General features: G+C 32.4%; 4 protein-coding genes, 1 long non-coding RNA gene and 2 other non-coding genes across 11 annotated transcripts; 3 read left to right on the top strand and 4 right to left on the bottom strand.

The window, feature by feature from the left end:
* Positions 1–24518: 24518 nt before the first annotated feature.
* On the top strand, positions 24519–29178 carry LOC131178683 (uncharacterized). Of its 4 annotated transcripts, XR_009147628.1 has the most exons (4): positions 24519–25104; positions 25849–25895; positions 26514–28647; positions 28752–29178. It is a non-coding gene; the product is annotated as an uncharacterized LOC131178683 (long non-coding RNA). The 4 variants fall into 4 exon arrangements; XR_009147626.1 differs by having other exon boundaries at positions 27662–29178; XR_009147625.1 differs by having other exon boundaries at positions 26514–29178.
* A 9922-nt stretch (positions 29179–39100) lies between these two features.
* LOC110666486 (SNF1-related protein kinase regulatory subunit beta-2-like) lies at positions 39101–47833 on the top strand. Its single transcript, XM_021826985.2, has 4 exons — positions 39101–39766; positions 40494–40672; positions 40837–40999; positions 47278–47833. Exons 1-4 carry the CDS (start codon positions 39506–39508, stop codon positions 47602–47604), a joined length of 930 nt encoding a protein of 309 aa, XP_021682677.2. The 5' UTR covers positions 39101–39505; the 3' UTR covers positions 47605–47833.
* Positions 47834–47914: 81 nt separating this feature from the next.
* On the bottom strand, positions 47915–56056 carry LOC110666485 (oligopeptide transporter 3). 2 transcript variants are annotated; one of them, XM_021826982.2, is made up of 6 exons: positions 55396–56049; positions 55017–55114; positions 49654–50223; positions 49220–49475; positions 48896–49078; positions 47915–48793 (listed from the first exon to the last, which is right to left on the bottom strand). In XM_021826982.2, exons 1-6 carry the CDS (start codon positions 55909–55911, stop codon positions 48176–48178), a joined length of 2241 nt encoding a protein of 746 aa, XP_021682674.1. In that variant the 5' UTR covers positions 55912–56049; the 3' UTR covers positions 47915–48175. The 2 variants fall into 2 exon arrangements, with proteins under 2 accessions (XP_021682674.1, XP_021682675.1); XM_021826983.2 differs by lacking the exon at positions 48896–49078 and having other exon boundaries at positions 55396–56056.
* Positions 56057–77759: 21703 nt separating this feature from the next.
* Positions 77760–77866, bottom strand: LOC131179033 (small nucleolar RNA R71). Its single transcript, XR_009148040.1, has one exon. It is a non-coding gene; the product is annotated as a small nucleolar RNA R71 (small nucleolar RNA).
* An 88-nt stretch (positions 77867–77954) lies between these two features.
* Positions 77955–83253, top strand: LOC131178397 (uncharacterized). Its single transcript, XM_058143356.1, has 3 exons — positions 77955–78259; positions 82236–82929; positions 83110–83253. Exons 1-3 carry the CDS (start codon positions 77955–77957, stop codon positions 83251–83253), a joined length of 1143 nt encoding a protein of 380 aa, XP_057999339.1.
* A 13957-nt stretch (positions 83254–97210) lies between these two features.
* On the bottom strand, positions 97211–117362 carry LOC131178682 (heavy metal-associated isoprenylated plant protein 7-like). Its single transcript, XM_058144046.1, has 5 exons — positions 117124–117362; positions 116867–117014; positions 116333–116544; positions 98277–98370; positions 97211–97723 (listed from the first exon to the last, which is right to left on the bottom strand). The coding sequence occupies exons 1-5, from the start codon at positions 117130–117132 to the stop codon at positions 97389–97391; spliced, it is 798 nt and encodes a 265-aa protein (XP_058000029.1). The 5' UTR covers positions 117133–117362; the 3' UTR covers positions 97211–97388.
* On the bottom strand, positions 106878–106984 carry LOC131179027 (small nucleolar RNA R71). The gene has a single exon (XR_009148034.1). It is a non-coding gene; the product is annotated as a small nucleolar RNA R71 (small nucleolar RNA).
* Positions 117363–144179: the final 26817 nt, after the last annotated feature.

Raw genomic sequence — 144179 nt, 5'->3', positions numbered from 1 at the left:
TGTTGAAAACTTATAGAATTGAGTAATATTCTTAAATAAAATATTCATGGGTGATTAGAAAATTACAATTCCTTTTGCGGTAGCTTTATAACTTTATTAAGGATCGTGGGGCAAAATTTTAGAATTTTTAGAGCTTGTTTGAGTAGATTTTTATAAAATATCAGTTATAGAGACTAAAACGTAATTTTTCAAGTTTATGACTATTATCTGATTTGGAGGGCCCAAGAGGGGCGATATAATGTTGATGAGATGTGATTGTGAAAATTAAGAATTTAGAAGTGTTATTTGAATCTTTTTGCAGGTTGAGTAGGTCCTAGGTATAGGGGAAACTCTACCGAATTTTCGGTATAAATTAGGATTACCTCTTTAAATTTACTTTTATTTGAATTGGCACTAATAAATTCACAATAAAATTACGTAGGTGATCAGAGTCAACCATCTTCCTTCACCTAACCTTTACCCTCGTCTCTGGTGTATTGTGAGTAAAATATTAATTTTAATTATAATTTCAATATTATTATATGTTCAAGCATGCCCATGCATCACTTATAAATATGTATCTATGTAGTTAAACACTAGGCATATTTTATAAGGCATTCTTAATTGATGAAGTGCTATGTTTGTTGTTTATGGTAATTTAGAGCAATATGCGTGCGTTGGCGTGCGTGTGGTGTGTGGTATTGGATATGGATAAGATGGGTAGACGCGGCTTGAGAGACACTCACTGGGACCCGGTCCTTTATGAATAAGTCGGGGTAGGCACGGCTTAAGAGACACTCGCTGGCCCCTGCATTTGGTTTATTAAGCGAAAGTCCGGCTTGAGAGACACTCACTGGCATATGTTTGATTAAAAGAGCTGTATAGGGGATCAACTCCCATATATGTATTTTTTGAACAGTATTGGATGTGTGAGTGCTCCAAATTACCTTTTTACTGTTATGATATGATTTGTATAAAATTTATGATGATGCTGCATTCCATTCCTTAGGATGCATTAACTTTAGATAACTATAGAAATTATGGTTAAAATTAGTATTTTACTCTCTGAGTCGAACGCTCACTCCTGTTCATCTATTTTTTCAGGCTACAGGAGAAGTTCTTTTGCAGAGCAACCTGCTTTCTTCCTTGCAGGTTTAACGTCGATTATTTAATTATTTTATTATTTTTCTAAATTTGAAATCTAGAACTCCGCATGTGTTAGTAGTAGTATAGACCTTGTTAGAAATCATATTAATTTAAATTATTGAGATTAATAAATGAAGATTTATATGGTATTTAAACAATTTGTAAGTGATGATATTAGGGTTGAGCGGGGCTTCCTTGACTTCAGTTTTTTATGGTTATTGGATTGGGGTGACTCGAATAAAAATATTTTATTTTATTTACATGTTGAACCTAAGTTTTTGGGTCTTGGTTATGGATTTGAGAACACCAAGGCTTACTACGGGCCTCGGGGGCTTTATGTTGCCCCAGGTCCTAGTGCCGGTCTGGCGCATAGGTTGGGTCATGAAAAAGTTAGTATCAGAGCTTAGGCTTTAGATTCATGGGAAATAATGTAATTGGGAGTGTAAAAAGGAGTCTTGTTAGGAGGTCATATGCAGGGTATAGGATTCTGTTTCTTCTTTTTCTATAATTCTTTGTTTCTAGATTCTGCGTTATATCTCGGGAAATATAAGAGTGCCTCAATTTGTGTCTTGATTTTTGTGGAGTACATAGAAATGTGAAATAGAGTTAGCAGACATGTTAAGGTCTGCCATGGAAATACGTTCTCCAAGAAACACTATATTTCTATCAGTATGGGTCCAAGTGTTGTGCCTATCTGGTGCTAGGCACGAGTACATAAAGGTGAGTTTGGATAGTATAATTGCACTAGATAAGGGTGAGGATACCACTGCTGGCAGTCGTTAGTGGATGACTCAGTTAGAGTAAGTTTATGATAATAGTAGCTTTAAGAAAGATAAGAGATTAGGAGACCTAGTCTGTCAAGACGTATCGTAGTAACTATACAATGTTCTCGATGTCTGCTCTGCAAGCTGCAGATTACAGTACCGACATGAGATTATTGTGTAGAGCTGCATGCATCCCCATGGTGCTTTATAATGAGGGTGTTTGTGGATGGTCTCTGTTTTGGTATAGTTATGCCAGAACAGAGTTCTATATCTGCAGAGAAGTTGGGAACTCCTGGTTAGGGGTCTAGAGTTAGAATATTAAAAGGTCACAGTTGGGTGATAACTAGAGTCAGTGACTTAGTTACCCTAGCATGAGCTAGAGTTACATTAAGAGTTGCCATCAGACTAGAGGTTGCGGATTAGTTGCAAAGTAAAGATGACATCTATAGAGTAAGACCATCTGATCTTTGGTATGGAATTTTGGATGGTTTTTTGCAGTGCGACAAACGTTTTGTTGAGAGCTTAGTGAGAATAGTATACCTAGTGTGTATCAGCAATGTGTAAAGTACAACCCTACTACCTAGAGAAGGTCGGAACTATGAATTGATGATTTACAGAGCTATTATATGATAAGAGAGTCATTAATTTGACATGGTTTGGCAAGGTGGTAAATGTAGTACCTTTGTTGCAGTAAGTTAGGGTATAGTCCTATCTTTTCAAAAGAGATAGAAGGTTATTACTAATAATGATTACTTATGGAATAGTGTCCCAAATGGGATTGTTGTGTGAGATAGAGAGTTGTTAGCTTAGGTGTTCTGGAGAGGGTATAAGTTCTATGCAGGAATCATAAGATGTAAGATCAAGATGTATGTAAGCCTTTAAATTGAATGACAGGTTTGGATACTTAGTATTTTAAGTTTCAGCTAATTAAATGGATATAAAAAAATTAGAGTTGCTATAGATCCCCTCCCTAAGGTAGTAGGGGGTAGTATGTAGTCCAAAAGGGTAAAAACAGAGATCACACAGTTATGACTGCTATTTTCTAAGTTCATCATTAGCTTCTTAATGCTTAAGACAAAAGTATACTCTAAATAAAGTAAAAGAAAAAGGACAAAGGTTAGCATCGATAATATATATATATATATATATATATATATATATATATATATATATATATATATATATATATATAGATGGAGTGCGATTCAAATGCAGTAGGAGAGATAGCCTGAATGCTAGTAGAAGTTTATCTAGGGTATATATGACGTGGTAAGGATAGTATAAAGGTATAAGTTTCTGACATGAAAATCAGGTTCGAAAAGAAAATAAAGCTAAAAATGAAAGAGTGAAAGTTGGATTTGGGTAAGATAAAAAAAGTTGGCTAAAGAATAAACTGGAAAAACAGATTAGGATAAGATTAGAGAGAATAGAGCCAAGATACTGAGGAGGTGAATGTGGCTCTAGGAAGGGTAAATGAGATAAATTAAAAAAAAAAAGAAAATTAATTTTTAAGGATAGAGAGCGTAGAAAAGGATGGCATTAGGAAGAACATTGTCAAGTTATGGAACCCAGAAGTACAGGACTTAGAGCAGGTCATAATTGATGTAGTGTTAGGAGCCTGAAACTAGAGCTTAGAGTTACTGGATCTGGATTAGACCTTATCTGTTTTCTACCCCCAAGGTAGGATAATGGGGCAATGACATAAGAACCCTTTTGGTTGTTGACAGTATAATGGAAATTAGTTGAGGTGTGTGACCAAAGTAGGTAGCAGCTGTTGAGCGTGCTGTGGTAACTTGAATTGTATTGTCAGATAAAGAAGCAAGATTAGTAGGAGTAAGCTGGATAAAAGTCAACATAAGGGATTTAAATATGCAAGATGAGGGATAATGTCACAGAGGCTTGATGTTAAAATTTAGAATGGTGAGACCTAGAGTCTAAAATTGGAGTTAGACAGATATTTATAGTGTGATCGATAAGATAATTATGTAAAAAAAAAGTAATAATAAATAAATGAATAAATAAATAATAGTATGATAATATGTAGCAGAATGCTAGTAAAGGTCAAAATAGGACAAGATAGGTATAGGTATAATTATAATATATTGAGAAGTACATGGACTAGAGGAGTGATTATTGGTAAGATTGGAGTAGATATGAAAGAATATGTGAGTGCTTTTATCTTCTAGAATATAACCAAGTATAAGGAGCATTAGACAAATAATTATAAGTATGGAAGATAAATGGAGAGTAGAAAAAGAAATAGTAAATTCTAAGATGATATATCAGGCAGGACAACAGTATAACAAATGGTATATACAACTGATATCCTGTAATAAAGCACAATAATTACAGAGAAATAATGAAACTAAAAAGGGAGACTAAGGGGTATGAGCTAAATCTTGTTTATCAAACAATGGTATACCATAAATGGTGGGAGAATATTTCTCTATTTTTTTCAAATTAGCTCGTGTTTCGATTCTAGGAGATTATGTTAAAAAGAGAGGTCATGTCAAAGTGGCCCAATTAATTGAAAATTTGATGGGCATTAGTACATATCTAATCTTTTGAGGCAAAAATGACAATAGTGGTGTACCTAATGTTAAGTATGAAAGAATGATTAAAGAGGTGACAGGAGTTAAATCGAGCTGGTTACCAGGGTTTACAACCCTTTTGAACTATAAGCTAGGAAGTGCTATTTGCTAATGAGTTATAGTGAGTGAAATTGTTGCTAATGGGAAAAGTTGAGGCTAAAGTTTGGAAAGCTATGAGCAGTATATGTGATTATATTAAGGAGAATGAACACGTGAAGTATCTTGTTCGGAATTAAGGCATGGCACATATTTCCCACAACCGTGTTAGTTCATATGGAACTTATAATTTCTGGGGCTCTTATCCATCCAGGATGAGCAATTTCCTACTAAGGCTGATAGGGAATGATAATGTTCTAATAGTTAAGTTGGAAAAGGGGATACAAAAAGAATTTTCTACAGTTAATTACAAGTGTTACATAATGTGAAGAATGTGCTGGTAGGAGTCAATCGTAAGGCTAGAATTCTCGAAGTAATGGAACTAGTAATCAAAATAAGACTAAGAAATAAAAAAAAAAAAAAAAGAAAGTTAAAGTTGATAATGGGATGGACATCCTTGAAGGAAAAGGTGTATGGGTGAGACAGGAATAAGATTAAGGAATAAGTACAGCAGGTTAAAAAGATATCAACAATAGCAAAAATAGGAAAAGGAAGTGGATAAGATCCAAAGGACAGGAAGAAAGCTCGGTAGAGCTAGTTATAATGATGAGGATAAGAAGGAATAGGTATGCTAGGAACACACGAAAGATGTTTGAAATAAGTTATTATGAGATGATAGATTAAAGGAGTAGTGGAGCCTTGATCTAAGTGCCAATGTGTCAAAAGTAGGCCACATACTAAGAAGCTTTAGCAAGAAGTCTAGATATTTCCATTCTAGAGAAGGAGTGGGAAATGATAACGTTGCATTAACTGGGTTGTCAGGGAATACAAATACATTTGTTCTATAAGAGAAGAGACCCAGTTCACTTTCCAATATTGATAAATGGTGTAGGGTATGCTTGACACTTGGATGGAGCTCTATATAATTAGTTACATAAGATGGACAGAAGTTGATCTGAGGACCTCAGTAATGACACAAAGTAAATTGGAAGCTTGTCGTATCATGAAGTTAAGGCGGTGCGAACGTTTTTAATATTGAAGGGATCTAGCTAAAGTTTCAAGGACCAACAAAATCAGTAATAATCTCGAGTAAGGCACGTGAAAAAGTAGTTATTTCAGATGGACACTTCATGAGACTTGGTAAAGCAGGCAGAGTCACATATTTGCCCCAGGAATTGGTAATAGAAAGGAACCAAAACTAATATTGCTACATACCATATCTGAGTGCAGTGGGAGTAATCGTGTGTACTAGAGATATCAGGAAAACATTAACGAGTACTCAAATATAATGGCTTAGTTTCAAATGGAGAAGTAATGCTCGCACTTGTACTAATAATCTTCTTTTATTTATTCCCAGTTTATTCAAAAATTCGAGGATGAATTTTTCTTAAGGGGAGAAGAATGTAACAACTCAAAAAAAAAAAAAAAGAAAACTTTTTCGTGTGGCAGTGGAACTAAATTCCAATGTCACAAAAGAAAAAAAAAATTTTCAAAACAAAAATCGGGAGGAGCCCCCCCCCCCCCACCCCCAATTTCTCTCTCTCCTCCTCTCCTCCCCTCTATTCTTCTTCTTTCCTTCTCCGGTGATCAGTTGGCGACCTCCCAAGTGGCTCCACACTCACCGGCGATGTCACTAATGGCGGCAGTAACCCAAAATCTGGCCAACAGTGGAGAGAGAGAGAGAGAGAGAGAGAGAGAGAGAAATGGGTCCCGACGTCCAATTGGTGTGATTCTAGCGGCTATGGACTCCTAAGAGAGAGCTTTTTTAAATGAGACCAGTCTTGCCTGATTCGGTGGTCATTTCCGACGCCGACGAGGAGAGAGAAAATCGACTTTTTTTTACTTTTCGATGAGATTTTTGATAATCCAACAGTTGGATTGACGATCCAAGACCACCTATGGACTCAGGAGGAGGAGAGGAATATTTTGGTATAGCCAATTCTAGCAAATGTTGCCGACGACCGGCGGTCGACCACCGTGCGCGATGGTTCCGACGGCGGCTCCGACGAGCTTTGGAGATGATTCAACTTTCAGAAGCTTTTTCATAAATTTTTAAAAGTTTTGAGACACAGATAAGCTTCAGGTAAGATTATTTTCATTATTTCTCAGTCTGTGGAGTACAAATGTAGTGTTTCTTAAATAGAAAAATTTTGAGAAAAATTATAAGAAAAATATATGATGAAAGTAAAATTATTTGGAGATATTCTATGGTGTTTGTTGAATTTTTGAGTGATTGTAGAATAGTTTTTTGAAAAATATAGATGGATTTTAGCTAAATTTTTAGCATATGGGCATATAAGATTATCTGGAATTATGATATTTAAATTTTATATGATTGGTTGAAGCTTGAGAATAGAGGTTTAAATATAAGAATATGTGTCACACCTTACCCCTCTGTAAGGTATAACATGATCCCGTAGAATACCTAATGAACTACCGAACTTCACCTACCGATAACTTATTAAGTACCCTACAAGGGATTTTAAAACAATTTTCTTATTTTTGATAAGTGGTGAGCATTTTCCAATAGGTATTTAAAACATATGATTAAAAGTAAATCAAATTAATATTTTTGGTTCATTTTGTTTTTACAAAAATTTTATAAAAATTTTGACAGAGTTTCCTCTGTATTTTGAGATACCAGTTCTTCAAATACCTGAAATAAAAGCACTTCCAATAATTTTCTAACCACTGCTTCAAATTCATACTCAATCTCAACCAATTTCTCAAATTCACAAGTTCAATAATTCTCAAAATACTGTCAATCAATATCATTCATATTTCCTTAGAAACAAAACAATTTAGATACATCATTACAAGAAATTTACATTAAGAAAATCCAAACTAAAATTTATTACAACTTTATACAAACTTTATACAAGCTGCTCAAGACCGATTTTACATGTCCATACAATTACGTGCAATACATACATCAAAATGAATATTTACAGTCAGGGTATAAATTATACCCGATAACTTCTAGCAGGTAGATCCCCTGTCCTCAGCAGCTCAATCTGCTGCTCCTCTAGTCTCTATAACTGCGACAGCATACAAAGCTATCGCTGAGTGGTGAACTCAGTGGTGTACAAACTAATAAAACCTAATACAATTTATGCTTGACAATTCATAACAAATAGAATTTTAAAATTTCTAAATTTTTCAAAATCCATGACCTTCAGAAATCAACATTTTCATTCATGCAAATTATTCATTTGAATAATATTTTGATCAAATAATAACTATTAATTTACATTTCTTTAAGATTCCAAAACAGTACAAAATCTTTTGAATCACTGACAAATTATTTATTTCAATCACAATTTATCAAATCATGCATAATTTAAAGGGCGTTGCCAATAATACACACAGTTGAACCCATGACCCAAAATTCGAATAGATGCCGTGTTGTACACCACGACATTTCACATACTCCCAATAACCGAGACTAAAAGGGAGAAACAAAGACTAGCTAGTATATATGAGTACTCATTCACATCATTCCCCAACTAGCAAGCCAGAGAGGAAGAAACTCGCCCCATCAAGTGGATGAGTTATCTCACTAGACAAGCTAATGAGAATTCACAACATATTTTGTCATGTCAACTGTGGTTTCAAATCATATTCAAAATAATTTCTATTTACAAAGTATTTACAAATCAACATATTTAATTATCATAAATTCATGTTCAAGGTTGGCAACACATCAAACTTAAAATTTACAATCCTCAAAACAATGCAATAAATCCTTAAATGCATAAGAAAATTTATATTCAAATTATACAATTTCATTCAATAAGTTAAAATTCTCAACACAACAAAATCATAAATCATACAATAAATTTATTTCAAATCAATTTGGAATTGAAAAGTAACAAAAGTGTTAGTTGTGCACAAACCTCAAACGAGTCGTCCCTTAGCCTCGACTCGGTTTCTCGGGTTCCTTCCCGATATTCTTTTCAACTGAAACACATAATTTTACAATGTTTTAGTACTAAAACTTAACACAAATCCCAAATAAATTTAGCTTCACATTTACCTAGCTCTAACGTGCTAAATTTGACGTTCTTAAATTTTGTGTTTCGGGTTACTATTCACTACACTATTCAAGTCAAATTGTTGACTTTTTAAGGCTTAATAGGTATGGGAACTCCAACTTCACCCACATACCACATTTTGGCCATTAAACTTGTTGGTTTTGGTCATTTTCTCAAAGCTTAAGTCATTTTTCCAAAATTGCCAATTTTTGGTTTTGGTGCTCCAAAGTTGCACTATTCCATTGGTTAATCTACTGTTGGAATTTGGCAAAACTTCCTTCATAGAAAATGTTCCTTATTATCTTAAGTGTATTCTCATTTTTGGATCACCCCAATTGGAGTTTTGTAGCTCAAGTTATAGCCAAAATAAGATTACTGTTTACGTGCACTGTTTATACTGAGATTTTGGTTCTGGCAGATTTTTGGTCCAACTTTGTTCAGTAATTTGATCAAGTTAAGTTCATAATTTGGTCTAACTTTCTTCATATGAAATGTTCTACTATGTCTTAGGTTTCCATCGATTCAAGAATCGCCTAAATCCGAGTTTCCTAAAGAGAGTTATAGCCCTTCAAACATTACTGCTCAAATGGAATTCTGCAGAATCGCAGGTACAGTAACTCAACTTTGTTCAATGATTTGAATGGGTTAATGACATAATTTGGGATGGTGTTATTCATGAAAGTTTTAGGTCTATATCTTATCTAATTGCTGGTAAAATTTCAGGTCAATTTGACCTGTCTAGCTCGAGTTATGACCAACTGTTCATTTGGTCAGTTTGGTGCAGTGGCAGCCTGCTCTCATTTCACTTTGGTCAATTGTTTCACTAAGTTTTGGTCAGTTTTTGGGCATGGTTCCTTAATGAAAATTGTGCCCTTTTATGTCTATTTTCATCCCCAATTGGTGTCATATCAATTGGATTTGTAAAATTTGAGTTTTGGTCCTTCAAAGTGGGTTTGGTCATGCCGCCAGCAGCATGACCATTTGACCTACGAATTTGGTTTTCAATCCAACAATTCCCACACATCTCTTTTGGTCATTATTGACCATTTTCCATCTCACAATAGACCAAAGTCATCATTTATGTATTTCTCCAAAATTTGGTTCACAAACCCTAGCCTCCAAACCCTAACTTACTAATTTTTTTGTATTTACTTGATTCCATGCCTTTAACCATAATCATTCAACTAACTAAAGTTTATATACCCCTTTCAAACCATTCAATTCATGCAAATCATCCTCATAACCAAGCTGGCCTAAAATCAGTTTAGTCCCTCTACATGAAAATTTTTCATGTTTTTATGCAATTAAAATCTTGTTTAATCACAATTTTATACTAAAAATTCAATTCAAATTCAAATTAAAAGAGGAAACTTACCTTAATTGAAGCTTTTTTTTTCAATCTTCCTCAAATCTTCAAATTCTTTTAATTTCTTGCTCCAAATCTTCTTCTTGAGGGTCAATTTAATGGTTTCTATAATTATTTTCAAGGATTAGGGGGTGAAATCTAAAGTTTAAGAAGCTTAAATCTAAGTTTTAATGGTGGAACAAAATAAGAAGAGAGGGAGAGGAGAGAGCTACGGGAAAGAGAGAAAAAAGAAGAAGAAGTAAAAAAATTGGCTTTTCAATTTTGTTTTTAGTCTTTAATTTGACTTAGTCAATTAGTTAATTAAATTAAAATTAATTATGAGGTCATAGTTACATCATCATGATGATGTCATCAACTTTTCAACTTTTTCATTTTCTCTTCTTTTTTTTTTTCTATTAGTTCTTTAATTTAATTTTCGATTCCGAAATTTTCTTTTCTCCGATTTTATTTGACAGTTAGGTCAGGAGTCAGCTCTCGGGGTCAATTGACCAAATTGCCCCTCGCCGATTCATCCGGTTTGCAAATAATTCCATATTTCTTCCAGCTCCCTGACCTAATTATTTGACTGGCTTAACAGTTCTTTTTCATGATTTTCTCTTTTCCACTGTGTTTATAAGGTCCTAAGGACCGCAGCGTCACTTTTTACGGTTCGAAATTTGAGTTTAAAATGACTTCGCAGTCGTTCCCGAGGAGGTCACCCATCGCTGTGACTCTCGGCTCGTTTAACTTCTTATGTTCTGTTTTTCTTATTTATACTTAACTAATTGAATATTACTAATTATTTGTGTTTATGGTTTCTCTAGTTGTCTTAAGTGTGGTCCTAATCTCCTTAATTGTCCGGACCGACTCCGGTCACCAAAACAGTGAAATATACTAGGCTATACAAATAGGGGTGTTACAATTCTCCCCTCCTTAAAATAATTTCGTCCTCGAAATTCTGTTCACTATCTGTCCTCAAATAGTCATACATATTGTTTTCTCGTGTTTTTCTCACATTTCTATGTAGCTTCATAATCAGAATAATGGTCTATAGCACTTTAACCAACACTATTTACTCATCAATTGCTTATGAGCTTCTGTCATACGTTAGATTCAATTTCATTTCAGTTTTAGAGGTATGCAAATCTGTGTGCTAGTGGATCCACTATTTCTAGGACTTCGTATGATCCTATGGGGGAGAACTTAGTTTTACTCTTTCCTTATCAAATCTCTTGATCATTTCATGCAACCTTTAGTTTAGTTTAGAATATTTTAGTCTTTTCTTGTTGTTGTTTTAATAATTATTTTCCTTTATAGTCTTTTTTTTTTCTTAAATGACCTTGTTGGTCGTATATGAACTGCTTATCTCTTTCTTGGCCATAGGTCCATAACCATTATCTTACCATCTCCATTTATGACCACGGCCTATGTGCCATTTTGCACTATCTTGTTTGCTTTTGTTTAACTTATTTCCTTCTTGATAAAATAGTTCGAGATATCATTACGCGTCTTAAGTAAGTTGTTTACCTTAGTGGCAATTCCTCATCTAGTGTTTTTCTCATTTCTTAATGTTCTATTTGTTTCCTTCTTTCATTCCACAACTTAACTTTAATTATTTTATTCCTCAATCTTATCTTCTTCCTTAACTTGGCTGTCGAGTCGTAATTTAGTACCTCTTATCGTCCCTAATAAATTCACTATACTTCAATATTACTTGATTTGGTCCTCTGACCATTCTAGTCAACACTTTAACTAATATTCATAATGTTTCTTTATTACATTCGCACTAATTATTCTAATTTTTACTTTCACAACTCTTTTATCCATCAATATTCTATAGCTTATTTTCTGCTGGTTTGTGATCATTATCCTTTTTTTTAACCATAAACAATTCTTTAATCTTAAGAAGGGAGTCTACCGGACTCTCCTGTTTCCCATGCTATTCAAAAGTTTCGCTTGAATTCTAATCTAATCCTTATGATCCGCACAATAAAATTGTGCTCTTCCTAAAGAATACCTGACCAACTAGTTCCTATCGAATTACTGTTATCAGTAGAATATCGTTTCTTAACTGTTTATAAGTTATAATTGTCATCCATAGCATCCTATCTCTTTTAAGGAAACAAAATTATATTGTGTCTTACCGTTACACAAATAGAATACTGTTCCTTACTAAACTTTAAGCAAAAGATCCATTGCAATACCAGAACAACTATAAATCCCATATCGGAGATTGGATGACTTAGCCCTATAGGTGTTATTTTTAAATTTTTACCATGCTAAAATCTCTAGTCCTATAACAATTCCTGATGTACTGTAATTCGTGCTAGGGTAACGGAGTCTTTAACTCTCACTACCTTACAACCATGATATTTTGATATTCTAATCATAGAGTTTTAAATCCCGAATTAGGATTTTCAAACTCAGTTCTAGTAATAAAACTCTATTCTGGTATATTTGTACCAGAGCGAAAATCATTTATAACTATTCTTATCCTTATGTACTATTGGGTAGTACGTAGCTCTACACAATAAATCTCAAGTCAATACTGTAATCTGCAGCTTACAGCACAAACATCAAGAATATTGCATAGTTACTACGATACATCCCAATAGATCAAACTTTCCTATGTTTTATTTCTTTCAAATCCACTAATATCTTAAACTTATTTTGATTATGGTACTTACTGACATCTATCAACAGTAATACCTTTACTTCCATCTAGGGCAGATATATTACTACAACTTATTTTTAGGTCCTCTTGCCTTACCTAATTAGGCTTACTAATTAACTTTATAATTTATCATAGTCTAGGAGATGTCTCTCACTAGAAACTTTTCCAAAATTAATTCCAATCATGCTTATTATCGCAATTCTTATCCTAAAAGACTAATTACTAACACATTAAAATTTATCTCTATGTAAGGGAATAGCAGTAGAACATATAATTTTGCATTAGCATATAAACAAGTAGAGCCGAAATCAAATAGTACATAATTATTCCTTTCACAAGTTAAGGACATACCGGCAACTACATCTGAAGTCTCTGCTTCTTCCCCTCGATGCACGGCGTTCCCTCTTTCTAGTGTATTCCTCTGCTCGGGTTGGTCCATTGTACAAGGATTACCCGAAGTGTTGTCTCTACTTCTGCCTCTGCCCCTACTGACTATTAATGAGCCTCTAAAATCAGAACCTTGGACTGATTCCTTTGTTATAGTATGTGGCATAACTCGACGTGCGCTAGTACAATCTCGGGCGAAATGTCCAATTCCACCACAATTGAAATAGGCTCCACTGACCCTATGGCATATACCTCCGTGTAATTTCCCACAAACGTCACAGAGACGGGTAGGGTAGGAACTTTTGGTTCTTTGACGAATGGTTCTTGATTGCTTTCGCCCTGAAGATCCACCTCTGTCATACTTAGGAGCTCGGGGTCCCTTAAAATCTTTTCTCTTTCCCAAATTACTACTCAAACTTTGACCGATGGGTTTCCCACTTTTCTCTTTTTCATACTGTTCTTGAGGGGGTTGGGTTCGTACTTGGGCACAGGTTGTGATTATCACCATTTCTTTGAAAGAACATGGCCATCTGCTGGGCCGTTTGAGCAGTAATTTGTATAGGAGGGATTGGTGCAGTTGGACCCCCAACGCTCTGTGAAACTGGGGCCTCTTTTTGTACGTTAGCTGTATCAGACTGCTCTACAATTTTATCCCTCTTGTCCATATCTATTCACAGGAATTTTTTTTTTTTCAATTTCCTGTACACCCAACACAAGGAGATTTCTCCCCGTTAGTTCATATTCATGATGTAATGCACGGTATGTAACAATTATGGATATTGAGCAGTTGTACATAACAAGGAAAGACACAAATTCACAATTTAAAACGTACTTCAAAAACTTGCTCTGATACCACTAAAACATGTCACACCTTACCCCTCTGTAAGGTACAACATGATCCCGTAGAATACCTAATGAACTACCGAACTTCACCTACCGATAACTCATTAAGTACCCTACAAGAGATTTTAAAACAATTTTCTTATTTTTGATAAGTGGTGAGCATTTTCCAATAGGTATTTAAAACATATGATTAAAAGTAAATCAAATTAATATTTTTGGTCCATTTTGTTTTTACGCAAATTTTATAAAAATTTTGACAGAGTTCCCTCTGTATTTTGAGAAACCAGTTCTTCAAATACCTGAAATAAAAGCACTTTCAATAATTTTCTAACCACTGCTTCAAATTCATACTCAATCTCAACCAATTTCTCAAATTCACAAGTTCAATAATTCTCAAAATACTGTCAATCAATATCATTCATATTTCCTTAGAAACAAAACAATTTAGATACATCATTACAAGAAATTTACATTAAGAAAATCCAAACTAAAATTTATTACAACTTTATACAAACTTTATACAAGCTGCTCAAGACCGATTTTACATGTCCATACAATTACGTGCAATACATACATCAAAATGAATATTTACAGTCAGGGTATAAATTATACCTGATAACTTCTAGCAGGTAGATCCCCTGTCCTCAGCAGCTCAATCTGCTGCTCCTCTAGTCTCTATAACTGCGACAGCATACAAAGCTATCGCAGAGTGGTGAACTCAGTGGTGCACAAACTAATAATTTAAAACTTAATACAATTTATGCTTGACAATTCATAACAAATAGAATTTTAAAATTTCTAAATTCTTCAAAATCCATGACCTTCAGAAATCAACATTTTCATTCATGCAAATTATTTATTTCAATCACAATTTATCAAATCATGCATAATTTAAAGGGCGTTGCCAACAATACACACAGTCGAACCCATGACCCAAAATTCGAATAGATGCCGTGTTGTACACTACGACATTTCACATACTCCCAATAACCGAGGCTAAAAGGGAGAAACAAAGACTAGCTAGTATATATAAGTACTCATTCACATCATTCCCCAACTGGCAAGCCAGAGAGGAAGAAACTCACCCCATCAAGTGGAAGAGTTATCTCACTAGACAAGCTAATGAGAATTCACAACATATTTTGTCATGTCAACTGTGGTTTCAAATCATATTCAAAACAATTTCTATTTACAAAGTATTTACAAATCAACATATTTAATTATCATAAATTCATGCTCAAGGTTGGCAACACATCAAACTTAAAATTTACAATCCTCAAAACAATGCAATAAATCCTTAAATGCATAAGAAAATTTATATTCAAATTATACAATTTCATTCAATAAGTTAAAATTCTCAACACAACAAAATCATAAATCATACAATAAATTTATTTCAAATCAATTTGGAATTGAAAAGTAACAAAAGTGTTAGTTGTGCACAAACCTCAAACGAGTCGTCCCTTAGCCTCGACTCGGTTCCTCTGGTTCCTTCCCGATATTCTTTTCAACTGAAACACACAATTTTACAATGTTTCAGTACTATAACTTAACACAAATCCCAAATAAATTTAGCTTCACATTTACCTAGCTCTAACGTGCTAAATTTGACGTTCTTGAAATTTTGTGTTTTGGGTTACTATTCACTACACTATTCAAGTCAAATTATTGACTTTTTAAGGCTTAATAGGTATGGGAACTCCAACTTCACCCACATACCACATTTTAGCCATTAAACTTGTTGGTTTTGGTCATTTTCTCAAAGCTTAAGTCATTTTGGCAAAATTGCCAATTTTCGATTTTGGTGCTCCGAAGTTGCACTGTTCCATTGGTCAATCTACTGTTGGAATTTGGCAAAACTTCCTTCATAGAAAATGTTCCTTATTATCTTAAGTGTATTCTCATTTTTGGATCACCCCAATTGGAGTTTTGTAGCTCAAGTTATAGCCAAAATAAGATTACTGTTCACGTGCACTGTTTATACTGAGATTTTGGTTCTGGCAGATTTTTGGTCCAATTTTGTTCAGTAATTTAATCAAGTTAAGTTTATAATTTGGTCTAACTTTCTTCATATGAAATTTTATACTATGTCTTAGGTTTCCATCGATTCAAGAATTGCCTAAATCCGAGTTTCCTAGAGAGAGTTATAGCCCTTCAAACATTACTGCTCAAATGGAATTCTGCAGAATTGCAGGTACAGTAACTCAACTTTGTTCAATGATTTGAATGGGTTAATGACATAATTTGGGATGGTGTTATTCATGAAAGTTTTAGGTCTATATCTTATCTAATTGCTGGTAAAATTTCAGGTCAACTTGACCTGTCTAGCTCGAGTTATGACCAAATGAACAGTTACTGTTCATTTGGTCAGTTTGGTGCAGCGGCAGCCTGCTCTCATTTCACTTTGGTCAATTGTTTCACTAAGTTTTGGTCAGTTTTTGGGCATGGTTCCTTAATGAAAATTGTGCCCTTTTATGTCTATTTTCATCCCCAATTGGTGTCATATCAATTGGATTTGTAAAATTTGAGTTTTGGTCCTTCAAAGTGGGTTTGGTCATGCTGCCAGCAACATGACCATTTGACCTACCAATTTGGTTTTCAATCCAACAATTCCCACACATCTCTTTTGGTCATTATTGACCATTTTCCATCTCACAATAGACCAAAGTCATTATTTATGCATTTCTCCAAAATTTGGTTCACAAACCCTAGCCTCCAAACCCTAACTTACTAATTTTTTTGCATTTACTTGATTCCATGCCTTTAACCATAATCATTCAACTAACTAAAGTTTATATACCCCTTTCAAACCATTCAATTCATGCAAATCATCCTCATAACCAAGCTGGCCTAAAATCAGTTTAGTCCCTCTACATGAAAATTTTTCATGTTTTTATGCAATTAAAATCTTGTTTAATCACAATTTTATACTAAAAATTCAATTCAAATTCAAATTAAAAGAGGAAACTTACCTTAATTGAAGCTTTTTTTTTCAATCTTCCTCAAATCTTCAAATTCTTTTAATTTCTTGCTCCAAATCTTCTTCTTGAGGGTCAATTTAATGGTTTCTATAATTATTTTCAAGGATTAGGGGGTGAAATCTAAAGTTTAAGTAGCTTAAATCTAAGTTTTAATGGTGGAACAAAATAAGAAGAGAGGGAGAGAAGATAGCTATGGGAAAGAGAGAAAAAAGAAGAAGAAGAAGTAAAAAAATTAGCTTTTCAATTTTGTTTTTAGTCTTTAATTTGACTTAGTCAATTAGTTAATTAAATTAAAATTAATTATGAGGTCATAGTTACATCATCATGATGATGTCATCAACTTTTCAACTTTTTCATTTTCTCTTCTTTTTTTTTTAATTTTTCTATTAGTTCTTTAATTTAATTCTCGATTCCGAAATTTTTTTTTCTCCGATTTTATTTGTGATTAGGTCGAGTCACTCGGGTCAATTGACCAAATTGCCCATCGCCAGTTCATCCGGTTTGCAAATAATTCCATATTTCTTCGGCTCACGACCTAATTATTTGGTAGCTTATGATTCTTTTTCATGCTTTTCTCTTTTCCACTGTGTTTATAAGGGTTCTAAGGACCGCAGCGTCACTTTTTAAGTTTCGAAATTTAAGTTTAAAACGACTTCGCAGTCGTTCCCGAGGAGGTCACCCATCGTTGTGACTCTCGGCTCATTTAACTTCTTATGCTCTGTTTTTCTTATTTATACTTAACTAATTGAATATTACTAATTATTTGTATTTATGGTTTCTCTAGTTGTCTTAAGTGTGGTCATAATCCCCTTAATTATCCAGACCGACTCCGGTCACCGGAACAGTGAAATATACTAGGCTATACAAATAGGGGTGTTACAATATGTTAGTTGTTGAAAACTTATGGAATTGAGTAATATTCTTAAATAAAATATTTATTGGTGATTAGTGTCACACCCTACTCCTCGTAAGATGTAACATGCTGCCGTAGTACACCTAATGAATTACCGTACTTCGCCTACCAGTAACCCATTTAATATACTACAAGGGACTTAAAACAATTTTCGTTCATTTTTAAATTAGTGGGTAAAAAAAATTTTTTTTTTTTCAGATATTAAAAACCTTTATTTAAAGTCCAAACATAAATCAAATTTTTAGATATTTAAAATCTCCGTAATTTTTACAAAAATTTCGGCAGAGTGCAGTCTTTATTTTAAGAAAACAGTTCTTCAAAACCTAAAAATAAAGACACTCCCAATATTTTTCTCAATCACAACTCCATTTTTCAATCTCATTTCACAAATCAACACAAGCAACTCAATATGCAGTTTAAATTAAATCAAACATTAAAATATCTTATTAAGATAATAAAATGAATATTTAAATTTATGGGAGTATTAAAAATTTAGTAGTGCAAAACTTTATAAATACATAAAATCTCAAGATAACCTTATAATAATTTGTATTTAATTACAATCCAAAAATATATTATAAAAGAGTTGGTACAACTGCTCAAAGGAAATTTCATACATATAATTACAGAATTACATCAAAATCTAAAGTACAAAGGTATGCCTATGATATACCATAATATAGTCTCACTATGTCTTTCAGAAATCTTGCTCAGCTACTTTATTATTCCTTTCACCTGCGACAGCATACAAAGCTATCGCTGAGTGGTGAACTCAGTGGTGCACAAACTAATAATTTAAAACTTAATACATGTTATGATTGACAATTCATAACAAATAAAAATTTAAAATTTGTAAATTCTTCAAAATTCATAACGTTCAGAAATCAATATTTCCATTCATGCAATTTATTCATTTGAATAACATTTTGATCAAATAGTAACTATTTATCTAAATTTCTTTTAAATCCCGAAACAATATGAAAATATTTTAAATCACTGACAAATTATTTATTTCAACCACAATTTATCAAACTATGCATAATTTAAAGGGCGTTGCTAACAATTCACACAGTTGAACCCATGACCCAAAATTCAAATAGATGCCATGTTGTACAACACGATATTTCACACTCTCCCAATAACCGAGGCTAAAAGGGAGGAACAAAGACTAGTTAGTATATATGAGTACTCATTCAAACTCTTCCCCAATTGGCAAGCCAGAGAGGAAGGAACTCACCCCATCTAGTGGAGGAGATATCTCACTAGATAAGCTAATGAGAATTCACAACATATTTTTTCATGTTAACTGTGGTTTCAAATTATATTCAAAACAATTTCTATTTACAAAGTGTTTACAAATCATTAACATATTTAATCATCATAAATTCATGCTCAAGGTTGGCAACACATCAAACTTAAAATTTACAATCCTCAAAACCATGCAATAAATCCTTAAATGCATAAGAAAATTTACATTTAATTTATAAAATTTTATTTAACAAATTAAAATCCTCAACACAATAAAATTATAAATCATAAAATAAACTTGTTCAAATCAATTTAGAAGTGAAAAGTAACAAAATAGTTAGTTGTAAACAAACCTTAAGCTAGTCGCCTCTTGGCCTTGTCTCGATTCCTCGGGTTCTTTTCCGGTGTTCTTTTCAACTGAAACACACAGTTTCACAGTGTTTCAGTATCATAACTTAGCATAAATCCAAAAATAAATTCAAATCTACTTATATCTAGCTTTAATATGCTAAACTTGACGTTCTTTAAAATTTGTGTTTTGGGGTTACTATTCATGATACTATTCAAGTCAATTTATTGACTTTCTAAGACTTAATAGGTATGGGAATTTCAAATTCACCCACATACCACATTTTGGTTACTAAATTTATTGGTTTTGGTTGTTTACTCAAAATCAAAGTCTTTTAGGCAAATTTGTAAATTTTCAGTTTTGGTGTCTTATGTTACACTGTTCCATTGGTCATTTTTCTGTTAGAATTTGGCAAAACTTTCTTCACAGAAAATGTTCCCTATTGTCTTAACTTTATTCTTCTTTTTGAATCACTCCATTTGGAGTTTTGTAGCTCAAGTTATAGCCATTTGAATCATGACTGCCGGATTGGACTTAACCCAAATTTCTGGGCATTAAACTGGTTCTGGCAGTTTTTTTTTGGGTGGCCAAATGACTTGGTTAAGGGCATAATTTGGGTTTGTGTTCCTCATAAAAGTTTTAGGTCTATATCTCAACTTTCCACTGGTAAAATTTCAGGTCATTTAGACCTGCCTAACCCAAGTTATGGCCAAATGAACAAACACTATTCATTTAGTCATTTTTGTACAGGTCAGATTGCCTAATTCCAGGTTTGGCCAATTTGTTCACTATGCTATGGTCACTTTCTGGGCATGATTCCGAAATGAACAATGTTCCATTTTGTGTCTATTTTCATTTCCAATTGGCCTCATAGCAATTGGACCTGTAAATTTTCAGTTTTGGTCCCTAAAATGGACCTTGGTTCTGCTGCCTATAGCATGACCCTAAGCAATCCGAAATTTGCATTTGGTTCCAACACTTCTAACATACTCCAATTGGTCACAAATGACCATTTCTCAGCTCAAACTAAGTCCAACACACCATTTAACACATCCTCACATTTTTGTCTTCCAAACCCAAGGTCCAAACCCTAATTCACCTATTTGTTGCATTTAACTAGTTAAACACATATACACATGCTTCTTTAACTCATTCAAACTTACCTATACTATTTATTCAATCAAATTCATATATTATCATCACAAACCCTAGCTGGCCAAATTTTCCTCTAGTCCTCCAACAATTATTTTCTTTTAATTTTAAGTTAAAATTTAAGTTACTTGAACCAAAAACATAGAAATTAAACTAAGAAATGGAAGTTTGCTCACTAACCTCAAACTTTGATTTTCAATCTTCAATTTTTCTCCTCTTTTCTTCTTTCTTTCTTGCTAAATCTCTTTTTCAAGTTGAACTAACAAATTTTTGAGGACTAGTTTGGGGTCAAATTAGGTTTTAGTGGTGGGAATCAAGCTTGGATTCAAGTTTCCATGGTTTTTCTTCAATGGTGATAAGTGAGAGAGGTGGGGCGGCAAAGAAGAAGATGAAGACTAAAATTAGTTTTTTTTCTTTTCTTTTTTTGGTATTTTTAAGTCTTTTAGTCTTAGTTGACTTGGTCAATATTTGTAGGAAAATTAAAAATGGATTTTGACATCATGATGATGTCATCCAATGAGGTAAGCATGATGTAAATAAACTTCTTCTTTTTTTTTTCTTTTGCATTTATTTTTCTTTAGTTCTTTAATTTAATTCTTGATCCTGAAATTTTTTTTTCTCTAATTTTATTTGACAGTTAGGTCAGGAGTCAGCTCTAGGGGTAGATTGACCAAATTGTCCCTCGCTGGTTCGATCCGGTTTGAAAATAATTCAATATTTCTTCCAGATCCCTTACCTAATTATTTGACTGGCTTAACAATTCTTTTTCGTGATTTTCTCTTTTCCACTGTGTTCGTAATAGTCCTAAGGACCACGGCGTCACATTTTACGGTTTGAAATTTGAGTTACGATTGACCTCATAGTCATTTCCCGAGAAGGTCACCCATTGCTGTGACTCTCGGCTCATTTAACCTTTTATGTTCTGTTTTTCTTATTTTTACTTTTCTATCTGGTAATCACTATTTATTTTCAATCAGAGCTTTTCTAGGTGTCTTAAACACAGTTCTAATCCTCTTAATTGTCCGGATCGATACCGGTCACCGGAACAGTAACATATACCAGGCTATGCAAATAGGGGTGTTACAATTAGAAAATTATAATTCCTTTTGCGATAGCTTTACAACTTTATTAAGGATCGTGGAGTAAAATTTTAGAATTTTTAGAGCTTGTTTGAGTGGATTTTTACAAAATATCAGTTATAGGGACTAAAATATAATTTTTTAAGTTTATGACTATTGTCTGATTTGGAGGGCCCAAGAGGGGCCATATAATATTAATGAGATATGATTGTGAAAATTGAGAATTTAAAAGTATTATTTGAATCTTTTTGCAGGTTGGGTGGATCCTAAGTATAGGAGAAATTCTGCCGAATTTTAGGCATAAATTAGGATTGTCTCTTTAAATTTATTTTTATTTGAATTGGCACTAATAAATTCATAATAAAATTACGTAGGTGATCAGGGTCAATCATCTTCCTTCACCCAACCTTTACCATCGTCTCTGGTGTATTGTGAGTAAAATATTAATTTTAATTATAATTTCAATATTATTATATGTTCAAGCATGCCTATGCATCACTTATAAATATATATCTATGTAGTTAAACACTAGGCACGTTTTATAAGACATTCTTAATTGATGAAGTGCCATGTTTGTTATTTATGGTAATTTAGAGCAGTGTGCATGCGTTGGCGTGCGTGTGGTGTGTGGTATTGAATATGGATAGGACGGGTAGACACGGCTTGAGAGACTCACTGGGACCCGGTCCTTTATGGATAAGTCGAGATAGGCACGGCTTGAGAGACACTCGTTGGCTCTTGCATTTGGTTTATTAAACGAAAGTCCGGCTTGAGAGACACTCGCTGGCAGAGGTTGGATTAAGATAGCTGTACAGGGGATCAGCTCCCATATATGTACTGTTTGAACAGTATTAGGTGTATGAGTGCTCCAAATTGCCTTTTTACTGTTATGATGTGATTTGTATGAAATTTATGATGATGTTGCATTACATTCCTTAGGATGCATTAGTTTTAGATAGCTATAGAAATTGTGATTAAAATTAATATTTTACTCTCTGAGTCTAACGCTCACTCCTATTCACCTATTTTTCCAGGCTACAGGAGGAGTTCTTTCATAGAGCAACCCACTTTCTTCCTTGCAGGTTTAACATCGGTTATTTAATTATTTTATTATTTTTCTAAATTTGAAATTTAGAACTCCGCATGTGTTAGTAGTAGTATGGACCTTGTTAGAAATTGTGTTAATTTAAAATCTTGAGATTAATAAATGAAGATTTGTATGTTATTTAAACAATTTATAAGTGATAGTATCGGGGTTGAGAGGGGTTCTCCTGATTTTCAGTTTTTTATGGTTATCGGATTTGGTTGACCCGAATAAAATTATTTAATTTTATTTTATTTAATTTTATTTACATGTTGAGCCTAAGTTTTTGGGCTTTGGTTATGGATTTGAGAACAGTAAGGCTTACTATAGGCTTCGGAGGCTTTATACCGGCCCATGTCCTAGTGCCGGTCCGGTCTATAGGTTGGGTCGTGACATTTGGTTTCAAAAGTTAAGGTAGTCTACTTATTGAATTTGAATGTCAAATTAGAAATCCATTCAGATTGGTTTCTAATTTTTTATATTTAGAAACTGATTGTTTTCTTTTTCAAAAGTTAAGGTATTCTACCTATTAAATTTAAAGGTCAATAGAAACCAATCATAATCGGTTTTTAATTCCTTATTAGAAACCGATTACTTTCAGTTTCAAAAGTTAAGGTATTCCACTTACTGTATTTAATGGCCAAATTAGAGACTAATTTTTATTTGTTTCTAATACCTTAATTTAGAAACAGATTTATATCAGTTTTAAAAATTAAAATATTTTACTTATTGAATTTAAAGGTCAAATTAGAAATCGAATTTGGTTAGTTTCTAATTCCTTACATTTAGCAACCGATTGCTTTTGATTTTAAAAGTTGAGGTATTTTACTTATTGAATTTCAAGGTCAAGAAATCGATTTCAGTCAATTTCTAATTCCTTATATTTAAAAACCGATTGATTTCGGTTTCAAAACTTAAGGTTTCTACTTATTGAATTTTAAGGTCAAATTAGAAATCGATTTCTCAGTTTGTAATTTCTATATATTTTAATAATATAAATTAATTAATAATAGAAAAATGACTATATATTTAATTTGAATATAGTTAATCAAAATAAAAGAAAAATTATAATTATAATTATTAATTGAATAAAATCTATATTATAACTACAAAATTACTTAGTTTCAATGAAAACTACATAGTTTTGAATTAGAAGAATAAAAAAAATCAAAATTTTCTTTTTTAAAAAAAAGAAAGCAGGTGAAATCTTAATTTTGGCACTCTAATTTTGCACCAAAATTTTCACAAAAATTAGTAGCTTGATTTTATACTATCCATGCCCATTCATTCTCACTCCACTTAGGTTATTCTCAATTTGCTCTCTCCTTAACACTCGGTTTTATAGTCATCACCTTCAAAGACTCATCTGCATATACCAACTTCCTCACTTTAACATCCCATGATCACTGACTACCACATAGCAATGCCACATAGCCACAGACTGACGCATACCCATTTCGCCAATTCTTCGACCTGGCAACTTCCTCGTATGCTTAAGTGACACTGGTTTTGCCTCCTCCCTTTGTGACGTGCCCAAGTCATACTAGTGTTAATTTCTCCCTCATTCAGTCAAGGCTCGGCTCACCTCGCCACAACTTACCAAGTTGCGTCCTTCCCATATTGCCATGTGTTAAAATATTATTAATGTTTTTTTATTACATTGTCATGTTTTAATTTATTAATTATTTATTTTTATATTTATAAATATTTTTAATTTAATAATTCTTTATATATCTAACTCAACATTTAATTTAAAATTTATTATATTTTATTATTAAAATTAATGAAAATAATTTTTCTAAAAAAATAATTTTTAATAAAATTAAATAAAATTCACAATTTTCTTTGCACCAATTTTTTTATGCAAAATTAAAACTCCCTGTCCATCTGCTCACAAGTTACCCATCGCAGCACTCTCACGCCCTCCGCTCTCAAAAATTCACTCCGGCCATTTCGTACATCTTCAATCAACCGGCAAGGAGCTTCATTTCCTACCCATCCATCCAAATCTCAGCTCTCATCTACACACCTACAAACCAGAACACACAGCTTCCCTATCATACTTATACATAGAGAAGCCCACAACCTACGCTCCAGACAGTCGCCAATCTATCTCTTCATCTTCACTTCATTTCCTAAACCCTTAAATCCATTCTCTAACCACTTACTCTCTGTAATCCACCGCTGTTCCAAACCTTCCCGTTTCCTTCCTATTTGCGTTTTCAAATCCCACTAAATAATCCATTTCCAGCAACGAAATGTCGCCTCTTTCCAAGGCAGAATTGGCTGGGACTTCAAATGAAAGTCTCGGTGAAGATGAATTGGAGAGGAATTTGGGTGTGTAAATTGGAAATCCCATTGTTCCCTCGTATATTCCGCCATCTACTAAGCTTAGTTTGAGTGACCAAGCTTTTTTTCTTGTTATTTGTCGCTTGCACGGTATAAGCTTTTTCTATGTTCTCTTTTGGTTTATGGGTCTAAATGGTGATGTGGGTATCATCTCCTGGAGGCTTTTTCTCCAATTAACGAAATTTCTGTGATCAAGCTTTTATTTATTTATTTTTTCATTCTTCCTGTGAGCAATGAATGCTATTGGTGTGGTTGTGACTAACAGCTGAGAATTTTTTATTTCTTTCTATTAGAGTATGATTTCTTGGAATTTTTTGTTTTGGGATTAGGATTTAGAACCTTAGTGGCTTTTGAATTTTATTTTATTTTATTTTTTTGTATCTTTTACTTAGTCGTGTCTTCATTAGAAATAAGCTGTTTCTTAGATTTGGTAATTTGGGTTACAAGTAAATTTGAAGTTAATGCTGGTGATATGGATTTTCAAGAACTAGCAATTGTATTAGAATATTAGGTTCTTGGCCATTCTGAGTAGCAGTTTCGCTTGGCATTCATCGATTTTATAGTATAATGTATGGGGTCTTAACTGTAACTTTAAGCCTAGACGCTGTGAATTACATCATGAGATTATGAAAGAACTTGAAAATTTTCCAATGAAAATCTACTCATATATCAGGCATTTTATATATTTTTCAATTGGACTAGTAAGAAACTTGGATCTCTTTAGAAGAAAAATCAATAACTCAGTCTTTACCATATGGATTGTGAATTGTTGACAGTGAGATTTATTAACTGGGCTCATTGCTGATAAACATTAGTAAATTTGACTACGTGCAGACTTCTATAGCTTTTACAAGCCTTGCCATGCCATCCCAACATTCTATGTGAGTTATATGAAATTACAAACTCTATTGAAAAATCTCGTATCTTTTAACATCGAGTTTAGCATTATTTTTCATATTCAAGTCCAATTTTCTTTTTAATTGCTTGCTTTATTATGGCTTGAGTGCAATATAATTTCTAATGGCAACATCAAGGCTCTATAAGAATTCTATAAAATCCATATATATATATATATATATATATATATATATATATATATATATTATGGCTGCCATCTCTTGGTTATATCAATTTTGTTTATTGTATGATTAATTTTCATATTACTTACGGCCAGACTAGGAGAAAACTTGGTTATATCCTCTTACTAGTGTTGTTTTTCGCCCTACTGCCTATCTCTAGTTATATCCCATCCCTGCTTTTGCTTGTAAGAAAAGCAGAGAAAAGAGAAAATTTTCAACTAATTAATCCTTGGTACATGGCAATGGAAATGACCATGCTCAAAGATGAATTCTTTTGATTTTGATGAACTAATTCTTTTGGTTTGGCATATGAAATTACAAATTTCATTAAGGTCATGTTTTTGGCATGTTAGTTAGGTCACACAATAGAGAATAAAATAATACCAATGAGGGCTTTTCTTATTTTCTTTATAATTTAAGCTTGGTGGATAAAGATAAGCACGGCACTTCAACAAGCACAGCACAACACGTGTCTTAACAGCAGTAGCTTAGCCTTTGGAGAGGAGGGATTCCTTTGCCATTTGCTGCCTGAAGGGAAAAACTTAATTAAAGCTGAAAACTTGAAAGTCATAAGAGTAAAAAGGGAATGACATTACTCCCCGCCCCAACTACCAAGAAAAAAGGTTTGGACCAAATTTCTTTTCTTTTCTCTGCTTTCACTCTATATACAGTCAGCAAGAGTCATAATATAACAGGAACATTTGCATTATGCAGTATAGTTTAACTAAAAGAAGAAATTAGTGTAGCATGTCCTTTTCATGCTATCCAATAGATGCAACAAGTATTAGGGGACTAAAGCTTTCAACCACATTTTCTGATTTCCAGCAATGCTCCTTGCCAACTTGGTTTCTACCCATTTTGGTGTTTGGCGACAATTCCAGTTATAATGAACTGTACTTTAGAGTATGACTAGTGCCTCTTTGACATTCTAGGCTTATCTTTACATGCTTTTGGCTTTGTATTGATGACAATTACATTACAGACTCAAGTAAAATGATGCCAAAATCTAGGAGAGAACCTACTAGTATTTATATGCTTATAATGAAACTTTAGTTCTTGACAAATTCTTGCAAAATACATCTCCTAACCTGAGGGAAAACCAAAAGAATTAGTTTGTCAAAATCAAAATAATTTATCTTTCGGCATAGTCATAATATGTTAAATGAAATTTTCCATCCCTGGTACATGGCAATGGAAATGTAACTATTTAACCTATTTATTTGTCAAGCTGGACCCAAATAGTTAGATGAATTCTAGAATGAGATCATCAGAGATTGCTAACTTATGGGAACAATAGTAAACTTGAATTAACATTTATTAATGTTGGCAAGGGCAATTTAAACAAAAAAAAAAAAAAAAGCTCAATTTATTAATGGTAATTTTTTTTCCATTTTTAGATTTGGTAAATGATCTACTTTAGTTGAACTTTTGACCTTTAGTCCTTGCTCTTTTCTGGTTTATTGCTGACTGCATTTTATATCAAAGCAACATAGGCATCAATTCTTCAATTTTGGAATAAAATGCAAAAATGTGGTTGATTGTTCTTTTCCCTGATTTGTCCGAAGCAGTGAATGATCGCTTCTGCACAATTATTTCCTCTGTCAGTAATCTATTATAGCATCAGAGGTAATTAAATTGCTGCTAGTTTTTTATTCAGACTACTAGTTATGTCCCTCTTAAGCTTTATGTAGTGAGAATGAGCTTTCCTTCCTTCCTTTATTATTTTGTCATTTTCTCTCCATGAAAACAAGAAGAAAAAATTTTAGCCTTTCAGTGTTTAAATTAAACCCACCATTATTTAGTTAACACACTTGACAATCATACTGTGGTGCATGTTATCATGTTAATTAATTATATATGTTAATCAAGCATATTCCTACTGTTATATCATTAATAATTATATGATGCTTTTGCTATGTATATATAATGAAAAAAAATTATTTCAAAACTACATGAAGTGAAGTCTTTAAAATCATTAAGTTCATTTTAGGATAATAACCAATTAAATTATTTTATTGAGATGAAAATGATGAATTTGAATTGCAGAAATTAATAGCCAATAATGATGTATCAAAAAAATGACTTTAGTTATCAAATGAATAATTACTTTTAGAATCCACAACGTGAAAATTTCATATATTAAATCATTTTTTTAGAAAATTAAAAAGATTTACATAGAAATGACAGATTTTGAAGTAGTGAATAAGCTGACCTGTCATGAAGAAGAGAAAATGGAAATAAATTATAGTTTAAGCAGAGTGGGTTACCAATCAGAGTGTTAAACAAATAATAATGGAAAAATAAACATGCTGCTACCATAGATTCCACAAATTTTGCATAAGCCATTACAGCAAATAATGTTGTCTTATTGTCAATCTTATAAGCATGCTGACCCAGCGTTAGCATGCCAATGCCAAACTTAACTCAAACTTTGCTCCTACATTATTGTGAATCTTATATTAATATTATAATTATTAATTATTATGGCATTATTGTTTATTATTTTAATTATTTATTCAGGGGAAATTCTAGGAGTACATCACTGGTCACAAAGGTAATTTTTTTTTATTATAGAATGATAGAGATGCCTTTACTCTTTCCTCATATTAGCTAATATAACTATTCTGATCAATCTTTATTGTGCTTTTGATTTTTGAGGCGGGGAGACTTCATCAGATTTAAAGTAGATCCGGTAGTATTCTTGTTTGATTTAACTAATCTTAAACTTAGATCTAACAAAAAATAAATTTCTTTGATTGTTAATATAATAATGTGCAAGTATGGACAGTGTGCAATGGAAAAAGAGATTCGACAATTACACCAGGCTGTCGCGACTCTAAAGGATAGTTTGGCTTTAATGGAGGAGAGATTCTGGCAATGTGTGCATGATAGCATAGATGATGTAGGGCTGGAGCTCAGAATGCTACTCAATAGGATGATGCTAGAGATATTGATGGTTGTGACATTATTAACGATGATCAGCTTGTTTTGTTGTTTTTATGATATTTTGTTTTTTCATGTAGTACATTATTGTTATAATTTTTCACTTTGGTATCTATATATAATATTGATTGATATTTAACAATCTGATATCGTAAATATTGTGATATTGAGCATCTAAATTTAATAATATATTTATACTTCAAAACAAGAAATGATATATTAAATTAAAAAAATTAAAAATTTTTATAGTAATTTGAAATGGATTAGAAACTCTGAAACGGAAAAGAATTTGGTTTCAAAATAATTTTTTTTTTTTACATTTAGAAATAGACTTGAAATGGAATTTTGTTTCTATTTTTGAAAGTGTTTTATTTTTGTTAGGCTTATTTTATAAGTTAGAAATTGATTGGAAACGAAAATCTATTTTAGGTAATAGAAATCGATATTTTTCGGTTTCTAATTTGAAATGGATTTCAAAACGAAATTGATTTGGTTTCTAATTTTGAAATGAAAATTTTTATTTCAAAATGGTTTCAAAATTTGAAACGGATGCCATATTTCGTTTTTAATTGATTTAGAATCTAGTGGATTTTAAACTGATTATTTCAGTTTTAAATCGGTTTCTAATTGTAATTAGAAATCGATTTCCAATGATTTGGAACCGATTTTTCTGTTTCAAATTTCCTTTTTTCTTATAGTGTATGTACAATGATATATTCCTTTTTTCTTATAGGTTTATTGGTGAGGGATTAAGAGTGATATGTGATATTGTTGCCTTAAAGGCTTGAATACAAGTGTTTACTAGTTGGCTAGAAACTCAAGAGAGGTAATGATTTTGTTTGTTTGAAGATCACCGATCCCTGGGCTAGAGGAGAATGAGATGCCTAAGCTCTACCATGCCCTATCGGTTCACTGACATCACCATGGTCTGAGTTCTTCTTCAACAATCGATCCTGTCATGACCCAACCTATGGGCCAGACCGGCACTAGGACTTGGGCCAGCCTAAAGCCCCTGAGGCCCTTAGTAAGCCTAACTATTTCTCAAACCAACTCTAAGGCCCATTTGGGCCCAATTTCAAAAATTTAACCGGACAAAGTCCGGCCATAAAATGGACCTTTCAATGGAGAGTTTTTGACTCACCCGACCTGTAAACATGATATATAATCAATTGGGGAGTTCAGCTCACCCTCCACATACTCATATGTTATAAAATAAATGGGAGCTCAGCTCTCTCATCCAGTCCAACATACATGCATATAATAATAAATTTACAGGTCTAATATGGTAATTATATTACAGACCCAAATCAAATAAATATTTCTAACACATGCGGAAATTCTAGGAGTTAATAGAATTATACAAATATTAATAAATGACCTGCGAAGAAGAAAAGCAGGTTAACCACAACAAATATCCTCTTGTAGCCTGAAAAAATAATGAACAGGAGTGAGCGTTCAACTCAGAGAGTAAAATATCAATTTTAACCATAATCTCTATAACTATCTAAAGCTAATGCATCATGTAGATTGAAATGCAACATTAGTAATATTTTCACATCATAACAGCAAAAAGGTAATTTGGAGCACTCACACACCCAGTAATATCAAATCATAAAATATATGGGAGCTGATCCCCTATACAGCTCTGTTTAATCCAACCTGTGCCAGCGAAGAACTCAAGTCAGACTTTTGCTTAATAAACCAAATCGGGGTCCCAGCGAAGAACTCAAGCCGTGTCTACCCCAAAGGATCGGGTCCCTGCGAAGATCTCAAGCCGTGTCTACCCGTCCTGTCCATATCCAACACTATACCACACGCACGCCAACACACGCACACTGCTCCAAATTACCACAAACACATCCATGGCACTTTAATAATTGTGAATGCAACATAACTTGTGCCTAGAGTTTAACTACATAGACATATACATATAAGTGATGCATGGACATGCTTGAACATATAATAATATCGAAATTACAATTAAAATTAATATTTTACTTACAGACTTGACAGCAGTCATTGTGGCGGCTGGGCGGAGGAAAAAGGTTGTCCCAACTCACCTAACAATTTTATTACAATTATTTAATACAATTGACTCAATACAAACCAAGAAAAGACCAAATACGTCCTAAGTCGTGCAGAAAATCCGGCAGAGTCTCCCCTATATCTAGGACCTACCCAACCTGCAAATGGTTTTAAAATATACTTCTATATCCACCAAGCATACACCCACAACTCAATCATATCACACAGCCCCTCCTGGGCCTATCCAAACAGTCATCAATCACAATATGAAAAATTACAGTTTAGTCCTTATATTGACCCTTTTTGCAAAAACTACCCAAATAAACTCTAAAAATTCTAAAACTTTGCCCCGCGGTCCTTAGCAATATTACTAGGCTATTGCAAAAAGAATCAAAATTTTTTGAACTACCACGAATATTTTATGGATTTTTAATCCCATTTAAGCACTAGAAAATTATGAAAAAGCAAGGTTCGGGTTTACCTATGGCGATTCCGACTCCGAGGACGTGCTCGGGACGTCTGACAATGGTAGGGTAGCCAAAATCTCGATCCAATTCGGAGACTTTTTCGGTAGCCGGTCTGTCTGATCGAAAATTCACAGACCTGGACAACTGTCGGATTTCTGCGAATTGAAGGTACCTACACGAAGCCCACAACACGGGGGTTAGTATATAATTTTTACGAAATTTTCTAAGCTCATTTAATGCTCTAAAAATACTACGAAGTTTCGTGGGATCTATCGAAAAACGGTATCAAAAAATTTTGAAATTTATATTGCCCGAAACTCTCGACGAGTGGAGCGCTCTGGTACTCTCGGTTTTCTCGTGGGATTCACGATTTGCGAGAAATCTAGCCCAAAATTCAAAATGGGCTAAAATTTTCCTAACAAAAATTGGACAAACCGCTCGATGGATTTTTGTGTTCTTGATGTCTATATAAAGCTCTCGAGGTGTAGATGGTGTTTGACATAAGACCCTGCCCAATCGGTGGCCGGATCGGCCGGATTTCGGCCAGGAAGGTGAAGCATCGCGCGCGCGCAAGGGGAGGCTTTCGCGCACTTTTTTCGGCCACCTAGGACGATGGCCGGCCGTGGGGAGGCACCGGGGCGGCGCGCCGGTGAGGTGGGGAGGTGGCGGCGTGGCCTGGGGGTGAGGGAGGAGAGAGAAAACGGGAGAAAGAGAGGAGAAGAGGAAACGCGCGCGGGAAGAAAAAGAAGAAGAAGAAGGAGCTGGCTCGATTCGGCCAGTCCAATCCGGTCCAGTTCGATTCGGCCGGTTCGATTCAGGGTACCCGAAATTGAATTTTTTACTTTGCCTTGGGACCAAAAACGAGGACCAAAAATTTCGAAAAAAATTCTAGAAAACTCAAAAAAATTCATAGACTCCAAATATATTTTTAGTTTTACCACGTGGTTTTTAAATTAATTTTTAAAAATCATCAAAGTTTTATATTTTCGGAAAATTGAACCCGATTTCTAAAATTGGAAAAATCTCAAATAATTTCTCAAAATTTAACTAAAATAAAATATCAATATTTACCCAAAAATAATAAATTTAAAAATTAGGGGTGTTACAGATCCTAACTCGCTCGTGAATGAAGGGGAGTCTACTCGGTTTAGGGATTGATCTTTTAGCTACGCATGTCATTTATTCTCCATGTTTGATGTGTTCCGAAGAGTTTGAAACCTCCTTTGGTGGTAGATGGTGACTCTCTATGCTAATAGTGATGGAATGACTTTGCTTTCTGTTTATGATGGATTGTTGGATTCAGGTCTTGTACTTGGTTTCTTAAGGTTTCTTTTATGAGGGCTTTGGGCCTTTTCTTATTGGGTTTGGGTGTTGAAGGTTCACTAAGTTCTTGTTATAGTTAGGTTTGGACCATGCATCATGTATCTATGCTTTCATCTATGAAATCATATTGTCATTAAAAAAAATAAAAAGATAAGAATTAAAATGGAATAAAGCAAATAACTATACCCTAAAAATGTCCTTGGAGTTAGAAGTGTAAGAAAAGGCATGGAGATTACCTGAATAAACTAAAGGTCTTTACTAGGTCATAGGCATAATATAAAAGGAAAAAAAAAAAGATTTTGCCATTTAAAAAGGACAAAAAGTGCAAATTTATCTTTTGTCTAAATTAATCCAAACTTTTCTGCTTAAACCTAAATTGGTTCAATTTTTGACAAAAAAAAAACTCTAATTTTTTATTAATAAAAATTAATTTTATATTTTGAAATATTAAAAATCATTTACTCTTTCTAATAATTAAAAAAAAAAAACTAATATCTAATAACCCTAGCCTACAGAACCAAATTCTAAATTTACAAATCCACCTCTTCTCAACTTCCACCCTTTTAATCTCTTTTCTTCTCCAAATTTACAAAATCACCTTCTCCCTTTCCTAGATTCATAAAACCATATTAATTTATGCTATATTATTGACCATTAAACCCCCTTCCCCTCTCACAGTCCCTCTTTCCCACTCCTTTCCTCTCATTCTTTCTTTCCATGCTATCGTTCCTCTAGCTAGCTCATCCATCAAGAACCCTTGCTGCCACATCCACTACCTTCGATGATGCCCAGTATTTGACCATTGCATCACTCAGTGCCCTATGGACGCGAAAACAAGTCAGAGAATGGATGAGGAATTGTGATCTTCCAGTAAAAAAACATGTCAGAGAGATGATAAGATGCTTGATGTTCTAGGTCTTTAGATATGAGAAGCACTTAGTGGAGATGGGTGATGAGCAGCTATGTGTCATTTTTTATAGTGATTCGAAGGAAAAGAAGTGTGTTGATAGTCACTTAGGTATGGTAGAGAAGCTATGCAAAGAGATGGGTCTGGCAGGGAAGTTATGAGAGAAGTGATGTTCTATCGACGTTAAGAGAGATGAGTTTTGCCACTTTGATTTGTGTTCTAGATTTTGATTTTTGCTTTTAGGTTTTGTATTCTTATGTTCTTGATTTTGATTTGTTTTTGGGTTTATATTTTTTTTGTTTTGGATTTTGATTTGTGTTTTTGAGTTTCCCAAGTGATATTCTTCAACTGGCTTGTATTATTTATTTTTTTATTTGGTGTTCTTGAATCTGGGAGAGATGTTCTTTAATTTGCAATTTTTTTTATTTTCACAAAAATTTTCAATAACTTTTAATATTTAAAATATAAAATTAATATTTTAGTAATAAAAATTATAGAAATTATTATGTTAATTTTTTGGCCAAAAAATGGGTTGATTTAGGCTTCAATCAAAAGGTATGAGTTACCTTAGTAAAAAAACTTAAAAATAGACTTATTTGGACATGAGCTAAAAGTTTATGGACAAAATTGAGCTTTTTTTCCTTAAAAAAAAATATTTCTTTCATATCTTCTCCAAATTTTCATAAACATTTTAAGTTATGTATTTAAAGTTTTTTTAAGGATCAAAATAAATTTTTACAAAGCATTTTAGAAGTGTGCACTTTTGTTAGAAATAATAAAAGTAGCAAACTACTTTAGCTTGAGGTTCATGGTACTTTTTAGCATTTCAAGGTAGAAGCAAAAATAGTCAGCTATTTTTAGTTATACTATAAGTGGATACTTTTAAAAGTAACTACCTACTAATGTCACAGGCTAAATTTCACCCACCATCTCTCAACTTTCAGGGTTGTTTCAGTAATATTCTTAAACTTCAATTTGTATCACCTTCAACTTAATACTATCTAAAGTCCCTCATGCTACTTTTCAAGAGGAGTTCCAGCTAGATACTAATCTAAACATGTCTACGTGGAATAAAAAGAATAAAAAAAATTTCTCTCTCTACCATGTGGCATTTTCATAATAAAAAAAAATATTTTTTCTCTCATATCCCTTTCTCTTCTCTCCCTTTGGTGTAACCTTTATGCAACACCCAAAACCCAAATTCATTCCATTTGATGAAGATCAACAACAAAACAAAACCACGTGTGTTTCCAGCAAATTCAGATGCATATAGAAATGAAAATCAAAACTCATAAGTAAAAGAGATTAAACTCAGATACAATATAAATTATCATTCATCACAATATGCAACAATATCAATCACAATCAAATTTAGCAAAATTAATCAATCCACACCAACAAAATTAATCCATCCCACATAATAAACGTAAATTAACAAAATTAATTCAATCCCACAAAAATCAGTTAACAAATTTCAACTAGAAAACAACCCAAGTGAAAAAGATGAGACAAAATTTCAACCACTAAGGAATTGAAGGTTCTACATGTGTTCTAAGTTAGATGAAGAACCAAAAAATGAGATGAGAAAGGTGGAGAGAGGTTGAATATCAACCCAATTAACAAAATTGATTAGAATATATATCAATTAACAAAATTTCAACCTAGATGCACACAAAATTTCAACTACTGAAGAACTAAAGTGAAGGTTGAGGGAGGACAACTATTGATTAACAACTAGTGAGAGGAAGAATTAGTGTGAGACTTTGAGAAACAGAGGCAAGAGAGGCTAATTCTATAGATGTAAAGATTTGAGAACCTTCTTCCATAACAAGCAGAGCATGATCTGTGAGATTGTGAGGCTTTTGACCTTCGAGAGGTGTGAGGATATGAAATGCTTCAAGACATTAAGCAAAATGAAGGCAGTAAAAAAGGTGTGAAAGAATGCAAAGCACAAATGAAGAATGACTGAGGGTATGAGGAAGGAGTGAAAAGGCGAGTTATAGATAGAGTGGAAAATGATGTGAGCGAAGCTGGAAAGGGGAGTGCTGGATTATGAGGGTAGAGGAGAGTGTGGCTAAAGGCAAATGAGTCATTGCTGTCAGGGATGAGATTTTAGAAGTTTTGATATGGCGTGGAGTTATGGATGAGATGTGATTGTGAAGAAAAGAAAAGGGATTAGGCCATTAGGGAAGGGAAAATGAATGATTGAAGTCAAAGAGAGTGAAGAGGAAGGGCAGGAAAGAAAATTTTTTTTTATTGTTATTAAAATGCCACATGGTGGAGAGAGAAAATCTTTTTTTATTCTTTTTATTCCACGTTAGCATCTAGCCAAAACTCCCATCGAAAAGTGGCATGAGGGACTTTGAATAGTATTAAATTGAAGTTTAAATATTTTTATGATATAAATTAAAGTTCAAAGACATTACTCAAATAACCCTCAACATTGAGGGACGGTAGGTGAAATTTAGCCAATTTCACACCCTTACAACTTTTTCTCTTTTGCAAAAAAGGACAAAATAATGGCTAATTTTCACCTTTTTAATGAACTACTTTCATGATTCATGTGTCAAATAGTTATATTTCAAAGTACATATAAATATAATCGTTTAGCTCACTCTTCTAGTATATGAAAGCTATCCATATCAAAAAGAATTATTACAACATATTTAAAACTTTCATCTTATTCTTTTACTTCATCTTGCTCAATTCTTGACAAATCAATCTCTCTAATCTGTAAAGACTTCCTAAGTTTGTATTTAGGGTAATTTACAATTCATTCCTTAATATTTGGCAAAATATACAACTTAGTCACTATATTTTTTAATCAAAAAAGTTAATCCCTCACTTTTTAATCCATTAATAAAATACCATCCTACTCTTAAATTATTGTTAACCCAAGTTTCAATTGAAATAATTAAGTCCCCAACATTTTGACGAAATTAAGAACTTAGTCCATGTATTTTCAAAATCAAACAAGCTAATCACTCACTTTTTAAATTTTTATAATTTTTTATTAGAATATCTTGCAATTAAGAGGCAGATCTTAAACTTGTGTATCACAAGTCAAATGAAACCAACAAGAACAAAGTTCAATTCATGTGCTACCTAAGAGCTTACAAATGAAGGATGAAATTTAGTGAGGAATAAGAAGTTTCTTAAGTCATTGACAAGAACATAAAAGAGGAGTTAAAGGTAAAGCAAGAACGCTACACGCAAGTTGATATTATCAAGAAGAAACATGAGAAGTTACTAAATCACAAGCTAAGAATGAGTTCTATGCAGTGCAACTTTTCTCCAACTTAGAATAGTAAAAGGGAGGATTTGCTTAGGCAAACTCAAGAAAATTTGATTTTCATGTCAAGTACTCAAAGCCACCATTAGCAAATATACCACTAGAGTCCATCAAGCCTATTGGTTGGGAAATAGATAATATACTAAACAAGCAGGAACTAAAAAAGTCAATGGAATATAATTGCTTTTATGGTTGGTGAAGTACCAATACCATTTGGTTGTGCTGCTACTTCAATTAAACTACCTTCACTATTTGAAGCTCTTAAGAAAGACAAAATAAAGATTGTGCCGGGGAGGGGAGGGGGTGTGTGGTGTGCAAAGGAAGGGAGATAGAGGATAAGTAAGCAAAGTTTGTTGAAGGAGTTAGAGTTAAAGCTAAAAGGTATATGAGCATAGTCACACTGTAAAACACTAGCGACAATAGCCCCAAAAGGGTGGTCTTAAAGAAGGTTGATAACTTCTATGCATCAAGGCTCATATCAATGGCAGACTAATGCCAAGGGTATTGGCGGATAATGGATCATAATGAATATGATGTCACTAATAATGTTTGGATAGTTGGAAAGTTTTAAGGAGAAATTTGGTGCAAACAGAGGTCACAATGTAGGGGTTCACTGGGAAAATAGCAAAAGCAATTGGAGTTATTCCCATGGAGGTCATAGTTGGCGGTAAGACTATGCTTGGTGCCTTCTTCAATGTTAATTCAAAAGCCAACTGCTATTTGCTATTGGGTAATTAGGATTGGATTCACTCCAATCTTTGCATGCCTCCATCATTGCATCAAATGGTATTGTTTTGGAATGAAGATGATTTAGATATCATATGGGTAAACAACAAGTGATTAGAAAAAGCCAAAGGAATTCCAAAGCCAAGTATTATGATGTGGACTATGGCACCATTAAAATCTTGAGACATGCCAAAGGTAAGAAGACCATAAGAACTTCATAAAAAAAAAAAATTAAAACAAATTCCTTAGGAAAAGCAGCTAAATTCTTAAAGACTAATGCCATCATGTCATACAAGCTGATGATTATGCCAGTCATTGAGGAGATCTATAAGTAAACTAACTAGAGAATAGGAGGTAGTGATGGCTACTATAATTGGCAAAGCCTTTTTGTAAGCAATAATGAAAAGCTGATGTAGGAAGAGGAATTTGACATGCATGGATCAAAACTTACCTATAAAGAGCTCTATAACGAAGATGAACAAGATATGAAAGATGAATTGACGGTGAAAGATCCTAATGAGCGCCTTCTAAGCTAGATGATGGAAGGGCAGATGTTCAAAAATTTTAAAATAAGACTGCATATTCTTTAAATGTTGTTTTATCATTATATATTCATTTTTTTTTTCTTGCTTTTAATTTTTTACTTTAAAAATTATAATATAAAATTAATTGATGAGACAAACCTAAAATGTTGTTAGGTAGCAATTTATTATCCCATAGAAGATATTAGCAGTGGGTACTATTCGATTCTAAGTCAAAATTGAAATTAGATTAGTAGTTATGGTCTTAAGGTTGGAGATTCAGGATCGAACTTAAGGGTTCCTCTTAATTTCAATTTTTATTTTGTTTTATCTTGATTTTAATTTTTATTTTGTTTTAGTCCGGTTTACCCAATTTGATTCAATTTAATCAAATTCAACAAACAAAATTCTTTTAGAACTCTTTTTTCTTTTAAAGTAAAAAAAATAAAAATTTGACTCTAAATAAGACTAAATTAATTAAAAATAGTCTGATTTAATTTCTGTTTGACTCTCATTCAAACCACATCAAACCCAATTTTGATTCCATCATATATTTCATCTCCCCATCTAATTTTTCAACTTTTGCCATTAATGATAATTTACCATTATAACTTTTTTTGTCTATAAATTTTTATCATTATTAACTTTTTTTTATCCCTCATTGATTAACTTTTAATTTTTTAACTAAAAAATATTAAATTATATATTTTTTAAAATATGAGAATTAAACCATTAATTTCATTAATCTTATTACAATCTATGGAGTAAATAGTAATAAATCTTATTATTATTGGCCCACCGCCACCCACTGCCACGGCACCCACACTCTCATCTCAATTCTCAAATCCCATCTTCCAAAATCATCGGAAAATTCTTTTTACTTTTCCCCTTTTTTCGTCTTTTATTTTAATTTAATTTTTTAGACCGCTATATGTACCCATGTAGATTTTGCCCATTTCATTTTTTCTACCAAGAATTCTCCGAATTGCTACTCAAAAAAGAAAAAGTGAATTCTCCAAATTAGGCATCTGTGGCCAATTCCTTGATGGGCTGTCGTTGATTTAATTTATTTCTAGTTCATGGGTTTTGGGTAGTAGGTAATGGGTATAAATTCATAATCAGAATCTAGTCACTAATAATAATAATAATAACTTTGATATTCTGTAAAACAATGGAGGTTGATAGATAATTAATTAATTTATTATAATATGGGAAATGTGAATGGCAAAGGAGAAGAAGATGGGGCAAATAGCCCTTCAGGATCAGGTGGTGGTGGGGTTGGAGTAGGGGTTGATGAAAAAGGAGGAGCAGGTGGTGGTGGTGGTGGTGGAGGAGTAGGCAATAAGGGCAGTGTTGCACCAGACAAGGCCCGCCTTGGCCACCTTCCCCCGCCGCCGCCTGAATTGATGGGTCAGTCTCCTCCTCAAAGCCCTAGGGCCACTCAGTTACCTCTCCTGTTCACTCCTCAGGTCAGTTTTTGCTTTTGTTCCCCTTTTGTTTTAATGATTCAATTGTGGGTTTATGTAATTCAATGTTCTGTTTTAACATGCAATAAACTACAAGTTTTTATTGTGCAAGAACATTTACGTTGTTGCCTCTTCAAAGGATTTGTATAGGATTGATTTGAAGAATCATGTACTGATTTGGCTATACATATATCATTGTCATGTGCTAATCTTTTATCCTTCACACACTTTGATATCATTTGCAGGAAAATTTATCATTATTTTGGAAGTCTTTGATTTGAGAAGGTCTTGTATTCATTGGCTATTCTGTGTAGAAAGCATAGGAAGAGGAACATTGTACCCACTTTGAATTTTTGCTTATTTGCATGTCAATTGCATTGGCTTTATGGTTTCTGTGATCTGTGATATCAAATTGACGAGTGGATATGATTTGTTACTATTTCCAAGGCATTTAATAGCTTTTAGCCTCTTGCCATCAATTTTCTATGAAGTGTTGAAATTTGATTTTGCTTTACAGGAAGAGAAATTGTCAGTTTTAAATTCAACAGGATCAAATCTGTCACAAACTAAATTCTATTATATGTTGATGGAATTCAGTGCTTTAGGACCATTTCATTTGAACATGTTCGGTTTACAGGGTATAATATAGTTCTGTTTGGCCAGCTTTTGTGCTTAAACAATCTATATAAATGCTTAATTTTTGTTGTCTTTTGGTTCTTTTCTTTTCTAGGTTCCAGTGGTTCCACTACAAAGACCTGATGAGATCCAAATACCAAGCAATTCATGGATGCAAACTACTGTTGGGTGTGAGGAAATCTGCAATGAGCAAGGAATTCCAACAATGATTACGTGGAGCTATGGTGGCAATGAAGTAGCTGTTGAGGGATCATGGGACAACTGGAAAACAAGGTTGTAGAAATTCATTGCCTTTTTAATAACTAAAAAATTTTGTGTTTTGTGAAATTTAAGGGTTTTTTTTTTTTTTTGGGTGAAGCAAATTAATTTAACTTTGTTTAAAAAAAGTAACCATAGAAGCCACCGAATCTAATATATCCTTTCACTTTGTTGTTCAGGATTCCCTTGCAGAGATCTGGTAAAGATTACAATATAATGAAAGTACTTCCTTCTGGCGTTTACCAATACAGGTTTATTGTTAATGGACAGTTGAGGTACATCCCTGACTTACCTTGGGCTCAAGATGATACTGGCAATGCTTACAACATTTTGGATTTGCAGGTAAACATTTGATCATCACTTCTTTCCCTTAATTTTGCATGTCTGCAACACAAGTGAGTTGTAGTCTAAACCTGTCTCACCAATGTACTCATGTAGAATTGAAATCCAGTCATGGGTTTTAATGTTTTATGCATGAGTACATTGCCGAGATAGCTTCGGATGGATGCTCAAGTCCTCTTTGCTAGTGCACATGAAAACATGTAAGATAATATGAAATTTAAAAAAATGTAAAATTTGGGTGTTAGTTATATCTTAAAATGAAATGTCCACTGTTTTCTTGCTACCCAACCCACTTATTGTAAAGAAAAATGTGAATGAATACTTAGCAAAGGTATTGTAATTGAAACTTTAAGCAATATTGGGAGCTTGATGCAAAATTGGCATATTATTGATATCATTGTTACTACTAGTACTAATGATTTACACTTCTATTGTCATTTTCTTCTCCTGAAGAAACATGAGTTTATTCTCAGAATTGAATGATATAATAACATTGCATCCTCACACATTGCATTTCTTCCTGTGTTGAAAAGTAAATATTGAATGAGTTTTTATTATTTTACCGAGGGTAGACTAAAGATGATAAAGTTAGAGCTTGTTTGGGATTGAGGTTCAAATCTGTTTCCTGTAAGGCACCCTTTTAGATAATGTGGAAAAGGTAGTTTGAAGATGTTTAGCTGTTTTGGAGTTATTATGAGTAAAACATGTCAAATTTAACTTAAAAACAATTTTTAATGGCTCAAAATTAACATTTTTATAGTAATCTTTTTCTCAATAACAACTGAAACAAAATTTCCAAACAGATCCAGACAGCATGATGGCCTTTGCATATGAGATTCTAATAACTCAAAAGAGTTCCTTTGGGAATATTGAATTCTGATATTTCTATGACTTTTAGTATGAAACAATATATAATATATAATACAGCTTATCCTCTTAGTTAGGGTTGTGCAGTTCCGATTCGATTCGGGGTTTGTTTAGGAACTAAAATCGAATTGAAATTTCGGTGTGATTTTGGTTCAATTCTTAGTTGTTTCATTTCTAGTTCATTACAATTCTCGGTTTTTTGATTCCGATTTGATTTGGTACGGTTCCGATTTAGTTCTCGGTTCTTGAAACAATTCTATGCAATTATTTTCATAAAAAGTCATACTTGAATTAGCATTTAAGTTTTGAATTGGGTTATTAATACACCATATATCCTATAATATATCTTTTAACTATTTCTAAATTATATAATTTTTAACTCTAAGGTGTATATATAATTTAGGATTAAGTATATTATATAATAGAGTAGTATAAGTATATCATATAATATATATTTTAATTATTTATTAATTATATAATATTAACAATAAGATACAAAATAATTATGAATTAAGCATATATTTATTATATGATAGTACACTTATAATTATGAAATATAAGGTAATTTAATATATTTATAGTTAAAATTATTAAGAAAATATAGAGAAATGAAATATGATATTAGGTTTTATTTAGTTCATATATATATTATAGAAACTCCGCCTAAGTAGTTTGCGCTTAGCCGGTCCCAAGCCCGGATAAAGGAGGAGGGTTGCGGTAGGTGACAACCAGCGTAAAAATTTCGTCACACCCTATGATATGGATTCAAATGATATAAACGTTGGGGCGTCCTCTACTAACGACGCGCTACATCGGAGCCCGGGTGTAGTGATAAATATGCAAGGGTGTAGGGCGTTCACCGAAAGCGACGCACCATGCCGGCGCCCGGGTGTGGTGTTAAGTGAGCAAGGGTTCCCACATCATGGACGGGTGTGGGTAAAGAAGTTAGTCCATAGGACAGATAATAGAACAAATAGTGGAACAGAACACAAGATAGATATAGAAAACAATAGAAGATATCATAGAAGGAGACCAATTAGGAAGGAGCAGGATAGGAGGAGGATCAGGGTTGGTACTTGGAATGTTGGATCACTTACAGGAAAATTGATGGAGCTTGTGGATACCTTGGAAAGGAGAAGGGTGAATATTGCTTGCATTCAGGAGACTAAATGGGTAGGAGAGAAAAGTAAGGAAGTGGGTAATTCAGGGTACAAACTGTGGTTTACCGGAAAGGAGAGAAATAAGAACGGAGTGGGTATAATCATAGACAGAACATTAAAAGACGCAGTAGTAGCTGTGAAAAGAGTAGGAGATATAATTATACTAGTAAAGCTAGTACTAGAAGGAGAAACAATAAATATAGTTAGTGCTTATGCCCCACAAATAGGACTAGACAAAGGAGAGTAAACAAAGGTTTTGGGAAGATATGGATGATTTAATGCAAAGCATACCGAATGAAGAGAATGTTTTCATTGGTGGAGATTTGAATGGACATGTAGGAAGTGATAGGCAAGGTTATGAGAATGTTCATGGAGGTTTTGGTTTTGGCAAATAAATGAGGAGGGAAAAAGCATCCTGGATTTTGCTATGGCATACGACCTAATACTAGCAAATACCTACTTTATAAAAAGAGAGTCACATTTAGTGACTTTCAAAAGTGGGCAACATAGAAGCCAAATCGACTTCCTCTTAACCAGAAGACAAATAGAGCTCTATGCAAGGATTGCAAGGTCATTCCAGGAGAGGCTTTAACAAGTCAACATAGGTTGGTGGTCTTGGATGTCAAGTTTAGGAACAATTCAAGTAAGGTCAGAAGAAATAGTGTAGCTCGAACAAAGTGGTGGGAGTTCAAAGGAGTAAAGCAAGTGAAGTTCAAAATGAGCTTCTCGAGTCCAAGTATGGAAGCTAGATATGGAGGCCAATGATATGTGGATACAGATGGCATCAAAGATTAGAGAAGTAGCTAGAAAAGTACTTGGAGAGTCTAAAGGACATGGACCACCCTCAAAAGAGAGATGGTGGTGGAATGAGGAAGTACAAAAGGCAGTGAAGATAAAAAGGAATGGTATAAGAAATTACCTAAATGTGATAATAATGAGGCATATGAACAGTACAAAATAGTAAAGAAAGAAGCAAAAGGCGATTAGTCAAGCAAGAGCACAGGCCTTTGAAAAGTTATATAAGAAACTTGGAACTAAAGAAGGGGAGAAAGATATTTATAGATTAGCAAGGAGTAGAGAAAGGAAATGTCAAGATCTCAATCAAGTTAGGTGCATTAAGGATAAAGAAGGAAAAGTGTTGGTAAAAGATGAGGACATTAAAGAAAGATGGAGAAATTATTTTAATGATCTCTTTAATAATAGTCAAAATGGTAATAGCGTGAATATAGATTATAGAACAATAGAAAAGAATGTAAATTGTACGGAAGGATTCGATCTTTAGAAGTAAAGGAAGCACTTAAGAGAATGAAAGTGGGTAAAGCATATGGACACGATGAAATACCAATTGAAGTGTGGAAGTATTTGGGAGATATGGGAGTGGCATGGTTAACTAAATTATTTAATAAGATTCTAAACTCAAAGAAAATGCCTGATGAATGGAGGAAGAGTATTTTAGTACCTATTTTTAAAAATAAGGGAGACATACAGAGTTGCTCAAACTATAGGGGAATTAAACTCATGAGCCATACTATGAAGTTGTGGGAGAGAGTTGTGGAGCATCGACTACGTCATGATACTTCTATCTCTCTCAATCAATTTGGTTTCATGCCCATTGCTCAACTATGGAAGCGATCTTTCTCATTAGAAGCTTGATGGAGAAATATAGAGATGTGAAGAAAGATCTACACATGGTTTTTATTGATTTGGAGAAGGCTTATGATAGTGTTCCAAGAGAGGTCTTATGGAATGTGTTAGAACAAAAGAGGGTATCTATTAGGTACATACAAGTATTGAAAGATATGTATGAAGGAGCAACTACTATTGTGCGCACAGTGGGAGGGGACACAAGTGATTTTCTGATCTCAATTGGATTACACCAAGGATCAGCCATAAGCCCTTACCTTTTTACATTAGTTTTAGATGAACTGATGAAACATATACAAGAGAGTATTCCTTGGTGCATGATGTTTGCGAATGATATTGTTCTGATAGATGAGACACGAGAATGAGTCAATAGGAAGCTAGAACTTTGGAGAAGTACTCTAGAGTCAAAGGGTTTTAAGTTAAGTAGAACGAAGACAGAATACATGCATTGCAAGTTCAGTGAAGGCCAAACTGGTGATAGGGAAGGAGTTAGTTTGAATGGAGTGGTACTGTCCCAAAGTAATCACTTTAAATATCTAGGCTCAGTCCTTCAAGTAGATGGGGGATGTGAGGAGGATGTTAGTCATAGGATTAAAGCCGGATGGTTGAAGTGGAGACGTGCCACGGGAGTTTTATGTGATCGTAAGATTCCCAATAAATTAAAAGGAAAATTTTACCGTACCGCCATACGACCGGCTATGTTATATGGTAGTGAGTGTTGGGCACTGAAAGAGTCGTATGCATATAAGATAAGAGTTGCAGAGATGAGAATGTTAAGGTGGATGAGTGGCCATACTAGACTAGATAAAGTCCGTAATGAGAGTATTAGAGAAAAGGTAGGAGTGGTGACAATTGAAGATAAGTTGAGAGAAGGGAGATTGAGGTGGTTTGGTCATGTGAAGCGTAGACATACGGAGGGTCCAGTTAGACAAGTAGAGCACATTAGGTTAGAGGATAGAAAGAAAAAAAGGGGTAGACCTAAATTAACTTGGAGGAGAGTAGTACAACATGACTTAGAAGCATTAAACATTTCTGAGGATTTAACCCAAAATCGTTCAGAGTGGAAAAAGCGAATCCATATAGCCGACCCCAAATTTTTGGGATAAAGGCTTAGTTGAGTTGAGTTGAGTTGAGTATATATATATTATAGAAAAACTTATGTATAAATTCGATTCTCGGTTCAGTTTCGATTTGGTTTCAGTTTGATTCTTAGTGAAAAACCAAGACCGAACCAAATTATCAAAATAACTTCGGTTTGGTACGATTTCTATCGATTTGGTATGGTACTTCGGTTCAGTTTGGGACCCCAGAGAACAGTCACAGTCCTACTCTTAGCTGAAGCTCATTGATCTTTTACCTTTTTTGTATAATTGAAAAATAATGAAAATGGAAATTGAAAGGAAACCATAGGGTTTGTGTGATGATGACCTCATGAACTGCAACTTTGTGATTTGGAAACCTAGGATTTTATAGTCTCTCAGCAAGTCAGAATTAAAGTATTTTCATTGTACACTTTAATATAATAATTTGATTAAACCTGTGCAAACTTAAATTTGTTGAAAATGCTCAAGAATTATAAGGAAAATCTCAGTTCAACCAGTGATAATATATATTTTAAATTCTCAAGGTAGAGTATGAACTAACTTGGGCAATGAAACAATGCTTAGAAAGATTGCAATGGTTATAACATCATTGAAAGTTTAACTTTGCTAACATCATTGAAAGTTTAACTTTGCTTTCTCTATAGATTTTTTTTTTTTGTGCTGAATTTTTATAAAGCTTAACTTTGCTCTCTCTAGAATTTTTTTGGTGCCACTGAATTTTTGTGCTTAACGTGTCCATACAAATCATTGTTTCTCAGGTCAGGTGTAATCTAAGAATATTCAATTGCTAAAGATAAGCTTTTGTTTATGTCCTGCAGTTTTATACTAAACAACACAATGCTGTACTACTCCTGAAATGCCATTTAAGTGATTGTTCATAATGATTTCTTTTTTAAATAGTACAATTTTATTTGAAAACAATGCTATAGTGTACTTCTCTGGCTTTAGCTTATTGAAATGTCAGTTCTGTCGTTACGTTTTCATTCAAATTCTATATTTTTGTTTAAAATGGTGCTACTGCCTATGACTCACTAATAAGATCTGTTTGTTGTGCATTTATCCCTAGTGTATTTTCTGTCGCTGTTGTTGCAGATAGAGTGGGTGGCTTTGTTCATAAAATTGACTAATGAGGCTAGTTATTGAAATGTTTTTCCGCGTGTTGGAATAGTTAGATGATTGCAATTATGTGTGTTTATTCACATCTGTGCTAACATACAAATGGACATAAGCAAGCATTTCTTGTCTCATAGTCATGTGGGGTCAACGGAAACAGCCTATCTGCAAAGCAGGGGTAAGGTTGTGTACATTGACCCTTCTCAGAGCCTACAAGTGTCAGATGCTTCGTGCACTGAATCACCCTTTTATTGTCACGTAGGTCCGATGCTTAGCTCCTGCTAGTGTTTTTCTGTTCTGGCAGTTCCTCTAACTAAAAGCATGTTGGGTAATAAGGATTAGCACTTGATAATTTGGTGCCAGTCAATCAAGTCTATTGATCCTTTGGCAGGATTATGTTCCAGAGGACCTTGAGAGTATGTCTAGTTTTGAACCGCCTCACTCTCCAGAGTCTAGCTACAACAATCTGCAACTTGGAAATGAAGATTTTGCAAAGGATCCACCACTTGTTCCTCCAAACTTACAGATGACGCTGCTTAATATGCCATCATCGTACATGGAGATTCCACCTCTTTTATCAAGACCCCAACATGTGGTGCTTAATCATCTCTACGTGCAAAAAGGGAAGGGTGGCCCTGCGGCGGTGGCACTTGGTTCAACACATCGTTTTTCAGCTAAGTATGTGACAGTGGTGCTCTACAAGTCCTTGCAGAGGTAATAATTTTTTTTTTAGCATCTATGTTGGTTTTTAGTCTACAGTCACGGGACATAATCAATATAATTATTAAGAGGAAAAGCTACAACAGTGGCTTAAGTAATCCCAAGGGATCTTTCACGCGATGCAAATGCTTGATGAACATTGGTTAGGCAACCTATTACTTGTTTTGGTTTTCCATATGTAGAAATTATTCTTCTAATATTACAAGACTACGTATTATTTGAATTTATATGAGGGTGTAAGAGGAGTTGATATTCTATTATTCTGTGCTTAATCTCAAAAACACAACTGAATCAATTCAGAGAATAGATTAAGACAGAAGAGATGCATTTTCATTCCTTACTATGTTTCGAGCATGGCGCAGAAATAAAGAAAAGCATCAGAAATACATCTGCAATACTTGGATAATGGATTCACCATTTTCCCAAAAAGGATATGAACCACACCAAAGCTATGCCAGAAGCATGTATAAAATATACAAGGTAGTTATTTGAAGGTCTTTTTCTGCTCCACTGTATTTCCCTTCCCTCCCTCTTTTAGAACTACGCCAACTCTGCCTGCTGCTACATGTCTACCTAAAAACTGGGCAACCTTTGACCATGATGCCTGGTGCCGTTGGACATGTAGCCAAAGGACAGTGATCAATATCTGTACCCCACCACTTCAAAATTTTTCCTTCATTTTGCAGAGCAAAGAACAATAATACACCCATGAAAGCCGTTCCAGCATCCAATGCCGCGGACAGAACATAGTTATATTTCTGCCACCAGCGTTTGTGATATCGGAATACAAAGTAGTTGAAGATTGTTCCAGTGATAAGCCAACTTGCTATGTTGGTGGGAGTTGCAGGTGGCATTCCAGCAAAACCATAAGATATAACTGGTATATTAATCAATGGAATCCATGTCTTCTCAGGGAACATTTTGCTCAGTATCCAAACAGGTACTGGCAAGAAAGCACCAATGAGGAATAACCATACCAGATTATGGTACATCCCTCCAGGTCCGAAGAGTCTTCTGGGACCAATCAGGCCCCAGATGACTGAAGCATCGAAAGTGACTCGGTATTTAGGACAGGTCCAAGGACTTTCAGGATGGCTTCCTTCAACATCACATATGTTTTCAATATTCTCCAACATCCACCATGCAACTGCAAGATTGACAGTACCAGCAACCAAAGTTCCCACCAACTGAGGAAAACCAACCACCAAATTATCAGCATTTCACGCTTTAAAAAAAAAAGAGCGAAAATTTTTGAATGCTCAACTGCACAAGTTTCTGAGCTGCAGTACCTGAGCTACATACATGCAGCGTGGTGGTATTTTCATGTAATGCCCAAGTTTAAGGTCAGATAAGAAAGAAAGGGCATGGATTGTGCTAATTCGCCCATAAATCTTGAAAAGCAAATTTGCAATGGGTTTTCCTGGTAGTACATACCCAATTATGAACTGCGCTATTATATCGTATCCTGGTTGCTGCATTGTGGAGACAAGAACATAACAAGACCCAAAAAAAAAAATTAGCATGCAATTTGTTTTGTATTCTGATTGATGTTTAGCTCCCTATGTCTAGAGGGCAAAGAAGAGTAAAGACCAAGGGAACATTGATTGGATTACCTGGTTGGTAGTTGCTTGAATGACCCCAATAGGAAGAGTAACAATCCACGCCAAGCCAAAGGCAAAGATCATACCCCACCATTGAAGCTGCACATCTTTATGCCACACAAAGGACATCAATAGAGATAGGACAATGCTCCCTACCAATAAAATTAAGAACCACCATTCAGGCACTTGTTTGTAACTTTGCATCAATTTTGCATGAATGTCCAGTTTCGCATTCTTCATTGCTGATCTACTTTGCCTCAAAATATCTCTAGACAATGGAAATCACTCATTATGTCAGTCTTCAAGATTCCTGTCTAAAAGGCATTTACATTTCATTAAGAAGCATTGTAACTTTGAACAAAATTATTATGGCTGTGTCGTAAAATCTCGAGTTTGAGTCTCAGTGGGAGCCAAATAATGAAACTTGGAATTAGAAAGCAGCCTACCTTCCATGAAACAAAGCCACATGAGTGAGAGTTGCGGTAAACCTTGCAAATCCTGATCCAATGGAGAGGGCAAAGAGAGGGCTAAGATAGAGCTTCCCATAACTATCATAAGCAGGAACATTGAGTTGATAATCAGGGGTTAAGATCTTTGTGGTATCATATTTGTTTCCACTCGAAGTGAACAGCTGATTGGAAAATATTGGAAACTTTCGAGCATCAAAAGTGTTATACTTCCAATAACACAGAGGGACTATTATGTAGATAAACATGACAAATCCAATCCCAACATTGAGAATGGATGACCAGGGCGTCACCAGGGGGCTGCCATGGTATGCTGAAATGCCAGCCCAATCAAGGGTGAAAGCACCAATTCCTAGCCCATGGTAACCTGATCCTATTTGTTGAGCTGTGATGCTGTGAGGCCATATCCAGCAGACCCAAGAGAAAAATGTCAATATTGGGAACAAGTAGCCAGGGAGTGCATAATAAAGAAAGCTTGCTGTCATCACTATAAGGAAGAATCGCATTCGAGTCATTCCTTTCCTTCTCGGTTCCTTTTCATGAAGAGCTCTGTGAAGTCAGACAAAGTTGTTGACATTTGATAAAAAAATAATTCCCATTGAAATTAAAAGCCAAGCTAATATCAGTTTATACATAAACGCATACATCATTTGGTCCACAAAGCACATCATCATATAAAATAAAAAACAGAAAGGTATATTTCAGCATTTGCCGAGAATATTTTAATCCCTCTAAGCTACAAGGCCAGACATTTTAAAAGTTCTCAACTAATAAGCATACTATTGTCACCTATTAATAAATGAAACTTGTGAGAAGTGAAGAGTTAGGGCTCTCGGGTTTGAGTTTCTAGAGATCCAACAATATGGTGAGAGTTCTTATTATTTTAGTGATAGATATTAAAGAGAAAGGCTACCCCATTGTGCAGCTCATAACGCTCACAACCCAATTAGCCTCATTGTGAACATCCCAAAAAGAAAAATCCACATTGAGCACTAAAGTGAGGCTCATACATATGTAAGAGAAGAAGCATATGCTCCAGGAGCATTGAATAATCCTTCTTTGCACACATATTCACATAATTATTCCAAACCAAAGAAATTTATCAAATTATTAGTAAAACTCAACTCAACTCCACTAAACTTTTATCCCAAGAATTTGGAGTCAGCTATATGGATTCTCTTACTCCATTCTAAACGATTTTAAGTTAAATCCTCAGAAGTGTGTAATGTTTATAGGTCATGTTGTACAACTCTTCTCCAAATCAGTTTAGGTTTATCTCTTCTTTTCTTTCTATCCTCTAACCTAATGTGCTCTACTTGTCTAACTGGAGTCTCCGTATGTCTACGCTTCACATGACCAAACCACCTCAATCTCCCTTCTCTCAATTTATCCTCGATTGGCATCACTCCTACCTTTTCTCTAATACTCTTGTTACGGATTTTATCTAGTCTATTATGACCACTCATCCACTTTAACATTCTCATCTCCGCAACTCTTATCTTAGGCACATACGACTCCTTCAGTGCCCAACACTCACTACCATATAACATGGCTGGTCGTATGACTGTACAGTAAAATTTTCCTTTCAACTTATTCGAAATTTTGCGATCACATAAAACTCTCGTACTCTCGTGGCACTTCTCCACTTCAACCATCCGGCTTTAATTAATCCTATGACTAACAAATTCTTAGTAAAATATGCTAAGAAATTTTTGATGCTTTGTTCAGCTTCAATATATATATTTCACATCTTATTCCATTATGAACTTCTTTAACTATTGAATTTGAACCACAAAAAGTCATTCTTTCAAAAGATTGGGTTCTCTATTAAAGTATCATGTTTTTATCAACTAAAGTTTAAAAATTCAACTGATTCATCCAAACTTGCTAGAGTAATCACTCAATAATAGTTGAGGTTTCATTCTCCACAGACAAAGATTGAACACAAGGTTCTAAAACTTAGAGGATAGAAGCCTCTTTTATTTTCCTACTTTTTCTTATCAACCAAAACTCCGCCTAAGTAGTTTGTGCTTAGCCGGTCCCAAGCCCGGATAAAGGAGGAGGGTTGCGGTAGGTGACAACCAGCGTAAAAATTTCGTCACACCCTATGATATGGATTCAAATGATATAAACGTTGGGGCGTCCTCTACTAACGACGCGCTACATCGGAGCCCGGGTGTAGTGATAAATATGCAAGGGTGTAGGGCGTTCACCGAAAGCGACGCGCCATGCCGGCGCCCGGGTGTGGTGTTAAGTGAGCAAGGGTTCCCACATCATGGACGGGTGTGGGTAAAGAAGTTAGTCCATAAGACAGATAATAGAACAAATAGTGGAACAGAACACAAGATAGACATAGAAAATAATAGAAGATATCATAGAAGGAGACCAATTAGGAAGGAGCAGGATAGGAGGAGGATCAGGGTTGGTACTTGGAATGTTGGATCACTTACAGGAAAATTAATGGAGCTTGTGGATACCTCGGAAAGGAGAAGGGTGAATATTGCTTGCATTCAGGAGACTAAATGGGTAGGAGAGAAAAGTAAGGAAGTGGGTAATTCAGGGTATAAATTGTGGTTTACCGGAAAGGAGAGAAACAAGAACGGAGTGGGTATAATCATAGACAGGACATTGAAAGACGCAGAGTAGTGTGTGAAAAGAGTAGGAGATAGAATTATACTATTAAAGCTATTACTAGTCTGAGAAACAATAAATTTAGTTAGTGCTTATTCCCAACAAATAGGACTAGACAAAGGAGAGTAAACAAAGATTTTGGGAAGATATGGATGATTTAATGCAAAGCATACCGAATGAAGAGAATATTTTCATTGGTGGAGATTTGAATGGACATGTAGGAAGTGATAGGCAAGGTTATGAGAATGTTCATGGAGGTTTTGGTTTTGGCAGTCGAAATGAGGAGGGAAAAAGCATCCTGGATTTTGCTATGGCATATGACCTAATACTAGCAAATACCTACTTTATAAAAAGAGAGTCACATTTAGTGACTTTCAAAAGTGGGCAACATAGAAGCCAAATCGACTTCCTCTTAACCAGGAAGACAAATAGAGCTCTATGCAAGGATTGCAAGGTCATTCCAGGAGAGGCTTTAACAAGTCAACATAGGTTGGTGGTCTTGGATTTCAAGTTTAGGAACAATTCAAGTAAGGTCAGAAGAAATAGTGTAGCTCGAACAAAGTGGTGGGAGTTCAAAGGAGTAAAGCAAGTGAAGTTCAAAAATGAGCTTCTTGAGTCCAAGTATGGAAGCTAGATATGGAGGCCAATGATATGTGGATACAGATGGCATCAAAGATTAGAGAAGTAGCTAGAAAAGTACTTGGGGAGTCTAAAGGACATGGACCACCCTCAAAAGAGAGATGGTGGTGGAATGAGGAAGTACAAAAGGCGTTGAAGAAAAAAGGAACAGTATAAGAAATTACCTAAATGTGATAATAATGAGGCATATGAACAGTACAAGATAGCAAAGAAAGAGGCAAAAGGCGATTAGCCAAGCAAGAGCACAGCCTTTGAAAAGTTATATGAGAAACTTGGAACTAAAGAAGGGGAGAAAGATATTTATAGATTAGCAAGGAGTAGAGAAAGGAAATGTCAAGATCTCAATCAAGTTAGGTGCATTAAGGATAAAGAAGGAAAAGTGTTGGTGAAAGATGAGGACATTAAAGAAAGATGGAGAAATTATTTTAATGATCTCTTTAATAATAGTCAAAATGGAAATAGCGTGAATATAGATTATAGAACAATAGAAAAGAATGTAAATTATACTAGAAGGATTAGATCTTTAGAAGTAAAGGAAGCACTTAAGAGAATGAAAGTAGGTAAAGCCTGTGGACCCGATGAAATACCAATTGAAGTGTGGAAGTATTTGGGAGATATGGGAGTGGCATGGTTAACTAAATTATTTAATAAGATTCTAAACTCAAAGAAAATGCCGGATGAATGGAGGAAGAGTATTTTAGTACCTATTTTTAAAAATAAGGGAGACATACAGAGTTGCTCAAACTATAGGGGAATTAAACTCATGAGCCATACTATGAAGTTGTGGGAGAGAGTTGTGGAGCATCGACTACGTCATGATACTTCTATCTCTCTCAATCAATTTGGTTTCATGCCCGGTCGTTCAACTATGGAAGCGATCTTTCTCATTAGAAGCTTGATGGAGAAATATAGAGATGGGAAGAAAGATCTACACATGGTTTTTATTGATTTGGAGAAGGCTTATGATAGTGTTCCAAGAGAGGTCTTATGGAATGCGTTAGAACAAAAGAGGGTATCTATTAGGTACATACAAGTATTGAAAGATATGTATGAAGGAGCAACTACTATTGTGCGACAAAGTGAGGGGACACAAGATATTATTCGATATCAATTGGATTACACCAAGGATCACCATAAGCCCTTACCTTTTACATTAGTTTTAGATGAACCGACTAAACATATACAAGAGAGTATTCCTTGGTGCATGATGTTTGCGGATGATATTGTTCTGATAGATGAGACACGAGAAGGAGTCAATAGGAAGCTAGAACTTTGGAGAAGTACTCTAGAGTCAAAGGGTTTTAAGTTAAGTAGAACGAAGACAGAATACATGCATTGCAAGTTCAGTGAAGGCCAAACTGGTGATAGGGAAGGAGTTAGTTTGAATGGAGTGACACTGTCCCAAAGTAATCACTTTAAATATCTAGGCTCAGTCCTTCAATTAGATGGGGGATGTGAGGAGGATGTTAGTCATAGGATTAAAGCCGGATGGTTGAAGTGGAGACGTGCCACGGGAGTTTTATGTGATCGTAAGATTCCCAATAAATTAAAAGGAAAATTTTACCGTACAGCCATACGACCGGCTATGCTATATGGTAGTGAGTGTTGGACACTGAAAGAGTCGTATGCATATAAGATAAGAGTTGCAGAGATGAGAATGTTAAGGTGGATGAGTGGTCATACTAGACTAGATAAAGTCCGTAATGAAAGTATTAGAGAAAAGGTAGAAGTGGTGCCAATTGAAGATAAGTTGAGAGAAGGGAGATTGAGGTGGTTTGGTCATGTGAAGCGTAGACATACGGAGGCTCCAGTTAGACAAGTAGAACACATTAGGCTAGAGGATAGAAAGAAAAAAAGGGATAGACCTAAATTGACTTGGAGGAGAGTAGTACAGTATGACTTAGAAGCATTACACATTTCTGAGGATTTAACCCAAAATCGTTCAGAATGGAAAAAGCGAATCCATATAGCCGACCCCAAATTTTTGGGATAAAGGCTTAGTTGAGTTGAGTTGAGTTTTCTTATCAACCAAATAGGCATTCAGAGAGAGAATTTTAAGGAGAAAAACAGACCTAAATAAAGAAACCTGAGCAAGATTTGAAGGCCACCACATTTCAACAGGATCAACAAGATATCTCCTGAGCATCCCAGCCCATCCATATCCCAATATCTGCATATCATGCAAATGGAAAGGAAATTAAGACAATAGCCAAAGAAACAGAACTTCTCATTTAAAAATTGAAAAAAAAAAAAGGTATAAAGAGATGAATTATTAAAATGTAAAGTAAGCAGTGATTATAAGCAAAACAATGAAAATGAAACCTTTCTGCAGCCAAAGGGAATAAAAAAATTCAGAAAACACTTCAATTGAAATCAACTGCAAGGTAGACTTTTTACCAGCAGAGAAGAAGAAAAAGCAAAGAAAAGACATAAAGAATTTAAGATGCCTACCTGAGTAGTCAAGACTATGAGGAGCCCACAAAGAAAATTGAGGCTCTGGTTGTAATAAGCCTTCATAACAGTAATGGCACCAATCGAGTAGGCATCTCCCCCACCATAAGACACACCACAATTCGCAAAGATAGTGATGATCACATGCTCTTTGATGTTAAAAGGTCCAGGATTCAAAGTAAAACCCCACCCGAAAATCTTATACTCCTTGGTAGGAAGAGTCCTGGCCATGAATTTGCCTATGGGTAGGACACCAATTTGCATGAGAATGGCTGAGATTGTGAGAGGCTGAGTACGGTAGGTGAAGAAAGTGTTTAAGAATATAAGGAGAACACATGAAGTTAAACCCAGAAACCAAGCACGAAATGTCATCACTGGGAGTGTTGGGTCATCGGTTTCCGGCACCACCAAAGCCACCTCCTCTATAGGACACCTTTCGTGCTCTGTTGAGCCTCCGTTGGCTGCCTTTTCACCTTCTAAATCACCATCACCATGGGTTTGGCTCTTGCTCTCCATTGATGACCACCAAAAACAGATGCAAGAAGTCCTCTCTCTCCCTTTCTTATCTGTAGGCCGTGGCCAAGAATGATACTCTTGGATTGAAAAGCGTAAGAGCAGAGTGAGTTTGTTTTATAGGAGAGATGGTGGTGATTAGTTTTATGACTAAAATGCCCTTGTGAATATTTTTTCTTTAAGATGATTTGGAGTCGCCATGTTGGTCTTTAAACGCAAGCATCCTACGAGTGGAAAAATTGTACAGTGAAGGATACCAATATCTTACATAAAATAATAAAAAATTAATAAATATATAATTTTTTCTCATAAATGATTTGAAATTTAAGATAAAAGATGATGAGATTTAAATTCAGATTGAATTTTAATAAAAATATTTTATAAATTGAAATAATTTAATTATTTTTTAAATAAAAAATGAAATATTTATAAATTTTGGATATGGATGCTAATTTAGTGTTCCATAAAATTAAATGGTGAAAAAATTATATGTAAATTTTAATGAATTTAATATTAAAGCTTAGTTGTTGCTTAAGTCCTCAAGTCTCCCTTAGTCTTCTTGGACTGGAAGTATAATTGGGTTGTCTCACTGACTAAATTATTTCCATTGTATGGACTATAGTACCCTTCATGTCTCTGTTAACACTTGACGAATAGGACATGAATAATTATTTAATTATATTTTAAGGAATACTTATCTTATTATAATTCAAAACAGCCCCTAATATAAGTTTTTATAATTAATTTCCAAACTTTTTATCTTGCCCATTAGTTATTGATATCCATAATTAACTTCATGAAATTTATCATTTTTAACAAAATATTTGAGAATATTGAATTATAAATAATTCAAAATAAAATGGAATTAATGATAATAATTTTAATATTAATGATAATAATTTTATTAAATAAATACATTATTGAATTAATGTCATATAATGATTACTTCTAATGAATGTCTTAATTTAGTATTACCTGTTCTGATAAAATTTCAATTTTGATTCAATTTGATTTGATTTAATTTTAACTAACTTCAATAATTTTTTTTATTTTAAATAAAAAATTTAATTTTAATTCAAAATCGAATCGATCAATTATGATATGACTCAGTCACAATATAAATCAACTACAATTTTGGTAGATTTTAGTTGATTTTAACTCAGATTATTTAATTTCATCTTGTTCTAATTTTGATATGATCCTTTGATAAGTCTATTTATAAATGATCTTAATTTAATAATAAATTAAAAACTCTCCTATAAAATTTAAATTTGAATTTTAATAATAATTTAATAATTTCTTATTTTAATATATAAATAAAAGAAAAAAAAAACCCTAAAAATTCCTCCAATTATGATAAATTATTTTATCCAATCCATCGAGATTCGATTCTTGTCATGGTATCTAATAATGTTGAATCTAAATGTGAAACTCCTAAGATAAAGTTTTATTTTTTTATTTATTTTTTTTAATAAATTCTTAGCTCTGCTTCTGCAAAGACAAATTGAAAACCATAATTAAAATCTAGTGTACATTATTTTAATTTATTTTTCTTGGAGGATGTTGATGGATTTTGGATTATATCATTTAACATCCTACAATAGGAAGGAGAGGGGAAGGAGATCAGAGGGTCCACTTTTAACATTTGATTCTCTTCGCATGTGAGTGAGAGTTTTCCAATATGTAATCAAATATAGCTGCCAACCATATGTCACTTTTATATTATAAAATAAAATTTAAAAAAAATAACTCTTTTAGGCTTTGGAAAAATGGCTTTTTTAAAAGAAATATTATTTTCAGTTATTTGATATAAAATTAAAAATTAATTAAAATATGTATTTTCCTAAACTTGAAGAGTATTTTTCTATAATCAAGAAAATAATTTTCTGTCATATTTTTATTTTTTCTTCTAAATAATAAAAAAAAAGAAAAATAAGAAAAAATATATTTTTTTTAAACAAATGGAATCTAAATTTTTAAATTGCTTTCCTAATCCGTAGTATAGGGTGCACTAAATTAATTATATGAAAGGCTAACTTTCGGCATTAATATTAATAATATTGTTTTCTAAAGTATATTATTTTATAATAAAAATATTAAATTATTCTTAATAATTTCATTGACTAATTTCTTAACCTCCAATAAATCTATAGAAAACAACTCAAATAAAATGGACTTTACATCTCATTTACTGTGTGAGCATTGCTTGTTATATATATCAAAGACATTGTCTTCTTTCATATCTTTATATGTTAACTAGCGTATAATTAATGTGGGATATACAAGAGCTCATAAAAGTGAGATATTTTTTTATGTCGTTTCCTTTTGGACAGCTTACCCATGTGTTATGCTTTGTTCTGCCGAGCAGGTGGGGTTCTAAACACTTATCCATATTGAATTTTTCTAGTCTCGATTTAGTCCATTATAGACTCAAAATATAAAATATATAATGAAACTCATTTATTAAATATATGAATCTTATATATTTACATGTTAAATCATAACAGATCAGATCTAAGTAAAAATTTTTTGTCCATATTATGGCGATGGAGGTGGAAACACAATTTCATGTCTTCAAAAAGTGCCCTTGGGTGTGTGGTGTTTAGCTGCTTAAACTTTTGGATTTGTAAATAGATTGTATTGTTGTTGCTTCTCCACTTGAATGATTCTGGAAGCTTTCAAGGGAGCTGAGTGCCGATGAGCTGAAGTTGTTTGTTTTACTATTGGGTTTATTATTAAAATATTGTTAAAATAAAATGTATTGTAATGTGAAGTTAGAACTATACCTAAATAATGTCGTCCGTTATAAAATGTGAATTTAATTAGTGTTTTTACAAGTAAGTTATTTCGTTAATATAAAGAGGAAATATTCAAGAAAATACCACTTCAATTGGTATTTTCATAAGCAAGCAAGTTATATCGTTATTATAAAGATACAATACTCTAAAAATAATTAAAATGGTATTTTCTTAAGCATTTTCTCTCTCTACAATGATAGGATAACTTGCTTATTAAAAAACCAATTGAAGTAGTATTTTTCTAAGTATTTTTTCTCTTTATAGTGATGAGACAATTTGCTTATAAAAATAACAATTAAAGTGGTGTGTAATACCCTAAATTTATACACCGTATTCAGTATATTTTAATAAGAAATTCAAATATTAAATATGACATATAAATTAGATTAAGTGAGGGGTTAAACTAAAAGTTTGTAAAAGATATCTATGGACTTTGTTGCAAAGATAATGAAGTTTAGGGGGAAAATTGAAAATTTTGAACTCGCCATATAATTGAGTTTAATTAAGATCATTAAGTGTGATTAATTAAGTTAATTAATCACTAATTAAATAGGACAAATGACAAAGTGACACATACTAAGAAAGGGATAAGTATCCAAGGCATATAAAATGATAAAAATTGTCTTCTTCTTCCTTCCATCTTCAGCTGAACCCCTCTCTCTCTACTTCTCCATTTTTCTTTCATCCAATATCAAATATAAACCCTAATTCATGCATCTAAGATGATGTTTTGTGTTGGAATTGAAGAAATTAATAATCAACACATGAAATCAAAGTGAAAGGGAAGGAAGAATCAAGAAGTTAGTGAGCTGATTTCAAATGGTAGAATTGTTGGTGTGGAACCAAGACCAGAAACTGAATTGGCTTGGGATTTTTTGATGAAAAGTTGTATCTAATAAAATGACATGTTATGTAAAGTTTGTATTTTGCTTAAATCACTTTTGGAACAATTTTTATGTGACGACTATGGAATAATCAGATTCAATTGAGATATAGTCCTTATCACAGGCTGTGAAATTACAGGTAACTCTCCTAATTCAGCCGTTATGTTGCCGGATCGTGGGTTATTACAATTTTTGGTATCAGAGCCTAAGTTTAGGCGATTCTAGAACTAGATAAAGGAAATGTTAATAAGTCACATTGGGTATAATAAATAGGATTTGTGTGACTCTAATGCAGATCTACTCTTTTGTTTATTGTAGGGATTAGGTATGGATCCCGCCTCTCAATGAGCCATAGGTGAGGCTGCAGAAAGTAACAGCCCCACTAGTGTGGACAACATAAACCCCAAAAATGCTCCTCCATAAGCCTCGGCTAGCCCATCTAATCAAGGCTAGAATGTTTTGTTTTAGTAAATACAGACTTCTTCAAACAAATGACAGGGGCTATCCCATAGGCTCCACAGAAAAGCCATCTAGAAAAACTCAGGAAGTATGAGGAGTAGATTTTTATGGCAAGAAGGATGATGATCCCTCCATTGTTGAATTCTGGTTGAAAAGGACAACAAGGGTTCTACATCAGTTTCACTGCACACCATATCAGAGTTTAGAGTATGCAATATCTTTGTTATAAGAAGAGGCATACCAGTGGTGGTTGACAGAAATTGATCATGCAGAGAATGCGCAACCTCCATAGGATATTACCTAGGATCTTTTCTTGGCTGAATTCAGAAAGAAATACATCAGTTGACAGTATTTGGAAAACAAGAGGAGGGATTTATTCAGTTGAGGCAGAGGCTATTATCAGTCAATTAGTATGAGAGAGAATTTATCAGATTCAGTAGATATGCTAGAGAGATAGTTGCCACTGAGGAGATCAGATATAGGAGGTTTGAAGATGGCTTGAATGATTACCTCAGACTCCAACTGACTAGTATGCAGATAGACGACTTCTCCATATTGGTGTTAGTTGCCTTAAACATTAAAAGAGTTAAGGTAGAAGAACAAAGCAAAAAGTATAGAGATCAGAAGAGGGGATAACCGAGCAGTATCTTCTCTAGTAATAAGAAAATGAGGGGAACTTAGAGTTAGACAGTAGCTCACAGTACTAGGTAGGGGACCCTATTTAGGCATGGCCCACAATAACAGGGTTCTATTATAACAGCCCAGCCCACTGGTAAGTATTGTCTGCTTTGGCCCAGCCCACCTCTAGGTCTCACGGGCCAAAGCGAACAATACTGACTAGAGAAGGATCGAGCTATTACAATTTGGTATCAGAGATAGGTTTCCCTCTAGTATGGTGTGTGGTGCGAGGACGCACCAAGCGAAAGCTGGTGGGTTTGTCAGGACCCAGGGATGGGGTTGGGACGTGCTTGTTCAACTAGTCACACACTAGGGTGGAACTTCGTGTCCCACATCAAAAATAGGAAGAAAAGATTTAGGCCATATATGTGGGAGCCTTCCTCACTTGGTCAGCATGCTTTTGGGAATGAAACCTCCCAAGGGAGAAATCAGTGAGGCCCATGGGCCAAAGTGGACAATATTGACTGGAGAAGGATAGGGTTGTTACATCCACTGCTAGTTTACTAGTTGCTTCCTTCAGAAGACCAGCACTAGTACAGTGTGAGTACTATGGCCATCCTCACTCAGACACTTGCAAAAAAATAATGAGGGCCTGTTTCAAATGTAGGACCACTGATCATTTCAAGAAGGATTGTCCTAAGTTGAAGGGTACTGATGCACCACGGACTCAGACACAGGCATCCATGCCTGATAATTAGAGAGGCAGGAAGCCAGGCAGAGCTGAACCAGTTGGGACCAGTTAGAGAGGGGTATTAAAAATAGTTAATAGACCCCAGGAAAATAGAGCCCCAGCCAGAGTATATGCAATGAAAGCTAGAGAGGATCAAGATGCTCCTAATGTGATAGTTGGTAAATTTCTATTATTTGATGCTGATATGTATGCATTGATCGATTCGGGATCTACACATTCTTATATCTGCACCACTACACCAAGTGAGGAGGGTTTACATGCTGAATGATTGTCACATGATATATTGGTAACTAATCCTATAGAACATAGTGTAACTGTAAATAAGGTGTTTAGAGACTGCCCAATTAGGGTCCATGATAGGGAATTTTCTGTTGACTTGATAGAATTGCTATTCCATGAATTTGATGTTATCCTGGATATGGATTGGTTAGCTAAACATCAGGCTATGGTTGATCGCAAATTTAAAAGGGTTGTGTTGAAAGCTTCTAATAATTCTGATGTGGTTGTATATGGTGAGAGACAGAATTTATTGTCAAATGTGATCTTGGTTATTACAGCCAGGAAGCTAATTAGAAAGGGGTGTGAGGTATTTTTAGCACATGTTATAGACACTAGAAAACAAGGTTTGAATATTCAGGATATTCCTATAGTCAATGAATTTCAGGATGTATTCCCTGAAGAATTACCTAGGCTACCACTACACAGGGAGGTAGAATTCTCAATTGATGTGCTCCCAGGTACTACACCAATATCAATAGCACCCTATAGAATGGCTCCAACTTAGTTAAAAGAGTTGAAATTGCAACTATAAGACTTACTTGACAAGGAGTTTGTACACCTCAGTGTGTCACCTTGGGGAGTGCCAGTACTATTTTTCAAAAAGAAAGATAGCACTCTCAGGCTATGCATTGACTACAAGCAGTCGAATAAGGTGACAGTCAAGAATAAATATCCTTTACCTCGGATTGATGATTTGTTTGATCAGTTAAAAGGGGCCAGGGTATTCTCCAAAATTGATTTGAGATATGGGTATGACTAGTTGAAGGTTAAGGAACCTGATGTTCCTAAGACTGTATTCAGAACTAGATATTGCCACTATGAATTTCTTGTGATGCCATTTGGGCTAACTAATGCCCCAACTGCTTTCATGGACTTAATGAATCAAATTTTCAGACCCTATTTGGACCAGTTTATAATTGTTTTCATTGATGACATACTGGTCTATTCTAAGACAAGAGAAGAACATGCTCAGCACCTTAGAATTGTATTACAGATTCTGAGGGACAAGCAACTGTATGCTAAGTTGAGCAAGTATAACTTTTAGTTGAATGAAGTTTCCTTCCTAAGCCACATTGTATCATCAAAGGGCATAAGGGTAAATCCTAAAAAGATAGAAGCTATTTTGGAATGGAAGCCACCTAAGAATGTGTCAGAAATCAAAAGTTTTCTGGCATTGGATGGATACTACAGAAGATTTGTGAAGGGGTTTTCCATGATAGCTTCACCAATGACTAAATTGCTACATAAAGGTATCAAGTTTGAATGGATAGATAAGTGTCAGGCTAGCTTTGATGAATTAAAGGCTATGCTTACAGAAGCTCCTATGCTAACGCAGCCTACAATGGGAAAGGATTTTATGATCTATAATGATGCCTCGTTAAATAGACTTGGCTGCTTGTTGATGCAAAAAGGAAAAATGCTTCCAGACAACTAAAGCCACATGAAAGAAATTATTCTACTCATGATCTGGAGTTAGCATCCATCGTCTTCGCTTTGAAAATATAGAGGTATTACTTATATGGAGAAAAATGCTACATTTATATAGATAACAAAAGTCTGAAATACTTGTTTTCACAAAAAAAACTAAACATGAGGCAGAGGAGATGAATGGAATTGCTTAAAGACTATGATTACATCATAAATTACCATCCAGGAAAAGCTAATATAGTAGCTGATGCCCTCAGTCGGAAGTTATTGGCAGTCTTAAAGGCAATGAATGCTCATCTAAGGTTGACAACCAATGGTGTGATTGTGGCTGAACTTAGGATTAAATCCAGTCTGATTCAACAGGTGCAAGATTCATAGAAAACAGATAAGAAGTTAATGGCAATAGTCAGTAAATTGTCAGATGAGAAGGAAGGTGAATATATTGTAAAAAGAGATGGTCATTTGTATTACAAAGACAGACTCTGTGTGCCGAATGTAGATAATTTAAAACAGAATATTCTCAGAGAAGCACACACTGCTGCTTATGCTATACATCTAGGCAGTAATAAGATATACCAAGATCTGAAGCTACATTACTGGTGGCCTAGTATGAAGAAAGACATAGCACAGTATGTGTCTAAATGCCTAACATGTCAGCAAGTGAAGCCTGAACATCAAGTACCATCTAATTTACTATAACCAATCTTTATACTGGAGTAGAAATGGGAAAGGATTACTATGGACTTTGTTACAGGACTCCCTCTTACACAGAGAAAGCATGATTCAATATGGGTCATTGTGGATAGATTAACCAAGTTAACCCATTTTCTTCCAGTTAGACAAGACTATTCACTAGATTGGCTTGTTGAATTATACATCAATGAGATAGTCAGATTACATGGAGTGCCTATATATCATATCAGATCGAGACCCATGATTTACATCAAGATTTTGGGAAAGTTTGCATAAGGCCTTGGGCACTCAACTCCACTTCAGTACAGCCTTCCAACTTCAAATAGATGGACAATCCGAAAGAGTTATACAGGTGCTAGAGGATATGTTGAGAAGCTGTATTATTAAATTTGAAGGAAGTTGGGATAAACACCTCCCACTGATAGAATTTACTTACAATAATAGTTATCAGTTTAGCATCCATATGGCACCTTATGAAGCCTTATATGGTAGGAAGTGTAGAACTCCGTTATGCTGGACATAATTAGGTGAAAAGAAGTTAGTGGAACCAGAACTTGTGAAACAGACAGAGGATAAAGTAAAAATGATAAAGGATAGACTGAAAGCAGCAATGGACAGGCAGAAATCTTATGCTGATTTAAAGAAAAAAGATATAGAGTATAAAGTTGGTGATAAAGTCTTCTTAAAAGTATCACTATGGAAGAAGATTTTGAGATTTGGCAAGAAAGGCAAGTTAAGTCATAGGTTTATCGGTCCATATGAAATAATTAAAGGTGTGGGTCCGGTAGCCTATAGACTAGCCTTGCCCACGAAATTATCAAAGGTACACAATGTCTTCCACGTTTTGATGTTAAAGAGATATAGATCTGACCCAACCCATGTCATTCCTAGGGAGACAATTGAAGTGTAACTAGATTTGACCTATGAAGAGGAACCGGTGGCAATTTTAGCTTGTGAAGTGAAAGAATTAAGGAACAAGTAAGTTCTGCTGGTTAAAGTGCTATGGAGGAATCATGCAATTGAAGAAGCTACTTGGGAAAGCAAGGAAGTGATGAAACAACAGTATCTCCAACTTCTCAATTAAGGTACAATCTCTAATTTTGAGGATGAAATATCCTAAGAGAGGGAGAATTGTAATGACCTGAATTTATAGATCGTATTCAGTATATTTTAGTAAGAAATTCAAATATTAAATATGGTATGTAAATTAGAATAAGTGAGGAGTAAAACTAAAAGTTTGTAAAAAATACCTATGGACTTTATTGCAAAGCTAATAAAGTTTAGGGGAAAATTTGAAAATTTTCAACTTAGCATCTAATTGAGTTTAATTAAGATCATTAAGTGTGATTAATTAAGTTAATTAATCACTAATTAAATAAGACAAATGACAAAGTGACACATGTTAAAAAAGAGAAATGTATCCAAGGCATATAAAATGACAAAAATTGTCTTCTTCTTCCTTCCATCTTCAGCTGAACCCCTCTCTCTCTACTTCTCCATTTTTCTTTCATCCAATCTTAAATACAAACCTAATTCATGCATCTAAGATGATATTTTGTGTTAGAATTGAAGGAATTGATGGTCAACACATAAAATCAAAGTGAAAGAGAATGAAGAGTCAAGAAGTTGGTGAGCTGATTTCAAGTGGTAGAATTGTCTGTGTGAAACTAAGACCATACACTGAATTGGCTTGGGAATTTTTGATGAAAAGTTATATCTAATGAAATGACATATTATGTAAAGTTTGTATTTTGCTTAAATCACTTTTGGAACAATTTTTATGTGACGAGTATGGAATAGTCAGATCCAGTTGAGATATAGTCCTTATCAAAGGTTGTGAAATTACAGGTAATGCTCTTGGTTCAGCCATTATGCTACCGGTCGGGGATTGTTACATGGTATTTTGGAATACACATTATTCTGGTAAATAGTTTTAATTTCACATTATTTTAATAAATAATTTTTATTTTAACATTATTTTAATAATACACCTGCTAGTATTGTGGGTAATATAGGGTAACAGAAATAAATTTATATTTGGTAGACCTACTAGGGATTTATGATGTGCTTGATTTTTATGGTTGGAAGAAACATATCAACCAATTATAACTGTATCTCTACGAACTCAATATTTTATAATTAATTAATTAACATTTAAATTATTTAAAATTAAACTTTAAATTTTTATTAAATTATATTTACATAAATTTTAATAGTATTTTTAAATTTTATGTAAAAATATTCAAATAATATAATACATATAAAATTTCTATAAATATATAATTATCTTTTAATATTTATGAAATATTAAGTATATATTAAAAAATAGATATATTAAAATAAAAAAAATACAGTACTACCAAGCTAACTCAATTAATTTTGATTTTAAAAATTTTTTATGAGGTTTTTTGTTTAATACTCCATACTAACACTATATATATATATATATAATATTTTCTATTGAATAATTAAATCGGCCAGTCAATCAAGTCATATTAGTTCATTGGTTTAACTGCCGTATATATATAATATTTTCTATTGAATAATTAAATCGGCCAGTCAATTAACTCATATTAGTTCATTGGTTCAACTGCCGAGTCGATTAAGTCACTTCGAATCACTTCTGATCAAGTCACCTAAACCAATTTGAGGGCCAATTCATTAGTTTGACTGACCAGTTCAATCCGTGTTTAATAACTATGTTAAATATTGTACTTGGATGATCTTATGTAATATTATTTGCTATTTAAAAAAAAACTCAATTTAAAATTTAAAATTTACTTTATATATATATTCTATTGAATAATTAAATCGGCCGATCAATCAAGTCATACTGGTTTATTGGTTTAATTGCTGAGTTGACCAAGTCACACTGAATCGCTTCTTTATCTAATTTAATTACAAACCTAAACCGACTTGAGGGCCGGTTCATTAGTTCGACCAACCAGTTCAGTCCATGTTTAATAACTATGCTAAATGTTGTACTTGGATGATCTTATGTAATATTATTTGCTATTTAAAAAAAAAACTCAATTTAAGATTTATTTTTTTATTATATATATTGAGAAATAGAAAAATAAATTTGGTCTCCCAAATTTAACATATATACAACTACTATTGAGTAATATCCATAACTGCTAAAATTTTAAATTTATAAAAGAGGGTTGACAATAATTTTATATATCTAACATTTTAAATTTATAAATTAAAAATGAATAACTAAACAATCTTAAGATAAAATTTAATATATTTTGTTATTTTTATGTAACTTGAATTTTTAGATTTATTTTCATAGATTTGAAATGTGACTCGACTCAAAAGTTTCATAATGCGACCCGATCGGAATAAAAAGTGAGGTATGTGGTAGTAGTGGAAGGCACACAAATATTATAATATTCTGTCTTTTATAATAGAGTTATGAAATATTTAGGAAACACACTAGAGTTAGAGTTTGAGAGTTCTAAGTGATTGTATCTTACTTTTTCATTATAATGAAATTTTTTTTTTTTTTATCTTACTCATAGATATAAGTCTTACGGTAGAATCATATTAAATTTTATGTTATATATATGTCTTAATTTATGTGTATGTTATAATATATTCTAATTATAAAAGTTAAAGAATCGGTAAATTATAACTTGAAAATGTCTTTTGCAATAATATATTTAGAAAATGCTGGCTTGACAGTTATTGATTTATTATAAAATAATCCAAATTATTATAACTAATAGCATTTTCTTTCTACACAATATTTTTTTTTTTAAAAGGCAAATTTAAATCCCAAAACGAAGGTAAGTGTGGAGTTTTGACTTTTGCTGCAGGCAAAGAAAACTATAGAAGAAAGAGAAATGGTTGGTAACCATCCAATTTGGTGGACCCCACATGAGTTTCGTATCAGCATCGTCTGAGTAGACGACTCTAGTGATTCGATGGTGATTGCAATGCCCATTGCCATAAGGACCATTTTAAAAAAAAAAAAAAAAAATATATATATATATATATATATATATATATATATATATATATATATATATATATATATGATTTATAAAAAAAAAATTTAAAAAATAATAAAATTATCATTACCGAACTAAATAACTAAGACTTTTAAAAGAGAGGGATTATATGGTATTTTTTAAATTATAGTAATTAAATAAAATTTAAAATAACATCTAAAATGATAAAATGACTAAAAGATAAACGAAATAAAATATAAAAAAATTAAGTAATGCATTTATCAAAATCAGAGAACTAAATAGTTAATTTAATTAAGATAAAGAGTTTAAATTGTAATTTTTTTTTCAAAAATGAAAAATTATTGCCATATTAAATTTATGATACTTTTAAGGACCAAATTGAAAAAAAAATTTATAATATTTTATTTATAAGAATAATTTAAAGTTAAAATCAATTTATATCATAAATTTTAAAATTTTTTCAATACCGATAATTGTATTTTTTAAAATAAAAATTATTTAAAAACATAAAATATAATTTATTTGCAATTTGAGTTTATTTAATTTAATTCCTTTTTAATTATTTTAAAGGGTTTCCATTTATTTATTTATTATTATTATTTTAATAATTAAATAACTACTATTTTACAAAATGTCCTCTCAATTTAGTAAAATAATTGATCAACTTGAATTGATTAACAATTAAGAAGATGTATTTATAATATTTGGACGGTGTTAAAATAAGGTATAGAGAAACATCGTTTAGTGAGTGTTAAAGAAGAAAGGAGTCAATAATATATAAATATTATAAAGGATATATATGAGAAAAGTTATAAGTATAAGAACAGTGGAAGAGGACATGGATAAGTTAAGATTCTAAGTTAATAATACCAAAAAAAAATTTAAATGATTTTTATATTTTAAAAAATGAATTTTAACTTAATTTCAAAACTTAACTAAATTATTGTTTTTTAATTTTAATTTATATTATAAAAATTTTTTAATTTCAATTTGAATATTACTAAAATCTTATAATTTACTATTATAAATTTTCAAATTAACTTATAACTAAATTTCACTTATCGTCTCTCACTTATAATTTATTTTTTTTTTGTAATTATATAATATATTTTAATATACTTAATTTTGATTAAAAATAATATTTAAAATTTTATAGACTTGAAATGATCCTAATATTATTAAATTAAATTTCATTTATTATATAAGTTCATATTATGAAAAGATCATATTTTTATAAAGAAGGAAGCATTAATTTTATATGGTATTGGAGTATTATATAATTTGCCCCAAGAAAGGAAGTAATGGCTGCACATTTTCTCATGCGTGTGAAAATCACGGGCTCCTCAGCCACTGACACACTTTTGGCTCGGTCACAACAAATGCCATGTTGGCATTCCACGTGGTTACTTCTTTGGTTCCACATTGAGAGCTTCTGTGCTTCAAAAAAATTATATACTATCACCACATTTTTATATTAGTATTTGATCGTGAAATAATAAATAAATATTTAAATAAATATATAATTAATATTATTTTAAAAAAAAATTATAAATTTTTAAACTCATATATATTCATTTATTAAAATTATATATATATATATTATTAAATTATCAATTCATATAAAAAATTTTACATAAAATTATTATTTTATTATATAATTTTTGTGGTGCTTGATAGGTGTCCAATTTTTGCATGATAATGTCACCACGTAGGACAAAGGCTGGTGTTTTGCTCATGTTGTTCTGAGAAGAGACAAACGATAATGGGATCCACGTGGCCTTCTAAGTTTCTTCCGACACCGCCTTATTTGCTCATGATGTTTTCGACAATTGGATTGGCACTTTCTTTAAAATTTACAACTATTTTATATTGAATTTATAATAATAATAATAATAATAATAATAATAAATATTTTTTTTAACTGATAAATATAAAATATCATTCAAGAAACAAAGCAAGACGGAAAGTCCTGAGCCAACAGCATAGCAAGCTATGTGGGGGATTAGCAACCCACCAAGATACAAGCCTTCCTATTCTACTTTCAATATCTCAACAATAAAAATATATAAAAATTTCATTCAAAGAGAAAAAATACTATCAAAATTTAAGATTTATCAGTGATGATAGATCCAAAGATTTATTCACTAAAAACTATCAACAATAATTAATTTGAGAAGATATATTTAAAATTGATTTTAAATAAATATAAATATGAAAATTATTAAAAAAATATAAAGAATAAACAAAAAATAAAGGGAAGAGGTTGCCACCAGTTACTACCCAAAGAAAGAGATAAAAAGAAAAAATATGAAAAAAATAAGAACAAATAAGAGGTTTTTAAAGAGAAGATTTTCAAAACAACATTTGAATGGAATGATAATATAAATATGTGATATGAAATTATAATGATTGTAAATTAAATTTGTGATAAACAGTATTTCATCATTGAGTAATTATAATGGAATAATATGCCAAAATTCCTATTTTCAGTGTAAATGGATGATCTATTTTTGTTACCAAGTCCAATCTCCTAAATCAAACCAAGTGTAAATGATCAACAATGATATCAAGTGTTTTGAAACCAATTATTTCGGGTAGTGTGGAATATAACTAAAGATGAACCAATGAACCACAGACCGACAACTACAACAAACCTATCATTTTCAATAGTGGAGGGAGAGGGACCCATAGCTTCACATATATATTTACATAATTGATGATCCGGCGTCGTCTAATGCCTAGCGATCTCATTCACGTGGTGGGTGAATGCCTCAGACTGAGAAGTGAACATGTTTTTGCCCCAACACATCCTCTAATCAACTATTACAGGCGCCGCGCCGGATATCGGGCCTCGGGTTTAAAGCGGTTATGAGTCTCATACTCACGTAGCCTTCACTTTTTTATTTTCAAAAAAAAAAAAATTATATTTTTTATGTTAGAGAGTGAGACACATTATTTTATATAAAGGGAGAACGTGTTCTAAAAATATACAATATATATATATATATATATATATATATATATATATATATATATATTAAAAATTTATTTTTAGAGAATTAAAAATAAATATTAAAAAAATAAATAAAATATAGAAATCAAAATTAAAATACAAAATATTAAGAAATCAACATTAGATAATATAAAAATATGAATGAAAATTACATTATAGTGTAGAGGTCGAAATAAAAATAAAATATTAGAGGGCAAATAATAGCAACTTTTTTAAAGAATACACAAAAATTTATAGATAAAATTTTAATTTTAATAACTTTTGGAGACATACTTCCCTTGATTGCAAAAGTTCTAAATATAATGAAATATGCATTCATATGTAAAAAAATTATTTTTACTTATAAAATAATTAATTTTGTGTGGAACAAATTTGGTCGGACTCGAATTCTACACTCTTTGCCCAAATCCAAATACACATTGTTGATTGGAGTATTCATCATTTAGGTTCAATTGAAGTAACCGAATTGCTCAACTCAATTTTTCAATTTTTTTTATTTATACAAATTTAATTATTTTATTCATTTTGATTTAAAAAAAGAAAACAATTATTGAGCTGATTTATTTATTAATAAAACATTTAATATTTAATATATATATATATATATATATATTTAAATGACTCATAAAATTCAGTGTCAGTGTTATAATTTGTATGATTATACCTAAAATTTCTCCGTATAAATTTAATTAATTCTTTAAAAAAAAACAACAATCTTAGTAATTAATATTTTGACTCAAAATAACTAAACACGTCGGATTCAACCTTTTTTATATGCTATAGAGGTCCAATAGATCGGTAACAATTAATAGACAAGATAATGAGAGGCCATCATCATTTTAGCTATAAAAGTGAATAATGTTAAAATAGATGGATGATGAATCTTGAACTTGACCAATTAGGAAATCCAAACAATTTACTATGTCTATGAAAATATAAATTAATGGTATTGTAAACTATGTACTAATAACCTCAACATATAATAGTGTTTGTTTTAGCTTATAGTTTTACAAATAGGGTGATTTATTTATTTATTTATAATAATTTTAAGACTTATAAATTGAGTTTATAAGCTAAAAAAAAATAAATTAGGAGATTCAATTTTTCATTTTAATATTTATAAGTCCTCTGCTTATAAGTTAGTTTGATCAAGTATTTTACTATATTATTTTCATTTAATTTTTAAAATTTCATTAAATTTCATTTAATATTCTTTTTAGTAATTTTAATAATAAATACGCTTATAAACTATTTTTTACTAAATATATTAACTGCTAATTAGTAATTTTAATAATAAATACGCTTATAAACTATTTTTTACTAAATACATTAACTGCTAATTAGTAATTTATAAGCAGATTAACTAAACACGCAACTGCTTATAATTTTAAATGCTCATAAGTTTAAATTATGTGCTTATAAATTGATTTTATAAGTTAAGCCAAACACATCTAGTGAAATTATAGCTTGCACGTTAGTTTGACCAGTTTATAAGTTAAGATAAATACCCTTGAAATTTTATTTTTAGAGCTTATAAGCTAAAATAAATACCCTCTTTATTTTGATACATATAAATTAATTTAATCAAATATTTTATCATATTATTTTATTTCATTTCTAAAAATTCGCCATAAACTTTATTCAATATAATTTTTAATTATTTTACTAATAAAAATATTTATAAATTATATTTTATTAAATGTATCAACTATTTATCAATTACTTATAAACGCTTTAACAAAATAAGTAATTGTTTAAAATTTTAAATATTTATAAATTTAAATTAACTTATAAATTAATTTTTTTATATTAAACCAAATATTCTTTTATATCGATGATATTTAAACATTGCCAAAATTAATAATAGAGAGGTACAATTTGTCTCTCAAACTTTAACATTGTGATTCATATAGGTTTTATGTTTTTATTATTTAGATTTCTAATTTGTCTCCAAATACACATGTTGATTGGAGTAATCATCATTTAGGTTCAATTGAAGTAACCGAATTGCTCAACTCAATTTTTCAATTTTTTTTTATTTATAGAAATTTAATTATTTTATTCATTTTGATTTTAAAAAATAAAACAAATATTGAGCTGATTTATTTATTAATAAAACATTTAATATTATATATATATATATATATATATATTTAAATGACTCATGAAATTCAGTGTCAGTGTGATAATTTGTATGATCATACCTAAAATTTCTCTGTATAAATTTAATTAATTCTTAAAAAAAAACAACAATCTTAGTAATTAATATTTTGACTCAAAATAACTAAACATGTCAGATTCAACCTTTTTTATATGCTATAGAGGTCCAATAGATTGGTAACAATTAATAAACAAGATAATGAGAGGCCATCGTCATTTTAGCTATAAAAGTGAATAATGTTAAAATAGATGGATGATGAATCTTGAACTTGACCAATTAGGAAATCCAAACAATTTACTATGTCTATGAAAATATAAATTAATGGTATTGTAAACTATGTACTAATAACCTCAACATATAATAGTGTTTGTTTTAGCTTATAGTTTTACAAATAGGATGATTTATTTATTTATTTATAATAATTTTAAGACTTATAAATTGAGTTTATAAGCTAAAAAAAAATAAATTAGGAGATTCAATTTTTCATTTTAATATTTATAAGTCCTCTGCTTATAAGTTAGTTTGATCAAGTATTTTATTATATTATTCTCATTTAATTTTTAAAATTTCATTAAATTTCATTTAATATTCTTTTTAGTAATTTTAATAATAAATACGCTTATAAACTATTTTTTACTAAATACATTAACTACTAATTAGTAATTTATAAGCAGATTAATTAAACACGCAACTGCTTATAATTTTAAATGCTTATAAGTTTAAATTATGTGCTTATAAATTGATTTTATAAGTTAAGCCAAATACATCTGGTGAAATTATAGCTTGCACGTTAGTTTGACCAGTTTATAAGTTAAGATAAATACCTTCTAAATTTTATTTTTAGAGCTTATAAGCTAAAATAAATACCCTCTTTATTTTGATACATATAAATTAATTTAATCAAATATTTTATCATATTATTTTATTTCATTTCTAAAAATTCGCCATAAACGATTTTCAATATTATTTTTAATCATTTAAATAATAAATATACTTATAAACTATATTTTACTAAATGTATCAATTATTTATCAATTACTCATAAACACTTTAACTAAATAAGTAATTATTTAAAATTTTAAATATTTATAAATTTAAATTAACTTATAAATTAATTTTTTTATATTAAACCAAATATTCTTTTATATGGATGATATTTAAAGATTGCCAAAATTAATAATAGAGAGGTACAATTTGTCTCTCAAACTTTTAACATTGTGACTCATATAGGAAGATGCAGTCCCTCAGTGTGTACATAGAAAAGAGTTTAGAATGAAGACAAATTAATCGTATAGTGGCATATGGGCTATTGAGATTGCGATGGATAAGGCATCTAACTTCTAAATAGCAATCTATTCTTTTTATTTTTTTGAAAATAGCAATCTGTTCTTAAAAATTAAAAATAAAGATAGCAATAAATCTTTCTTGGTTTAGACTATAAGAAAAACACAATTTAGACAAATAAATAAATAAAAACTGTCACCTGCCACATCAAAATCTGTAACAACAAATACAAATTTTAAGACTTTAAACTGATATTTGGATTCATTTTATTATCTTAAAAAAATGCATTGATTATGAATTTTTTTATTTTATTTTTTATTAATAAAATTTAAAAATTTTCAAATTAATTTTAAGATTTGATTATAATTTTTTTAAAATTGAAATATACAATTTAAAATTAAAATATCTAGATAAATGTTTAACCTTAGCTAACCTATCAATCGTCCATATTGGCCGTGGAATAACAATATTGTCCGTTTGTGTTTCCTAAAAGCCTATGACAACCACAAAGTTTACGCCAGAGATAAGGATCAATCGCCTCAAACCATGTTGTCAATCCGACTGAATTGATTGATATTGGACTGCTTAGCTAACAAATCATTTCAGTAAAACCTTTTCTTTTTTTTTTTAATTTATTTTTTAAAAATTTTACTTAGTTATGTTTTATTAAATTATGTACTTTAAAAGTGTAAATTGATCGATAGAATAATTTATTATATACATTCTCATAATTTCATTTGTAATTCTTATTTTTTTAAAAATTAATATTCTTTTATATGTGTTGAGATTACATATCTCATATAGAGAAAATAGAAAAATTAGATAGTGAATACAAGTGAATATGTTACAATATTGATTTGATTAGTCAAAACTCAACCACTTATGTAAGTCCAAATTAAAAATAAATTAATCACTCTCTTTAAATTTAATAACAGCTTAAATTAAAAAAAAATTAATATAAAAAAATTAAATAAGAAATATAACTTTAGGTGTATTTGAATATTAAATAATAATTATAAATATAAAATATAATCATGCATTATTATGATGATGTCTTCAATTATAATTTTTATATATATTCATATAATAAAGTGAGAATTAAATTAGAAAATAATTATTAAAACAATCCACAAATTATAAATTATAAAAAAAAAATTATACCAAAGTAATAACAAACTCATATATAAATAATTGATAAACTCATTTTATATAGATATTTTAGGGTAGTTTTGCATCCATTTTGTCCTTTTTAGTTTAGTAAATTTATACTTTTAATGCTTATTTTAGTTAATTTGTTAATTTTAGTTTCATTATATTTGATTTTTGAGATTTTAATGTTTTTGATAGGTTTTAATAAGGTTTAAAGGCAAAAATGTCCATATAGAAGAAATTCAAAGTGATTTGGAAGTTTAAAGTAGTGTGAAAAATGAAGAAAATTCACTTAAAGAAGAAGACCAGCCGAGACTTTCAAGGGCCTCAACATGCCTCGTGTTGAGGGTCGTGTGAAGATAATAAGAGTTAGCCAGTAGGAATCCACATGAGGCATGTAAATTCACACTAGGTCGTGTAAACAGAGATTTCGAAACAAAACACGCCGAAAGTTTTAGGGACTTTCACATGCCCCATGTAGCTGGTTGTGCAGAATCTAAAGGCTCCTCCTCCGAATCAACATGAGGCATGTTGAAAATAACTTGAATCAACATGAGGCATGTGGGATGGCGCTGGCAGATTTGCTGACATGGAAAAATTTTCTCTTTTTACACCTTTTACACCTTTTGTCTTTATCCCTTTAGAGACTATTTTTAGGGCAAACCTTGAGGGGATATATAAGCATTATATTCTCATTTTTACCATAAGGAGAAAGAGAGAAAAAAAAAAAAAAGAGAAAGGAAAGAGGGAATCACGATATATCTAGGAGGAAAAACACCTGCACAGTGACATTTTCCAGCTTCCATTTTTCAGAGATTTGGATCCTCTTCTTCTGGGTTCTTTTATTTTTAGTTTTATTTTCATATTTTTTTGTTCTATTTCATATTTTCTACTCTTAAATACAAGCATGAGTGAGTAGATACTTAAGATTTCAGAGTTAGGTGTAATGATTTAAGTTTTATCTGTGGATTTGGATTGGTTTTAGCCAAATTTTAATATATATAAGTTTTGATTCTTATCTTTTGTGCTTATTTACATATCCATTGTTGGTACCTTTTGGGTTTTGTTCTTAATCTTAGATTGAAGGACCAAGAGGTGAAAATCTATGATAGATAATCAAGATAATGAACTTAATCACCTCGTGTTAGAAATAAACTAGTGGGTTAAGAAGAATTTCAAGTTGATTAAAATGCTTAAAGGGTTTTGGGTAATTAAACATCGCATGAAAATGGGGTTTAGTTTCTTTTAAAACACTCTTTAGTTTGCTTGAAAAAGAAATTAAAGGAAATCAGAATCAACTTCCTTCAAAATTGTATTTCCCTTAATTTTGGCTTTGCCTATCCAAATCCCAATGAAATTTACTTCATGAACCTCAACTCTGGAATCAATTTTTACCATTAATTAATTAAATCTTTAATTACTTATTGAAATTTTAGTAAATTAGTATAGTGCTTAGAATTTTAATTGCTTAATTCATTATAATTTCCTTACTTTCCCAATTTATTTTACTGCATCTCTTACTTTACTTTTGGAACACATTATCGATAGCCTAAATAATCGTGACCTTTATAGTTTGGCACTCAAACAACAAATCTCTGTGGGACAATATCTTTTCTTTACTACTTGAATGACCCGTATACTTGCAGAGTACGCAAATAAGTTTTTGGCTCCGTTGACGGGGATTTGTTTGATATTAGACGATTGATTGTTTGGTTAATTTGGGCATTTTATTTTTTATTTTAATTTCTTTTCTTTATCATTATACTTTGAGATTTTCCTGTTTTGATTTTTCAAGTACATATCTTTTATATATCTTTTATATGAGAATAACAAAAAGTGCAGAAATTGATTTAATTTTTGATCCTGAGATTGAAAAGACAGCTAAAGCTTTAAGAGCAGAGTCAAAAAGAAGAAAAGCTGAACTCAGAATTCAAAGACAGCAAGAGCAACATCAAGAGCAACAAGTGATAGAAGCTATGGAAAACAACAACAATTGATCAATTAAGGATCATGCTTTTCCTAGTTTTGGAGATTTTAGACCGAGTATTACAAGGCCTAGAGTGGAAGCAAACAACTTTGAGTTGAAGCCCTCACTTTGTCAAATGGTTCAACAATCACAATTTGTGGGAGGTCCTACTGAGAGTCCACATGTGCACCTTGCACATTTTCTTGAGATTAGTGACATGCTAAAGATAAATGGAATGTCAAATGATGCCATCCGACTGAGATTATTTCCTTTTTCTTTGAAGGATTGTGCTAGGGAGTGGTTGCAGTCATTACCTCTGGGCTCAATAACTACTTGGGATGAGCTGTCACAAGCTTTATTGGCTCAATACTTTCCTCCTTGCAAGACTGCAAAATTGAGAAATGAATTAACTTCTTTCAGACCAAGGGATGATGAGAGTCTCTATAAAGCTTGGGAGAGATATAAGGATCATCAAAGGAGATGTCCACATCATGGAATCCCTAAATGGATGCTAGTTCAACATTTCTACAATGGTGTTTCTCTAGCAATTAGAAGTATAATTGATGCATCTTCAAGAGGTGATCTTATGGAGAAGTCAAAAGATGAAGTTTATTCAGCATTGGATAAAATTGCTTACAACAATTATCAATGGAGCTGTGAAAGAAATGAAATAAAGAAAGCACCAGCTGGTGTATATGAATTAGATGCCATGAGTATGTTCAATGCCAAATTTGATGCTTTGACAAGAAAAATGGATAAGTTAAGCATGAAGGTTGACTCATTAATTGGAGGATCTAGTCATACAGAAGATGTTGGTGTAGGAAATATGCATTGTATCAATGATTTTCCTTCCTATGGGCAAGAGTTTGGAAATGAGCATGTAACACCCCCGTTTGCATAGCCTGGTAGATTTCACTGTTCCGGTGACCGGTGTCGGTTCGGACAATTAAGGGGATTAGAACCACACTTAAGACAACTTGAGAAGCCATAAACACAAATAATTAGTAATGTTTAATTAGTTAACTATAAATAAGAAAAACAGAATAGAAGAAGTTAAACGAGCCGAGAGTCACAGCGATGATTGACCTCCTCGGGAACGATTGCGAAGTCATTTTAAACTCAAATTTCGAACCGCAAAAAGTGACGCTGCGGTCCTTAGGACCCTTATGAACACAGTGGAAAAGAGAAAATCACGAAAAAGAACTGTTAAGCCAGTCAAATAATTAGGTCAGGGAGCCGGAAGAAATATGGAATTATTTGCAAACCGGGATGAACCGGTGAGGGGCAATTTGGTCAATTGACCCCGAGAGCTGACTCCTGACCTAACTGTCAAATAAAAATGGAGAAAAGAAAATTTCAGAATCGAGAATTAAATTAAAGAACTAATAGAAAAAAAATAAATAGAAAAAAAAAAGAAAGAAGTTAGAAAAGTCAAAGGTGATGACATCATAAATGATGTCATAAAAGATTAATTAACTTATTTTATTAATTTGGGAATTTTGGTCTTCAAAAAGGGATAAGATTAAAGGAAACAAAAGAAAAAAAAAATTAGAAAAAGTCTTCTTCTTTCCTTGGTTGCCGCCCCATCCTTCCCCCATAAACCCTCCATGAAAATCCTTCATTTAAGCCTACATCTAAGCTTAAATTCCTTCACCCAAACTACATAACTCCCTTAAATACCTCACTAGACCTTGCAATCTCAACTTAAGCACAAGAAAGGAAGAAGAAAAGGAGAGGAAAATTGAAGATTTAGAATCCAAAGCAAAGGTTAGTGTGCTAACTTTCAATTTTCTACTTCAAATGCATGTTTAGGTATTTAAGTGAGCTTAGAACTTGATTAAATGAAACAAATATGGGGAAGGACCATTGCTGAAATTTCGTCCAGCTTAGAGGGAGTATGATTTTGTATGGCTTGAGGGTTTTGAATGAGTTTAGGAACCTTACTTAGTTGATTGATTAGCATTAAAACCATTAGATGTAGTTAATTGCATGAAATGTATGAGTTAGGGTTTGAATGCTAGGGTTTGTGAACCAAATTTTGGAGAAAGGCTTAAATGATGACTTTGGTTAATTATGAGATGAAAAATGGTCAATAATGACCAAAAGAGATGTGTGGGAATTGTTGGAATGAAAACCAAATTCGTAGGTCAAATGGTTATGCTACCTACTTTGAAGGACCAAAACGGGAATTTTACAAGCCTAATTGATATGCCACCAATTGGAGATGAAAATAGACATAAAATAGCACAATTTTCATTAAGGAACCATGGCCAAAAACTGACTAAAACTTAGTGAACCAATTGACCAAAATGAAATGAGAGCAGGCTGCCACTGCACCAAACTGACCAAATGAACAGTAACTGTTCATTTGGTCATAACTCGAGCTAGGAAGGTCAAATTGACCTGAAATATTACCAGCAATTAGATAAGATATATACCTAAAACTTTCATGAAGAACACCATCCCAAATTATGCCATTAACCCATTCAAATTATTGAGCAAAGTTGAGTTACTGTACCTGCGATTCTGCAGAATTTCATTTGAGCAGTAATGTTTGAAGGGCTATAACTTTCTCTAGGAAACTCGGATTTAGGTGATTCTTGAACCGATGGAAACCTAAGACATATTAGAACATTTCATATGAAGAAAGTTAGACCAAATTATGAACTTAACTTGATCAAATTACTGAACAAAGTTGGACCAAAAATCTGCCAGAACCAAAATCTCAGCATGAGCGATTGCGTGAACAGTAATTGTATTTTGGCTATAACTTGAGCTACAAAACTCCGATTGGGGTGATCCAAAAATGAGAATACACTTAAGACAATAAGGAACATTTTCTATGAAGGAAGTTTTTCCAAATTCCAACAGTAGATTGACCAATGGAACAGTGCAATTTCGGAGCACCAAAATCGAAAATTGGCAATTTTGCCAAAATGACTTAAGCTTTGAGAAAATGACCAAAACCAACAAGTTTAATGGCCAAAATGTGGTATGTGGGTGAAGTTGGAGTTCTCATACCTATTAAGCCTTAAAAAGTCAACAATTTGACTTGAATAGTGTAGTGAATAGTAACCCGAAACACAAAAATTTCAAGAACATCGAAATTAGCACGTTAGAGCTAGGTATAAGTGAAGTTAAATTTATTTTTGGATTTATGTTAAATTATGGTACTGAAACACTATAAAATTGTGTGTTTCAGTGAAAAAGAATACCAAGACAGAACCCGAGGAGTCGAGTTAAGGCCAAAAGGCGACTCATTTGAGGTTTGTGCACAACATCACCATGCTTTAAAATGTGTTGATAAAGTGAATGAAATATGTATTTTACATTTGCTTTGAATTATTGAGAATTTATTTGTGACATTAGTTATGATGTTTTGACTTAAATTGTTGGAAGTTATTGTGTATATTTGAAATGACAATGTTTAACAAATTGTTAAGATAAGTTTTGAAACCACAGTATGATGACCATATATTTGAACACCTCACTAACACGATTAGTGGGGGTAATTAGTTTCGAATTTTGATTCCTTCTCTGGAGAAGTGTTGAGGTGTGCCAGTAGAAGAGGATGTGAATGGATATCCATATATTTGAGCTAGTTAGCCTTGTGATGTGATTTCTCTTTAGCCTCTGGCTATTGAGATTCTATTTGTTTCGAATGGCATGATTTAAATGTGGGTTTTATGAAATGTGTTTTAATACTTTGAAATAAACTTGGTTTGCATTTAAAATCTCATAATGCATGATTTGTACTTAATTCTCATGTTCAGCCAAATTTTTGAATAAATGTAGTTTAAGTTTTGCATAAAGATTATTTTAGTATGATGTGCACCACTGAGTCCTAGTACTCAGCGATAGCTTCTATTGCTGTCGCAGATATAGAGACTAGAAGAGCAGCAGACTGAGCTGCTAAGGATTGAGGATCTTCCTGTTTTGAAGCTATCGAGTATAATTTATACCCTAATTGTAAATATTTCTTTTGATGTATATATTACACATAAATATATGGACATGTAAAAATAGGTCTTGAGCAGTTTTTATAAAATTTGTATAAAATTGTAATATATATAGTGGATTTGAAATTTGAAAGTTGATAAATGTGTTGAGAAATTGATTGAGATTGAGTATGAAATTGAAGCAGTTGTTGAGAAAAATTTTAGAAGTGCTTTTTACAGGTATTTAAAGAACTGTTTTCTCAAAATACAGAGGGAACTCTGTCAAAATTTTTATAAAATTTGCATAAAAATAAAATGGGCCAAAAATATTAACTAGTTTTAATTTTAACTAAATGTTTTAAGTACTTATTAGAAAATGCTCACCACTTACTAAAAGTAAGAAATTTATTTTAAAATCCCTTGTAGGGTGCTTAATGAGTTATCGGTAGGTGATGTTCGGTAGTTCATTAAGTATTCTACGGGATCATGTTATGCCTTACAGAGGGGTAAGGTGTGACAGAGCAAGTTGATTTTGTTGAGAATTACAATCAGAAACCAAATGGTAATCCTTTTTCTGCTACATATAATCCAGCATAGAGGAACCACCCTAACTTTTCTTGGGGACATCGACAAGGGTAGCAACAGAATTATCAACAACCTCCTAATTTTCAGCAACAACAGCAGAATTTTTAGCAAAACAGAGTACCACCTAGATTTCCACCACAAAGGAATCAAAATGCACCTATTCCACAACCATCAGTTCAGTCTTCAGACCAAGATTCAATTTTTAAGTCTATGATGGAGAATTTCTTAGCTGCTCAACAAAAACAAGGAGAAATGATTTAACAATTAACTTCAAGGATAGACCAGCTTGCCAATTATAACAGGATGTTGGAAAACCAAATAGCTCAATAAGCAAGCTCTTCCAGCAAAGCACAAGGAAAACTTCCATGTCAACCAGAGAATCCTAGAGAACATTGCAAGGCAGTGATCCTAAGGAGTGGGAAAATTTGGGGAAATGAAAAGAAAGATGAGGTAGAAGAGGAAAAGAAGAAAGAAGATGAAGACAAAAATGAATCTATTTCAAATCATGATAAAGTTAATGAGGAAGCAAACAAGAAGAATGAAGTTGAAAAAGAAGAAGAGGAAAAGTATGTGCCTCCACCACCATACAAGCCACCATTTCCATATTCTCAGAGGTTTCAGAAAGCAAAGCTAGATAAGCAGTTTGGGAAATTTTTGAAAGTTTTGAAGAAATTATACATCAACATTCCATTTACAGATGCAATTTCTCAAATGCCCTCATATGCTAAGTTCCTGAAAGAAATTTTGTCAAACAAGAGGAGATTAGAAGATTATGAAACTGTGGCATTAACAGAGGAGTGTAGTGCTCTCTTACAGAATAAACTTCCACCAAAATTGAAGGATCCAGAAAGTTTCTCTATTCCTTGTCACATTGGGGACACTAGTATTGAAAAGGCATTGTGTGATCTTGGAGCTAGTGTAAATTTGATGCCACTCTCCATTTGTGAAAAGCTGAAGGTAGGAGATTTGAAGCCCAACACCATTTCTTTGCAACTAGCTGATAGATCCATCAAATATCCAGTGGGAATTTTGGAGAATGTGCCCTTAAAAGTTGGAAAATTTTTCATTCCTATGGATTTTGTGGTTCTTGAAATAGAAGAGGATATTCACATACCTATCATCTTGGGAAGACCATTTTTAGCCACAACAAGGGCTATAATTGATGTAAAGAATGGTAGATTGACATTAAAAGTTGTAAAAGAATTTAATTTGAATCAGACTTTGAAGAAACATCTTGGAGTTGATCCTTGTTTAAGGGTGGTTGTTATTGATGAGATTGTGGAAGCAGAATTTAAGAAAAGATATCCTGAGGACCCTTTAGAGAATTGTTTGGTACATAGTAGTGAAGGAGCGAAAGCATGAAAAACACAAGTTTATACCACTGAATTCAAAAATTTTCACCTAGGGTCACATGCATCATGTAAGATTTATTTTTATCTATTTGATTTCAATGATAAAAAACATATTAAAACTCTTTTAATATGTTTTGAATCTGTATTTGTCATTTAAGATTTTAGAATTAATCAGATTAATTTTAGAACCCCAGATTAAATCAAGAACAAATACACTAACCTCTTGATGCATTGTAGTGTATTTGTACCTTTGGGATGCGTCTTTAGGACACCAGATGTTGTCCCTCTAGCTTATCCACACCAAGAACACCTATGGCAGCCCTTGAACAGCTTCTAAAGCTTTTTCTATTATTTAGAAAATCAAGTTCTACCTTTTAAGAGATTAAAGATGTAAACAGAACACTAGAAACGATTTCTAGTATTTTTAATTCAAGAGATTGTTTGCTAATCTCTTGGAATAGATGAGAGAAGAAGATGAAGAGAAGGGAGTGCTTCTTGGGTGGCGGCACCAAAGATATCAGCTGCTAGTTGTATTGTTTTCTTTTCATAACAATACTTATATAGCTAGGTCACCACTTAAACCCTTGGCACATGTCATCCTCTGATTGGTTCTAGGTTTAATTGACCCAATCACATTGTGCCAAGTGTCAAACCTACATTTAATCTTAATTTTAATCATCTTACATGATTAAAAGACATTTGGCAAGCTTATATATAGTGCCATGTGTCACCATCACATGGTGCCACATGTCACCCTGTGAAATGACCAAAATGCCCCTGTGTCTTAATTTTGAGTTCTCAACCCAAAATAATTATTTCTCTTCTTCTAATCAATTTATATCAAATATAAATTAATTAATTAATCTCTATTAATTAATTTCTCATTAATTAAATTCATATTTAAACACTTTAAATATAAATTTAACTTATACTATACATTCAATAATCTAGATTTGGTTTCAAGCCATGTTAGAGACTTTGCAATCTAATTGCAAACCAAACCTATTTAATTAATCAATTAAACTCTTTAATTAATTAATTAAATCATATTTAATTTAGTGATTACTTTTGTATGTGTGTAACTTACTGGGCTCATCACTAATTGGCAATGAGACATGATATCAACTCTTAATATCATCAGAACTCTTTCTTACTATAAATGATTTCTCTAAATCATTTTATGTACCTCATAGACCATGGTTAATACCTGGCATAGCATGCCATGGCCACCCAATCAGTAATAAGGTTTGCCTTAAATGAACCTATAATCATATGTTACCATGCACTAGAATCTCTCTGTTACCAAATCCCAATTCAAGCTGGAGTCATGGTTTATGTCAAACCCCATTTGCTATGAATATTATGTTCTCTTTTAATTCCAGTTCTTAATTAACAAATTTTTCTCATCAGAAACTCTTTTCTGATTAAATCTATCTGTCCTGGCCAGGATTTTGAAACACCAAGAACAATTAAATGAACATAGAATTTTATCCCTATTTACTTAGAGGAACAGATTCCATCTTTCTGGATAAGTCATGTCCTTATTGTGAAGTATCCTCGATTGTGAACCTATTTATGATACTTTGTGCTAGAGATACTGTCACTCATATTCTTAACAACTTAAGAATAGAATTTCTAACAAAATATCAATGGACTTTTTCTATTACACAAATATATTATGTAAAAGGAAAAGTGGAAATGACTTTTATTAATAAAAGATGTACAAGATACATACTAAATGATATGCTCTAGGGCATACTACTAACAAGTAGAACAGCAAAGGATGAAAATCCTGAAGTTGCAGCTTTTGCTCAAATTTTGGAAGCTACTTAAGCAGTTGTAGGAGATCAAGTTTTGCAAGTTGAAGAATTGAAATGTGAAGTTGCACACTCATCTTTGCTAGATGAGAAGGATGCACCATAGGTAGACCTCAAACCACTTCCATCTACATTAAGGTATGCTTTTTTTGGACCTAATTTAACTTATCCTATCATTATTAATGCAAGTTTGAGTGATGTACAAGTTGAAAAATTGCTGAGAGAGTTAAGAGCACATAGGAAAGTCATTAGTTACACCATTGATGACATAAAGGGTATAAACCCTACCTTGTGTATGCATAGGATTCTTTTAGAGGATAATTTTAAAGCCACCATAGAACATCAAAGAAGGTTAAATCCTAATATGAAAGAGGTGGTGAAGAATGAAGTCTTGAAACTGCTTGAAGCTGTGATCATTTATCCTATTTCTGATAGTAGTTGGGTAAGCCCGGTTCATGTAGTTCCTAAGAAAGGAGGTGTGACCGTTGTGAAAAATAAAAATAATGAGTTGATACCTACTAGAATTGTCACAGGGTGGAGGATGTGTATAGATTACAGGAAGCTTAATAGTGCCACTAGGAAAGACCATTTTCCCTTGCCTTTTATTGAACAAATGTTAGAGAGGTTAGCAAAACATTCATATTTTTATTATTTGGATGGGTATTCTGGTTTTTTCCAAATCCCAATACATCCTAGTGATTAAGAGAAAACCACATTCACATGTCCATATGGCACATTTGCATATAGAAGGATGCATTTTGGCTTATATAATGCACCAGCTACTTTTCAGTGGTGTATGATGGCCATTTTCTCTGATTTTATTGAGGAAATTATGAAAGTTTTTATGGATGATTTTTCTGTATATGATTTTTCTTTCGATAATTGTCTATCTAACCTCTCTAAAGTGCTTAAAAGATGCAAAGAAACAGATTTGGTGCTAAATTGGGAGAAATGTCATTTTATGGTGCAAGAAGACATTGTTCTTGGACATTTGGTATCACATAGAGGAATTGAAGTGGACAAGGCCAATGTAGAAGTGATTGAGAAGATGCCTCCACCAACTTTAGTGAAAGGAATTAGAAGTTTTCTTTGGCATGCTGGGTTCTATCGGCGATTTATAAAGGATTTTTCAAAAATTGCTAAACCTCTTACTAATTTGTTAAATCATGATGTTCCTTTTAATTTTGACCACGCTTGTTTTGATTCTTTTAATAGGTTGAAGGAAGCTCTAACAACAGCCCCTATTATGCAACCTCCAGATTGGTCATCGCCATTTGAGATTATGTGTGATGCTAGTGACTTTACGGTGGGAGCTGTATTTGATCAGAAAAAGAGAAGATGTCTTATGCAATCTATTATGCCAGCAAAACTCTAGATGATTCTCAAGTAAATTATGCCACCATTGAGAAAGAATTTTAAGCTGTGGTATTTACTGTAGAAAAGTTTAGATCATACTTGGTTGGATCGAAAGTGATTGTCTATACAGACCATGCCAACATAAGATATTTGATGAATAAAAAAGAAGCACAAATGTAATGGCCCAGCCCACTAGTGATATTGTCCGCTTTGGCCCATGGGCCTCACGGATTTGTCCCTTGGGAGGTTTCATTCCCAAAAGCGCGCTGACCAGGTGAGGAAGACTCCCACATATATGGCCCAAATCTTTTCTTCCCGTTTCCGATGTGGGACACGAAGTTTCCACCCGGTCGTAGGCTGGTTGAACAAGCATGTCCCAACCCCATCCACGGGTCATGACAAGCCCACGGCTTTACAGTGCGTCCTCGCACCACACACCGTACTAGAGGGAGTCCAGCTCTGATACCACAAATGTAATGGCCTGACCCACTAGTGATATTGTCCGCTCTGGGCCGAAGCCCTCACGGTTTTAAAACGCGTCACTTGGGGTTACGAACCACCAACTTATAAACCCAGCATCTCTCCCGTGTTTTGCCGATGTGGGATTTGCCTAGGGTGTTACAGGTTCTATTGCTACAGGAGTTTGACTTACAAATTAAAGATAAAAAGGGAGTTGAAAATGTTGTGGCGGACCATCTATTAAGGATTAAGTATGAAAGTAAGGATGGAAATGAAGAGGAATTGCCAATTGGTGAGTTTTTCTCAAATGAGCAATTGCTAGTTGTTGTTACTGTATTACCATGGTTTGCAGATTTTGTTAATTACCTGTCATGTGGAGTTCTCCCACCAGATTTGAGCTATCAATAGAAAAAGAAATTTTTGCATGATGTGAAATTTTATACATGGGAGGATCCATTGTTATTCAAGAGATGTAATGATGGCCTAGTTAGAAGGTCCGTGCCTGAAAAGGAAATAGAAAACATTCTAGAGCACTGTCATTCTTCTGACTATGGAGGTCATTTTAGTGTGGATAAAACAGTGGCTAAAATACTTCAAGCTAAATTTTATTGGCCACACATGTTTAAAATTGTGAGAGAATTAATTTTGAGATGTGATAGATGTCAAAGAGTGGGGAATATTTCAAGGAAAAATGAAATGCCACAACAAGGAATTTTGGAGATTGAGTTATTTGATATTTGGGGCATAGATTTCATGGGATCATTCCCATCATCTTTTGGGAATAAGTACATTTTGATAGGTGTGGATTATGTGTCTAAATGGGTTGAGGCCATTGCTTCCCCTACAAATGATGCAAGGGTAATAGTGAAATTTTTGAAAAAGTTTATTTTCACTAGATTTAGAGCTCTAAGAGCTATAATCATTGATGGTGGATCTCATTTCTACAATATACAGTTTGAAAATCTTTTGAAGAAATATGGGGTTAATCATAAGGTAGCTACACCTTATCATCCTCAGACTAGTGGGCAAGTTGAAGTACCTAATAGAGAATAGAAGAGAATTCTGGAAAAAATTATTAATCATTCAAGGAAGGATTGGTCATTGAGACTAGATGATGCATTATGGGCGCACAGGACAGCTTACAAGACACTCATTGGAACTACACCTTTTAAGCTAGTCTATGGAAAATCATGTCATTTGCCAGTTGAGTTGGAACACAAAGCATATTGGGCAATCCGGACTTTGAATTTTGACTTAAACAGTGCTAGAGAGAAAAGGTTACTTCAATTAAATGAACTTGAAGAGGTAAGGTTCGATGCATATGAGAATGCTAAGATTTTGAAGGAAAGGACTAGATTTTTGCATTATAAGTATATTAAAAGAAAATAGTTTAAAGAGGGTGACCTGGTTTTATTGTATAATTCAAGATTTAGACTCTTTTCTGAAAAGTTGAAATCAAGATGGTTTGGTCCTTTCAAGATTGTCAAAGTTTATCCACATGGAGCTGTGGATATTTGGAGTGAAAATTCTGGTTTTTTTAAAGTTAATGGTCAAAGGCTTAAGATTTATATCACAGGCCAGCCCATTGAGAAGGGAACAAGTTGTTTCCTTGATGATCCACTAATTCACTAAATTAAGGAGGGTCAAGCTAATGACCTAAAATTAGTACTCTTTGGGAGGAACCCCAAAAATTTTTCCTTATACTTAATTTTTCTTTTATTTTGTTTCATCTTATATCCCATTGAACTCAAATTTGACATTAAAATTTCTTTTTGCAGGTTGGTGGAGATTTTCAAGCAAATGTGTATGCTGAATTGAAAGAATTAATGCCTGGGAAGTTGCTGAACCTTATATTTGTCTTCCATGATGGATATTGTTTTTAACAAAGTCAAATCTGAACTAATTTGAGCTTTATGTCTGATTGCAGCAACATGGTGGAGTGAAAGGCCATTTTAGTTGCAGCATTTTGAGGAAATTGGTGAGAAATATAAGAACTTTCATGGTAATCAATAGCAACATGCTTTTGATTTTACTTTTTGGGTAATTAATTTTGATGTAGTGCACTGAGATTGATATATTTGCCATTGTATATTTTGTGAAATTTCATGATACAATTCTATAGAAATTTAATCATATGAACAGTGTCTGCAGCAAAATTTTATTCCTTGTTCATGAATTTTTAATGAAGAGTTTGGGGTTGAATTTGGGTATCATTCCTTGTGGTGTGATTGTTAATGTGAATATTACTTGAATAATGTTTTAGTTTTTGTTTGGTGGATTGATAGATTTTAATTGTTCTTAGTGATTAATTAGGTTTCAATTGAATTTTGAGTGAAATTTCTGTGCAAATTATGTTTTGGGTTTGGTTTTAGTGTATTTAGGATCACATTTCTCGGTTTTATATCAGGCATTTAGCACTAGGTTCAACATGATGTATGCTGGGGGTAGTGTCACCACTAAAACCTGTTCTTGGTACATTAAATTACTAAAAATGTAAAACCTGCAGAGAGTTTCAAGGGGTCTCACATGCCTCATGTAGCACTTCATATACAATAACACGGGGCATGTCATTTTCCCTTTTATTCCAACATGCCTCATGTTATTTTACACTAAATCACACAGGGCATGTCACCCCTCACTATTCTCAACATGCCTCATGTTAGACACTAGGTATATCACCACTTAAACCTTTACCCGAGCCATTTTATCCTATTTCATCTCATCAGCCGCATGACCTAAGCTTTAATTGTTCCTTCCATGGTGTGCACCAAATAACTTTCAACCCACATACCCAAGCTGTGAGCCATAAAAATGGCTACTAATAGTAATTCTTCAACCCCAACACCAAACCTTACACCACCGAAATGCTCAACCCGAAACACCCATTTCATCCACAAATCCCCAAATTCCTGATACGAACCCTAGTTCTCCACCTCCCTAACCCTCTCATTCCACCCCTAATCCCAACAATGCCACCCAAGAACCCACACCTCCCTCCCAAAAACACACCAAATTCGCCCCTTTAGCTACATATGGGACACGAAAAAGAAAGAAATTAGTTCTCCACTCCTCTGCTTCACCGAAACAGCCTAGAGTTGTTTCCCCAGGACCCGTTAGTGCCAGAACCCACTCAGCTGCCTAAAATCCTATCTCACCGTAGGTTTTTTCTGCTCCAATTAGGGTCTAATCGCCCCTACATCATTCACCAATAGTGTCTCAAACTGCTCCAGTTATCCCTCAATCTGGAAATCAGGTAAACTTATCTTACCCATGGACTTTTAGGGACTTTGAAATGAGGAAAAATTATGAGGCCCTTGCTAAAAAGAAAATTTTAGCCATCAAGTATATTGATGAACACAGTCTTAGGGAGATAGGGCTTTATGAATCTGTTAGTGAATATTTGAAAAATATAAGTTGGAGTGATTTTGCTAGGATTCAAGAACCTGCTTCTAAGGAATTGATAATTGAGTTTTTAAGCTCATTGCAATTGGACTTCCAGCCTATGCAAAGTAACCATAGGGACACCATTTCCTTGTAGGTGTTTAGGTCAGGATAGAGAACTTGACACTGTTCAAGTAAATGCCTTATTTGGTTTTTGTAATGATGGAGCAAAAGTGATAGAGTGGAAAAGGACTATTTATGACCCCCCTACATTTTGGAAGTCCATTGCACCATATGGGAAATACTACAACCCTAGTTCTGCTAAGGCCTCAGCCATCCAAGACCCTGCTTTGAGATACTTGCAAAGATTCATGTCTTACATTATACTAGGTAGAGGGCACAGTAATGGGGTTGTAGGAAAGAATGATTTATTCTTTTTATGGTGCATGAAAGAGAAGAAAAAAAAAAATAAATGGTGCTTATTTTCTTTGCTCTCATATGGAACATATAGTCTCTAAGCATTCAGCTAGCAATATAGTTATTAGAGGGATGGTGATTGTAATTGCCGAATCATTTAGTTTTAACCCTAACCAGCTATGGTGTCTATGGTTGGCCAGTCTTTTCTAGATAGAATTATTATGACTCAGATGAAAATTTGTGTAAAAAGGGGTGATGTTTATGTGTTGGTAAATGGGGGACATAAGGGTGTAGAGCAGCAGCAATCACAGGGTATAGAACAACATACTGATGCTAGTCCTTCTAGCTCACACCCTCCTACTACTGGACAATTAGACTTACTAGTTTTTCTTAAAGATTTGGAAGCAAAAATTGACAGAATGAGTGTAGCACAGTAGCCTATTTCTGATGTTAATTCTGATATTGTGGTTGTTTTAAAAGCTTTAGAAGCTAAGGTTGATACTCTTGGTCAGAAGCAAGCCAAGCTTGAAAACAAGATTAAAAAGAAGTTTTCTTCATTTAGGAAAAAGCAGAAAATTCATGACAAAGAAATGATTGACATTTACAACAAGCTGGTAGCCTCTTTTAACCAGCTGTACAAATGAGGCCAAGATATTTTTAAAAAGATGAAGGCTATGGTAGAAAACCTGGATATTGCTTCTAAGAAATCCAATGAGTAAGCACCTGCAGCAGCAAATGAGCCAGTGCCATCCACCAATGAAAAAACCAACTAGCTATCTAGTTTTAGAATTTTGTTTCTGTTAATTTCAGTTAGTTTCTGAAACTTTAGCTTTTAATTGTGCACATTGGTCAGTTTGCTTTATTTTTCAATTGTTAATTTCCTGGTCATTGGAACTTTTATATGTTTTATCTATTTTTAAATGATTTAATTTTTGTTTTTAATTCTGTTTGTTTCATGAATCTTACATTGGCTTGTTCATTGTTGCTGGCTACCTTGGTTTCTTTTGTTGTGATACTTGCACTATCTTTGTCATCCAGATTTCTATTGAATTTATCATTTTCTTTAATTTCAATCTCTATTGGCTATTGTAATAGCATTACTGATATTACTTTTTAATAGTCATATAACTGAATTATTGACAATGCAGGAGCTGTTCTTCTCTTAGCCCTGACAATTTAGCATCTAAGGTAACTTATAGACATTCATCTGCAACACGCTGACACTGCTTTCCTTTGCCATGCCTCATACTAAGGGTTATGCTCTCCTGTGAGCTATTTGCATTGCCTCAAATTTTCAAAATTTTTGAAAACCCACCGAAATTTTCATGGAGCATGACATGCCCCATGTTGATACCCCATATCAGTTCCTTAACAGTTGGCACAGGGCGTGCTAATTTACCTTTACTTCAACACGCCTCATGCTTTTTGATTAACATGCCTCATGCTCCCAATACTTATAAATCACATGCCTCATGTACATATTCTGATCATTCACCACTAGGCATGAACGTTCTGCATGGTAACTCTTTTTCACTATTTCTTAGTTTATATCTCTCCAAGCTATCATTTATTGATTTCATTGACATTTATGCCACTTTGATTAAGCCAATGAGGACATTGTCTAATTTGAGTTTTGGGGAGGGCAAAATTTTTACAAAATTTTTAATCCTTTTTATTTACATTACTTAAATTGCATTTAATTGCATTTCATTTATACTTAGTTACTTAGTTCACATACACCATACACCTACACCATGTAAATATATACACTTGTATATAAATATCATATAGATAATGTATAGTTTTTATTTCATTTTTTTTTATTTTTAATTAATTTTTGCATTCATTTTAGGAATCATGCATACATAAAAAAAATATAAATAAATAAATTTTTACCTAATTCTTAGAAGATTAAGAATCATTTTCAAAAGCAATTGAGCTTACCTCTAGATGGGTTTGATGGATTGAAAGTTCCAAATTGGTATAAGGCTATAAGATTCATATCTAGGTTTATATCTTCTTAGCCAAGGGCCACCCAATTAATTACATTGAGTTTTGAGTGCTTAGAGAAAACGCTAGAGTAAAAAATAACTAATTGTGTCTTACCAATCCTATAACAAGCGTTCTAGACCTTTCGAGGTGAAATCTTAGCATTCACTTGAAAAGAGAGATGATTAAGGCATTTTTTGAATTTTAAACCCACATTTTTAGCCTTAACCAACCTTACTTTAAAATTTTCCCTTTGAAACCAAATTGAGCCTTCATTTATACCACTTATTTCCTTGGCACCCATAATTTACCTAGCCATAAACCTAAACACTTACCTACCCTTTGTGAGAATAATTTGTTTAAGTGATAGATATGCAATATATATATATATATATATATATATATTTACCATCCAAGTATACAAAGAAATGAGTTTGGGGGTGGATTAAATAGGGACAATTGAAATGAAAAATTCAATGTTATTTATGTAGTCTCTAAAAGAGTTGCAAAAATTATATGCTAGCATTGGTGATTTATTGTAAAGTTCTTCCTCCCATTTGATTCTTAAAATAAAAAAAAATGATAAAAATAAAAATAACAATAATAAAAGAAAAGTGTATCTTGATCTTTTTAACAATTTAATTATTCTCATATTTTGCTTCCCTTTAGCCTTTCTTTATTAGCCACATTATTACCCCTTAGCTCCATTACAACTATTAAAAGTCATTTTGATCTATTGATTGCATTTTGCCACATTAGTGGAGATTGGAATAGTTAGTTTGCCTATGGGATTGGCATATTATTCATCCATTTAAACTATTTCCATAATCATTTGAGACGCATTAGTTTATGGATTGTTTTAGAGTCTATTTTAGCATGATTTCTCTATGTAATTGATTGGTTTGGGTTTGAAGGAATGAATAATTGATCCAAGGCTAAGCAGTGATAACTTTGGTGAGAATTGAATTCCTTATATCTTGAAGGTGGGTATATGGTTTGTTGATGGCTAGAGGTAAGTTTGAAAGCTTGAATGAGTAATTTTCATGAATTTAAGAAAAAGGGACCTCAATTGCATATAATTGTTTTTAATTTGCTTGAGGACAAGCAAAGATTTGAGTTTGGGGGAATTTGATAAATCTATTTTGTATAGATATTTTAGGGTAGTTTTGCATCCATTTTGCCCTTTTGAGTTTAGTAATTTTATGCTTTTAATGCTTATTTTAGTTAATTTATTAATTTTAGTTTCATTATATTTGATTTTTGGGATTTTAATGTTTTTGATAGGTTTTAATAAGGTTTAAAGGCAAAAAGGTCCATATAAAAGAAATTCAAAGTGATTTGGAAGCTTAAAGTAGTGTGAAAAATGAAGAAAATTTGCTTAAAGAAGAAGACTAGCCGAGACTTTCAAGGGCCTCAACATGCCCCGTGTTGAGGGTCATGTGAAGATAAGAGTTAGCCAACAGGGATTCACATAAGGCATGTAAATACACACTGGGTCGTGTAAACAGAGATTTCAGAACAAAACACGCCAAAAGTTTCAGGGACTTCCACATGCCCCGTGTAGCTGGTTGTGTAGAATCTAAAGGCTCCTCCTTCGAATCAAAATGAGGCATGTTGAAAATAACTTGAATCAACATGAGGCATGTGGGATGGTACTGGCGGATTTGTTGACATGGAAAATTTTTTTCTTTTCATACATTTTACACATTTTGTCTTTATCCCTTTAGAGACTATTTTTAGGGCAAAACTTGAGGGGATATATAAGCATCATATTCTCATTTTTATCATAAGGAGAAAGAGAGAGAGAAAAAAAAAAGAATGGAAAGAGGGAATCACACCATTTTTAGGAGGAAAAATGCCTGCAGAGTGACGTTTTCCAGCTTCCATTTTTCAGATATTTGGATCTTCTTCTTCTGGGTTCTTTTATTTTTAGTTTTACTTTTATGTTTTCTTGTTCTATTTCATATTTTCTACTTGTAAATACAAGCATGAGTGAATAGATACTTAAGATTTCAGAGTTGAGTGTAATGATTTAACTTTTATTTGTGGATTTGGACTGGTTTTAGCTAGATTTTAAAATAGATCAGTTTTGATTCTTATCTTGTGTGCTTATTTACATACCCATTGTTGGTTCCCTTTGGGTTTTATTCTTAATCTTAGATTGAAAGACCGAGAGGTGAAAATCTATGATAGATAATCAAGATAATGAACTTAATCACTTAGTGTTAGAAATAAACTAGTGGGTTAAAAGGAATTTCAAGTTGATTAAAATGTTTAAAGGGTTTTGGGTAATTAAACATCGCATGAGAATGGGTTCAGTTTCCTTTAAAATACTCTTTAGTTTGCTTGAAAGAGAAATTAAAGGAAATCAGAATCAACTTCCTTCAAAATTATATTTCCCTTAATTTTGGCTTTGCCTATCCAAATTCCAATGAAATTTACTTCATGAACCTCAACTCTGGAATCAATTTTTACCATTAATTAATTAAATCTTTAATTACTTGCTGAAATTTTAATAAATTAGTATATTGCTTAGAATTTTAATTGCTTAGTTCATTATAATTTCCCTATTTTCTTAATTTATTTTGCTGCATCTCTTACTTTACTTTTGGAACACATTATCAATAGCCCAAATAATCGTGACTTTTATAATTTGGTACTCAAACAACAAATCTCTGTGGGACGATATCTTTTCTTTACTACTTGAATGACTCGTATACTTACGGAGTACGCAAACAATAATAACATAATATTAATTATAACTAGTATTTTTCCTAATATCCAATAAACTTTATTCAAGATGAATGCATTTTTAGATAGAAAATTAAATTAATTATAATATTAACAAAAATTGTAATTTTAATTTTAATGAAATTACTTAATAAATATTTTAAAATAATATTATTGTAAAAGAAAATGTATATATGTGAATTTTCAACAACGGATTAAAATTTCAACTACTAATAACATTGATTAATGATGAATTCATTATTAATATATATATATATATATATATATATATATATATATATATATATATTATTTTTACGATTTACTTTGAGTACAGTAAATCAAGACACATGAAACGAAATTGTCTAAAGCTACAAAAGAGAAGCAAGAAGGACAAGGAAAAGAAAATTATAGCTACAACTTGGAATGATAGTGGTGACACTTCAAGTGATAATTCAAGTTGCAAATGTTTGCTTTATGGCTCTTAAATAGGATACCCGAATGATCACATATCATAAGGTAACAAGTTCTAAACCTCTTAGTACTGTAATCACTTAATTTTATTAATTGCTTCATTTCAGTCATTATATTTAAATTTGTTTCCATAAAATTATTTTTTTTCATTAATAATTACTCAAATCAAAATTCGATAAAATATCCGGTGAAACTCATATATGACTCATATATGACGTATTTTATATGACTCTAAATCATAAAAATTTACCTTATTTTCAAGTCAGATTAAAATATCAAAAACAGAAAAAAAAATTTATTTCAATGTTGTTTATTATATTCATTAATCTCTATTTTTAGACTAAAATTTTTTTAAAAAAATTAATCTAATTTATCAGAGATTTTATTAAATTCTGGTCTAAGAGACTTTAATAAAAAAATAAAAATAAATGAAAAATATAATTGCTAAAATTAAACGATTAACAAAGTTAAATGACTTCCGGTAATATCTATACCTCTTTCTTATCATTTCTTTTTTCTCTCTCCATGTTTCTTTTACTTTACATCCACACCTTTCTCCTCTTATTTTTTTTTCTTCAGTTTCATCTATCAATAAAAATAGTGTAAGCTGTTTATACAAAAAAGTTAATCTGTTTCTTTAAATTTCTAAATAATTAAGAAAAATTATTTTTAAGTAGAAAAAATATAAAAATAATGTCCAAAAAAATTAGAAATTAAAAAAAATGTAAATTAAGATTTTGTCTCCACATAACAAAATTTCTATGTTTGTTTAAAAATATATTTTTCTAAATATATAAACTCACTAATTAGTTTTACTAAAATAAAATAATAAATAATAGTGTTTTTCAAAATACAAAGATTAACTAATTAGTTTCTTTAAAATAGAGAGACTAAATAGTAATATGAATAGTATAGGTAATGAAAAATTTAACAGAGAAACTAAATAATTTAACGTAAATTTTTTACATGAACTAAATAGTATAATTTTTGAAATACATAACCAAGTAGTAATTTTCCCTTAAAATAATTACAAGTTAAATATTATTATAAAATCATAAAAATAATAATTATAAATAATATATTATTAATAAATTATAATTAATATATTAATTAATAAAAATTTAGTTATTTAACCCAACTGATAACAGAAAACTAAAGATTTTTAAAATTATTAATAAAAAATCAAATTAAACTGAACTTATTACTACTAAAATAATCAAATTTTATTGATTTGATTTGATTATTCAATTATAAGTAAATAATACACATCCTTAACTTCAAGTATATTATATTGATGTTAAATTTATTTTTATATTTAAATAATAAATCCCTATGAGGAAAAAATACATTTAATAACTCATAACAATTATTTTTATAATATTCATTACACAAATAAATTCACATAATTATACGAATTCAAGGATTGTACTTGTCTACCAATATTTTATTAACCTATTACTACATAGAAATTTGCATACCTAGCTAACTAAAGTTCGTCACAAGTGCAACACAGTTTATATAGTCACATAACAAAGCACGCATTAGGGTTATCATCGCTGAAAAATTCAGGGGCATAAGCATACTCTAAGTAAAACTTTGATGGCCAATATTCATTTCTTTTGATGTCACTCATAACATCCTCTTCCTTTCCTTCCTCACCATCTTTCTTTTCTTGTTCTTTCTCTTCCTTCTTCTCCTCTTCTTTCCTCTCTTCTTCCTTCTTTTCTTGATCATCTTTCACTATGAAAGCTTGCTTTCTAGTCTTCTTGTACACATCATCAACTAGTTTGGTTGGATCTATCACGCCTTTTACTATTATATGACTATTAGCAAGGTCTGTTTCGACTGATTCTACCCCTATATTAATTCACTTCAAATCAATATGATATGATTACTTTTAAAAAAAACAGTGAATCTAATAAAATGAGTTTAACAACCATCAGATTAAATATTTGTATCAAGTTGCGTACAAAATCAATAAAAATATATAAAATAATACACGAATCTAAATATCTCTGTTTAGAATTTAGAATTTTACAAGAATTCAATTCAATTAATTTTTTTTTTATCAATTCTCATATCTGAAATGAAAGAATTTAATTAATTTTTACTTACAAAGAATTCATTTAAAAAAAATAAAAATTAATTAAATATGATTATATGAAATTTTAATTAAACTCTTTTATCACAAATAATTTATTTCAAATGAAGCCGATATAATATTTAATTTTCTTAAACTCATTCTTATATATATAGCTACACCTATGAAAAAACTTTCTATAGTAATATGATGATTTCAGGAAATTCATTGAAGACGGTGTTTTTTAAGACTTGATGAATGTATTAAAAATGAAGAAAAAAGGGAATTTTATAATGTGGATTACGACATGATTTAGGAGATAATTAGTACCTTTGATCTTTCGAACTCGCTTCTGTAAAGCTTGAGCACATGCTTCGCAATGCATTCGAACGCTCAATACAACTGTTACTACAGCAGGAGGTTGCTACAAAGATTGCATTCATAATCAGAAGCCAATATCCAACAACTATAATTAACTTGGAAATTAATAACTGAGAAATTTAAAGGAAAATAAAATAAAATAAACTGTTACGACTCATTAATTATATGCATATTATTTTGATTTCTAATCAAACACAAATTAAATGGGATTGGTTTTCAAATACTTTGTTAATTTATAGTAACATTAGAGAAGTTGCCATTTTGTTCAATTGGGTATGACGACACTTTTATTTTGTGATATCAACTGAATTCTCCTAAAATAAATAATATACAAAATTTTCACTTGATAAAAATATTATTTTATTTGTATAACTTTTACCTTTTTAACATCTTTTATACTCTTTTATTCTCTAAAAGATTCTTAAAAAATTAAAAAAAAAAATCATTTAATTGAACAGATTACACATCCCAAATAAATAAAGAAATCTCTAAATACATTTAGCAAAAAAATTATTATTATAAAATTTGGATTGACAAGTTGACTTAGTGAATTGATGATCCGAACATAAAATTGAGTTGGTTCTTCTATTGAATTGAACAAAAAAATTACTCAGAAAAAAGTAGATAATCTGATGATTGAATTAGTGGCTTGTTAACCTAATAACTCATTAACCTGTCTAATTTAAATTTTTTTTTTAAAATATTAAAATATCATTAATGATATTGATTTTTCAATATTAAAATTTTTAAATTTATAATTAGTAAATGAATAAGATGTTATTTAACTATTATCTTTTTATTTATAATAATATAAGAAATTTTATAAAATCAACTGTTTATATTTTTAACAGAGAAATTTAAATAAAAGAAAAGAAATATATATATATAATTTTCACTTCACAAAATATTATTTTATTTTATACCCTTTACCTTTTTAATAAATATTTTAAAATTTTAAGAAATTAAAAAAATTTCATCTTTTATACTATTTTATTCTAAAAAAATTTTAAAAAGTAAAAGAAAAAGTTCATTTAATTGGACAAATTACATATTCCAAATAAATATAGAAATCTCCAAATACATTTAGGAGAAAAAAGTGTTTCAAAAACAAATGAAAGAGTGGGCATTTCCAATATCATAAGGAATCAAATTAATGTGTATAATTTTAGTTTCTCATTCAATCCTTGGATTCCAAAAAAGGGGAATGATTGCTTCACTTATTTAATTACTTTTCTACTTTAAATAAGTAGCAGATAATTTTTTAAGAATTATGATTGAGAGATTCATATTTAATGTGAATTAATGGATCTATATTTAATGTGAATTAATGGGTTCTCAATAATATAAAATTTCTGATTTACCTTTTAGGTTGGAGAGTCAAAGTTTCCCTTCATGTTAGACTCTTCTCTCCTTGTATAATTTACCTCCAATCACATTTATTAATTTTTTAAGCAAATAATAAATAATAATAATAATTAATTATGTTTTATTAATTTTTTTTAAAAGTCAAACTTCTCCTCTGCACACATTGAAGAAAGCATATATATGTGTACACACACTACATTAGAATATGATTATCCATCGGTTTGAAGTACTTCGATATACACTCAATTGTGATAATTGATAATATATTTTAGCCAACTTAGCCTTTAATTTAGTCAATTTAATTAATTGATAATGTGTAATATCACATTAATTATATATACTTAAGTCATTTGTGATAATTATCATTTAATTAATTCAATTGAATATAAAATAAAATTGAGTCAATTGAATCAATTTGAGTATGTGACATGTCCCTTAATTATATATTTTAGTCAATTGAGCCTTTAATTGAGTTAACTTAATCAATTGTATATGTACAATATTACATTAATCATATATATTTTAAGTCAATTGTGAAAATTATTATTTAATTGATTCAATTGAGTATGTATTTGAGTCAATTAAATAAATTTAAGCATGTGACATGTCACATTAATCATATATCTTAGTTAATTGAGTATTTAATAGAGTAAATCGAATCAATTGAATAAGAACAATGTCATATTAATCCAACTGAATATAACTTTGAGTCAATTGAATCAATTTGAATATATATGACATATTATATTGATCATTTATTTCAGTTAATTTAGCATTTAATTGAGTCAATTTAATCAATTGATTATGTGTAATGTCATATTGATTATATATATTTAAGTCGGTTGTGACAATTATCATTTAATTTATTCAATTGAATCAATTTCAGTACGTGACATGTTACATTGATAATATATTTTTCTCATTTAAGCCTTTAATTGAGTAAATTAAGTAATAAAATTATTTTTTAATTGAATTATATATATATATATATATATATATATATATATATATATATATATTGAGTTAATTTAATCAACTTAAATTCATATTGATCATTTATTTAAATATAATAAAGTAATAATGTTGTATTGTTTTTTAATATTAATTAACACATTTCAATAAAAATATATTATTTATTTTTTTTCACATAAGTGTATGAATTCTAATATTAGGCTTCATTTGGTTCATTAAAAAGTAATTTTCATATTTTCTAATGATTGGAGTACTCTGGAAAATGGGTTTACAGAAAATATTTTCCTAATCGAAAGGAAAACTAATCATTTAAAGGAAAATAACTTTCTCTCTTTTCATTTTTTACAGGATTTCATTGTGAATCTCTCTATTAAAAAAAATTTATGATTAAAAATTAATTATAATATGGTGATTTATATATAAAAAAAAACAATTGAATGATGAAGAATAGGATTTAAAAAAATATGAAAGAAATATTTTTATATTGTGATTTGATGGAGTTTCTATTCTGTTAGAATCCAATTATAGCTTTCTAATGGTGGAAGCTATATGATTTTTTTGCCTCGTAATTAATATTATCATTTGGGTCAAAATCAATTCTTTTAATATGGTCTGATATTAATTGATATTTACTTTAATTAATATAAATCCTAATTATACAATGATTACTTTAATTAAAGTAAATTTTAATTATGCATATATATTTTAATCATGCATATATATATATATATATATAAGCTGGTCCTTTCTCCACCCATAAGGACACACACATTATCTTTCATAAGATCAAATATATTATAGTCATCTCAAGAAAGTCTTTCATCACTAAAGTTTTGTATGTGAATCAAGAAATGTCAAAAGGGAGAAGTCAATTTATTAAATCAAAAGGTCTCTCTCAATTATTACCATGGTTCAATTAAACTCCGCATCAGATATATTTTCTAAATCTGTGAGAATTTATTTATTCAAGATCTATTAATAAGGTAATAGTTGAATATTATATTTATGATTCATATCATGTTTATGATTGTTATGGCTATTAAGAATTTTTTTTTACATGTAGTCTCAAAGCTCTAGGTTTTGAACAACTAAATTTCTCCATTGAATTTATGATGATGAACATGATGTTGATATTCTTACTTCTTGTTAAATATGAATAGAATTAAAGTATAGATCGTAAAAGTTTTATGATTAATATTTATGATTATAATAATAATATTAAAATTTGACCTAATTAAGTTTTGGGCATGATGATTATTAACATGATGAAAAATATTAATATTTATGATTAAAAATCATGTTATAAAGAAATTTAAATTTGAGATCAAGTTCTCTTAAAAGAAAGAAATTAAAAGAAATATATATATATTCAAAGCGGTTTAATTGTTTTAATCATGAATTTTAAACTACGTGAAAACGTGTTTGTGATAAAAAATGTTTAGAATTAATTAACTAATTAATCAATAAATTAAAGTTTGTCTCAAATTTAATTAGGCCATGAAGTTCAACATGATAAAGAAAACGTGTTAGAAAGAATAATTCTTTCTTGAACATGTTGTCCTGAAAGCAAGGAAAGCAAAAAATAATAATAATAATAATAATAATGTTTTCTACCCAATCTAATTAAAATTTGTAATTAAACCTAATGAATAAAAAATATTAGGTTTATTAAAATACATAATGTATATATATATATATATATATATATATATATATCTTACGATGTTTGTTTTGGTTTGTTAGTCATCAAAGTAGCCAAATTAAAATAAAATAAAATTAATAGTTTGTTAGTTACTAAAATGGCCAAACTATAAATGATGTTTACACACACATAAAAATTATCAATTATGCATGGTAATAGATACCTATGATAAAAAATGGATTAATTGATACTCACTAGTCATCAGAACTTAAGAATTTTACTCAAAGATAAATCAATTATTTTATGAATAGTGAGAATTATGAAAACAATAATATTTTATCAAATATAAATTGGATGTCCAAAGACAACATGTATATTTGATGTAAGTTAATTATATTCTAATCAGTTTTAAAAGCATTTAATTTAGTATAGTATATTTTAGTATCTACCTGAAGGAAAATCATAGTATACTCTAACTATTAAAGTTATATAAATCTATTTTGAGCATATAAATATCATATTGCTGCTATTTCTCTTCATTCACAAGCTTAATCTATTATTGTTTTAATGGGTTGAACTTCTTTGAATGGTGTAAGCAAGTCAAGTTCCATTTAGGTGTCTTGGACCTTGACTTGGCATTATTGGAAGACTAACTCGCTACTATTATGGATAAAAGTAGTGAAAAGGAGAAGTTATACCATAAGTAATGGGAATGGTTAAACAAATAAAGCCTTATGTTTTTTTGCAAATGATTATTGTCAACAACATTAGGACTACAATTCCACAAACTGAAAATGCAAAAGAATAACTTAAACTTGTGAACCTTAAACTTATGAAATATATGTTCCATTTTGAAGTTAAGTCACTTCCTAGTACTCTAATGGCATAACTCATGACCATAAAGTATGATGGATCGAAGAGTATGCAAAAGCACATTATTGGAATGAGTGATATTGCGGCAAAACTAGAAATGTTAAGGATGACGGTTGATAATTCCTTCTTAGTGTTGTTCATTCTAAACTCACTATCTCCTAAATATGGACCATTTCAAATTAATTACAACACTATTAAGGATAAGTGAAATGGTCATGAATTGGCTAGTAAACTAGTTTAGGAGGAAACAAGATTAAAGAATCAAGGAACTCATTCCGTCATCATTATGGGTCAAGAAGTGGATGAAGGACTTAAAGTTAAAGCCTATAAGTTTAAGAAAAAAAAGAAATGATCTTCAAATGTTACTTAAGCCGAGGAAAAGGAACAAATGGTAGTAGGACACTATCAGAAAGATTGCCTGAAAGATAAAAATTGATTTGAAAAGAAAGGTAATCTTTATGCTTATGTATATTTCAAATCAAACTTATTTAAAGTTCCTAATAATACTTGGTGATTTGATTTTGATACTACTATTTACATATCCAATGTGATAAAAGGATTCCTTAAGGTCCAAATTGAAAACCTAACTAAAACTTCCTATTTATGGGGAACCATAAAAAGGCTCCAATTGAAGGCATAGAGACTACTATTTGATCTTAGATAATGGCTATGAACTAGACCTATTACAAACCCTTTATGTGCCTTTAATTTCTAGGAATATCATTTTTGTTTCAAAACTTGATGAATTTAGGTTCAATATTAAATTCGAGCATAGATATTTCAGTTTATTTAATAATACTGATAATTTCATTATTGTTTCTAGAATTCTTATTGATAGTTTATATTGACTAAAACTTGTTTATAATTTTGTTGAATCCATGTGTCACTTATAGCAATATTGGAATTAAACATAGTAGACTGAATGAGAATTCTGCTTTCTTGTGGCATAAGCATTTGGGTGGTATATCCAAAGAAGGATTAGAAAGGTCATCAAAGAATAAGATTCTACCGAGCTTATATACTACTGATCTTGATGTATGTGGATTGCATTAAGAGAAAGTAAACCAAACACAATAAGAAAAAAGCCAGAAGAAGCAGTAAGCTTCTTGAAATAATACACATTGACATATGTAGGCCTTTTGATGCTCCATCTTTTGGTGGAGAAAAATACTTTATCACCTATATTAATGATTTTTCACCATATGAATATATTTAATGAAAAATCTCAATCAATAGATGTTTTAGAAGTTGAGGTTGAAAGGCAATTAAATAAAAAGGTTAGATAGAGGTGGTGACTTGTTGCACTCATTTCATATAGACATTTTATGGTAGTTTTGTATCTATTTTGCCCTTATATTTTAGTAAATTTTATGTTTTTAGCTTTATGTTAGCTTATTTATTAACTTTAATTACTTTATATTTGATTTTTATAATTTTGTTATTTTTAATAGGTTTTTGTGACAAATTAAAGGTCAATGAGTACATTAGGAAGTGATTTGAAGAAATTTGGAGCCCTTTAAGCATTGAGGAAAGTTAAAAAAATCAAGCTTTGGAAAATTAAGTTGGCTGACATTTGCTTGAAATTTTGCTTATGATGTTGCTCAGGGTATGTCATATTACTTAACCTTAAGCCTGGGGCAAACTGCAAGTAAAGCACAGCTTAAATCTAATACATTGAAGTTTTCATCCACAAACTTACCAAGATTTGCTTAGAGTCCTGCTTGAGATCCTGCTTAGGGTAAGCGGCAGTGCTTAAGGTGCAACTCAAGTTAAGCTGGAAGCCACACATGAGCAGAAAAACTCATTTTATCCCAAACCTGTCGAGATTTGTTAAGGGTTTGCTTAACCTTAAGCAGACAGTATATGCAGAGGCCGAAAATTGCTGAAGATATTGCTTAGGGTAAGCAGTACCCTAAGCATACTGCCCAGAATGTGAAAACAATTTTGCTGACCTGGATATTTTTACATCTCATTTTCTATCCACCTCTTGGCTCTTATCCATTTTTAGGGCAACTTTTGGGACCATATAAAAGCATCATTTTCTAGTTTTTGCCACAAGTGGTAACAACAAAAAAGAAAAGAAGATCATAACAATAGAAGGGAGGAGGACGCCATCAATTCTAAAGAAAAGGAGCTGCTGCAGCCATTTCTGGAAGCTTCAAGACTCAAAATTTTGAGTTCTTATACCTGAGTGTTTTTATTTTTAGTCTCTTTATCATGTTTTTCTTTACTTTTCCATCAATTTTTCTTGTAAATACCAATATGAGTGAGTACAATATTTGAATTTCAGAGTTGAAAAATATGTTTTAGATTAATTTGTGGATTTAGACTGGTTATTTCCATATTTTATATAAATATAAGTTTTGATTCTTTCCTTGTGTGCCTAATTTACTTGCCTAATGTTGGTACTCATTGGGTATTGTGTTAATCTTTGATTGAAGGATCAAAAGATGAAGATCATTGATAAATAATCAAGGATTAGAACTTAAAATCACATAGATTTAGAAATAAACTAGGGTTTTAAGAGGATTTATTGATTGGTTACAAAACTTAATGGGTTTTAAATTAATCAAATATCGTACGAAAGTAGGTTTGATTTTCTTAAAATTTACTTTGATTTGCTTGAAAAATATATCAAAGGAAGTAAGAATCAATCACCTTCAAACTCTATTTTCCTTTAAAATTGGAATAACTAAGACAAATCTCAATTAATTTATGCATAAACCCCCAACTCTGAAATTATTTTACTATTAATTAGCATTTAATTTCAATTGCCCATTATTTATTTAGTTCAATTGCATCTAGATTTAAAATTTATTTGCTTGCTCTTTATCTATTTTGTTTAGATTTATCAATTTTACCTAGTTCATTTATATTTACATCTTACATTCATTAATCATTGGCCCAAATAATCGCTTCATTCATATTTTGGTACTCAAACAGAAAATCCTCGTGAGAACGATACTTGACTTATAACTTTATTACTTGATATGACTCGTATACTTGCGGATTCATGCATCAAGTTTTTAGCGACGTTGTTGGGGATTTGATTTTTGTTTGATATTGAACGAATGTCTGTTTGGTTAATTTGAGTATTTTATTTTATTTTTAATTTCTTTTACCATTTTATTTTGAGAATTTGTTTATTTTGTTTTTCATATACTTTTATTTTATGAGAAGGAAAAAAGGTGAAGAAATCAATTTATTCTTTGATCTAGAAATAGAAAAGACAGCAAGAGCTTTAAGAGCAGAAGCTAAGAGAAGAAAAACTGAATTTAGAGCTCAACAACAATAAGAAAGAGCACAAGAGCAAGAGCAAGAGCAACCACAAGAAGAAATAGCCAACAACAATAACAACGTTCTGTGAAAGATCATGCATATCCTAACATTGGAGATTTCATGCCAAGTATCACAAGACTAAGAGTAGAAGCTAATAATTTTGAATTGAAGCCTGCATTGTGTTAGATGGTACAACAATCATAAGGAAAGTCTAAGTGAAAGTCCATATGTGCATCTAGCACACTTTCTTGAGATCAGTGATATATTAAAGATAAATGGAGTTTTTGATAATGCAATTCGACTCAGATTATTCCCTTTCTCTTTGAAAGACCAAGCTAGAGAGTGGTTATATTCATTGCCACCGGGTTCTATTACAACATGGGATTTTAGCTCAATATTTTCCACCAAGCAAGACAACTAAGCTAAGAAATGAGCTGACTTCTTTCAAACCTAGAGATGATGAGAGCTTGTATGAAGCATGGGAGATGTATAAGGATTTGTAAAGGAGATGTCCACACCATGGAATTCCTAAGTGGATGCTTGCTCAACACTTTTACAATGGAGTTTCAACAGCTATTAGAAGTACAATTGATGCATCTTCTGGAGGTGATCTTATGGAGAAATCTAAAGATGAAGCTTTTTCTGCTCTAGATAAAATTGCTTATAACAACTACTAGTGAATCTGTGAGAGAAATGAGATCAAGAAACTAGCTGGTATGTTTGACCTTGATGCCATGAATATGATTACTGCTAAATTTGATGCTTTGACAAGGAAGATGGACAAGCTAAGCATGAAAGTAGATTCTTCAGTTGGAGGTTCAAGTAATTTAGTAGATGTTGGAGCTACAAATGTTAATTGTGCAATTGATTTTTCTGCATTGGATCTAGATTTTTCAAGTGAAAAAGTGGATTATGTGGGGAACTACAATCAAAGACCAGGTGGTAACTCATTTTCTGTAACTTATAACTCAGCATGAAGAAACCACCCCAATTTCTCTTGGGGAGGTAGACAGGGACAATACCAAAATTTTCAGCAACCTTCTGGGTTTCAACAATATCAGAATTTTTAGCAGAATAGAGGTCCTCCTCCTAGATTCCTAAATCTCAAAATGCACCTGCTCCACATCCACAATAACCTCCACCACAACAAGCATAACCAGACAAGACAGCTAGATTGGAAGCCATGATTGAAACTCTAATAACAAGCCATCAAAGTCAACAAGATATGATTTCTCAATTAGCATCTAAAGTGGATCAAATGACAACACACAACAAGATATTAGAGAACCAAATAGCTCAACAGGCTAGCTCTTCAAACAATAAAGCATTTGAGAAGCTTCCTAGCCAACCAAAAAATTCAAGGGAGCATTGTAAGGTTATTACATTGAGAAGTGAAAAAATATTGGAGAGTGGAGATAAAAAGATTGAAGAGAAAGTTAAAGAAGAGAAAAATAGAGAAGGAGATGAAAAAGCTGAAGTTGAAGTTAAAGTTGAAGTTGAAAAAGAAAGTTCAGTGGAAAGAAAAAGGAAGTAAAGAGAAAGAGAGTGAAGAGGAAGAATCTAAATATGTAGCACCTAAGGCTTACATGCCACCTTTACCATTCTCACAAAGATTTCAGAAAGCAAAGTTAGATAAATAATTTGAGAAGTTTTTGGAGGTGTTAAAGTCTTTGCAGGTGACTATTCTTTTCACTGATGCCTTAGCACAAATGCCTTCATATGCTAAATTTTTTAAGGAGATTTTGTCTAACAATAAGAAGTTGGAAGAATTTGAGACAGTAACTCTTACAGAAGAAAGCAGTACTATCTTGCAAAATAAGCTTCCACTCAAACTGAAGGATCCTGGTAATTTTTCAATACCATGTCACATTAGAGATATCAGCATAGATAAAGCTTTATGTGATCTTAGAGCCAGTGTTAGTCTAATGCCTTTGTCTATTTATGAGAATATGAAGATTGGAGAAATGAAGCCTACCAGCATTTCACTATAGTTAGCAGATAGGTTTATTAAATTTCCAATTGGGGTGATTGAGAATGTTCCTCTGAAAGTTGAAAAATTTTTCATACCAGTAGACTTTGTAGTATTGGAGATGGAGAAGGATGTACACATTTCTATTATTCTTGGTAGACCTTTCCTTGCTATTGCTAAAGCTGTGATTGATGTAAAGAATGGAAGGCTTACATTAGAAGTAGGGGAAGAACAAGTTGAATTTAATTTGTTTCAAGCAATGAAAAAGAAAGATGATTCAATTTCATGTTTAAGAGTTAATATGGTAGATATGTTGCTTGAATAAGTGTTTAAAAAGCAACATCCTGAAGATCCCTTAGAAGCTTGTTTGGTTCACAACATCAAAAAGGGGGATGAGATTGAATAAGCTGCATAATATGCTCAAATTTTGGAAGAAAATTCACCTTTGCCTATGGCTAGTGTTGAGAAGATTGGAGATTTGAAGCAAGATGCCACTTCACCACCAATGCTTGAAAGAAGTGAAGCACCGAAGGTAGAGTTAAAACCTCTTCCAACAAATCTCAGGTATGTTTTTCTTGATCAAAATTCTACATATCCTATGATTGTTAGTGCTAAATTGAATGAGTGCGAAGTTGAAAAATATTAAGAGTTCTTAGGGAGCATAGGAGGATAATTGTTTATACCATTTATGATATTAAAGGAATACATCCTTCTGTGTGCATGCATAGAATTTTGTTCGAATAAGGTGAAACACTTTCTAGTATAGAAAACTTATTGGAATACTTTTCTACTTAACTTCTAAAAGGCCTGATATCTCCTTTGAGTCCAACAACTTAATTAGTTTATGGATAGTCCCACATCTCAACATTTGCAAATTGTTCATAGAGTGTTAAGGTATATTAAAGTTACCATTGGTATTGATTTGTTCTTCTCAACTAATTTTGATCTCCAACTCAAAGCATTCAATGATTTGGATTTGGCAGGATGTGCTGACACAAGGAAATCCATCACGGGTTTTTGTATCTTTTTGGGTTCCTCTTTGATATGATGGAGGGCCAAGAAACAAAACATTGTCTCCATGTCTTCATCAGAAGCAAAATACAAGGCTTTTGCTTCCATCACTTGTGAAATATCCTCAACTAGCTCTTTTATTTTGTGATAATAAATCAGACCTCCAAATTACTGCCAATCCAACTTTCATAAACGTACTAAGCATATTGAGATTAATTGTCATCTTGTTAGAGAGAAAGCTCATTCAAGCCTTATCAAGCTTGTTTCATGGTCTTCCTTAATTAGTTGACATTTGCACAAAGGCTCTTGGTGCCACTCCTTTCCATGAGATCATTCACAAGCTGGGAATGACAAATATCTATTCTCTAGCTTGCAAGGGGGTATTAGCTTATGATAAATGTGCCAAGATTAGTTAGTTTGTTAACTCTTGTAGAACCTTTGTTACACAATTAGTTAGTTTGTTAAATAATTAGTTATTAGGTAGCTTATATATATATATATATATATATATATATATATATATATATATATATATATATATAAAAGCTATGTGATATCATTTCTATACACATCTTCTTCTTAATGAAATTCTTCCTCCCTTTTCAATATTACCACTCAATTGCTGGCCAGAAGAAACTAAATGCCAATTAACTAGCAAATTATCAAACATGCTTTGCTCTTTCACTATTATCTTTCTGTGCTGATTTATCTATATATGCCTTTTGTAACTTTCGTTTATAATAAAAAGATTTCCAAGAAGATTTACTAATTAGCTCATAATAATTTAGGCAAGAAAGATAGCTATTCATACTCATACTAATACCATTTATGTTACGTATAATAATTATATAAAAATTTATAGTTTGATTTTTGCTATTTTAAAATTAATAATTTCTATTATTTATACTATAATTAGTGAAAATACAAAATTTTGAGGGTTTAAATATTTTATAATATAATAATTCAGAAATTAATCTGTAATTAAAATTTAAATTTATAGAAATGAAAATATAATCTAATTTAAAATAATCTGATCCCACTACAATATCAATTATGACCCATTGAAAATCTATAATAAAAAAAAATAAATCCAGGAAAATTAGAAAATATTTCCTCCATTTGAGCATAGACTTTTTAGCCAGTTGACATTAAAAAAAAATCTTTTTAATGTTTTCAATATTTTTGACTTATTACTGTTTGAAAATTGCTATTATAACAAATAAAATAAATTATTATTATAAATTTATTATTCTATTCATCTCACAATGCACATAAAGACAGGAAAAAAGTTAAGTCATCGATTAAAATTTAATTGGATTTATTAAAAATTTTAATTTTATTTTTTTTGTTTCTCTTATTCATATTAATTAGTTTAATTTTAATTATTTTCAATTTAATTATAAAAAAATTTATTATAACTAAAATTTTTAATTAATTAATATATTTTTTTTTACTTGCTAACTCAAATTCTTGACTTCCCTATTGAGTAGAATGACCTACGTTTTGAAAATTTGATTTAAAAATATAAATCAAATAAGAAAAATTTTTACATTTCCTGCAAAATTTTATTTTCTTAATTTACTTAATTACTTCAGTTAAATAAGAACTTATCTAAGATTTTTTAGCACAATTGGTAAAGTGTGGATAAATTTTAATAATTATTCTTAAGTAATTATTTTATTTCAGTCATTAACTTTAATTTATTAAATAAAATCTCTCAATTTTAATTTATTTAAAAAAAACCCTTACAATATTAAGTTTCCAGGCTGTAAAGAATAAAATTACTCTTTTGACCCTTTACTTTCCCTGTTGCTTTCTGTTCTCTTACATTAGTCAGAGACCAAAGGCAGTTAGGTTGGTCAGAAATTGAGCGCTTGATGAATCAGAGAAATTATTAAGAATATTCAGTATATATATACTATTTCTTATAATTATATAAGATTCATTCTCTTTGTATTGTAAAAAAGATTTATCTTTTTTTATGAGAGAAGAAATAATATATTTTAATATTTTCGATATATCTAATAATGAGCCGAGTGTGAGTCAAAAAATGCCTATTTGGCACAGGAGATATATGGAAATGGTGAAAAAGGCGTTGCGAATTCACAGTTCTCCTTTATGCCTTTTTCGCCATTTTTCCACTCAGCCTGCCATTTTTCCACTCAGCCTAACCGTAATTGGAGTTCGCTGGTCTGTAGCTAGCATTGGTCATCGTCAGCGATGAGTTGGTTTGGCTGAAGAAGCACAATGGATATAAAGGGGATTTTTTTTAATTAATAATAAATTAATATTTAATAAAAATAAATATATAATTTATTATTTATATTTACATTTTTATTTTTTATATAAAAATAAAATATTGATAAAATATCATATATTAATAAAATATTATTTTTAAAATTTAAAATATATCATTATTATTATTTTTAGGTTGTCACATTAAATTTTAAATAATAATAATAAATAAAATATATATAATTAATAATTTATTTTAAATTAAATAAAATTAAATAATTTTATTGATAAATAATTAAATAATTTAATTAATAAGAAACAGAAAAAGAAAAAAATATAGTAATTTTATTCGATGAAGTTAAAGAATTTTTTTTGAAATAAAAATAAAGTTAAAGATTCTAGTAATTAAAATGAAATAACCATCTAAATTAAGAAACGATTGGTATAATTTATCATTAAAATGCACTTAAGGAAAGTTTATTGGTTAATATCATGCCCTTTTTTCTCTCAAAATTAATATTTTTAATAGGGTGTGCAGTTTCGATTTCAGTTTAATTTTTTGTAAAGAACTAAATTTTGGTTCTTTCATTTTTTGAAATCAAAAGAGGAATCAAATTTCAATTCCAGTTGTGGTTTGGTTCTAAGTACTTTTAATTCTAGTTCGGGTTTTAATTCTAATTATATTTGTAACACCCAAATTTTTAAATTTATTATTTTGTGAGTAAATATTAATATTTTATTTTATTTGAATTTTAGAAAATTATTTGAAATTTTTGAATTTTAGAAATCAGATTCGATTTTTCAAAAATATAAAACTTTGATGATTTTTAAAAATTAATTTAAAGATCACGTAACAAAACTAAAAATATATTTGGACTCTACAAATTTTTCTGAGTTTTCTAAAATTTTTTCGGAATTTTTGGGCCTCGTTTTCGGTCCCAAGGCAGAGTAAAAAAATTTAAAATTTTGTATCTTGAATTGAACCGGCCGTATCGAACCGGATCAGATAAGACTGGTCGAATCGAACCGGCCAGCTCTTTTTCTTCTTCCTCCGCGCGAGTCCCCAACCCTTCTTCCTTTCTCTCCCGTTTTCTCTCTCCTCCCTCCTCCCCAAGCCGCGCCGCCGCCGCCACCCAGCCCTCTCCGTCTCACCGGTGCGCCGCCTCAGCCTTCCCCCACCATTGTTAGACGTCCCGAGCGCGTTCCCGAGATTGGAATCGGCATAGGTAAACCTGAACCTTACTTTTTCTTAATTTTCTAGTGCTTGAATGTGATTAAAAATCCATAAAATATTGGTGGTAGCTCAAAAAATTATGATTCTTTTTGCATTAGCTTAGTAATATTGCTAAGAACCGCGGGACAAAATTTTAGAATTTTTAGAGTTTATTTGAGTAGTTTTTGCAAAAATGGTCAATTATAAAGACTAAACTGTAATTTTACATATTGTGATTGATGACTGTTTGGATGGGAGCAGGAGGGACTGTGCAATATGATTGAGTTGTGGATATAGAAGTGTGTTTTAAGCCTTTTTGCAGGTTGGGTAGGTCCTACGTATAGGGGAGACTTTGCTAGATTTTCGGCACGACTTAAGACATCTTTGGTCTTTTCTTAGTTTGTATTGAGTCAAATGTACTAAATAATTGTAATAAAATTGTCAGGTGAGCCGGGACAGTCTTCCTCCTCCGTCCAGCCGCCACAATGACTTCGGTTGAGTCTGTGAGTAAAATATTAATTTTAATTGTAATTTCGATATTATTATATGTTCAAACATGCCCATGCATCACTTATATGTATGTATCTATGTAGTTAAACAATAGGCACGTTTTACATTGCATTCATAAATGTTGAAATGCCATGGATGTTGTTGTGGTAATTTGGAGCAGTGTGTATGCAGTGGCGTACGTATGGTATAGTGTTGGATATGGACAGGATGGGTAGACACGGCTTGAGATCTTCGCTGGGACTCGGTCCTTCGGGGTAGACACAGCTTGAGTTCTTCACTGGGACCCCGTATTGGTTTATTAAGTGAAAGTCCAGCTTGAGTTCTTCGTTGGCAAAAGTTGGATTAAGAGGACTGTATAGGGGATCAGCTCCCATATATGTATTGTTTAACGGTGTTGGGTGTGTGAGTGCTCCAAATTGCATTTTTGATGTGATTTGTATGAAATTTATGACGGTATTGCATTTCACTTCACAGGGTATATTAGTTTTAAATAGCTATAGAGATTATGGTTAAAATTGATATTTTACTCTCTGAGTCGAACGCTCACTCCTGTTTATTATTTTTCCAGGCTACAGGAGGATTATTATTGTGGTTAACCTACTTTTCTTATTCGCAGGTCGTCTATTAATGTTTATAATATTTGTATAATTCTGTTAACTCCTAGAATTTCCGCATGTGTTAGAAATATTTATTTGTTTTGGGTTTGTAATATAATTTGCCATGTTGGACCTGTAAACTTATTATATGCATATATGTTGGATTGGATGAGGGAGCTGAGCTCTTATTTGACTTTATGTTATTATGAGTATGTGAAAAGTGAGCTAAGCTCCCCAATTGATTATATATTGTGTTTACAGGTAAGGTGAGTTAAAAACTTCCCGTTAAAAGGTCTATTTTATGGCCGAACTATGTCCAGTTGAATTCTTGAAATTGGGCTCAAATGGGCCTTAGAGTTGGGTTGAGGAATAGTTAGGCTTACTATAGGCCTCGGGGGCTTTAGGCTGACCCAGGTCCTAGTGCCGGTCCGGCCCATAGGTTGGGTCGTGACAATATTTCTAATTCGATTTAGTTCTCGGTTCCTATACTCAAAATTGTAGTATTATTATATTTTTTTTAAAAAACAATAATAATGATATATTTATATTATCAAAATATCAATAAAAATAATAGCACTACTATGAAAACAACAATAAAAATGTTAAAATAAAATATCAATAAAGTAATATAAACATATTACTTACCCAACTAAAATCAAACTAGCAATTCTCATATAAAAATATAAGATAATATCAAATATTCATAATAAGTCATATAATATTTTCATCAAATCAACAAGTATAATATGAATTATGATTGATATAATGTAAGCCAAAAGCAGAAGATAACTAGTTTTGGGCTTTAGAAAAATTTTTTTATTATATTTTTATTTAAAATTTTAAAGTTAAAATTTGATTGGACAATGTACAATTTTTAAGCTAATGTAATATTAAATTTAGTAAATTCAATTCTTATATATATATATATATATATATATATATATATATATATATATATATATATATATATAACAATTTTAATTGCATTAAATATATAAAATTTTATTAAAATTATATAATAAATCTAAAAAATATAAAAACTACATATATATAAAGTTAGTTTTTGAATTTGATTTTGATTTAATTTTAGTTTGATTTTTAATAAAAAATCAGAACTGAACTAAAATAATAAAATAAGTTCGAATCAGTTCTTATAACAACTTTTTTTTTTCAGTTCCAGTTCAAAGCCCCTAGAAAGTAGAGTATTCATAAAAAATTAACTTATTCGAACTCGAACTAAATTAATATTTTTAAAACTCAAACTCATCAAAAGTCTAATTAAAATTTATTTTCAACTATCCGAATTCATCATAAATTCGATTATTATTTGAAAATTATTGAACTAGTTTAATTTTATATATTTTAATTAATAATTCACATATAATATTATTTTTATTAATAATTTATATTTTTAAAATTTCATAATTTTATAAAATATTTAAATTTTATTTTATTTAAAATAAACTATAAAAAATTATAAATATTATTATAAAAATATATATATTTTATATTTAATTAAATATTTATATAAATAAATTTAAATAACGAACATTCAACATATAAAATTTAAACCTAATTTAAATTTATTATTAATATTATTCTTTAAATTTAAATACAATTCAAATTCGAATATATTACATAAAGTTGCCTTACTAAAATTCGATGAGTAAGATAGCGACAAAAATTTGATCCATTCATATCCTTAACCGTGCCTGCTCTATCTGTAGGGTAAGCTAGAAATGAGGGGAGACGCTACGTGACAATAAAAGCAGAGCGAGATGAGGTGGTCAACACCCTTCTCGTAAACTGTGGCCTTATTTCTGACTTGTTTCGTTACTTTCATGTCAGCAACCAAACAGTCGTCACAAAATTCACAAGTGGCCGATCTGGTCTACTATTTATTTTTTTAATATTATTTTAAAATTATGAAAAATTATTTGAAAATAATATAATCCATTAATCTAAAAATTTACATAAAATAATATATTTTTTAAAAATTTTAATTAAAACTAAATTAAATGTAAATATAATTTTAATTAATTTCAACATTTATCATCCACATAAAATTCTAAAAAAAATTAAAATTTATTTTCTTATTAACTCAAACAAAAAATTAATAAAAATATTTAAAACCTTAAAAAGTTAATATTTTTTGTTAGCTTAACTATGCTCCATATTTAAGTAATAAAAATAAAAAATTAAAAAATTTAAATTATATGTAAAATGATAATTAAATTTAAATATTATATGCATTCTTAATTCCTTTTAAATTTAAATATTGCAATGATCACTATAATAATAATAATAATAATAATAATATGAAAGAGATTTTTTGATTACCTCCTCTTTTTTCTCTTCCTCCTTTTTCTCTTCCTTTGATGGTTCTTGACTTTCTTGCTTGTTTTCTTCTGGTGGCTTTGGCAAAGGTGAAATTAACTCCACTTTCCTTCCACTTTTCTTTTGCAGCCTCTCAAACACCTTTAGAGGGTCTGCTGCTTTGCCTTTCACCACCACCTTATTATCTTTGCTATCTGTGTTTACCTCCTCCACTCCTGCATGTGTCCAAAGCATTTCAATTTTTTTAATAATAATAATAATAATAAATTACTTCAATTAAATTTTATTTTTATTCCCAAATATGATAAACGTGCCAATCATGAATATCTTGTAAATATACTTAAAAGTGTATAATTAACCATCCAATATGAATTTTTATTTATTTTTATTTTAGAAAGAATCTTGCTTTCTTTTAAAGAAAGGAAAAAAAAAAAAAAAGAAATTCATTCTCAGTTATGATATTGAATTTAGAAAAATTAAGATGGCAATAAAGAAATATAATTATATGGCAATAAAGATAAATAATTATATATATACCTTCAAATCCTTTCAAGGATCGAGCAACTTTTCTTGCACAAGCTTCACAATGCATGACAACCTTAAGTACTATCTCAGGAGTCTCTTCCTCTTTCTTCTCTTCTTCATTCTTCTTATTTTCCTCCTCCTTCAATTCTTCTTTCTTTTCCTTCCAAAACCAAATAAACATAACATCAGATCTGCGTATCAAGCACAAACAGAGAATCTGAAAAAATTTGTACACCTCTTTCATGAAAGAAAAGAAAAGGAACCCTTACTTCACCCATTTCTGCAGCTGAAGAGCTGTACTGAGAAATGTAGTTGGTTTTCAGAGCTTTGTTCTGGTGAGGCTTGGTGGATGAAGATTTATGCAGAGTGGAGGCTTCTGGAAGTGTGACGTGGATTTGCACAAGAGTGAATCGTAATTTTAAGAGAAAATTGCTTTTGTCGTAGTTTAATTGGTTTTTCAAAAAGAGTAGAAAGTCTCGAGTTCTCCCTCATCTATTTTTTTTAACATTATTCATCACTGTAGTAAAAAAGAAAAGAATTAACTTTCACTGTATAATCTATCAATTATAATTAATTTATTATACTTTTATTAAATAAAAAAAATATTATTTAACTCTTTATTATTTATTTTTTTATTTTATAAAATAATTAATATTTTTATTTTTATTTTATTTATTTTTTTAGTCCATCTTATCATTCAAAATGTTAATTTAAATTTCATTTTATTTTTATGATTTCAAAAATACAGTTATATATATAATTGTTCCTTTATTTTCTAGACATAGGACTATTTAAGTCATTATAATGGTAATTTTTATTTTCTTTAAATATATATGGATTAATAAAAAATTTGATTTAAATTAAATGAAATGATTAAAAAATAAATAAAATATAAATATAGAAACTAAATATTAAAAAAAAAATTAAATAATTAATTTTATTAAAATAAAAAATTAAATAATAATTTTACTAATTTTAAGGAAGTTGTTTGAAAGATTTTTATGTACTTTAACTGTCTCAACTATTTCATAAAATACCTTCATGGAAAATTCTTACCAAAATTTGATGAGAGAGATAAAATTATATTTCAGATGCAGATAGGTTATCCATTGCCTTTTAAATCAAAGTTAAACTATTGGAAAAAAAATCACAGTTAAATTGTACTATTGTACCATTCTCACGTTTTATGACATGGGATATTTTCGTCATAAATTTTCTTCTTTACAATATTTAATTCCTATTATCTTCTTTACATTATCTTTCATTAACAATTATAAAATAGATAAATAAATTAATTAATTAAAAAAAATGCATATAAGCACAAAATGGTTAGCAAAAGGAAAGGTTAATTTAGTGGGTATAACAGAGAGAGCATTCTCGCGTGCAAAGTGAGGCAGCAAATTGAGACCTAAGTAAGAGAGAGCAAAGCCTCCTCTTCAATGGTTCTTTTTTTTCATTGGCTTTGTGCTTGCATTTTGGTTCCAGGGCAGTATTTTTGGGTTGGAGTTCTAGGCTTCTAGCTACTGAGTAAAGCTGTGCACAGTGAGCCAAGCCAATATTTTAATTTAAGGAGAGTAAATTTTTTATTTTCATAAAAATAAAAGGATTTAGAGCGTAATTTTTTTTAATAAAGTAGCTAATTAATATCAAATATAGTTGTTCTTTTTGAGTTTTCATTCCTTTACAATATTGCATAATAATTTTATGGAGTAAGGTTCAATTTGCCCCCTATACTTATTGGGGAGGTTCATTTTTAATTTTTGATTTAATTTAAACCATAAGTTTTAATTTATGCTCAAATTAGCCCAATTAACAAAAATATTATTTTTCAATATTAAAATATAATATAAAAATAATTTATTTAGTATTTTAATTATACAAATTATACAATATAAAAATAATAATTTAATATCATTTTTAAAATATTTAATTATTTTGTTTAAATAATATTAAAAAATGACTTTTGTTAATATTAAAATATTATTTTTATATTGTATAATTAATTAATTAATTAATTAGTTTATATATCAAATAATTTATTTAAATACTTTAATTTTTTTAATATTAAAATATTATTTTTTATATTGTATCATTAATTAAATAAAAATATTATTTTTATTATTCAATATTATTAATTAGAATAGTAATAATTTTTAATTTTAATTAATTATATGAAAATATAAAAATATTTTTTTTATATTTTCAGTTTAATTAATAATATTGAATAATAAAAATAATATTTTTATTTTTATTAATTAATTATACAATATAAAAATAATATTTTAATATTTTAAAAAATAATTAAATAATTACATATTTTTGTTAATTAGGTTAATTTGAGCATAAATCAAAATTTATGGGTTAAATTGGATTAAAAGTTAATAATGTACTAAATTAAATCTCCCCAACAAGTACATGGGGCAAATTGAATCTTAAGCCACAATTTTATTGCCAACTTTATCTATATTTCTCAATATAAGTGATCAAATAATTGATCATCCATCGATCTTCAATTCTATTACGTAACATATTCACTGCAATTTTCATAACAGAAAAAGCCTTTTTAATGGATGCAGTTGCAGCAGGTAAAATCTAAGTCAAAATTATAAGTTTTTTTTTTTTTTATCTGCAATATAATTTTTTTATTATTAATAAAAAAAGTTATCAGAAAAAATTTAGCATGAACACATTTGCTACACCTCGGTCAGCAAACATCTCCACTTACACCCAATCTAAATGAAACATGTTAAATAAAAAAATCTAGTCAGAAAAACAAGACAAAAAAAATCCAAAATCCAAAAGTGAGCATCCAGCAACAATGAGAGACAATGTAACTCCAATACACAAAATTATGAAAAAGCTATAAAGTCTTGTGCTCTAGAACACCTTCCTTTTGCCAAGAATTAGCCAAAGAATTAGCTTCCCTGTCGCGTGGTATTTTGTAGTGGCCTGGACGAACACTCACTGAAGTGGGAAAGAGTGAGGAGTCGGCACTTTAATTTTGAGGGAAATTAAAAGAAACCATTTGTACACAAAAAAAAAGATAAATTAAAAGAAACCACTTCGAAAACAGAGACTCTAGGTTCGGGGTCCATATACGGGCGGGGAAGGTGTTAGGAACCCCGCCTCGTCCCTCTATGAGGGTAAACAGATTTAACATTATGCTCTTTACAAATTAAAATCGAAAGTTAGGGGGGTTAGAGTGATGATGTTAATCCCTTAGATAAAAGGGAATATTTGATTTTTCACTGTTTCGGGTTACCCAGATACATAAGTACATGAGACGACCCTTAGTGAGTTGGTGTTGCGTAGCGGTTTTTTGTTTAGAGAGTTACTTTGCGTATTGTGCTATTTTAGTTTGGATTTGAGAGAATCCAGGTAAAAACCTCTCCCGATCTCTAGGGGTAATCTGTTTAAAGTTTGAGTGAGGAATCTCGGATAAGAATTCTCCTCCGATCTCCACATATTTATTAAAATTTTGATTGAGAATCGGATAAGAACTCTCCTCTGATCTCTTTAAGTATTTATTAAAATTTTGGTTGATAATCGGATAAGAACTCTCCTCCGCTCTCTTTAAATTTTTAATTTAGAGTTCTAATGAAGGATCTCGGATAAGAACTCTCCTCCGATCTCCACATATTTATTAAAATTTTGATTGAGAATCGGATAAGAACTCTCCTCCGATCTCTTTAGGCATTTATTAAAATTTTGGTTGAGAATCATATAAGAACTCTCCTCCGATCTCTTTAAGTTTGTAATTTTAGAGTTTTAATAAAGGATCTCGGATAAGAACTCTCCTTCGATCTCCTATTTTTGTTTGAATGAGGATCGGGTAAGAACTCTCCCCCGACCTCTTAAAATTTAATTACGATCGTATATCGTAAGAACCTTAGATAAGGGTTCTGGCATCCGAAAACGCTGGGAACCCGAACAAGGCTTCTCTTAACCCATTGATACCTTATAACTAGGTAGGGGATACCAGACTGAATTTTTACCGATCTCCTTTGTGATCGCCTTACCAGTACCTTTTGATAGACAATGTTCGATCTCTTTCGTTTACTAGTCTGAGATCCGATCTTACCTCGATCCCCCACTATACCAGGCTATCTCCTGAGCTTGTTTAGTGGTTCGACTTCATAACTTTTCCTTTGATTTATTATCCAAACTTTTATTATTTTAAAGAAACTCTCGTGTTAAGATACAGCTACCAACATTTATTAAACTACCTACACGTTACCCATAACTAGAACACTTACATTTGAAGGTAATAAAGGCTAAGAACAAATAAATAACATGAACTGATGAATAAAAGGTAAACTCAAGAGAATAACCACCTTCGTGGGGCTCTTGACATAACATAAACTTGACGAAAATTATGAGCATGAAAACAAAGAAAATAAAAACAAGCACTTGATAAAGCAATGGTCTAGACGCTCACCTGTAGGGGGTTAAATCTATTGAAATAAATATGGAGTCACAAATATTGTAGAGCTGCGTGCTAATAGTCTGGGGACTAATGCTTGCCTTGAAATAAAGAATACCAAGTTAGAATGCAGTTGAGTCAAAGTAACAGTAACCGGGTTGGAATGAGATTGAGCTTGAAAAATAAAAAGTGGATATAAAGATGATGAAGACAAAACTGAAACTGAGAGATGGTATCGAGAGTAATGAACAAACTGAAAATGAAGAGTTTCAGTGTCCAACACTCCTTTAATGGAAATACTTTAGAAAACTGGTTTCTAAAGTTTTTCTATTTTGAAAGCTTAAAAATAGCAGAGTAGCAAGACTGAATCAAGTTTCATAGCCTTTCCACTATAATCACCACCCCTTTTTTCGTCCTCTCCTACAATTTTTTTCATGCAGGTATTTATAGGGAATGGGTGCTCCCAATGAACGGTCAGGATTTCCCCTGAGGGAGATGGAAGGTTTGGATTTTAAAGGACATGATCTGATGCCTGAGAATTGAAGAGAATCAAAATGAACGGCTGATATCCTATTCAGAATATTTGTCCTTTCTCTTTTCTAATCCGACGGCTTAAAATCTTCTTGTCAAGGGAGATCCGAGGGCCGGGAATAAAAGGCGCCGGTTTTGTCATCTTCTCTTTGATCCAAAGGCTCTGGGATTGTCCTTCCAAGTACAATCAACGGTGGAGATCGAGATGTATAGGACTGCCATGACATGTTCTAGTGCCTGTCAGCATTGTGGGCAATTCTGCAAATGAAGCGTGCGGTGAAGATTTGATCTTGCCTGCAATGCTTTAACTACCTCGGCTCTGATTATGAAAAGGGTTATCGGAAATTGTCTCATCCTTTCCTTGCTTTCCGATCTCCCATTCCTTCCGATCCTTCTATTGTGACCCTTTTCCGATCTCTAATACAGGGCCCTTCTCCCGATCTCTCCCATTCCAGAACCTTCCTCTCTATTCGAGCTGCTTCAGTCAAAGAATTTAATCCTTCGATTACCGATGCATCCGCTTCGATTTTCGCTAGTAATAAATGCTCAGACCCCCCCATATATATGCCTCAACGAGGCACCTTTTTGCATTTCATTTCTCCTCTTTCCACTTCTCATTTCTCCTGTTCTAGCTTCTCCGGCAACAATCCCGGCCATGGCGACTGCTCTTAATCTTTTTTCGATTGTTCACTTTGTTCCTCGACTGAAAATTTATGCTCCTGGTGATCGGAGAATCATGATAACCACCTCTGATGACAGTGAGAGAACCAGACTAATTTACCGAACTAGATCGAGAATATCGATCGTGTCGATCTCGAGTCGGTCGACCGATATAATCGGCGAACCGATTTCGGGCGAGAAGACTGCTAATTTCCTTTTCAAAATCGGTGACCGCCCTTTGAAGTTCATTTGGCTCCTCACCACATCGAGCGTCCCGACTGCAGCTCAGTTCCGATCGATAACATCGACGATGACCCCTCTTATCATCATGAGAGTCATAGTCACCCCATCTGAGCTACACATCTATCCAACACATCTTTTGATTCAGCCACGAGACTAGGCTTTGACATAGGTCCTTACTAGGTAGAATGTACTGTCGATCTCTAGAAATCGCCCAAATGATATAATCTGACCTTTAAAAGTTCTTAATGATGTAATCCGATCTCTTGAGATCGCCCAAATGATGTAATTTGACCTTTAAAAGTTCTTAATGATGTAATCCGATCTCTTGAGCTAGCCCAAATGATGTAATCTGACCTTTTGGAAATGAAATGAAATTTTATTTTGACAGTTATCATTTTATTATTGCATTGGTTATTTCTGAACATATCCAATCTGATTCCTAACTGATGTGCATATCCGATCTGATTCCTAACTGAATCACCTTTAGTCGCCCTGTAATTTTGAACATCTGCCTTAATCTGCCGATCTTTAACCAGCTAATCTCCCCTTATTTATTTATGGAGTTTCTGGAATGTTCTTGTGACGTGTCAGAAAAGCGGGCGAATTCCACTAACCGAAGCGCTGCTTGGGACACTGTGAGCATTGAATGCTCAGACGGGTATAAATAGGGGAAGGGTCAGTCAGTTGCTCCTTTATGTTATTTTCAGCACTCCGCGAGTGATTCCAAAATTCTCTCATTTCTTCAAGTTCTTCCGACACCGATCCGGTAAGGGTTTTGATCTTTCTCTTAATTAAACTTCTTCCATTTCTTTGAAAATGAGTGGCACCGAGGGTCAGAGAGCGGCGAGCCCCCCTTCCGTCCATGTCTCGTGGTCAATGGATGAAGTTGAAGTGGTCGGACCAAGTGGGCGATCTGAACCTCCCACGACTTCCGCTTTAGTTTGTGGTCGAGCAACTAAATCAAGACAGACATCTTCCTCTGTTAGAGAAAATCTCCCTATGGATGAGTTGCCATCGGTCCTCCAGGAAATCAATCTGCAATCCATTAGTCAAGAATACAACCTTTGAACCGATTCCTTCGAGCTTATCAGATGCCATGGCGATCTCAGAGCCAATCACTCTTTCGAGGAAAATGATGTGATCATGGTGTATGAAGAGCAATTAAAAGCTGGGCTTTGGTTTTCCCTTGACGACTTCTTCAAGGACGTTTTGAAATTTCACCATGTCTCGGTGGCCCAAGTACATCTGAACTCATGGCGGATCCTGGTAGCCTTCAGAGGCCTCTGCCGAGCTAAGGGACTCGATCCTACAGCGAAGGTGTTCGCTGAGCTGCATAGGCTTACTCATCAAAAAGACGATGAGTACTGGTTCTTTCAAGCAAAACCGCACTGTGGGCTCTTTATTGATCTGCCCTCCTCAGTGAAGAACTAGAAAAATCGCTTCTTCATGTTAAGGAGCAAGATTCTGAACGGTTTCGAAGGTTTCCCCTGAAGCTGGCAATATCTGGTCTCGCCACTTCCGAAGCATGTCGCCCTGAGTAGGGATGAGGGCGCCATGGTAATGGAGCTAAAGGATCAGGCGGCCACTCAGAAGTTCTCCTACTTAGATGCGATGATGGCCGAACTGCACCATTGGATGATGCGGCTGGTTACCAGCGAAGAATGCGGGCTTCAGCTCTCTGACCTCGGCCCTGGTAATTTCTACATCTCTAATCTCTGGGCCTTAGCGAACTCACTGACTTTTCTTCGTGCAGGTATGGCGGGCAGCGAGGCTTCTAAAGAGAGCCGAAAGCGTAAGAGGGAGGTCTCAAAGAAAGTGCGGGAGATGAAGCGCGCCGAGGCCTCACAGACGCCAAGGCATGATTCAGGAGAGGTGCTGGGAGGCTTGTCTCGACCCTTGGGACTGCCGATCCCTGAAATAGAAGTAGTCCGGTCTCCTCCTCGACAAGAAGAACCACCGCCTCCACCTGCTCCTTCGAGTGCGGAAGGTGGTCCTTCCCAACCTATTACGAGGACCCTTTCCCGTGGCGCCCAGGTCCTCATTCATTCCTTGGAGAAGAACCGATCTATACGGGAGAATCCGGGTTTGGCAAAGGTTCTGGGAGCTTCCATATGCCTCCAGGAGGATCGGCACAGGCTGACCCAGGGCAGCATCGATGATCTCCTGGCCTAGACTATGAGCTTGAGTGTGGAGAGGTTGGTGAACCAGCATATCATCAAGAAAAAGGCTCATCATTTGAGGTAGGAGATCCTGAAGGCGGTCCAGGATGCAGCTTCTGCCCGAGCTCAACTTTTATCCGCCCAGGACTATATAGCTGAAATTGAGGGGTGGATGAAATCCTATGAGGATAAATTGGCCGAGTAGGCTCATGATCTTGAAGAAGTTCGGGCGCTCCGAGCTGCTGATGTCACTTGCCTCACTAAAGAACTTAGAGCGAAAGAAGAAGAGGCAGTGACGAGGGAGGCCGGTGCTTACGTGAACACCCACGGGGATCTTTTGGCTGAGCTCAGGAGGCGTTATCCTGAGGAGGACTTTTCTTGGATGGTGGACCTGGCTCCCCAAGAAGAAGAGAAGAGCGAGGAGGAAGCTGAGGGAGATAGAGAGGGTGAGCAAAATGTTAAATAGGCTGGGGGTGATCCTCCAGCCGAATGACTTGTATTTTTTACTTTGAAATGAAATGAAATTCTCTCTTTTGTTCAATGACTTGATGAGATCAGAAAGTATCTAAGTTGTACAAGCGCCTGATTGTTTGAACATGTTAGAACATCAAACTTAAAAGCGATTATTAATCTATGTATGAGAGGTCGAAAAAACATTGTAAGCATGAGATCGGCCTAAGCCGAGAAAAAACACCGAACGGAACTTAAGATTATTAAAATTGGAAACCTGATTTGAACACTTAAGATCGAAAGTGCCATTAAGTCGGATTGAAACCTTAACTTTATTAAAAGATTATCCATAATATTTATAAAAGGGAGATCGGGAATAAGACTGAATAGCATGAAGACCTAATGTTGGTTTGATTTCCTTTGATGAGAGATCGGTAATAAATTGAACGACATGGAGACTTGGTTTTGGTAGAGATCGGTAATGAATTGAACGACATAGAGACTTGGTGTTGGGGATCGATTTCAAAGTCTATTGATTTCAGGGATCGGCCAAAATATGGTGTCGACATTCCCTCCCGGTGTGAGTGAAGCTAACGCTTCTTAAAGTAGTGCATAGATTGAGAGAAGATTTAATGAGATCATAAAGATTCCATGGACCAGGACACGAACCGACCAACCATGAAATTAGATTACTTGAATTTGATTCAAAGATAAACATACGAGAGGGATTGAAAAGTGGTTAATTTTGAGATGTAAGTAGCAACACCTTGAGAATTGCCAAAAGCTTTGCTTCATTTGAATCTGAGATGCCAATTGGGCAAGGAAAAATATATTTAATTTTACCTTCTTATAAACTAATAGATACAAAATATACTTTTTTATTTTTACCATTTTCATAGTAAGATCAATAATTTTGATCAAATTTGAATTTAAAGGGGGTAAGTCATAAATTTAATCTATAGGACTTGTAAATAATAAGAAAAAAAATTAAAACCAAAAAATTCTCCAAAAAGTGGCTTCGTGACTGGCAGTGCCGCCACCTCTCTCTCCCCTAAGGGCAGAACGTAACTAGGTGCAAGGGTGGGCCAAATTTTTTAAAATTATAACTGGACTTATAAATTTTAGTATATATATATTTTAAAAATTACAGTTTGTCTCTTTAATATAATTAATTTTATTAAGATTTTTTATTTTTTTAATTTTAATCTCATAATATTTAATATTTTTATTTTTATTTTTATTCCTATAATTAAAATTTCATTTATTTTCTTTTCAATATTTATTTTTTGGCCCACGACCGAATTTCTTGTAACCAATTCAAGCAAAAAAGAGAGAATCAAATCCTAACTACAAGGAATAATTTACTGCATAGATTGCATAGCTCATAAATTAAGCCAAAGCTTACAAGTTCAAAGGGAGAAACTTTCTTTTCTCAGTGTTTTATCATGCCCATCAATATTAGATAGGTACAGTGGCAACTTTTTCTTTTCTTTTATGATATAAGAGAAGAATGTTACAAATTGTTTACACCAAAAATAATTAAGCTAAATTATTAATTATTTTTTAGACCTATGATTACTCAACTCAACTCAACTCAACTAAGCCTTTATCCCAAAAATTTGGGGTCGGCTATATGGATTCGCTTTTTCCACTCTGAACGATTTTGGGTTAAATCCTCAGAAATGTTTAATGCTTCTAAGTCATGTTGTACTACTCTCCTCCAAGTTAATTTAGGTCTACCCCTTTTTTTCTTTCTATCCTCTAACCTAATGTGCTCTACTTGTCTAACTGGAGCCTCCGTATGTCTACGCTTCACATGACCAAACCACCTCAATCTCCCTTCTCTCAACTTATCTTCAATTGGCACCACTCCTACCTTTTCTCTAATACTCTCATTACGGACTTTATCTAGTCTAGTATGGCCATTCATCCACCTTAACATTCTCATCTCTGCAACTCTTATCTTAGATGCATACGACTCTTTCAGTGCCCAACACTCACTAACATATAACATAGCCGGTCATTATGGTATGCGGTAAAATTTTCCTTTTAATTTATTGGGAATCTTACGATCACATAAAACTCCGTGCACGTCTCCACTTCAACCATCCGGCTTTAATCCTATGACTAACATCCTCCTCACATCCCCATCTACTTGAAGGTGAGCCTAGATATTTAAAGTGATTACTTTGGGACAGTACCACTCCATTCAAACTAACTCCTTCCCTATCACCGGTTTGGCCTTCTTGAACTTGCAATGCATGTATTGTCTTCGTTCTACTTAACTTAAAACCCTTTGACTCTAGAGTACTTCTCCAAAGTTCTAGCTTCTTATTGACTCCTTCTCGTGTCTCATCTATCGAACAATATCATCCGCAAAACATCATGCACCAAGGAATACTCTCTTGTATATGTTTCGTCGTTCATCTAAAACTAATGTAAAAAGGTAAGGGCTTATGGTTGATCCTTGGTATAATCCAATTGAGATCGGAAAATCTCTTGTGTCCCCTCCCACTGTGCACACAATAGTAGTTGCTCCTTCATACATATCTTTCAATACTTGTATGTACCTAATAGATACCCTCTTTTGTTCTAACACATTCCATAAGACCTCTCTTGGAACACTATCATAAGCCTTCTCCAAATCAATAAAAACCATGTGTAGATCTTTCTTCACATCTCTATATTTCTCCATCAAGCTTCTAATGAGAAAGATTGCTTCCATAGTTGAGCAATAGGGCATGAAACCAAATTGATTGAGATAGATAGAAGTATCATGGCGTAGTCGATGCTCCACAACTCTCTCCCACAACTTCATAGTATGGCTCATGAGTTTAATTCCCCTATAGTTTGAGCAACTCTGTATGTCTCCCTTATTTTTAAAAATAGGTACTAAAATACTCTTCCTCCATTCATCAGGCATTTTCTTTGAGTTTAGAATCTTATTAAATAATTTAGTTAACCATGCCACTCTCATATCTCCCAAATACTTCCACACTTCAATTGGTATTTCATCGGGTCCACAGCTTTACCCACTTTCATTCTCTTAAGTGCTTTCTTTACTTCTAAAGATCGAATCCTTCAGTATAATTTACATTCTTTTCTATTGTTCTATAATCTATATTCACGCTATTACCATTTTGACTATTATTAAAGAGATCATTAAAATAATTTCTCCATCTTTCTTTAATGTCCTCATCTTTTACCAACACTTTTCCTTCTTTATCCTTAATGCACCTAACTTGATTGAGATCTTGACATTTCCTTTCTCTACTCCTTGCTAATCTATAAATATCTTTTTCCCTTTCTTTAGTTCCAAGTTTCTCATATAACTTTTCAAAGGCCTGTGCTCTTGCTTGACTAATCGCCTTTTTGCTTCTTTCTTTGCTATCTTGTACTGTTCATATGCCTCATTATTATCACATTTAGGTAATTTCTTATACCATTCCCTTTTTCTCTTCACGGCCTCTTGTACTTCCTCATTCCACCACCATCTCTCTTTTGAGGGTGGTCTATGTCCTTTAGACTCTCCAAGTACTTTTCTAGCTACTTCTCTAATCTTTGATGCCATCTATATCCACATATCATTAGCCTCCATATCTAGCTTCCATACTTCGGACTTGAGAAGCTCATTTTGGAACTTCACTTGCTTTACTCCTTTGAACTCCCACCACTTTGTTCGAGCTACACTATTTCTTCTAACCTTACTTGAATTGTTCCTAAACTTGACATCCAAGACCACCAACCTATGTTGACTTGTTAAAGCCTCTCCTAGAATGACCTTGCAATCCTTGCATAGAGCTCTATTTGTCTTCCTGGTTAAGAGGAAGTCGATTTGGCTTCTATGTTGCCCACTTTTGAAAGTCACTAAATGTGACTCTCTTTTTATAAAGTAGGTATTTGCTAGTATTAGGTCGTATGCCATAGCAAAATCCAGGATGCTTTTTCCCTCCTCATTTCGACTGCTAAAACCAAAACCTCCATGAACATTCTCATAACCTTGCCTATCACTTCCTACATGTCCATTCAAATCTCCACCAATGAAAACATTCTCTTCATTCGGTATGCTTTGCATTAAATCATCCATATCTTCCCAAAACCTTTGTTTACTCTCCTTTGTCTAGTCCTATTTGTGGGGCATAAGCACTAACTATATTTATTGTTTCTCCTTCTAGTACTAGCTTTACTAGTATAATTCTATCTCCTACTCTTTTCACAGCTACTACTGCGTCTTTCAATGTTCTGTCTATGATTATACCCACTCTGTTCTTATTTCTCTCCTTTCCGGTAAACCACAGTTTGTACCCTGAATTACCCACTTCCTTACTTTTCTCTCCTACCCATTTAGTCTCCTGAATGCAAGCAATATTCACCCTTCTCCTTTCCAAGGTATCCACAAGCTCTATCAATTTTCCTGTAAGTGATCCAACATTCCAAGTACCAACCCTGATCCTCCTCCTATCCTGCTCCTTCCTAATTGGTCTCCTTCTATGATATCGTCTATTGTTTTCTCTCTCTATCTGGTGTTCTGTTCCACTATTTGTTCTATTATCATCCTATGGACTAACTTCTTTACCCACACCCGTCCATGATGTGGGAACCCTTGCTCACTTAACACCACACCGGCGCGGCATGGCGCGACGCTTTCGGTGAACGACCTACACCCTAGCATATTTATCACTACACCATGGCTCCGATGTAGCGCGTAGTTAGTAGAGGACGCCCAAACGTTTATATCATTTGAATCCATATCATAGGGTGTGACGAAATTTTTACGCTGGTTGTCACCTACCGCAACCCTCCTCCTTTATCCGGGCTTGGGACCGGCTAAGCGCAAACTACTTAGGCGGAGTTTTTTTTAGACCTATGATTAATTAAATTAATTTTTTTGTAAAATTAATTTAATTAGTTTTATTGTATTAATTTAATTAAGAGGCCTAAAATAAATATTCAATTATTATGTGGAAGTTACCAACTAAAGGGAGTTATAGGAAGCTAGGTAACTGCAGGAGGTTATCAGATAATGGGCAAGTTACCGGCTATTAAAGAACAAGTGCAGAGGAGTTATGGTAACTGATGAGCATGCAATGTGGGAAGCTGGTTTCGAAACCTTCACAGGGTCAGTCAGGTACTGCTATAAATGTATTTTGCTCTGCAACGTTCAAGTCCGACTAATCAACCAATCAATAACAATAGACTCTAGCAGTCTATCTATCTTTAATTTTATCTGTCATTTAATTTTTCAAGCTTTGCATTTATTTTTCAAGCCTTGTTCTTAAATTTTCAGCAATTAATATAATTTCGTGTTACTTTAATTGTTCAATATGAAGTGAGATTTTTACAAAACTGCATTTAGTCTAGTTAGGTTCTCACAACCATTTTAAAGAAATCAGAAAAGCGTACAGTTGATACACTTAGTATCTAGCACGCCTGCATTTCCTAAGCTGTTAGCAAGCCAAATTCTTTTTTAAGCAAACAATTTTTGTCATGTGCAGTGGGACGTAGGTCTCATTTGACCATTCGACAACATCATTTTTACAGGCAATAACATGCCTCTAAAAACTCAAAAAAAAAAAAGAAACCATTGGGTCCGAGGACACAGAGGGAAGTCCTACTGTAATTGGTCCAAACATACAGGTTCTGCTCATGGTGGAATAATTTGAAAAGGGACCATCGAAGGGAGAAGTCTAGATTCTAGATGCAATAGAGGCTATACTTACCTTGCCCGCTGACTCAGTCCAGGAGCGAGGTGGAGCAGTTTGTAATGTTTTTGATATGGAAAAACTGGCGTTTACCATCATGAATATTTTGATAAAAGGCATCAATTTGTGGGTGGAGAAATCTCATCAATTAGATACATAATTTATTTCTGCAAAATATAATATCTCAATTTCTATGTTACTTCCTGATGGCCAGGTTCCTAGGCCAGAGGAATTCGATTCGGCATCTAGGAGCGCAATCTTTACCACTAGCTTCCCAAGCCAATGTCGAAGGAAGCTGAGTTCAGATTGAAGAAAGGTACCACCCATCCCCATAAGAGAGATGAACAGGTGGTGGGATAACCCAAAACACCAGTGCAAGTTAGTTACCCTAGCAGCAGAAAGGTGCTTCCATGCAAATTATTGAAAGCACTAACCATGTGACTCATATGAGCAGTTATGATGCAGAGGCAATTGCAAGTCCTCAAACCACTCTAATACCTTAGTAGGTGCTTACAACATAGGTAACCTTTGGCTCAGTAGGCAACAGTCATAGAGGAACCAACATCCTTGTAATGGAGGTGCTGCAACCAATTGCACCAAGGGCCCAGGTGCCAACTCCCATGGTTTCAGTTCCAGCAGTCCCAGTCATGCCATAAGTGAACATAGATATAGTTAAGGATGCTGTTTAGGAGCTATATGGGTTGGGCCTTAGGCAAATTAGCTACCCAAAATTCCACAAGCCATGTCCTAACACCATTGATAAGGAGAACTCATATCTGAGAGGTTATCATATTCCTAAATTCAATGTCTTTTCAAAGGAAGATGGGCAGTCAACTTTGGAGCACGTAGTAGGGTTCACAATACAATATGGATTTGGTGAATTATAAAAACTTCTCCAGTTACAAACTGAGGCTGTTCCCAAATTCACTTACTGAAACTGCCTTCACTTAGTATTCAACTCTCCTTAGAAACTCTATTTTTTCTTAGTAGGAAATGAAGAGGTTGTTCCATACTCAATTCTTTCAAGCCAAACCTGAGGTATGCATAGCTGAACTTTCCAAGTAACCCAAAATAGTGGAGAGTCGACGGATGCTGTCATTGCATGGTTCAAAAAGATGAGAAATAGGTACAAAGTGTTCCTACTTAAAATTGACTATGTCAAAATGGTCCAGTGAGGGCTGGATATCAAGCTTTGGAAGAAGTTCCAGAGGATGGAGTTTAAGGACTTCTATGAATTAGCTGCCAAATTCGATGAATATGAAGAATTGCTAATGAAAGAATTGAACCAAAAGAGGACGGCTATAGGTACATATTACCAAGAGGTAAGTAATCATGAACTTACCATGGCTGATTTGATTAATGCACTAATCCAGGGGAGTCGAAGAAAATTATGATTGACAAACCATCAGAGCAAATGACCAAACACTTGTGGCCCCTGTATATCATGGCCCATCTCAATGGCCGTCCACCTGTAGGGTACTCATTGACATAATGCCACTCAGAATGTTGCTGACGCTAGGAAAGTTAGAAGAGGACCTTATTACCATTGATATCTCTGTGTTTACATTCTCTTGAGAGGTATCCAAGACTCTTAAAGTTCTTCCAGTAGAGGTAACTGTGGGTAGTAAGTCTTCCATTACTGCTTTCTTTATGGTTTGCTCCACTAAAAATTATTAAACAATTTTAGGGAGAGACTGGATACCCATAAATTGGTGTGTTCCATAATCAGTTGACTAATTTTTTTTGTTTTGGAAAAGGAATGATGTAGAAGTCATATGGGTAAATCCCAAGCCATTTACTACTCATTCTGATGCAGTGAAGGCCTAATACTATGATGTTGACATAAGCCTTATCCAGTTTTTGAAGAAGAAACCTTAGAAGAAGGCTTAGGGGGTAGCAGCTCGCAACTCCCCTGATGAAAGTCATGTCCTCTATGCAAAGTCTACCATGATAAGAAGACTCACTGTTCCTGGAGAAAGGATATAAAAGGAAAAAATGGGAGATCCAATAAAAGAAACTGACAAAGCACTTACAATCATACCTTATAAATGGTCAATGGCGGAGCTCAATGTAGAGGAGCTCTATGATGAGTAACAAATATATACAAAGGGAAATAGTGATAGCTGTAGCTGCCATATCTAGAATTTAGATGCAACAACTCCTTGACAAGATAGAAGTAGAAGGAACCCTGGAGATAGAAGGTGCTGAGATCATTTACGAAGAGGAACCAAAGGAGGATGGCCCAAAAGAGATACAATGTTAGGACCTGGAATCTATACCTACAAAGCGGGATGACGTACTAACTAGAGTGTAGGACCCTCTAGAGGAGGTCAATCTTAGCTCACCTGAGGAGCCTCAGAGGATCTTAGTTGAGTGTAAATTGCCCATTAAGCTAGATTACATGCTGCATCGACAGGCGCCCAGAAGGATGTCAAGGGAGGTAGTCCTAAAGGTGAAGGAAGAAATTGAGAAACTATTAAAAGTAGGTTTTATCAGACCAACTAGGTATAGTCAATGGCTTTCTAATATTGTATCGATTGTTAAGAAAAATGGGAATTTGCATGTGCATATTGATTTTAGGGATCTAAATGTCACAACCCCGAAGGACATGTACATAATGTCAATAGTAGGTATATATTGGTTGATGCTGCCACTAAAAATGAACTACTATCCTTCCTTAATCATTTCTCTAGCTACAATCAAATCTTCATCGCGCTAGAGGATGTGCCCAAGACTACCTTCAAATGTTTAGGTTCCATTGGAACATTCAAATGGCTGGTTATGCCCTTTGGGTTAAAAAACGCTGGTGCCACATACCATAGAGCTATGAATGCGATTTTTCATGACATGCTTGAACACTTCATGGAATTGTACATCGATGATATAGTGGTAAAATCTAGGAAATCAGTTGATGTGACACCCTTTACCTGACTATAGTGTAACCGAGCAAGACATGTCACACTCGGTGGCGGAGCACCCTATTTTATCTTACTTTATTCCTTTAAAAATTTTGTTCTCTTTATATTTTAATATCAATTATCTTTCTATGGAGAAACCAGTGGAGTTTCCCCTGTTTTTATTACCATTTGGTGTATTTCATTATTCACCTGTTTGAAATTCAACAATATTTTCAAAATAAAATCTCATATTTCAATATCATCCATTTATTTCAATTCTCATATTCATTTCCATCCACTCTCCTTCATACTCCATTCACATATCAAAATTCTCATATTTCCATTAATTTACATAATTTGCAAACTAATTGAAAAAATTTACAATTTACATGATATACAAATTAGTTACATATGAACTAATCAATTTATTAATTTACATCACATAAATATTACTTACAAATTCTTAGTTTACAATTCTTAGTTTACATTACAACATACAAAATATTTATAATATATAAAATACATAAAATGACTTATATGGGCCTTATCTATATACATTGCTGAGGAGATGACAACCTTGAACCCTTCTGACACTTCTGCAGATCTGGACTTTAAAATTCTAGTCTAATATCCACTGGGTTTTGCCTTCAGTACTTGCGCGAAGGAAACAAATCCATCACGCTAAGCATTTTTGCGTAGTGGTGTAATAATATAACAAGAAATAATATATACAAATAAAGAAAGAATCAAGCATTCTAAATATTCAAGTATCAATTTGATTTAAAATGACATTAGTATTAACTATCTTATATGCTAATTCGTTCCTCTTTCGAAGTATTGAGTTTATATCCTTACAGTAATAATATTCAATATACATTTTATTCTAGGAGTATTGTATTTGAGGTCTCTCTACGATTCTGCAAATTGTATTTTTGTTATGTTTCTATTGCTAATCTCTTTTTCACATTTTATTTAATACTTTCTAATGTTTTTAATTGTTAATATGCTTAAATAATTTCAGTAATTTACACTGTCCAGGTAACCTATGACAGGCTGACTAAACTGGATAAAGGGTCATTGGCACTGGACACTGCAGTGCCTTGGGCCGTCATACCATGGGACACAGAATATCAACCATGTATGCAGTCAGTATGGCTAAAAAGCCATGATAACACATAATCGGGCATAAAAGCCATGAGTGCGGGCATAAAGCCATGAGTGCAGACATAAAGCCATGAATATATGCATAAAGCCTTTCGCAGTACTGCTAAAACAATACACTATTGGCATGCCATTCTATCCAATCTGACACACGTGTCTAGGCAATACACGGGCATATAGTACCATTAAATGTTAATATATTGTGTTTTATGACTTCATTATTTCATGAAAAATTCCATAATTTATATATTCATTTGATAATTCATATGATCACAATTCTCATCAATGGTTCTCATACACCATTGTACTTAAAACATTCTTCTATGTTTTAGGGTCACTCAAATTCAAAAATTAAAATTCACTAATCATATTATATATTATCAATCATAATGGTTTCTTTAATTTCTTTTATTATTCCTTATGTTTGTGGGGTTACTATTCATATATTAATATTCACTCAATTTTTTAACTTTTTCATACATAATATGTATATAAATTATAGATACATAATTATACCACATTTTGAGTTCTAGATTTGTTGGTATTGATTGCCAATACTATTTCAAAGCTTATTTTATGTTATTCAAAATTTTTAGATTCATGCCTTAAGTTTACTGTTCCATTGGTCATTGTTACGATAGAATTTTGACAAAACTTTCTTCATGAAAGTTATTCCTTTATGTTTCTTTTTTAATTTCCTTTTTGAATCACTCCATTTGGAGTTTTTGTTAGTAGTATGCCCTAGAGCATATCATTTAGTATGTATATTGTACATATTTTTATTAATAAAAGGCATTTCCACTTTTCCGTTTACATAATATATTTATGTGTAATAGAAAAGGTCCATTGATATTTTGTTAAAAATATTATTCTTAAGTTGTTAAGAATATGAGTGACAATATTTATAGCACAAAGTATCATAAATAGGTTCACAATCGAGGATACTTCATAATAAGAACATGACTTATCCAGAAAGATTGTTTTCATGTTTGTTTCCAAGTTATTTATATGAGATATAAATAAGATGGAATGGTGAGTCTCATGCCATATAACAAACATGATAGGCACTTATAAATGATAAGTAGGCCGAACCAGTGACACTTATGACAAGCACATGGAGTTTACTCTTGTCAATGTTTTGTCATAAATCATATCAGTGCATATAATCTTTAGACCTGAGATAGCACAGTTATCTTATATATAGGTAGTTTGAGTTTGATACTGCTTTCATACTTGTACTATATATGGGTATATGGGCATGTGTTGGCTCCTACTAGTTATATATGGAGGTAGGTGTTGATCAAGATGGAATCTGTTCCTCTAAGTAAATAGAGATAAAATCCTATGTTCATTTAATTGTTCTTTATTTTTCAAGTTCCTGGCCAGGACAGATAGATTTATTCATAAAAGAGTTTCTGATGATAAAATCTTTTAATCAAGAACTAGAATTAAAAGAGAACATAATATTCATAGCAAATGGAGTTTGACATAAACCATGACTCGGCTTGAGTTGGGATTTTGTAATGTAGAGATTCTAGTGCATGGTAACATATGATTATAGGTTCATTTAAGGTAAACCTTATTACTAATTGGGTGGCCATGGCATGCTATGCTAGGCGTTAACCATGGTCTATGAGGTGCATAAAATGATTTAGAGAAATCATTTATGGTAAGAAAGAGTTCTGATGATATTAAGAGTTGATATCATGTCTCATTGCCAATTAGTGATGAGCCTAGTAAGTCACACACATACACAAGTTATCACCTATTTAAATATGATTTAATTAATTAATTAAAGAGTTTAATTGATTAATTAAATAGGTTTGGTTTGCAATTAAATTGCAAAGTCCATAGCATGACTTGAAACCAAATCTAGATTATTGGATGTGTAATATAAATTAAATTTATATTTAAAGTGTTTAAATATGAATTTAATTAATGAGAAATTAATTAATAGAGATTAATTAATTAATTCATATTTGATATAAATTAATTAGAAGAAGAAAAATAATTATTTTGGGTTAAAAACTCAAAATTAAGACAAAGGGGCATTTTGGTCATTTCATAGTGTGACACGTGGCATCATGAGATGGTGACATATGGGATTACACATAAGCTTGCCAAATGTTTTTTTAATCATGTAAGATGATTAAAATCAAGATTAAATATTGGTTTGACACTTGGCACAATGTGATTGGGTCACTTAAACCTAGAGCTAATCAAAGGGTGACATGTGGCAAGGGTTTAATGTGTTAACCTAGCTATTTAAGTGTTGTTATGAAAAAAAAAGCAACCAGCAGCCACTCCTCTCCTCTGTCACGCCACTTTAAAGCTTTTCATCTATTCTTCTTCATCTCTCATCAATTCAAAGAGATTAGCCATCAATCTCTTGAATTAAGAACACTAGAAATTATTTCTAGTGTCTTGTTTACATCTCTAATCTCTTAAAAGGCAGAACTTGAATTTCTAATTAATAGAAAAAGCTTTAGAAGCTGTTCAAGGGCTGCCATAGGTGTTCTTGGTGTGGACAAGCTAGAGGGACAACATCTGGTGTCCTGAAGACGAATCTCAAAGGCGCAGACATGCTGCAGTGCATCAAGAGGTTAGTGTAATCGTTCTTGATTTAATCTAGGGTTCTAAAATTAATCTGATTAATTTTAAAATCTTAAATGAAAAATACAGATCCAAAAACATATTAAAAGAGTTTTAATATGTTGTTTATCATTAAAATCAAATAGATAAAAATAAATCTTGCAAGATGCATGTGACCCTAGGTGAAAATTTTTGAATTCAATGGTATAAACTTGTGTTTTTCACGCTTCCGTTCCTTCAATTGGTATCATTTGCCATTTAGATTGTTCATTATATGATTTAATTGTGTGATTTGATCATGAGATGATTGATCCATTGCTGGTTGCAATGGATGTGTGGCGGCACACATGGTGAAGCCACCATTGGTGGCGGCAACAATGGTTCTTCAGGGTGGAGCAAGGTTTGCTTTTTAATTTACAATTATTGTATGATCTAAAAGCTCATCCTATGTCTAATTAAATTGTTTAATTAGAATTTTAATCACACAATTAAATTATAATTCAAATCTGAAATTTAAAAATTGTTTGAATGTGATTCAAATATGAATTTTAAAAGTTGTTTGAATGTGATTCAAATCTGAATTTTTAAAGTTGTTTGAATCATATTTAAATCTGATTTTTTAAAATTGATTGATTAAAATTCAGATATGATTTTTTAAAACAATGTTTGAATGTGATTCAAATCTGATTTTTTAAAAAATGTTTGAATGTGATTCAAATCTGAATTTTTAAAGTTGTTTGAATGTGATTCAAATTTGAATTTTTAAATTTGTTTGAATGAGATTCAAATATGAATTTTTAAATTTATTTGAACCATATTCAAATCTGGATTTTTAAGTTGAATATGAGATATTCAATTTAATTTAAGTATGTATGTTTTATTTCTTTTATGTTTCTTTGGGATTGTAAATTAATTAATTTATTTTGGGCATGTATTATTAAGTTTGTAATAATTTTTGAGTTGTAATTTCATTTATTTAAGTTCTTGTAAATTTGCCTTGGTATGCCAAGGATTACCATGTAATATTGGATTACAAGAAGTTCAAGGAGGTCAAGAACATTGGTGGGACTAGTGAGAGGAATTCAAGATCAAGTGTTGATTATGTACTCCTTCAGCAACTCTTGTAAAATGAATGAATGAATGAAATGCACCTAGGAATGCCCTGATTCAATTTTTGGTGGCTCAGAATTGAATCCCTTAGAAAGTCCATGATCATACCATATTTATTGCTTATCCATGAATGCATGAGATGTATGGGAATGTATGCTATTATATGATATATGCATGCTAATTGGATAATGTGCAAAGTGAGACCTTAATAGTAATTAGAATGACTATAAAATCTTCCAAACAAATGATTAAGTTGGAAATGCTATAATTAAAGTAATTATAACATAGGCCCTCCATTGGGGCAATTATTTTAAGAAATTTTAAACAGTTGCATAAGATGCAATTAATTTAAGAGATTTTCTTAAGAATAATTGTTAAGCATGAGATGTTGTAAATATGTAAATGGTTTAGTGGCCAATATTGGATGTACCTGAGGACATTAAAATTATTTGCATAATTACTGGCTCAATGGGATCAACTTAACTAATGCAAGATAAGTCAATAATGGATGTACCTGAGATTTTGAGCATTAGGGGCTAGGTGAAGGATTGAACCTCACATGAGATGTGATGGGCAAGGAGTTGTTCACTTATAGTTTATTGTAATTCCAATAATGGATGCACCTGAGGATGATCAATAGAATCATAAGAATTCAATCACCCACTAGAAATCCATCCAACTAGGATTTCCATTTTCTACTTTGGAAGTGTAGGATTCGCTAAGTTAGTGGGAGGACCAATTTGATTAAAAGACCATAATCATTTTGGTTAATTACATGATACATTTACTAATTAATCTGGTTATTTTCTGTAGTTAATTTTCTGATAAAAATGAGCACAAAACAACCACCACCATTCAATATCCTTGCAAGCATACTTGATCACAATAGGTTGACAGGACCTAATCTGTCTGATTGGCTAAGAAATTTGAAACTTGTCCTGAACCTTGAACATATAGGATATGTTCTAGATTCAAATGTTCCTAGTCCCTTACCTCCAGAGGCCACACAAGAGGAGCATGAAACTTTGGACAAGTGGAAGGAGCATGATATGAGAGCTAAGTGTTACATGCTTACTTCCATGAGTAATGAGTTACAGAAGCAACATGAGAACATGCAGAGTGCGAGTGAGATCCTCCTTCACCTACAAGAGTTGTATGGTGAGCACAGTAGGAATGCTAGGTATGAGATATCTAGACAGCTATTCCGTATGAGGATGTCAGAGGGACAGAATGTTGGGGATCATGTCCACAAGATGATTCGGCTGATTGAGCAGTTGGAACATCTTGACTTCAACATGGATTTCCAACTATAGACGGATTTGATCCTTCAGTCCCTTCCTGAGTCTTTTGGGAATTTTGTGATAAATTTCCATATGACTAAACAGGAATGCACCTTAGCTGGTTTACTCAACATGCTGGTTATTGCCCAAAAGAATATGCCAGGCAATAAAGGAAAAAAGGTAGCTTTGGTTGCATCTTCTTCTGCTGGAAAGTCCAACAAGAAGAAGGGCAATAAGAAAAAGAAACCTCAGATTCCTGGTCCTTCCAAGAAAATAGCTAAACAGAAAAGGAAGACTAAAGCTGATGGAGGCAAAGGAAAGTGTTTCCACTGCCAAAAGGATGGGCACTAGAAAAGGAACTGCCCAGAGTATCTTGCTTCTCTGAAGGACAAGAAGGATACACCTTCGGAAGGTATGTCCATATCTTGTTATTTAGATTCTGATGATACTCATAGTTCATCTACAGCTTGGGTTTTAGATATCGTGCCGCTTCACATTTCTAATGATATGTGAACTAGCAAACAAGAGTACCATGCTCTCAAGATATTAGAGTCCGGATTGGCAATGGCTCAACTGTTGAAGCTTTAGCCATAGGATCTAAATCTTTTTACATGTTTGGATATGTTTTGTGTTTGGATAATATTTTATATGTACCTGATGCTTTTAAGAACATCATTTCTATATCTAGTTTGACTAGAAATGGCTATGAATTTCAGTTCACAGATGATGTTTGCAATATTTATTTTGGAAATAAATATGTTGGTTCGGGTTATATGAATGATGGTGTTTATTATTTGGATAATAATGACAAACACAAATTGAATGCAAGTGATATAAAAGAATACAATGCCATAGTGAAAACCAACTCAAGTTCAAAATATATTTGGCACTTAAGATTATGTCATGTTGCAGAAGATAGGATTGCAAAACTGGAGAAAATGGGGATTTGATCCTCATTGGGTTATGAGCCTACTCCAACTTGTGAATCTTGCCTTCAGGGAAAAATGACTAGATCACCCTTTGTTGGACAAGGGCTAAGAGCTGAAAATATTTTGGAGCTAATACATAGTGATGTATGTGGTCCATTTAAAGAAATGGCTAGAGGGGGCTTTCATTATTTTATTACCTTTACTGATGATAAATCAAGGTTTGGGTATTTGTATTTGATCAAATAGAAACATGAATCTTTTGAAAAGTTCAAAGAATTTAAATCTGAAGTAGAAAATCAAATAGAAAAGAGTATTAAAGCTCTTCGATCAGATCGTGGAGGTGAATATTTGATTATTGAATTTGATGAATACTTGAGAGATCATGGCAATGTTTCTCAGCTGACTCCTCCAGGAACGCCACAACTGAATGGTGTATCTGAAAGGAGAAATCATACCCTATTGGATATGGTACGTAGTATAATGAGCTATACTGATATGCCAATCTTCTTTTGGGGATTTGCATTAGAATCAGCTTTGTATATTCTGAATAGGATTTCATCAAAATCAGTTTCTTCCACACCTTATGAGATATGGCATGGAAGAAAACCAAGTCTTAAGCATGTTAAGATTTGGGGTTGTCCAGCTTATATAAAAAAGCTGAACACTGATAAATTGGAGACCAGATCAAAAAAAGGTCGATTTGTTGGATATCCAAAAGATAGTTTTGGATATTATTTTTATTTGCCTACTTCACAAAAGGTTGTGATAAGTAGAGATGCCACATTTCTTGAACAACAGTTTGTTTAAGAAGGAGGCAAAGGAAGGCAAATAGAGTTAGAATTGGAGAATTCTGACCAACCAACAGATCAGATGGATATAGATCCATCTAGTCAACCTATACCTGTTGACGAAACATCTACAGCTGTTCCTCGTAGAACAACCAGGGTATCTCACCCACCAGTGAGATATGGTTTTCTTCATGAAGAAGAATGAGAGTTGTCTACTCATGAAGAAGTAGATCATGGAGATGATCCACTAACTTATGAAGAAGCTATATCAGATATAGACTCTTCAAAATGGATTAATGCTATGAAATCCGAGATTGATTCCATGTATAAGAATCAGGTTTGGGATCTTGTTAACCCACCTGAAGGTATTGTACCTATAGGGAACAAATGGGTTTTCAAGAAGAAAATTTGTTCTGATGGAAAGGTAGAGACCTATAAGGCAAGGCTAGTAGAGAAAGGGTTTCACCAAAGGCAAGGAATCGACTATGAGGAGACTTTCTCGCCTGTTGCCATGCTTAAATCAATTAGGATTTTATTAGCAATAGCTGCATACTATGATTATGAGATTTGGCAGATGGATGTAAAAACAGCTTTTCTCAATGGATACATTGAAGAAAACATTTTCATGAAACAACCTAGGGGTTTTGTAACGGCCCGGCCCACTAGTGATATTGTCCGCTCTGGGCTTAAGCCCTCACGGTTTTAAAACGCGTCACTAGGGGTTACGAACCACCAACTTATAAACCCAGCATCTCTCCCATGTTTTGTCGATGTGGGATTTGCCTAGGGTGTTACAATCCACCCCCCTTATGGGACTCAGCGTCCTCGCTGAGGTTTGCCCCACCATCGTTCAAAGTTGCACACGGAGCGGCTCAGATACCAAATTGTAACAGCTCGATCCTTCTCCAGTTAGTATTGTCCGCTTTGGCCCATGGGCCTCACAGATTTGTCCCTTGGGAGGTTTCATTCCCAAAAGCGCACTGACCAGGTGAGGAAGGCTCCCACATATATGACCCAAATCTTTTCTTCCCGTTTCCGATGTGGGACACGAAGTTTCCACCCCAATGCGTAGCTGGTTGAACAAGCACATCCCAACCCCATCCCTGGGTCGTGACAAGCCCACCAACTTCCGCCTGGTGCGTCCTCGCACCACACACCGTACTAGAGGGAGTCCAGCTCTGATACCAAATTGTAACGGCCCGGCCCACTAGTGATATTGTCCGCTCTGGGCTTAAGCCCTCACGGTTTTAAAACGCGTCACTAGGGGTTATGAACCACCAACTTATAAACCCAGCATCTCTCCCGTGTTTTGTCGATGTGGGATTTGCCTAGGGTGTTACAGGTTTTGAATCCCAAGATGGTTCCAAGGTATGCAAGCTAAAGTGATCCATTTATGGGTTAAAACAAGCTTCGAGGAGTTGGAACATCCGTTTTGATGAAGCCATTAAATCCTTTGGTTTTATCAAAAATGAGGATGAGCCATGTGTATATAAGAAGGTTAGTGACAGTGCTATCACTTTCCTTGTCTTATATGTGGATGACATACTGTTGATGGGTAATGACACAGGTATGTTGAAGACTATAAAGGTATGGTTGTCAAATACATTCTCCATGAAAGACTTAGGGAAGGCAACCTATATTCTTGGGATTCGCATCTATAGAGAGAGAGCGAAAAGAATAATTGGTTTATCTCAAAGTCTATACTTGGAAAAGGTGTTAAAGAGGTTTAACATGCTTGATTCCAAGAGAGGATTGTTACCAGTGAGACATGGTATCCACCTTTCTAAAGAGATGTCTCCAAAGACACCTGAAGAAAGAGATAAGATGGCCAGGATTCCATATGCTTCGGCTCTTGGAAGTTTAATGTATGCAATGTTGTGTACTAGGCCGGATATCGCATATGCTGTTAGTTTGACTAGCAGGTATCAATCCAATCCAGGTTTGGAACATCGATAATCACAAGAATATCCTTAAGTACTTGAGAAGAACTAAGGATTTATTCTTGATTTATGTAGGTGGAGACTTGCAATTGGATGGTTATACTGATTCTGATTTCCAATCAGATATCGATGATAGAAAGTCTACCTCTGGATACGTGTTCATTTGTAATGGAGGTGCAGTCAGTTGGAAGAGTTCCAAACAGAGCACGATTGCAGATTCCACTACAGAGGTCGAGTATATTCTCGCATCGATGTCGCAAAGGAAGTCGCTTTGGATAAAGAAGTTCGTGATGTAACTTACGGAGTTCCTTCCATTGAGTCAGCAGTTCCATTACACTGTGACAACAATGGAGCAGTCATATAGGCTAAGGAACCAAGGTCTCACCAGAAATCCAAACACATAGAAAGGCGCTACCACATTATCAGAGAAATAGTTGGGCGAGGCGATGTAGCCATGCAG

This window comes from Hevea brasiliensis, chromosome 3 (genome assembly GCF_030052815.1).
Source record: "Hevea brasiliensis isolate MT/VB/25A 57/8 chromosome 3, ASM3005281v1, whole genome shotgun sequence".
NCBI classification, from domain to species: Eukaryota; Viridiplantae; Streptophyta; class Magnoliopsida; order Malpighiales; family Euphorbiaceae; genus Hevea; species Hevea brasiliensis.
The sequence above is the reverse complement of the archived record's forward strand: the minus strand, read 5'-3'. Positions and strand labels throughout refer to the sequence as shown.

What these genes read in the sequence shown, in the direction of transcription:
- LOC131178397 (XM_058143356.1), top strand. Translation starts at nt 77,955, where the DNA reads ATGGAGAAGTCAAAAGATGAAGTTTATTCAGCATTGGATAAAATTGCT. An exon ending in AATGAGCATGTAACACCCCC is followed by an intron (nt 78,260 to 82,235) that starts GTTTGCATAGCC and finishes AAGCTCTTCCAG; the next exon opens with CAAAGCACAAGGAAAACTTC. An exon ending in CAGTGGGAATTTTGGAGAAT is followed by an intron (nt 82,930 to 83,109) that starts GTGCCCTTAAAA and finishes AATTTGAATCAG; the next exon opens with ACTTTGAAGAAACATCTTGG.
- LOC110666485 (XM_021826982.2), bottom strand. Translation starts at nt 55,911, where the DNA reads ATGGAGAGCAAGAGCCAAACCCATGGTGATGGTGATTTAGAAGGTGAA. An exon ending in TCATAGTCTTGACTACTCAG is followed by an intron (nt 55,115 to 55,395) that starts GTAGGCATCTTA and finishes CATGATATGCAG; the next exon opens with ATATTGGGATATGGATGGGC. An exon ending in TTCAAGCAACTACCAACCAG is followed by an intron (nt 49,079 to 49,219) that starts GTAATCCAATCA and finishes TCCACAATGCAG; the next exon opens with CAACCAGGATACGATATAAT.
- LOC110666486 (XM_021826985.2), top strand. Translation starts at nt 39,506, where the DNA reads ATGGGAAATGTGAATGGCAAAGGAGAAGAAGATGGGGCAAATAGCCCT. An exon ending in TGGGACAACTGGAAAACAAG is followed by an intron (nt 40,673 to 40,836) that starts GTTGTAGAAATT and finishes TTTGTTGTTCAG; the next exon opens with GATTCCCTTGCAGAGATCTG. An exon ending in ACAACATTTTGGATTTGCAG is followed by an intron (nt 41,000 to 47,277) that starts GTAAACATTTGA and finishes ATCCTTTGGCAG; the next exon opens with GATTATGTTCCAGAGGACCT.
- LOC131178682 (XM_058144046.1), bottom strand. An exon ending in AGGAAGAGAAAAAAGAGGAG is followed by an intron (nt 98,371 to 116,332) that starts GTAATCAAAAAA and finishes CAATCTTTGTAG; the next exon opens with CAACCTCCTGCTGTAGTAAC. An exon ending in GCGAGTTCGAAAGATCAAAG is followed by an intron (nt 97,724 to 98,276) that starts GTACTAATTATC and finishes GAATTAATATAG; the next exon opens with GGGTAGAATCAGTCGAAACA.